Source organism: Sorghum bicolor, chromosome 4 (genome assembly GCF_000003195.3).
Source record: "Sorghum bicolor cultivar BTx623 chromosome 4, Sorghum_bicolor_NCBIv3, whole genome shotgun sequence".
In the NCBI taxonomy this organism is placed as follows: domain Eukaryota; kingdom Viridiplantae; phylum Streptophyta; class Magnoliopsida; order Poales; family Poaceae; genus Sorghum; species Sorghum bicolor.
The window spans coordinates 1,012,602-1,144,056 of record NC_012873.2 but is presented as its reverse complement, the minus strand read 5'-3'; the positions used below and the strand labels follow the sequence as shown (position 1 = coordinate 1,144,056).

Sequence of the window (131,455 nt, the reverse complement as noted above, 5' to 3'; positions counted from 1 at the left end):
TTTGCAAACAGTAGTTCCTGTTTTAATTATGTAGCTTAGACTGGGTCCAACCCAACCCAACAGGAACCAGCCAATGGTTTGTTTGACCAGCCACGCTAAGCTTTCACGAAATAGTAGTAAATGTTCTGCAATTCCATCCAAAAGCAGATAGACAAGGACACAGACTTCAGAGCATGCACCGAGTCATGAGATCTTCAGAGGTTTGACAATATTGGTGTGGCGGTATGTACAGGTGCTAGACTGTGTCAAACAAAATCATCTGTACTACACTGTACATGATTTTTTTATTATTTCTCTCGCTCGAGTATCGGATTGCGGAATATTGCATTTTGATTGGTTCATGAGTGTGAGTACTGAGTATAGACAAATCTAAAACCATGTTTACATCATGAACCCTCCAAATGTTCAGTCTATGCCATCTCTTTTTCTTTAAGATGTGTTCACATATTCTAGAAAAGGATGTGTCGTTGTAGACTTGTGCTGTGCGTACAACATTTGACTAGATTTTAGACTGAGCATCTTTTCTTTTTCATCTTACCCTTCTCAGTTTGAGGCAAGTGTTGACAGTAAATTGGAATAGAATTTTTTAAGGGAATTTATATAGATTCAACCCTCGCAAAGCGGTAATAAGTATCACCCTTCTTGTAATCTTGGAGATTTGGAAGAGACGAAATGCAACATTTTTCAGAAAGTGCAAAAACAAAAGCCTCTGCCCCTTTTTGCACAAATCAAAGCAGAATTGCAGCCGGAGCAAAAAAAAAAAGTCTAGTGGTTAATTGCTCCTGCTGCAATTGTGCTAGCGATTTTATTGTCAAAGAAAACACAGCGACCCCAGAGGCCCCAAGCCACTCCCCACGTGAGCGACTCAGGCAGCGGCCAAACTCTAGCCGCTGCCCGCCCCTTTCTCTCCTTCCCCACTGCCGAGTGGACTGTCAGTAGGGCCGCGCGGCCTACCTGGATGGCGGCGCGGGCTCCCTCTCATTTGGTGGCGTGTGGTGGTGTGGGCAGTGGTGGAGCGGCGGACCGCGGCCTCACGTAGTGTGGCGGCAGCGCCGACCGGAGCCCATCAGGTGCAAGGTGGAGGCGGCGGCTCTTTTCTCTCCCCTGTTTCTTCCCTTCCTCCATGGCATGATCGCAGCGACAGTGTTAGTCAGGGCCTCTTCAGTGCTTGGGTGGCCGGATCCGGCACTTGGGTGGCTAGATCTGGTGCATGGGACAGCATTTGCCACACTGCCACTAGCGTCCATGGTGCCGGCTTGGGCCATTGGATCCTCGACCCTAGTGGTTGGATCAAGCGTCCTCATAGGCTGGGGGCGACACCCACAACGGTGGTGGGCAATTTCTCTTGGTGGTGGGTGGTGAACATCGGTAGTGTCGGTAACACGTGCCGGAACCAGTGACAGTGGCTAGTGGCAGATTTGGTGGCTACTGCTGGTGGAGCGGGGATGGATCTGCTTTTGGATTTATTTTGGGCTAGGCTCAATTAGATTTAATAAATTAATAAACTCTATGGTATGTAATTGTGAATAATATGAGTTGTACCGGATTGGAATTCCAAGAGTCCTTGACGACGTCGCCGCTAGCCAGGCCGGGCAGGGCGTGGCATGGGCATGGCAAGGCGAGGGAAGCCAGGTAGACAGGCATGTGGTGTAGTGGCGTGGTGTGTTAAGTTTTAGTACTTACTAATTATATGAGTTTCAACTCTATGTTAAACTCATCAGATACTTCAGTTGTCGTCCTTTCCTCTCCTTCCACCCCTGCCGCAAGGCTATAAATAGGATAGGAGCCTCTGGTCTTGGACAAACATAACTCAGAACACAATCCTGTTGCAATGAAGGAATTCCCATCTTGTAACTCCGTGCGCACGGAGGAGCGAGAGGGCAGGTACCTCCGAAGCCCTTGCCATTCGAGACAGGGATCGACAATTAGGTTTTTGGGGAGCGTCTACGCGACTGCCTAATCCACCGCTGTTGTTCGTCTTCCTCAAGCTGGTTCGGGCAGATTTCTTCTTTCCGGTGGAAAGATCGTCTTCATCCTCTACATCATGGAAGTTGGTCAAGGATCAGGATCCTTAGAGCGCATGGGAGGGTATGATCCGTTCATCTTTCTGCTACGTTTCGTCTTCCTGTCCGTACATGTTGCAATAGTGTTTTCATATTGTTGCGCATACTATCCTGGATATGTCTCGTATGTTCTACCATGTCTTTTCTGTTTCTATCTTATATATGTTTCTGCTGTAAGATCTACGTCATGTCTGCTTGTTTTGTTGGTTAAGTTAAGTCAAAATGTTTCATATATTGTTGTCTATATGTTTTAGTAGCGGTTCAGTCACGTCGTTTGATATACTGTTTTCTCATATATTTCAGTAGTTCTGTTTCATCGTTTAACATACAGTCTCTTGTCTACTGTTGTTTTGAGATATATGTCTTATCTTGATGTTATATTTCATATATTATATTTTTATACTTTTAATAATCACATGTTCTACATGTTTATGGATCACATGTTCTATATTGCTATGAACATTTTTAATATCATGATTTCTATGATTAATTATATGTCATCATCATAATATTGATTTATGAAATTAAAATGATATGAAAATTAGCATGCCCGCTTCTCTCCTTTTATAGGGGCTCAGCAGTGGTGTGGTACGTGCAGTTTGGCCGTGGGCTTGCCGGCGACGGGGCTGCGCGCCGTGGGCGTCTTGTCGGTGCGCGCTTTCCACCGTCGCGGGGAACAGCTCCGCATGGTGTGGCGGGGGGCGACACACGTTGGCCAGTGTGTGCCTTCCTCCATCATGGGTGAAAGGTCCTTGTTTGGTTTTGGTAATTGAGTGACAACTTAGGTGGACTAATAGTGTTTATGTGAGATACACAGGAGATTAGTCCACAGGTGATGATGTGATGATGGAGGAGCTCATTGCATATGAGACATGACATGGAGTCATGTGACCAAGGTGGAGAAGATCAAGATGAGGCTTGGCTTGATGGACCGGTTGCAAGAGTGAAGGGCAAGTCGGAGGCTTTGAAGCGAGGGACCGCGTGTGACGGTGAAGCTTGAGCAAGACTTGGCGCCGATGGACCGAGGCAACGGTGAAGAGCAAGTGAGGTCAAGATCGATGAACCAATACGGTCACGTGATGATATGAAGTGGATCATATCATTTGGTGATTGGTTGGTGCATGTGTTGCATCAACATTGGAGGAGATGGAATGGAAAGCGCAAGGCAAAGGTATAACCTAGGGGTTTTCCATTTCACCGGTCATAGGTGTGTAGAGAAGTATATGACCGGATTTAGGATAGATGGCCGTACTATCAAGAGGGGCAAACTTGTTTGCATATCGGTCATCTAGTGCCACTTGAGCGATCTAACTTTGCATACGTGTTAGGATCGGGGCGTGGCAAGTTGAGAGGCTAACTCCTTTGGGAAAATGTTTGTGAAAAGCTAACACACTTGCACTTTGGTGGTGTACACTTGGTGGTGTTGGCACATTTACAAAGGAGGTGGAGTTCCTAGGGTTGAGAGGCGTGTGGGTTCCTCTCTCCTTCCCGCCGAGCTTGCGAGGCGGGATTCGGCGCTTTTGAGAAAATAAAGTGTATATTTTCTATTGCGCCGGTGGGAAATTTAGAGAAGTCGTGGAAGTGTTTCTCGCTGAGAAACACTCACCGGACGCTGGTGTCTGTGGTGCAAGTGTGCACCGGACGCACCGGAGAGAGTCCGGTGCTCAGCGTCCGGTGTGCGGGCGGTTTGGCGACCCTCTCTGCGCATGAGTCCGGTGAGCACCGGACGCTCAGGGTGCGTCCGGTGCCTTGCGTCCTGTGACCGTGCGACTTTGCGGAGCTCTCTGCGCACGAGTCCGGTGAGCACCGGACCGTCCGGTGTGGACTTGCAGAGCGTCCGGTGGTGCTGTGTCAGGCGCAAGCGCGTGGTAGCCGTTGGCGGCAACGGTCGTTTTCAAACGGCTAGTGACACGTGGCCGACGCCTGAGCACCGGACGCTGGGAGTTGAGCGTCCGGTGGCTCCCTGTGAGCGTCCGGTGCCCACGTGTTTTGCCCAGTGAAGGGGCAACGGCTAGTTTAGCCCTTGGGGCTATAAATAGAATTGGCCGGTGCTGAGAACCCTTGGGACTTAGTGTCCATGCTTGGGAAGTGCTAGGAAAGCCTCTATCTCACTTATGCTTGCAAGAGTGCGAATCAATAGCGAGTGAGTGTTTCTAGTGCGTTGCTTTGAGAGATTGCTTCGAGTGGCACTAGGTGTTCGTGTTGCAAGCCGGTGGTGCTTGTTACTCTTGGAGGTTGCCACCTCCTAGACGGCTTGGTGGCTTGTGACTCCGTCGAAGCACGCAAGGAGATTGTGCGGTGCTCCGGAGAAGAGATTGTGAGGGGTACGGTGCTCACCCCGCGGGGATCGCGAAGAGCAACTCTAGTTGAGCGAGACGTGAAGAGCGACAAGTGGTCCGGCCGGGTCAAGTGCTAGAGCTTGTGGTAAGCACTCCACGTGGGAGAGTGTGACTTGCGGGTCACCACTAGCAAGAGGACCGGCGGCAACCTTGGAGCTTGTCTCAACGGGGACGTAGCTTGGTGGCAACCAAATGAACCTCGGGAGAAAATCATCGTGTCAACATTGTTCTTCCCGTTGGTTTGCAAAGTCCCTAACACAAGCTTGTTCTTACATTTATATACTTGTGCTTGTGTAGTTGCTCTTGTAATTAGTTAGCTTGTGTAGCTTGCTAGTTACCTTCTTGCTTGTGTAGCTAGAAGTAGTTCCCTTGCGTGACTAATTTGGTTTGTGTAACCTTGTTAGTCACATTGCTTAGTTTGTGTAGCTAAGTAAGTTGCGCTCTCTAATTTGGCATTAGTTGCCATGTTATTGAGCTTGCTAGTGAGCTTAGGCTTTGTGCGCTTTGCCTCACTAGTTTGTGTAGGAGCTCCCCCGGTTTGCAAAGTACTAGTTGCATAGGTTTGTGTGACCTTGCTCCTAGAATTGATTAGGTGAGCTCTTGCTAAGGTAGCATCTTGCTTGCTTGTTTAGGATCTTTTCAAGGTGCTAGAGAACTTAGATAGAGGGGTGTAGTCTTGGCTAGACCGATAGATTTAATTCCGCATTTGTTTTCGGTTAGCCGGCGTAATTTTTTTTTAGAAATAACTATTCACCCCCCTCTAGTCCGCCATCTCGACCCTTCAATGGGTGAGTCCGAGAATGGCTCCGCACGGTGTGGTGGCGGCCGGCAACCCCGTGAGGGCTTGCCGATACGCGCTTCCCTCCATTGCGGGCGAGTCTGAGAACGGTTCCGCGTGGTGTGACGGCGGCTAACAACCCTGTGAGCGCTTGCCGGCGCACGCCTCACACTGTCGCGGGCGAGTCCGAAATGGCTCCGCATCCCCCCCCCCCCCCCCCATCTGTCCAGGTGTGGACATTAGCCGGTGCACGCCTCCCACTATCGCGGATGAGTCCAGCAGCAGCTCCGCACAGTGTGGGGCCTGGTGGCGGCCGGCTTCCACCTTCTCTGACCAAGCGTGAACGTTTGCCGGTGCGCCCCCTCAATCTTTGGGCGGGTCAACCACAACATTGCCAAAGATTATGGGCGAGAGCTCGGCTCAGATCAGCCGTGAGATCTTCTTGAAGGCTTCATTGAAGAACCTCTATTGCAGTCTCTTGGATCGACCCGCTCAGCTCAGAAGTTGACTGTATACAAGACAAAACACAAGCAGCCAAACAATCACAAGACCCTGATGCAAGCAAGCGAGCATCGCTTCATTTTCTGCCTGAGACTTGCCGGTTAAAGTCAGATGTGTGACTTGAAATTCATGGTAAAAAAACAATTATGCTTCATTTTTCGTCATTCGATTGATGTACATGCTTTGAGAGCTCATGGCAACGCTCCCTGAAACACAAAAGTAGCAGCCGTGGAACGGTTCTTCGATGACGACTGAACATATTGACAGGCAGAAGAGAGAAGTTCAGTATAAAAAACTCCTGCTTTCTTTCTATCTTGTGCCACGCAATTGGTTGGTTAATCTCCAGTCATTTCTCCATTTCACCTACCAGTTATTTGTTTATGCAATGGCCTGTAGAAAAGTACAACAAGAGGTGTGATGCATTTTTTTTTTTGAAGGAAATGTGATGCATTTTTTGGGCTAGTAATATATCAAAATAAAAGATCTTGGAGCTAGTGATGCAAGCACTGCACTGCATCTGTACCTATCCGACTGTTGGGAACAAATAGTGCTAGCTCAACTCACAGTGGTTGACATTCTGTCTTGACAACTGCATTATTTCAGGTTACATAACATCGATAATTTCATACATGTGTAGTTGTGTAGTATATATAACAAAAAGACAAACCTAAAAGCTTTAGCATCTATAGTGCTTCTTATACTGATCCGTGATCGGTAGGAAAGGCAGATCGTATAAGTGGCGAGCTGTGACTGCCTAACAGCATGTGGTTGAAGCCTGCAGAAAAGGCATGCTAGCTACCGATGGTTGACTTGACGCAACCAATTAAACACCACTAGTGGTAAGCCTTAAAAAAAATAACACAACTAGTTGCATATATCCTGATGCTGATGCATTGCATAACCCATAGGAAAATCCAACCTTTCCCCTTTCTTTTTGTCTCTTTTGCCCTTTTTGAACTCTTTTGCTCACTTTGCGATTTAGGGGTCGCAGAATGGGATGATGGCTACGACCATCAACTAACTACAAGATCGGCGCAGTCGTTTTCTTTGCATCTTCTCATCACCTTCCAATGGTAGGTTAATCAGGTCTCAACTCTCAACTACCATATATGCATGCTGAATATATAGTTTGTCATTCTGAAAGTTCATTTCTGCCTTATTTATTTATTGTATAAAAGCAGAAAGACAAGGGAATAGACTACAGGACACTCAGTCATGGGATCTTCAGAGGTTGACAGTAGTGGCACTTGGAGCAGGTGCTAGACTGTGTCAAACCAATCAATTGTGAATTGTTGGTTTCTCCCAAGTTTCAAATTGGAATAATATAATGTATTGTCATTGGTTTAATAAGAGAGTATAAACAAATCTAAAACCATGCTTACTTCATGAACCCATACATTATGTCATCTCTATGACTCTATCTCTACTCTCTCGTGTGTTCACAGATCCTAGAAAATTTCAAATAGCAGGATTGAAATAAAAGAGTCCAAGTCGGTTCAGCACCAAATAGCATCTGTGTTTTGGTAAATAAATCTGTTACATATCCTCATGTTTCCTCATCTGACAAGGCGACACTAGTTAAAGTCAAGAGAATATTTGACTTCAAAACACGGTAAAATTAATTATCTTTCTCTTTTGTCAGCTCGTTGGATGACGATTGGAAGTAGCAGCCACAGAACCATTCTTCGTCGATGAGGACTGAACAAATTAATACACAACAATGACTGGTTCAGTAAAAAGACTTTATTTACCTTTTATCTTGTTGAGCCGATTGCTTGGTTATTGCTAGTACAAACTATCCAAACTTGTCCTTTCCTTCACCAGCTAACACAATCTTGCTGAGCTTTTGTGCTATATATATAATTATTATATATCCAATGGCCAAATGGAAGAACATTAAGTGGTCCAAGCACTGAACTGCATGTCCAACTGGGAATAGTAGTGCTACCTCCTAATCTCCATCACCAGAACCTCGCAGTTCACAGTTACAATATTTCAGGTTGTACTATACTAAATCATTAATATACGCATATATATAGCAAAAAGACAAACCTAAAAGCTATATCAGCATAGTGCTTGGTATACTGATCCATGATCAGCAGGAATCTAAGGAAGATTACATAAGTGGGGAAACGTGACTGCCTAACAGCATGCGGTTTGAAGTATTCAGAGAACGCATGCCCTTGGCAAGTAGGCAACACCGATGGCTGGGTTGACTTGACAAAATAAACCCCCAGAGAGAGAGAGAGAGAGAGAGAGAGAGAGAGAGAGAGAGAGAGAGAGAGAGAGAGAGAGAGAGGAGATGTGAATATGTAATTGGCTCAAACACCACTACTAATGCATCAGCAGATGGAGCACTCACTACACAATCAGCCGGAGGAAAATGCCAACTTTCCCCTTTTTTCGCTTTTGCTCTTTTTGAACAGAAGCACTTGCACTTTGCGAATTATAGTGGGCGACAAGAGATTTGAGATGATGACTGCAATCAACTACAAGATTGGCAAGGTAGGTTAATTAGGTTTCATGTGCTATATGAATATATGCATGCTGATGAAGTTAGTTAGCTAGCTCAGAGGGAGAGAGCAATAAAGATATTCAGAAAAAGCAGACGACCAGACTTTCTTGAAGTATGAAGCTAGCTGCTTGTCAGAATGAAGACTGTCATGTCCATCCTGTCCAAAAGAAGCTGCTGGGAAATTTTGAAGCTGGGAAAGGTTTGGCCATGAAAATGAAAAGGTTCAGCAATATGAGTACTTGTTTATTCAACAATGATCAGAGAGGGATAATTGGCTTGTGGTTGTACATAACAAGACTACCAAAGTACTATAGTAAGTACTAGTAGTGTTTTATCAGTTAGGCAGCAAGCTGACCACGCAGCTACCTGCAGATAGCCTGAAGGAAAGGGTGCAGGAAGGGAGCAAGTAACTTTCAGAGAAACATCAAAGAACACAGGGAACTTGATAGGATCGAGAGCGACCTCACAACCAAAATCTTTTTTTTTTTGAAAGATCCAGCATTACCGGCTTTGATTCATTAATAAGATAGGGAGCAATAACATCCAAATACTTGCGCGAGCTGCGCCCCTCACGTTGCCGAGGCCACGCGAGGTAGAACCATTAAACTAGTTAGCTACGGAGTACTTCTATTACGAACCTGTGGTTAGGACTCGCTTGAGATTCGCTTTGAAATTATACTAATCAGTGATCTGATGGCGTGGTTTGTTGACCCAGCTGCGCGCGTGCGTGCCCAGGGAGGAAGGGAGGGACACGAAAATGGCGATGTCTTCTTGCCCGCTTTCACACAGTGTATGCGCGTTCGATGCAACGGGAGTTCTGGAGCTCCTTGCCTTTTCCCTTTTTGTCCTCTGTTTTACTTTGTTTCTGTACAGTATTTTTTTTCTTGCATGCCCTTGAATCCTTGTGTTGTGCCTGAGGATGACCCCTCATCTTGTCAGTAAAAATTGGCACAATCTGAAGTGTAGTTTAATTCTATTCTAACTTGGTTGAACTTTGGGGTTCTCGGTTTATTGCTTTTATATAGTGCTTGGTCAAACCAGGAGCTACTAGTTATTAGTTCAATTGATAATCAGATCCAAAGGAAATTGTTAGGAGTTCCTGATCAAACACTTGCATGTTTAAGAAATTTATTATATTTTAACTGAAACACTATAACATTTTTTTCCGAAAGAAGTGTCACATCTCACTACAGTTCCACACATTAGTGTGTGGAAAAATAATAGATACTATTGATTTCTATGCCTCCCACCCCTCTCTCTGAAAATAAAATAGTTTCGCATATCGCGCTCATTGCTAGAGACGCCCACATGAAGTGTTCATCTACGAGCATGCTATAAGCCTTAGCTGACCTGACTTGAAGATTGGCTATGGTGATCTTTGACCTACCTAAACCAAAAGATCTAGCACCTTACTAGTGTAACTGACCTGTTGAATACATGCATTGCATGGAGCCAAATCCAATATGACAGAGCATTGAAGCACGTGACGTTCTTGAGTGACGGTAAACCATGCATTTTATTGCATTCTGCAACAACTACAAACAATAACACGGTTTGGTTAATTTGGTTGGTTACTATATTGGATACCATACTAGCTAGTCCAGTGCTCCAATATATACCGTACACCAAGAACACGCGTTGCCTTCGATCATCCTGCTAGCTGGCCGGCCGGGCATATATCATGCATGGTCTCATGGATGTGGTCATGTGGATGATGATCAGCATCATCTATCAGCCAGCCACAAAAAACGGAAGATGAAGCACACTGTAGAACTAGTAAAGCTTGGACGTACTTGACTTGGCAATCACTTTAATTATAAATGATCTGAGAGCGTTATTGCCGGCCGGCCGTTGACTGTGGACTCCATATGCATGCATATCATCGCCGATATCGATCGATCGCTTGCACATATCTCTGGCACACTTGAGACTCTATTGATCTCTCTGTCCGTGATAAATCAACTTTTAAAAGTTTTACTAAATTAAGCTGTTTTGAGCTTCATTAAATATATAGACAAGGACATCATCGATATTTGTGAGACCAGTCAAATTAGTATCATCAGATACACGTGATGAAATTATGTATGTTCATATATGTATTTATTTTATTGGATAGATTGTGTTAGTGAATTGTATAATGTTAGTTAAACTTAAGATAATTTGATTTAGAGTGATTCTAAGATCATAACTATTTTATTTTGGGACGAGCGGCGGAGTACCTTTTTAAAATGGAAAAGGTTTCCATTACTCAAGTCATTAGTCGCAGCCAAATCGCCAAACACCAAATTAAACCCCCAAACCACGGAGTGCCTGGCAGTATGCATAGACGACGACACAAACGTCTAATCAGGAAATACAGTGAGTACACATATAATCTATTCTAAATTTTTTTAAAACACACTATTTTACAGGATATACATAGAATACGAAATAAGGGACATAACAAAGTGTTGGGTTTGAACTTCACGTGTAAAACAGTGGCGCGACATGGGTGTTGAAATGTCCTCCCCGATCCAATGTGGTGTTGTAACTAGACAACGTCGTACCCATGCATCATCAAATTTGATTCGAACACAAAATGCAACGTACGACAACATATGTGTCATCAATACGTGTGAGAGATCGACATGGATCGTACTACTAATTAAAGATCAAATGAAGCTATTATATTATTATGAATCGTCGGCCGGTCAACACAGCATGTACTACAGTATGATGATGTATATATGGACCTGGTCCGAGGAGCCGACAGGCGTTGGATCAGTATGCATGCATGCACCTTGCGCTTTGCCTCAGCCTCGCGCCAACAAAAAAAAAGAGTCGCGTCATCGATGCATGCATCCGTACGTGGGTCCATATACATGTACCGGATGCCTGCCGTACGGTACGCGTGTCCTGCACTCTACTATCGCATACAGACGGATATCACTGATATTATATTTATTTTCATATTTTTGTCGGATTCGGATTCGAATAATATCAATAATATCGTATAAAATACGATTGGATGTCGACATCATAAATATACGACTTAAGTATTTGGATATGAATACATTATCGAATATTGAATATTCAGACTTTATACAGACATATCTGAACCCGAATTCGGTCTCAAATACAATTGAAAACCTATTATCTGATATCTCTATCGCAAAATATACGTAGTCAGATCGAGGAGCGGTGGAGGTCGGCGTTGGAGGCGGCCCAATGGGCTGTTCCATCCACGATCCACTAACAGCCCAGACCATAAACTCGTATGGTCTGGCCCATCAGAAGAGAAGAGAGCTGAGCTGGCAATCAGCTAATTTCCTTCCCGGTGCACATCCAAACTCGCCATTGGTGGCCCAGCTCAGCTCATCATCAGGGGAAGCCCGGATCATCGACTCTGTGCAGCAGTGCCGCCATGGCCATATGCTGAGCTAGAGGAGAGAAAAAAAAGGAGAGAGAGGAGAAGCAGCCTGTAAACTTATAGCCAGCTTACGCACAGAAATCAAGAAACTTTGGGAAAGAGATAAGTGAGTCATGTATAAATAGTAAATAACTAACTATTGTATCGGTGGGCTAGGAGAAGACTACAAAGAACTTTAGAGTTAGTAAATGACTGTATTATTAAACTTGCTCTTATTCTCGTATGTGTCTCTTGCTCATGGGAGCCAGTAGATGTTCTGCCATTGCCGACGAGAAAAAAGCTGGTTTCAGATTTCAGAGCGCTGCAGAAAGTTGGGCCATTCCTCACGCAAGCTCTGTAGATTTTTTCTTTAATCTAAATCTAAAATGTGCTTCCAGTTATTCCTTTCCGTTTTTTGTTTCATAAGAAATGGAGATTTCCAAGCTAAAATGTGCCATAAATTAAGCATGATGAGTAACAACATTAATACCCTCTAATCTAGTACTATATCTCTTGAAAATTTATACTACTACAATGCATTAATTAATTTCCATAATATCCTCCTACTATCTATCTCTAATAATAAAGAGGTAAAATTTCAGTCTTTTTTTCGTCTGGGCCATTTTTCGTCTGGCCCATTCAGCACATTCACAGTCATCTAGCCCATTCAGGTAGACTCCCTCCGCAGGCCCGTCGTCGCACAGAACACGCTTCAGCATCTCACGATAGTTTTCTCCTCCCTAAAAAAAAGGCAGCCAAGACGTAGCACTCGATGCCCGGATGAAGCGCCGCCGTTCGTCGCCCACACCACGCGCGCACGCCATCCGCTCGCCCGGCGCGCTCGCTGCCCGCTCGCCGCCGCGCGTTCGCCTATGCGCGCTCGCTGCCCGCTCGCTGTCGTCCGCATCTACACGCTTGCCGTCACAAAAGGACCGGCGAGGTGCAGGATGTCGACGCCGCGGCTGCGCCCACACGCGCTCGCCGCCCACTCGTTTCCGTCCGCTCGCCCACGCATGCTCGCAGCCCGCTCGACGCTGTCCGTCACAAAAGGGCACAGGGCGGTGGTGGTGCGGTACGCCATGGACGTACGGCAGGTGGCCAGGCGCCGGGCCGGGTCCGTGCCGCGTTGTGTTGCGTGCGGCGCGCCGGCGTCGCAGTAAAAGCAACCACGGCTGCGCTGCCCGCCGCGGCAGCCTTTCGCGAGCCTCAGACACTGAGCACGGCGTGCACGTTGGCTAGCAACTTTGGACCGGCGGAGGAGCCGTGCCGCCGGACCCGATGGACAACAAGCTGGGCAGGCGTCTGCATCTGCTTGAGTATTCTCCTACCGTGTGTCCGCTCGTGCGTATCTGATCAGCGCTGCTGCTACCTCGTCGGACATGGGATGCTATGCCGGAAAGGCTAGCTGGGCTGCGCACCTGCAGGCATCAACTTGGGCTTGGCGTCCTGGTGGCCGGCCGCCGCCACGAGCAGGCTGCCATGCGATGCCCCCGAAACCGTGTAGCCAACAGGACGTTGCTATGGCCGGCCGCCGCGTGCGCTGCAACTAGGCGATGCCCCTGCCGTGTAGCCGGCTGGACGTGGCTACACCGGCCCCGCGAGCAGCAGGCTCCAAATTGGCGAAGGTAGACGAACCACAAGGTCTACTTGATCCCAAAGACGAGAGCTCGGATGATGTGGTAGGTTTTTTTTAATAGGGAGAGTCTCAATTTAGATACTCTGTTGGAGTAGTCTAATTTTTTTAACTGAGATTCATTTTAGAGAATAGCTAAATCACTAAATTTGGATAAATATTTTGGCTAATCTTTTGGAGAGGTTATTCTAAGTTGTATGAGCACGAGTTATATATATAATATATATAAGTCTAGATAAAAGAAACTCTCCATCGTTCAGTAGTTAGAGGAAGGCAAAAAAAAAGCATAAAATTTTGCCTATTTATTATTAGATATAGATTATATATAATTAGGTAATTCAGATATAAATATAGATTTGATAGTTTTTTTCTCCCGTTGCAACGTACGTGCATTTTTGCTAGTCTTCTTCTCTAATACTAAAGAGGCAAAATTTCAGCCTCAAATTTCGTCTGGCTAAACTTTCCTCTGGCACCTCTCCCATCCCGATCCAAAATCAAATTCGTCTGGCTACTCCCATCTGAAATCAAATTTCTCAGGTCTCCCATGTTTTCTCAAGTAGGACACGGGTAGAGCTAGATCCAACAGAGCGCAGAGCCTAACGCGAGCGAGCGGGGCCGGACAGAGATAACGACTCTCGAGGTTGGATTGAGGTAGATCTGGGGCGAGAAAGCCAAAGGCGGTGAGGTAGCATGGACCATGGAGCGGCGACAAAGAGGAAGGGGCACTCACGTCCTTGAACTAGAGTAGGCCGAGCTCGCCGAGGTAGGTGACGGCGAGGCGCGAGCTCTTAGCGGGCATGATGAGGTGCACGAAGCACATCTTCTCGGACACCATGTGGTCCATCGGGGGCAGCTGGTCAAACACCCCCATCCCGCCCGCCCGCCGGAGCAGAGCGCGGCCTCCCGAAGCTTCCAGAAGGCGTCGTGAGCGCGAGGAGAAAGACAACGCGGTGCGGTGGTCCAGTGGCGCCTCAGATTTGGCTCTGAGATGGTAGGCCTATTCTATTTCTGTCGAGTGCGCCATTGCCATGAGCCCATGACCCATGAGAGAGTCGGCACGGCAGCAGACGGCGTGGGTGGCAAAGGAGGCGACGCAAGGTAGCTGGCCGGGCGGCCGATTCTGTTGCGAGAGGGAGGCGACCGAGCACTGTAGGAGAAGGGGTCGTGGGTGCGGGCGTGCGGCCAGCCCAAGATGCAGATAAGGTTTGGCTTCTTTTCCTTCTTATATTGTTTTTCCTTTTGTTTTTCATTTCGTTTCACATTCTAACTTTTCTTTTTTTTCTGTTTTTTCTTGGACCTGTTTCTTTTTTCTTGTTCAACACTAAGGCCTTGTTTAGTTTTAAAATTTTTTGCAAAATAAATATTGTAGCACTTTTGTTTGTATTTAACGAATATTGTTTAATTATAGACTAACTACACTTAAAAATTTTATCTCGTAAATTACAGGTAAACAGTATAATTAGTTATTTCTTTTATCTATATTTAATGCTCTATACATATGCCGCAAGATTTGATGTGATGAGAAATCTAAAAAATTTTACAAAATTTTTTTGCAACTAAGGCCTTGTTCAGTTCCTTTGCAAAATAAACATTATAGCACTTTCGTTTGTATCTGACAAATATTGTCCAATTATGGATAACTAGGTTCAAAAGATTCGTCACGCAAATTACCGGTAAATTGTGCAATTATTTATTTCTTTTATCTATATTTAATGTTCCATGTATATGCTGTAAGATTCGATGTGACGGAGAATCTGAAAAATTTTATAAAACTTTTTGGGAACTAAACAAGGCTTATTTATCCAAAATAGAGTCCTTATTAGTGAGTAGGAATCCAAATAAAAAAGAAAAGAATAACTCTATTTCTCTTCTCTTCTATCTTTTCTTTCTTTCCTGTTGTCTCTGTCGGTCACCAGGTGCGCCACCGAGTACACTGCTGCCCATATTCGTGGGAGTAGGATGGGATGCGCATAGGGGTTGGTAGCTTCCACCGGTGGGCCCCACGTCCAGCCATGGTCGTCATTGCCCTTGCGGAGGCGTGCGTCTGGAGTGGGAAGGGACGACATCGTGGCGCGTGGCGATGGGCGTAGGCGGAGAGGCCACGCAGGGATGAGGAGAGACGGTGCGAGGATGGCTTGCCGCAGAGGCGCATGAGGGTGCAGTCGCAATGGCAGGGCACAAAGGTGCTTACTAGGAGGAAGTGAGGGAGGGGCGTACGGGCATGGAGTTGCGGAGACAGCATGGGCGGAGATGCGGTGCCGGTGCGGTGCGTATGCACGTTGAGAGAGGAAATAAGGTTGAAGGAGATGCGGTTTACTTCGTACGCATGCGTGGTGAGCTCTACCAAACTGACCATAATTGGATATTGGATTCTAATACGTATTATCTGGGCAGCGAATAGGTAAGGAGCGCATGCGTTCCGTTGGCTATCCGTTCATGAGCGATGGAGCTAGATTTTTTTTCCCTTTCTCCAGAAGGAGAGGGGTTAATCCGATATTTGGTTTGGTCGCGTTGAACGGGGTGGCCGGGTGGTTGGTGTATATGATTATTTTATTAATAAATAAATAATTAATTAAGTAATAGTAATAGCTAATGGCAGCATTATCCACATTATACAACAAATTGCATATTTTCTATGATACAATAAATTATATCTTCAATGGTAATAAATGGGAAAATACCCATGACCTCAAGACTATGTTGCACCGTGTGATATTATTATTAAATGTTAATGGTGTGTGTCATTCGAGAGAAAGTAAAACACATTGCTTTGTTTTAATTAACTATTAGTCCCGTTGCAACGCACGGACATTTTTACTAGTATCTATATAAGAACAAAACGGATTCTTTCCTTTTTCCTAATAATAAAAAAACAATAAAGAAGAATATCATAGTACGGTACGGTAGCCGGAGCATCGAAACTTCGCAATGAGGAGGAAGAGGGCGGCGTCGCTTTCGCCGGCGCCGGCGTCTCCGGACGCGAGCGCAATGCGGCGCCTCCGCCTCCGCCTGCGCCTCCCTCTCCTCCTCCTCGCGATCGCCGCCGTGCTCTACCTCCTCTCCGCGCCGTCCCGGCGTTCCCCGCCACCGGAACCGCCGCTCCCCTGCGGCGCGGCGCCGTCGGACGCGACGGCGGGGCGGTGGGTGCCGACCCCGGAGCCCGTGCCGGCGCCGCTATACACGGGGTCCTGCCCGTTCCACCGGGGCTCTTACAACTGCCTCCGCAACGGCCGCCCGCCGCTGGCCCCGCTCTCCTGGGCGCCCGCGCGCTGCGCCGGCGGCACCGGCGTCGTCCCGAGGATCGACCCCGCGGCGTTCCTCGCCGCCGCCAGGGGCCGCCGCGTCGGCCTCGTCGGGGACTCGCTGTCCGAGAACCTCGCCGTCGCGCTGCTCTGCGCGCTCCGCTCCGCCGACCCCGGCGCGCGCAGGTGGAAGCGCCGCGGCGCCTGGCGCGGCGGCTACTTCCCCCGGGACGACGTCACCGTCGCCTTCCACCGCGCCGTGCTGCTCGCCAAGTACACGTGAGTCAGTGCTCGTCTAGTCGTCTGCTTGCTCCTCGATGCTGTGTTGCTTTCGTTCATGGTTTCTTTTCTGCTTATGGTTTCAGCAACAGCAATCTTTTTTCACCTTTTGTGTGATCATCTGAAGATTTAAGATTTTGGAGAGTAGTATCTACATTGCAGCAATAGCTGTATTTATTTGCATTGCAGTAGTAATGATATTTGAGAGATCAAATTTTTGTTATGTTATTTGTTAAACCTGCGGCACAGACATTATATACTGATCTATGCTGCTTGCTGCATAGTAGTGTCTCATGAAGTTTATATTTGTTGAACCTCAGGCACTCAGCATTATACATTTTTTTAGGAGAGAAGGATTGTACTTCTGTATACTTCATATAATAGAATCATGAAGCTCACATGGTGATAACTAATGATACCAAAGGTGGCAGCCAGTGGAGAATCCGGAGGAAATTCAGAAGGATGGGATAAAAGGGATTTACAGAGTGGATGTGGACATTCCTGCTGATGAATGGATAAACGTCACCAAGTTCTACGATGTGCTAATTTTCAACACCGGGCACTGGTGAGATTGCTGTTCCCAATCTTGCATTTTTTCTTTTCCTTTTACTTTTTTGGGCCATATAGTTTAGTCTGTCCATGAGTAATGTTCCTATTATAATGCTTGACACATTTGTCCATCCACAATCAGGTGGGGGACATACAAATTCCCAAAAGAGACTCCCCTTGTGTTCTACAAAGATGGAAAACCAATCGAGCCTCCACTCAGCATTCCTGACGGCCTGAAACTGGTCATCAAAACCATGGCGTCTTACATCGACAGGGAGGCCCCAAGCACGACGCTGAAGCTATGGCGCACGCAGTCGCCTCGGCACTTCCATGGCGGCGAGTGGGATCACAACGGCAGCTGCGTGACCGACAGACTCCTCAAAGAGCATGAGGTACCATTACTACCACCATTCTGAATTTCTGTTTCAGTTCCAATAAAATCTTGCATTTCAAATTATTTGTGATTTTTTTTTAAAATTTTTTTGACGTTCTCATCTTGTTGGGTGCAGCTGGACTCATGGTTTGATCCGCGGTTCGGGGGCGTGAACAAGGACGCGAGGACGGTGAACTTGGTGATCCAAGAAGCGCTGGCAGGGTCAGGGATCCGGCTGGTGAACCTGACGTACATGAGCGAGTTCAGAGCCGACGGCCATCCGGCGACGTGGCTGGGGAAGAAGGACGCGGTGGCTGTGTATGGGCAGGACTGCATGCACTGGTGCGTGCCTGGCGTGCCGGACACCTGGGTCGACATCTTGGCGCCACAAATCTTGCATTACTTCAAGCAGCTGGGAAATTAATTAAACGCTGATGATGCATGGTTGCTTTTCACTTCAGTGAAGTTGTGATGGCCGGCTCGATCTGCTTTGCAAATTAATGTGGTTTCTTTCAAGACGAAAAGCTAGCCCAAGGTGATAGACTGATAGCTGAAGAAATATGATTTTAGTTCTAGAGACGTCGAAAACAGTCGGAAACGATCGGAAGAGTCGTAAACCGTTCTCAGTCATATTTTTCCCCAAAACTGAAATAGAATATGATGTCACAGAAAACTATCGGTACTTAAAACTAGTGAAACTATGGACGGACGTGATTGGTTGGTTGCCCAGCCTAGCTTGGCTTGTATCACAACCAGACACCAACTGGACAGGCTCAAGATTGTATTGTTTTTGGCTGGTTGGATTCATCTGGCCTCGCTGTACAGAGACTCTGTTTGGTTACAAGCAAAGTCACAGAAAAGATTAAGGCCTTATTTAGATTCAAAAACTTTTTGGATTTTGACACTGTAGCACTTTCGTTTTTATTTGACAAACAATATCCAATCATGGAGCAACTAGGTTTAAAAGATTCGTCTCGTGATTTACAGATAAACTGTGCAATTAGTTATCTTTTTTATCTATATTTAATGTTCCATACATGTGCCGTAAGATTCGATGTGATGAGAAATCTTGTAAAGTTTTGGGTTTTTTTGATGTATCTAAACAAGGCCTAAGAACTGTTTGTTTTGTTGCCTATATATATACACACGTAAGATTTTGGTTAACTCATGCAAGAGGGGGTGAGAAGATCTCCTACTATATATCCAATGCCAAGTATACTTCATAGCTGGGAACTCCTCCCTGAAAGCGAGGGATTATTATGCGGCAATAGTAGACTGATTATGATGGAGCATGCATTATTGTAGAACTGTCACAGCCAGTAGGATGAGACATACATACATGCCCATGGATCTACCACACAAAATGGCTCAATGCAAGGCCCAATAATTCAAATCTGCCTTCCTGCCTAACAGGCCCTACAATTACACTGAGGATTCGAATCTGCTTTTTACCCGGGCCCTGTACAGCTGCATGGACTCAAGCCCACGGGTAAAGAGCTTAATCTCATACTTTGTTTGGTTTCCCTTACTAAATTTTAGCTAGTTAAAATTATTTTAGCATTTTTAGATGACTAATAAAACTAAGCTATTTTAATTTCTTTTTAGTCAATATATTTATAAATTTAGCTAAAGTAACTAAAATTTAAGTAGCTAAAATTTAGTAAGGGAACAAGCAGAGCCGGACCTTTTTCTTCCATCAGACAGATTCTGCCAGGAGCTCACGTTCCCCGGTTGTAACGAGAAACACAGATGGGCCTGGCACCAAAGGATATGGTAACAAGTTAATCTTTTTCTTCTCTATTAAAAGTGACGTTTTTAACTTTTGGGTGACCATTTTTTCTTTTACAAATTATAAATAAATAAATTATTATTAGAGTATCTCAAATGATAGAATAAGTCAATAAAATAAATAATATTTATATAAAATTTTGAACAAGATGAAGGGTCAAATAAGATGGCAAGGAGTCTAAAATGTCAGGGAGTATTTTATATACTGGCTAGCAGATGAGCCCGATCAAGTCCGCTGCCCTAGCATACCTATTCTCATTTGAAAGCCCCATTTCAAGCTTATAAATTTCACGAAACAGACTAATCTTTTTTTTTGTTGGTATAAAATTAACACAATATTACTAGAAGTCAATGATGCATGTGACTAGATTTTATCATCGTTTCATGATGAATAGTTAGCCGCCAAATGCATGTTACAGTACCAAATGATAATGTTGACAAATACTCTCACCATTGTTTTTATATATTACGTTACTAGAATAAGCTAATTAATTAGTAAGTCAAACTGATTGTTACTCTCTACTTTCTAAATTATAAATTACTTTAATTTTTTTGGTACATCTATTTTACTATGCATCTAGATATATTATATGTCTAGATATATAAAAAATTGTATGTACTAAAAAAAGTCAAAGTGACTTATGATTTGGACCGGTGGGAGTAATTAGCTTCTTCTAAACTTCATATATAATTTAAAAGCAAGGGATATCTTGTTCATATTAAATTGTTGCTAACTTAACAAACGCTTATATTATGTTTTTTAGAATTACACGGTACAATGTAGACGCTCACAATACGCATACACACTTACCCTTATGAATATACGTATATAAACCCTATCCCTATAAGCATCTCTGAAGTACTAAACCGATAGATCTCGAGATTCACGAAGTCACCATACTTATATTATGTTTGTTATAAGTAGACCCTTTTTCTCACTGTTGTAGTGAGCATTTCTAGAGACCCTAGCTACCCTGCTAAGCTAAGATAGAGCATTCAGGCCCTGTTTAGTTTCCATACGAATTTTTTTTGACCCATTGAATGTTTGGAACATACTACATGCAACATTAAATATAGATTAACAAAATAACTAATTACACAGTTTGCAAGTATTTTACGAGATGAATTTTTTTAACCTAATTAATCCATAACTAAACACTAATTACTATAATTACGAATGTGCTACAGTATCTAAAAACTTTTTTTCCACGAACTAAACAAGGACTCACTAAAAAGCTTACCAAGCTAGAGCAGCAAGCAGCAAATGGAAAGTCAAAAAATGATCTGTGGCTTAATGAAGGCAGATAAATAATATTTTTTTGTGAGACCTAGTTACCCAGATGTTCACAAACATGAGTGAACACTCACCCCTATGAACACACACGCACACTTTAGCCCTATGAGCACCTCTCTCCGAAGAATCGAGTTGGATCGGCAAATCTCGAGATTAACGAAGTCCCCACAAACGTTTCGCTCTCGGGTACGTCGTCTACAACTAACGAATGAGACCGCATGCCAGTTCAATTCGATTAGTTTGACTTTATGCCTCACATGCAAAAGGAAGCGTTCCCTAAAAAAAACATGCAAAAAGGAAGCTGGAAGAAAAGACTATTTGGGACCCCACGTGTTTTATTTCTAAAATTGTACTCCTCTCTCTCACTCGAGTATCTTTTGTAGGCCGTCGTCTCTCGAATTTCCAGCCAACAGCAACACTGAACGCCGGTTGTTGGTACTATATCGAGACTGCAGCAACAAGCGTTCGGCCCATGTTCACAGATTTGCTTAGCCGCCTTAGCGCAGTCAGAAGTTGACTGGATTAGTTTTGATGTACGTACTTAGAATGTTGGGATGTCTAGCTGTAGCGATTAATGACGAAGATATGGATTGATGAAGTAGCACCTTAACTTACCATTTTTTCCTATAGTTATCTGTCGATGATACCTTGGTCAAAAATATTTGACATTTTTTTCCCAAAGTGAAGGAGGAATTATATCAAAATTCGATATATACATCCCAAACTACACATGAAAAAAAATCTAAAACAAAAACCATACAATACTTCTTCAGATTTTTTTCACCGTCTTCTTCTCTAATGGTTTTCTCGATGCAGCAAAGTGCAATCCTTATGTATGCTCTCAAAATATTGGACATATCACAAGATCCAACATTACTATGACCCTCAACGATGAGATTAATGACTGAAAGTTCCCTATCTTTGTGGGGAGTAGTGTCGTGAAGCACCATTCCTTTATCGATAATGGATACAGATTAGCTAATGACGATATTGTCGTTAGAATCACCAAAGCCATCTCACTGATAGTATTATCAAAAAATAATTGATTTCCTCCATAGATTTATTCAAGCTAAACCCTAAATAATCTAAAAAGAAATTATATTGTAAAAGAGGGATGAGCCCCTCTTCATCTTATCAAAGGAGGGATGGTGGTGGCAAGGAGCAAAGGAGCGACAGCGGCGGCTCTCTGGAACCCAACCTCACACCTTTGTCGCTCCGTAGTTTCTTGACTTTTAACTATCTACATCTATATGACTGTAATTTTTTTTTTGAAAATGCATATGCTAGGGGACCATCGTCCCAAATATAATTTATCTTAATTTGCATAGCTCGTTTTACCAAGTCGTGCGCTAAACGATTTGCATCTCTCCTACAGTACTTAATATAAATCTCCTAGAAACCTCTCCAATAAGTGCTACAATGCTACCCCATCGTAAATGGCAACCGCCGAGTTTGTTGAAAATCCTCCTTCCATCAAATCAACCTAAATGACTAGTCTGTTGCTTCTAATGTGTTGTGCCAATAAAAAACCTTCTTTCAATGCATATGCTTCAGCCATAGGCGCTCGCAGCAGCGATCACCCCCCTCCCCCTAAGTGGTCTCTAATTACAACTCCAATGCTTCTTATCCCAATGCGGTCACCAGCAACACCCAATGTCAAAACAATGCATGAACATTTACCATGATCGTTCATTCCAGAGGCTTTTACCACTCCTTGCACACCTTTGCTTCCTTCTTTGTGGCCGATTTATAACTTCGTAGCAGCAATATATGGATAGAGCCGACCATTTCAACCTTTGGTGGGTTGTATGGACTAGATATTACTGTGCGTGTTGCGTTTGGATTGTAATTAATATGATACGATAGAACTAACTTGAAAGTTTCATTCATATAAAAGTACACTAGCTATAGTACGTTTTAAAAAAAAACACAGTCCAAGTTATATTGTGGAAGGCCGCAGTGACCACATCCGAAATTTCTTTTTATTTATACAGCGAAATGGAGAGGAACTCGCTCAAATATAGGCTAGAAACATGTATATAGTTTCCAAACTCCAGCAAGGATTCCAATTAAGTCGGAAGATGCTGCGCAACCAGGGTTCATGTTGTTCCCTGCGTACCTCTATATAAGCAGGCGCATTCTGAAGCGGCAACCAACTCACTGCATCTCAGCTCAGCTCCTGCAGCTAGCATTGCCTGGCGAAGTGGCAAGCAAAGGAACTAACCGCAAGCCGGCCATGGCCTCTGTTCCGAAGCTTCTTCTCCTGCTGAGCCTCCTCTTTTTTCTCAGCTCTCTCTCACACATTGCTCACGCAGGTGATGATGGCAGCTACAAGCTGGTTCTGTCCATTGGCTCTCATCAGTCTCTGAGGACCAACAAGTCCGTCGTCTGTTCCGAGTCCAGAGCTCCTGCGGTTCACGCCACGGTGCCGTTGCATCACCGTCACGGCCCATGCTCGCCGTTGCCGAACAAGAAGATGCCAACTTTGGAGGAGAGGCTCCACCGCGACAAGCTCCGAGCTGCCTACATCCACCGGAAGCTCTCCCGCGGCAAGAAGCAGGGCGGCGGCGGCGCTGGTGGTGACGTCGTGGTCCAGCAATCGCACGCCATGACCGTGCCGACGACCCTGGGCACCTCCCTGGACACGCTGGAGTACGTGATCACCGTACGCCTGGGCTCGCCGCCGGGCAAGTCCCAGACCATGCTCATCGACACCGGCAGCGACATCTCATGGGTGCGGTGCAAGCCGTGCTGGCAGCAGTGCCGCCCCCAGGTGGACCCACTCTTCGACCCCAGCTTGTCCAGCACCTACTCCCCGTTCTCCTGCAGCTCCGCCGCCTGCGCGCAGCTCTTCCAGGAAGGCAACGCCAATGGCTGCTCCAGCTCTGGCCAGTGCCAGTACATTGCCATGTACGGCGACGGCTCGGTGGGCACGACGGGGACCTACAGCTCCGACACGCTGGCGCTGGGCTCCAACTCCAACACCGTCGTCGTCAGCAAGTTCCGGTTCGGGTGCAGCCACGCGGAGACGGGCATCACCGGCCTGACCGCCGGGCTCATGGGGCTCGGCGGCGGCGCGCAGTCGCTGGTGTCGCAGACGGCGGGGACGTTCGGCACGACGGCCTTCTCGTACTGCCTCCCGCCGACGCCGAGCTCCTCCGGGTTCCTCACGCTCGGCGCCGCCGGAACCTCATCGGCGGGCTTCGTCAAGACGCCGATGCTCAGGAGCAGCCAGGTCCCCGCGTTCTACGGCGTGCGCCTTGAGGCCATCAGGGTGGGCGGGAGGCAGCTCAGCATCCCCACCACGGTCTTCTCCGCCGGGATGATCATGGACTCCGGCACGGTCGTCACGCGGCTGCCGCCGACGGCCTACTCGTCGCTGTCGTCGGCGTTCAAGGCCGGAATGAAGCAGTACCCGCCGGCACCGTCAAGCGCTGGCGGCGGCTTCCTCGACACTTGCTTTGACATGAGCGGCCAGTCCAGCGTCAGCATGCCGACCGTCGCGCTAGTCTTCTCCGGGGCCGGGGGCGCCGTTGTCAACCTCGACGCCAGCGGGATCTTGCTGCAGATGGAGACCAGCAGCATCTTCTGCCTCGCCTTCGTGGCCACCAGTGACGACGGCTCTACCGGCATCATCGGCAACGTGCAGCAGCGGACGTTCCAGGTGCTGTACGACGTCGCCGGTGGTGCCGTAGGATTCAAGGCTGGGGCGTGCTAGTGCTAGCTCATATATATCTCGATCGATCGGCTGGCATAAGGACACGGTCTCCTCCCGTCCTCCATATTAAAAATAAAATCGTCTTGAATAACGACATAGTCTACAAAGTATAACTTTAATATTTTATTTCTATAAAAATATTTATCGAAAAATGATATATTTATATTTTTATAAAAATATTTTTAGAGATAAATCTGTTTGTATAGTTCTCACGTTTTCAAACTCAATAATTTAAAATTATTTATAATTTATATTCCAAATATTTAATTCAAATCTTATTTGAGGACAAACATGGAAGTGCCAAACCATAATATCAACTATATATATGTAGTAGTACTCTGATTTTATTTTAATTTAATTATCTTTGTGATGATTGCAGTAACGTGATGGATGCAAGTGTGTGCAAATTAACTACATACAGCCCAAAAGATAATTGTAATTTCTCCTAATTGAATGATATGTTAGGGCTCACACGTACGACACGTCCTCGAGCATCACGTGTGAGATGCCGATTCATTTTCTTTAATTCGGACGAACTAATGCAAGATCTTGCATCGACTCCTCTCTCTCCTTGACGAGTCGGGCATCTAGCCATGCATGTATATATACGTAGTCACTCAATCACGCATCAGAGGTGGTTCCGCCCGCCGCGATGCCCAGGGCGATCCGTGGCGGTGTACACGCTCTTGATTGATCTACGTACCCTTCGTCCTGGGCGATCCTGCACGTGGCGATCCGCCGTTGCGACACATGCTATCTCTTTACGCTGACCCTCCGCACTACTACTAGTCGATCCGCGCTGCTGCCTGGCCATCCGACTATGGCCTAGCTTGTTAACAAGTTCCGATCGAAAACTTTTCGGTTCTTGGAACCGTAGCATCATTTTCGTTTTTAATTTGACAAACAGTATTCAATTATGGAGTAATTAGACTTAAAAGAATCATCTCGTGATTTTACAAGTAACTGTGCAATTAGTTTTTATTTTTGTTTATATTTAATACTCCATACATGTACCGAAAGATTCGATATGACGGTTTGAAAATATTTTGGTTTTTGGGGTGAACTAAACCAGACCTATATATCCTAGTGCCCCTTCGCTGTGAGAACCAGGCCATCCGCCACCGGCAGGGCAGGGGTTGTCTATGACGGCAGTGATGGCGAGCGAGGGGTTCCGTCCTGCGAACATCAACGCATGAAATGCAATACCTTAGGCATATGAGGACTCGGGTTTGAATCCGGTCAGGCCAACTTTCTCGTGACTCTCAACCGTACCGATTCATTTTCAAATCGATTTTTAACGTGGGAAGCATGGAAAAAACATTTTTAGAGAGTTGTTTTAATGATGGGATAAGACTACCACTTCTATTTATATGAGAGAATCATGGCCGACTAAGGATACCTGACATCTACTCGTCTTTACCCTCTTTTTCCATCTATATCTTCTCCTCGTTCTTTAAATTGTTGGTGTCACAAGTTTTGCATGGCTAGAGGATCGATAATGACGTCCTAGAGCAGTTAGGCTAGCTAGGGCAGTCTATAGCCGTCACACGCCTCGACGGGTCTCTTCTAGGCATGTAGGGTTTCGGTTCTCAAAAGACCTAACTCGTCGACGTGTCTTACGTATCATGCTCCCAGTGAGGCTTTTCCTGTTTTGTGTTTTTGCATATCGCACTCATCACTGACAGCACATGGCCCGAGTACAGACAAAACCATAGGCGCAGGCCGACCGTAACATTAGCTATGCCATGCATCGAGCGAACTAGCTTTCTTTATTGGGGTGGTGACCCAACTCGGCATCAACAATTTCTCAATCCGTCGAAGGCGTTCGCTCGAGCCCAGAGAAGCATCCTTCACAAATATGTCTCGGCTCACAACCTTTTCAGCACCAGAGAGTGCAAGGCAGGTCTAGGAAATCTTCGTTCTATATGCTGTTGTCCAGTGACCAGATTCTTTTTTTTACGAGACGTCCAGTGACCAGATTCATTGCAAGAAGTTCTTCATCCGCTCTTGGGTGGTACATTTTTAGAACTCTCTCTTAAAGTCAAGTTGTCAATCCCTACTACTCACTGATTTCGATCTTTCAGAGTAGCGCAAAGGTACATGCTGTCTCTAGTAGCGAGATGGCTACTTGGGACCTTAACAGGCCCATAGTCTAAGGCACTGTTTTGGTTGCTATCCTAACAGCGCCTGCCAGACAATAAATATGGACCATCAGTCAGTCAAATTTGAGAGCTTGGATTGTTGCCTAGTGACACGGGCTTACCTAGCCAACAAAGTAAACAACCCTAGGTACGTGCTTGCTATCCCCTCTATTCCAAATTATAAAACTATAATATATTTTGTTTTTTCTAAATATATTATTTTTATTATGTATATAGACATAATGCATATCTAAATATATTGTAAAAAAAACTACGGACATGTTTGGTTTCTAGCCATAGTCTACTACAACTAGTCTTAGGAAAGTGTGACAAGTCACAAAAAGTATGACTAGCAAATTGGTTTCAACATTTTGACACGCCTAAGAAAATTTTGCCACACTTTTTTACTCTATGATTGACATGTGAAGTCCAAAAAAATCTTTTCTAAACTTAATTGTCAACCAAATATTTATCAACTTAGTCAAACTTACCTCAGATGAACCGTGGCAAAATGTGGAGCTTTGAATACAAGTGGCATGGGTAAGAGTCATGCAGTCATTCAAGCTCATCATGCATGTTGTCAAAAAAAAAAAAGCTCATCATGCATGAGCCGAATAAGTCGGACATGCATCCAGGAGCCAACTATATATGCTGCCATCTACCTGCCATCTACCTATCTCTTTATATATGTATATCTGCAAATAGTTGTTCAAACAAATGTAGAGATGGAGAAAACTAGATAGAAATGTCAAGGAGGGAACTAGATGATTAGATGTTGGAGGTAAACAATAAGGCGACAATACAAATGTGATAAGCTCGTGTTGTTTCAGCCGCAAGGGGCATTTCTTCTTAGCTTGACCCTTCACTTGAGAACTTTTTTTTATTCCTCTACACTTTTAGAGTTTGTAAATTTTTTATTTCTCTATGTAGGTTTTGTTAGTTTATGATAATAGGAACCAAAAAATATATCAAAAGAATTTAAATATAGAATCGTGCAGGGAGAGAAGCTGCTCATACACTGATTAATTAACATGTTTTTAAACTCTTGTCTGCCAATGTAATGTAAGGTTGGTGCTCTTGGCGTTACAGGTGCTTCTATACTCTCTGGAGCATAGAATTGTTCTGATGCCCTTCAGGATGATTGTTGCACAATATTTGATGATCATTCTGTGGCGAATTTTTTCCATGTTGCGTACCAAGAACCAAAGGTGTGGCATGTCTCTTATGGACGATTTCATTTTTGGTTATTCTTTTATATGTTGACTTTATCTATGCTTCTATACCATTTTTCAGGCAAAAATAATATCAAATGTTGATATTTTTTGAGTGCCATTGACATATAGGTTGAATCATTATCAGTTCTGAATGAATCATATTGGATTCTCCATTTGTTCCTTAGAAGTTCAAGCACTAGCTGATTAGCTAGTTGCTGTAGGCCATACGATGTTTCCATTTCAATCGTCATATTATTTCATATGTTATAATGGAAATGCTGTAACTATTTTAAAGTTATATTGTTTTAACTTATCAGATTGTAACTTGATAGTGTATTATTTATTTGTGAACTCAACTTTGTAATATTGTTTTCGCTATAAACTCCATGTACATGACATGTATTTGCTAAATCAAATACGATCTGGGTTGTGATTGGTTTATCGAGGTCCTTCCTAACACTCGATCTTGGTTGTGATGTGGTTTATGTAAATGATGGTATGCGCGCATACCAACACTTTTAGCTGAGGTAGTTATACTTGATCCTATAAAAATTGAGGGGTTCTGTGACAGCCTTGCCTAGCGAGGCCAGCCTCGGCAGCGACGCCGCTTGCCCTAGTTCGCCTCTGCTATGCTGCAGGCGCCTCACCTCCATGCTGCCGACGAGTCTCTCCAGCGTATACACGATGAGAATAATTTTTGGGTGGTCTAGGAGAAAAAAAGATTATAAATGTCTGTATTGTACCATATAATTTTATAAAAAAAACAGACCCCTCCATTTTTTTTATAAGCTCTTGTGATTTGATTTGCTTTGAGAAGAGGCGTGCGTGCGAACCTCGGGAACGAAAAGGACTCCGGCTCTCCGTCCCTTCTCCCTGACTGGTGGGCCAGGCCCAGCGACTCAACCCGACCCAAATTTCCAACCCGTCCGTGCTCGCCTTCCTCTCCTCCGCCCGCCGTCTCTCTCGCCGCCCCCGCCCCCGCCCCCGCCCCAAGCCCCCAACCCTCTCGGACTAGGCAAGGGGACCGGCCGCCCAACGTCGTAGCCGGCGAGATCTGCCCGCCGGCGGCGGCAATGGCTGCCCCGCACGACGAGGCCGCGGCGTGGTCCGAGGAGGCGGCGCGCCGGGTCTGGGCCGGCGCCGTGCCGCTCCAGGTCCACCTCCACGACGCCGACGTCACCGCACTGCCCCCGCCGCCGGCCTTCCTGGTATGCGTGCGTATGTCCCCCCCTTCCCCTACAGAGACCCGCTCCCTCCTCAGCAGACAGCAGCTACCTACCGCCTCCTTCCTTTCGCTTGCTATTTCTGCTGCGAACTCGCTTTGTTCCCAGGATAGGAATTCTGAGTCGTGCTACTCCATTGCCGATTGCTTGGCTCGCTTAACTGTTACGTTAATTAAGAATCACAGCTGCTCAGTTCCTAGGTCACTACAGTAGTGCACAGTACAGGCTGTTTGTGCTCATCACATCAGAAATTGAGCTGCTGTTGTAGGATTTGCCAGTCTTTTGGTTGAACCCATGTACAAGATACCCAAGTACGGGTTGTAAAATCCTCTTCTTCACCCACGACCGTGTAATGCAAACCAAGCAAAACTTCATGCCAGCCTTAGAAGCTAGTCTAGGTTAATTAATATTTTGAAGTTGGGTATCAGTGGGTTGTCATGACTCCTGGGTCAATTTCTCGGGGCTCACAAGGTCTTCTCTAATCTATATCTGGAACCTACACCTTCCATTTGTGTGAGGAGTTGAATTTAGCGCTACTGATCCCTGCAAAGTTTTATGCAGTGGCCAGTGATAGGGTTTAGTATATAAGGTTGGTGTGCTCCGTCGCAGTTACAATTACAACACAGGAGAATTCATTGTGTCTGTCGTTAATACCTACCTGTCTGAGCATGATTTGCAGTCTGATAGTCATGTGTGCCCTCTTTTTTTATTCCTTTGGCTTGTTTAGTTGGCATCTTATGTGCACTCAGATGGTGTATACTAGTGTTTCTGTTTCTATGGAATTCACTGAAAAAGTGAAAATTCGTCTATTTACCCATTCCTACCCTTGAGTACAACAAAAGTGCAAAAGCTGCTATTCACCTTTTGTTTCTATGGATATGAAAAGTCCTATACTTCCGTTTACAGGACTGTTCTTCGTGTTGATAAATATTTGGAGTTTTCGCATACACTATTAGTCCTCCATAATCTTATCTGTTTCATTTATGGATCTTCTTTTTGTCTTGAACAGACTTTGGGGCCAAGAATTGGGTACTTGCCCCTCTTGATACCTGTTATAAAGGCTCATTTCAGCAATGCGCTCCCACCTGGTGTTGACACTGTTTGGTTTGAATATAAAGGGCTGCCTTTAAAATGGTAACATTTGTTACTTTCTCCATATAGTTTTGATGGTCATTTACTCTTGAGTTAAATAATGGAAGCGCATGCTACTCTTTAAAATTGCTGACTCCCTTATTTTATTTTATTTATTTTTGCACTCATAGGTATGTGCCAATTGGTGCTCTCTTTGACCTTCTATGCGCAGATCCAGAAAGACCATGGAATCTAATAGTAAGGCTGCATTTTTCAATTCTACTTTTATCTTCGGATGTACTTTTATGTACCTGATTGTTTTGTAGTATGTTCTCTGTCATTTGTGGTTTGTTGATGTAATATACATATGCAAAGAGGGATCGATATAACTCCTTTCATAAACTATTTACATTATGTTTCATATTTTTGTTAGCTTGAATTATTAACTATGTATTTTATACCAACTCTACTCCTTTGAAGTTTTCTCTGTTTTAACTTTTGACTTAATTTTGGACCATACTCCTACAACTCTAGTTACTAGGTTTGCAATTCCGCTCAGTGAAGGGCCAGTTTGGTCAATCTGAAATAATGGAAACATTTTTTACTTCAAGATATTCACTTTGCATCCCTTGCTTATAGAAGTCATACAGACAACAATGTTTCAATGATTGCTCACTAGTGTAATATGGCTAGGTCGCTAGGTTAAAAAGAATAGCATTGGGTGTTTATGACACTTTACTTGACTGGGGCAAAACAAAAAAGAAAGGCAGACCCAGTGCTGGAGGCTACTACATGAGTGGGGTCTGGGGGCAATATGAAAAAAAACAAACTTAAGGATTTTTTAAAAATACATGGCAGTTTTCACTTTTCAGTTCGAGTCTGGAATTATGAGAATAAAATTTTTGCATTAGCTTTATGTTTCTGCTACCACATGTCCGTTTCTCTTGTTCAGTTCTTATATAGTTGTATATTAACTCAACTAAGTATCAACTATAGGTCCATTTTAGGGGATATCCCTCAGAAATCTTGTCACCATGCGAGGGTGAAGATAGCGTGAAGTGGAGCTACATGAATTCCCTGAAAGAGGTTTGTTTTGAGAACCAAAACTACCACCAAGTCCCATCACAAAGGAACTGATAGTAATTTTGGTTTTTTCCCTCTCTCTTCAGGCCACCTTCATCATTACTGGGAACAGTAAGAGTGTGATGAATATGTCACATGCTGATCAAGTCGCTCTGTGGGAATCTGTAATGAAAGGTACCCTCTAGAAACACCATCTCGCTTTGACGAACCTCTGGCTGGTGAAATGTTCTGAAATGCATTTACGCCACATTTTAACCATTGTTGTGTTATTGTTATTAGGTAACTTAGATGGGTATAAAAGTATCTCCACCAGGCTTAAGATTGGACCATTCGAAGATGATGGGTTAGTACGAACAGCCTCCGCAGAGCGGAAACGTCAACAAAATTCTGATGAACCTGAATCACCTGGATCTAGCAAACCATGTATGCTCTTTTGCTCTGGGATTTTTATAACATCATTCGTGTTAAAAAATCATGTGCTTACAAGAATTTAATACGATAATCTGATTATATAATTTTTTTCATAGTTTAAGTCAATGCACTTTCCAAGTTATACAACATTAAGTGATGCCATGTTATGGTATGCCCACATTGCTGGCTCTGATCATTAATCTATGGTTAGGCAGGGTCCCTGTTCGACTATATGTACGCAATGTTCAAGAAGACCTTGAGTATATAGAAGATGCAGTACCTGTTAGTGACTGGGAAGGTGTGTCCTACATAAATCGGCCATTTGAGATTCGCAAGGTTGAAGGTATGTGGTACCACAGAATTTTTATGCTTTTGTATGGCTACTATATGAGCTAGTTGTTTTCCTTAACATGTACTTCACTCTACATTGCAGGTAGAAGCTACATCACCCTGGAACACGCATTGCAAACATTGCTTCCAGAGTTCTTCAGCTCAAAGGCCGCAAGTAGAGCCGACGGCTCCCACCCTGCAGGGGCACTGGACTCAGCTGCAGACAGTTCAGACGCCACCAACTCTTCAAGAAGTTCTAAGGAGGCAGAACAAGCCCTGGCAAGTCCACGAGAGGTGGGTGCTGCCAAGAAAACGAAAGTGAAGCTGGTAAGGGTGCAAGGCATCGAGCTGGACATGGACATCCCGTTCCTTTGGGTCGCCAATAACCTGAAGAACCCTGAATACTACCTCCACATCTGTGTATACGTCGGCACTAGAAAACAATAGGCTAAGACTAGATGGGAAAAATGGTTAGATACTACGTGTAGGAGTGTGTGTTCCAGGAATCATTGGCTTTGTTCTTTGGTTATGACATGTGTGATCCTTTGTATATACAGATACAGATGCTGAAATTGTAACCCTTTTGGATGCACGGTGGAAGGATGAATTGGATGGTAAACCCCTTTTTTTTGTGTTTCCAACCGACATATTGCAAATGGTATACCTGCTTGGAGCAGAATTCTGTGGTATGACGATATTGTTGCTAGGTGGCATATTATATTTTTTGAACAAACACATGAGTTCTTAACCTGATTATTCTGATGGTCGCTGTAGCTCACATGTCTGGGTGAATATGCCATCTTTTCCAGATCTAACCCTGATAAATATATTAAACAAGCTAGCATCCCAGATCACATTCATGGGTGGAAAAACCAAGATAAATTCCATCTCGCTATCTTCTCTTAAGGCTATCTCTTCGTAAGATAAAAAAATATTTCTTTTGAAATAAAAATGGAAAAAAAATAAATGGAATAAACAAAAGGAGAAAATTAAAATTAAAATAGCATTTCCTCCGCGGGTAACGGGCTGTCTCTTGCGACGGCCCCTTTTTTTGGGTGGTTCATCATCCCGCCATCGCTCTGCCTTATAATAACCGACACCTCCTCCTTCCTCCGATCTCCGCGTCTCCCTCCTCTCTCCCCTCCCAGATCCATCTCCCGGTCCCGGCATCAGACGCGCATCTTGCAGTTGCAGTAATGGCGGACGAGAAGCTTGCCAAGCTGCGCGAAGCCACCGCCGGCCTCACGCAGATCAGGTCCGCAGCACTCTTTCTCTATCAGATCACGTACTCATGAGTCATGGCCCCATAAGCGAGATCGCAATTGTTTCTTCTGTGGCCTCTACCTTCCTGATGCTTTGTCTTGGTGACACTGACTGGTTGGTTGGTTTCTTGGCGGTGTCTGCAGCGATAATGAGAAGTCCGGCTTCCTCAGCCTCGTCGGCCGCTACCTCAGGTAAGTATCGTCAGCTCATGATAAAGAATTGCTCGGGTGAGAAATGGCGATCGATCTGACAGCGTCTCATCGTGCCGGCGAACTTGAAGCGGCGACGAGGAGCTCATCGAGTGGGCCAAGATCCACACGCCCACCGACGAGGTGGTGGTGCCGTACGACACCCTGGAATCCCCTCCTGAAGGTAATAAGATGCCCACTGCAGCAGCCAGCAGGCGGCCTGAATCCTCGCTGCTCTTCTGCCTGCGTATTCCTGAATCTGATCCATGGCAATGCGAATGTGAATGCGAATGCCTAGATTGATTTGTCTAAGTAATATATAATAAATAAATGCAGACATTGAGGCCACCAAGAAGCTGCTCGACAAGCTCGCCGTGCTCAAGCTCAACGGCGGCCTGGGGACGACCATGGGATGCACCGGACCCAAGTAAGCCATGTCCAGATCTATCGGATCCAGTTCAGGAATGCATTAGGGTGTACAAACAAGTCTGCTTTCAGTTTAGTTTCAATTCAATGCCCGAATCAAGCTCTAGCATTTTGCTTCCATGTACATGTGGCTGGTGGTATCGTATCTGAATATGAGCATCATGTTCATAGAGCTCTCTCAACAATGCTCTCTGAAACTAACACTAATTGCATGCAGATCGGTCATCGAAGTGCGCAACGGATTTACTTTCCTTGACCTGATTGTGATCCAGATCGAGGTGGGTTAACTGACTAATGCAGTGTTGTTCCTGCAAACTTCAGAGCACTTGATCTTCTATCTTGTATATATGGTGACAATTGGTCACGTCATTTCTCTTGCAGTCACTCAACAAGAAGTATGGCAGCAATGTGCCGCTGCTTCTGATGAACTCCTTCAACACCCATGAAGACACCTTGAAAGTAAATTCTCTCTTCATCACAAGTTCTTGCTCTTCACATTGGGGACCCAAAGCTAACAGTTATGCTTGTCCTGCAGATTGTTGAGAAATACGCGAATTCAAGCATTGAAATCCACACATTCAATCAGGTACACTAGGCAGAATTTTTGTAGGTGTTGGTCACTTGCTTTTTTTTTAAAAAAAAAATCTTATAGCTTACCAATTTGACTCTGAAAATATGCTAATCTGGCAATAAAACAATTTGTATAATTACAGAGCCAGTACCCTCGTGTGGTAGCTGACGAGTTCTTGCCATGGCCGTCCAAGGGAAAGACTGACAAGAATGGCTGGTAAGCCATCGCTATATGTAGTTCAACTTCAACCAGGACATTCATGGAATGAACACTAGTACCAAATTTGAACATTTTTGCATTATAAAAAAAAATCAGGTACCCTCCTGGCCATGGTGATATCTTCCCATCACTGATGAACAGTGGAAAGCTCGATTTACTACTCTCACAGGTCTGCATTAATCTGGATATACCCTTACCTCCCATTGTTGATCCAGAGTTTTCATGTATTAACATAAATAAATAACATTATTTTCTTTGTTGACCATGTTGCAGGGAAAAGAGTATGTGTTCATTGCAAACTCGGATAATTTGGGCGCTATTGTTGACATGAGTATCCTTATGTAAATTAGCATTATCATTTACTTTCACAAGTTTTCTGGTTAATAAAGAGCATGCTACTATGCAATGTACTTAACTGTTAAATAGAGATACTGAACCATTTGATCCACAAGCAGAATGAATATTGCATGGAGGTACGTAGTTCTCTGATGAAGCTAGATTACTTTGGAGTTGGACAGTTGGCCGATAAGGAACTTCTACAACCTCTTTTTAGGTCACCCCGAAAACTTTGGCTGATGTAAAAGGTGGCACACTGATCTCATACGAAGGAAGAGTTCAGGTTAACTTTTCTGTTTCCTTGTGCTACCTGTGCAATGAATTTGTCTTTCTGTGCTTTCCAGTTTGCAATGTCGTTTGATGTATTATTACTTGTTCCTATCTTAATTGAAAGGCAGAGCTCCTGCCATTACATTTAAAAATGTATTATTATTTGGAAAGTGTTTATGCAGCCATTCAGGCCTTAAACTTTTTTTCATTAACACCTGATTACTGTTTAAATGACAATAACCTTCTCTCTATATGCAGCTTCTGGAGATTGCACAAGTGCCTGATGCACATGTAAGTTCTAAGCTAGCACTGCATATGCATTGATAATAAGTATCACAGCTAAGTAATTGTATGATTTTTTCTGAGATCATTGCCAAAACTTTCTGAACATAGGTGAATGAGTTCAAATCAATTGAGAAATTCAAGATATTCAACACCAACAATCTGTAAGGATCATATTTTTAATTTCATATCTTCTAAAGAAACTTGCTCATGTTACCTAATGCTACTACTGGTTTGGCAGGTGGGTGAACTTGAAGGCCATCAAACGCCTTGTTGAAGCTGATGCACTCAAGATGGAGATCATTCCGAATCCTAAGGTACGAGTGAACGTTGGGAAACCCTTTTTCCATCTGAGCCACTTCATGAACTTAATAACTGGTGTGAATTTTAATAGAAAAATACAGTTATAATGGATAACATATAATTTCAGGAAGTCGATGGTGTGAAAGTTCTTCAGCTGGAAACAGCAGCTGGTGCAGCAATTAGGGTAATGCCAAAGTACTATGTACATCACTATGCTTTTATATGACTATATATAAATATAAAAAAAAATATTTATTGGACCAGTTCTTTGACCACGCCATTGGTATCAACGTTCCAAGGTCCCGGTTCCTACCAGTTAAGGCAACATCAGATTTACAGCTAGTACAGGTCTGTATGTTATGCTGAATAAAATTGAGTATGTAATGCGCTCTCTAGCTGTCTAAATGAAAACCTTTATTTTTGCCTTGTAGTCTGATCTATATACCTTGGTTGATGGCTTCGTTACACGTAATTCAGCTAGAGCAAATCCATCAAATCCCTCAATTGAACTTGGTCCTGAGTTCAAGAAGGTCAGACTAGCATTTAATTCATAAAAAAAGAGGTTCAAACATTAACTTATGAGGTCCAAACACGGATAGGATGATCGTTTTTCTTCACATATTGGCAGGTTGGGTGCTTCCTTAGTCGCTTCAAGTCAATCCCTAGCATTGTTGAGCTTGACAGCTTGAAGGTTTCTGGTGATGTTTGGTTTGGTTCTGGCATTGTACTGAAGGTACATCTTCCTAAGTTAGAGAACAGCTATAATATTCCTAAGTTGCAAAACACCTTCCTAGTTCAGATAAGTTTCATGTATTGCTAAAAAGTTTCTTGTATTTATGGGGACAATTTGCAGCTCCTTTTCCCATGCTGTTTGTTATGACTCCTTTATGAAGACACAGTATCTTACAGTGCTAAAGCCATGGAATAATGACACTTCTTCTCTGTAACTTTTAGGGGAAAGTGACCATCACAGCAAAATCTGGCGTCAAGCTAGAAATCCCAGACGGAGCAGTGCTTGAGAACAAGGTATGTTTTCTCAAGAGGCACTACTGTTGATGTCTCAAGGATTTTGCAGTTTTAAAGTAAACAGACACCTTAGTTTGTTCCATTTGATGTTTGTCACATTTATGGCTGACTTCAGGATAACTTTGAGAAGGAAAGAGAACGATATTATAACTGTTACATGCTCGTGCTAGTTAGAACTCCTAGAGAAGTCAACAAATTTTAGCATTCCTCTTATGGATATGATAAGGAATGTAAGGACAATTTTGAAGAGGAAAGAGAACAATACAAGAACTGTTACATGCTCAAACTAGTTAGATATCCTAGACTAGCACAACTGATGTTTCTAACAACAGGTATTTATTCTTTTATTCAGGATATCAATGGCCCTGAGGACCTTTAGATGGGAATCATCAAGGAAGCTCACTTCACCAAGTGGCGGATCATTTTTTGCATTTTTTTCCTGTATATTCAAACAGGCTCCATGACACTATGGAGAATATTCATTGCCCAGTTTTGCTTCAACATAATCAAGAAATATTACATGTATTTTACTTCTTTGAGGGAAATATTTTACACACTTTAGTTCTGCTTAATGTCCAAAAAGAAATTTCTGTGTCTTGAACCAAAAGAATCTTGTCCCAGCAACTACCATCTCAGGCTCTCAGCATGCATTTAGTCATAGGTTTATTACAATTGCATATCTAATCAGCATGGACCTCAAATGTCAGTAAATTATGTAATCCATTCCTCTGAAATTGGGCACACTCCATAAGTACCTCAATGCTCCCTCTCTGCTGCAAATAGAAAAGGTCATTTTTCTGCAGGAGAAATGAGTTCCAGTAGCTCTATATCCAGTTCAAAAGGGGCATCAGGCTGCAAAGAAGCATGGAGTCAAACAAAACAACTTCGGTACATGAATGTGATAATCAATCTGCTTGACCAATGAAATTTTATAAATCAAAACATGTACCGGTATCTCACTCATTCCCCTTTTCCCATATCCCAGTTCTGGAGGGACAATTACTCTCCTCTGCACAACAGAGATGAAGTTAGTAATGTACTAGAGGAGTAGAGGTAGAAAGGCTGAACTATTTGCCTTCACTTGTGCTAGTAGTCCTTCTCCATACCTTTCCCCCTACTTTCATCCCCTCAGTTATCGTGTACATGGCGGCTGGAGGCTTTGGAGCAGCTTGCGCTGAGTATAGCCCATTGGCATTGTCTGCAAAGTCCCGCTTTCGTTCTTTCCCAGGCAGCGACCCAACAGTGAACTCATAAGGCTACTAGAAGACACCCCAAACATCTTAATTCTCATTATTCTAGAGCAGGAATGTCAAAATTAACACACAAGAGTCAAGTGTGGTTTGCCACATCACCTGGGCAATACTCCGATTCCCTGCTAGGAGCTTCGATTCACGGCTTGACACTGCAGTGATGCCACGGTATATGCAGTCGAAATGAACCTTTAAGAGTTGAGAAGATAACCATTAATGTCAGTTAAGAAGGAAGCGCGATGCACACTGGAAGCATGAACAAGTGATCAGTTACCTGCACAGTTGAGCCCTTTTCAGCAATTGGCCCCTTCCCTTCAACAAGATCATAGTACTTCAGACCATCAGCTGCTCCCAAAATGTTATCAGATCAAAATACTATCAGACAGATTACAAAGAAGTGAGAACTCAAAACGGAATTTCAATCAAACAACACAGCGAATATTCAGGAAGGATATGGTGTTGCAGGCATAAACAAGTTAGGACAAACGGCATCATTTTATTTGCAGTAAAAAGATCTTAATCTTAATAGCAAAAGGTTGTAATCAGCTGAAATTCAGTCGCAAATAAAGGTGCCAACTTCGCGTTCAAAAAAAAAATAAAGGTGCCACTTTAGCAAGAAACCGAGAGCAGATGCAAAAAGCAACAGCGACAGGAAGCAGGCACACCGACGTACGTGCAGTGGCGTAGTCCTCCGGCGGTACTACAATGCGTCCCCTCCTCGCGGCGAGCGACGGCGGTGGCGGCGCGACGGACGTCAAGAATCCGGCGGAGAGGAGCTGCACGGCCGCTCGCCGCCGGGAGACGGCGCCGGGGAGGCAGCCGGGGGCGAAGGTCTCCCTCGAATGATGAGACGGGGCAGACGAGGGGAGCGCGCGGCGGTGGAAGGTTCTAGAAGGCAGGGCAGTGGAAGCCATTGGAGAGTAGAGCGCAGGGTCCGAAATGGCGCGCCCACAACGGCTGCTTCATCATCATATCGGATAAAGAAAGCACACGTGGAAGGGGTACCAGGGCCTGCTTTACTTCCAAAAAAAATTACAAAATAAGAATAGTAGCATTTTCGTTTGTATTTGACAAATATTGTCCAATCATGGACTAATTAGACTCAAAAAATTCGTCTCGCAAATTACAGGTAAACTGTGTAATTAGTTATTTTTTTATCTATATTTAGTGCTTGTGTCACAAAAATCGATGTGATGGGAAATATAAAAAATTTTGCAAAATATTTCGGGAACTAAAGCCCAGGGATATCCCATTCCCCCCCTTTTTTCTGAAACCAATTACTGTAATTTTTTATATTATTTTCGTTATTCCATCAATTTTCAGTTTTCATTTCTTCATTTTTCCAGGGCGTCCTGGACAGCTGGAGTAGCCCCAGAATTCCAATGTCTGGTGGTTGTTTAGTGATTTTTTTAAACTAGTTGTTTAGTGACTTGGTAAACTGGTGATCTCTCATATTCTGAGTGAAAACTTTAACTGTATGCTGACTTGGAGTGTTGCAATTTTCTCTTGGGTTTGAAATACAAACAAATGAACAACTTGGATTGTACTTTGTCCATAAAAGAATGCAACTCTAGCACAACACTAAGTTAAAGTATCTTAAGTTTGATTAAGTATATATAAAAAAACATCAACAGTTTATGATATCAAACAAGTATCGTTACATTTGTCATGAGATATACTTTTACATATACTTATGTGGTGTCATAAATATTTATATTTTTTACCTACATATTTAGTTAAACTTTAGCCACTTTAACCAACAGTGCATCTCAAATTGCATTCTTTTATGGACAGAGGTAGTACCTTGTGAAATCAATGTGTCAAGGGAAAAAAACCTGTGAAATCAATTCATGGTGGCCAGAAGATACATCACAAGCATGACGAGAGAAATCTGAAAGAACAAATCAACTGAAACAAACATATATTCCATTGATAACACCGTCATCATTCATGAACAAGGGTTGACTCTATACAATTTTACAGTTTTGCCAAACTCAGACAACTTGTTATCCACTTATCCTTGGGCGGTTGTGGTGCTAAAAACTGACAAATGCAATCCACTACACAGCCTTAGGCTCTAATTTCCTATATATAAGGACGCATAGATTGGCCCAAAGATGATGTATCCCAGGTCAAAAATGTATACACAAGCACTAGCTTTCTATATCAATATCAGTACCAGGACGGTTACTCATTGGCGTTGTTGGCATTGAACTTCTTGAGAGGCTCATGGTCCGCTTTTTCTTTGGTGGCGGCTGCCTGTCATCGACGAATGAAATGAATTTTCTGAGACTGCGCTTCGATGTCGATGATCCTGCATCTACGGAGATTGCTGATCCCGGCTGTTCATGTCTCAGGTACTGGCGTAGCGTGATGCCGAAGTAAATGAGCAGGGCGAGGACACATGCTGCGCCACAAATGAGGAACAGGCCCATGAAGCTCTCAAGGCGGAGCTGGTTCGAGTCCACAAACTCAGTGTTGTCAATTGAGCAATCGGCTGTCTTGAGCCACTTGTCATGGATCCGCTGCAGTTCCCCATTCTCCGACAGTGTTAGGATTGCGGTGGACAGGTCTACTTGCAGAGGGGAATCCCTTGGAAATGCCTGACAGAGTGAGTTCTGTAAGAGCTATGTTTGAATTAAGGAAACAAGGTTGCTACACTCTGGATATTAGACTTCTGAAAGACTAATCTTAGAGAATGTACCCTTTCTCTTAAGAAAAACTGATCTTAGAGTGTACCATCAGCAATGTAAACAGTAGATGGAACGCTTGTAGTTAATGCTGCAACTCTAGTTTGATAATCTTGAAGGAATTATGAGATGTGTTTTTGTTTATATTTCTAGACTATAGAATATATTTCAAGATGTTTTTTAGTTTCAACTAATAATAATCACAGTAGGGGCACGCCCCTCCTGTTTCCTCAGAAAAAAAAAAAGAATATATTTCAAGACAACTTAAAGTTCAATGCACTTACAAAGCCCCATCCTGTACTGGTAAAATCTGAGCCAGCAACAGCAATCTTGCAGTAAGTAGACAAAAACAGCTCAACATAGGGGCGCTCATCAACAATAGCCATAACACCTCCTTTCTTAGGGCCTAGCTTGAGGTTTTCAGCATATTCTTCAGGAGAGCCAAGAGCTTTTAGCCTCGACCGTGAAATGTTCAGTTCCTTGACCATGTAATCTTCAGCAAAAGAACCAACTTGGAAACCGATTGGATAATCACTCTCTTTCAGGTCATCAATTCCTCTTATAGAAGTATCAAGTTGTTGCACGGTTAGGATGGAAGTAAGACTTGCAGTATAGCTTGATTGAATGATCAATACAACAAATAGCCATATGATCAGAACACCACGTCCTAAGGTACTCATAGTGTTTTCTCCTGGCAATAAAAAAAAAGGGGTAGAGGTGCCACATCAGTACAGAGGGTCAGTTACACTAACAGACAGAACAGGAAAGGCTAGTTTACTCACTATGTGCAAAAAATAAAGTCGAAAAGCTGAACCTGCAGAGAATAAGACACATCATAAGCATTAATTTCAGAGGAAAGAATCAAGCCAGACAGGCATTTAATAATACATGTGGAGAAGTACTTTGATAGGCAAAAAACTAGAAAATAGAGGATAATATACCATATTATCACGTGAAATAGATTATGAGTGCAGACATCTTTTCTTCAACCAATCTAAAATTACAAGATTTAATTTCCTCGTTCATTCCTAGATGTTCCATTTGGACAAAATGCCAATGTTGAAAACACAGTTTAACGCTGCCAATAATGTGTAACATTTTGGGAACAAATGAAAAATTAACATCTGTAATTGAAAACAAGATGTATGTATAGTGAGTGCAAAAGATGTCATTCAGATCCTTACCAAACGATAGTTATTATTTGTTGCCGCGGCGAGCCACGAAATTCATCATTTATTCGATGCTCAAGTATCCAAATAACCGCACCCACAACAAGAAAAGACAACCCTGTAACACACCACATCCCCAATGTAAATGGCTGCAAGAATGCCCAAGAACTTGTTATATGTTTTTTGATTGGAGCCAAGATAACCAGGCCTGACTCAATAAAGGGCTGGGTGAAATCAACAGTTTTAGTTCGGCTCATTGTAATTACGATATCCCCTACTGCTGCATCAAAATCCTGCAGGATAAAGTAACTCTGATCACTATTATACATGCTGAAATGTGGAGGAGGAAAAAAAACGTGCATGTCCATACTTACATTGTCCACTACCATCTGTACAAGTTCGTCATAATGAGGATTTTTAGTACCATTGCCGAAAGGTATAAACCTGTATGTAACTGGATAAGGAAGCAATGACAATGCTTGAGTGAAGACATCGATGCAATAGCCCATCATTGACCCAGTAGCATTATCTTGGCTAACAAACTCTTTAAAGCTAAATCTGTTAGGGACGCCAATTTTCAACTCCTTGGCATTGGAAGGAAAGGCCCAGCCTCGAGGCTTCTGTGCAGTCTCTCCAGGCCAAATGACATCATAGAGTTGTTGATTGGCAAGAGAAGTATTAGGAGGCTTCGAATACAGGTCCTCTGGAAGTACAGTCGATAGCAATCTTGTATAGTTTGACCAAAAACCAATGGTCCGCATGCCATTCCCAATTATGCTTATGACATCATAGGCAGGATGAATGAGTTCAAACTGAGCATTAAATTGCACTTGTCCAGACACCCCAGTGAAGTTCACATTTCTAACCTTCTCCAGTAATTTGTTTCCCATGTCAAAAATACTCATGGCTTCAAGGTGAAGAGTTCCCCCAGTTTCATCACGCAACCTTGAGTCATTTGTAAAGGAAATCCTCCCACCATCATCAAAGAATGCATCCAAGGCCCGAGCTACAGTCCACACACTATCATAAACATAAAAACCATAAGCACTGATGCGAAGATCACTGTGGTTGTATTTCTTACTTAAGCTGCTCCACCTGGACACAAGATTACTCTTCATCTTTGACTTAGGGGTGTGTGGACGTACAGTCAGAACACCTTGCATGCCATTTATTGTTTCAGCAGGGACCGATGAATTAGCATCAAGATAAGCAGAAAGCCAATCAGTTGCAATCCATACATAGCCGTTGCCCATCATATTTAGCCCATTAGCAATTGACAAAAGCTTGAGTCCAGGTTCCGAACCAGTATGGAGGATAATAACACGAGACTCCATATTACTAACAGTAACCAATAGATTTAGAAGCTCACTTTTTTTAGCATTGGAACGGAACCCAACCTTGTATGAAATTTTGCAGCGCCTTGCAGTAAGTTCATCATCCAAAGCAGCAATGCCATTTCGACCATAATCATCATCAACGTATATGGCAGTCACTATCTTCCATTGGTAGTAATCAACAACTGCCGCCACAGCTGCCATTTGGTAGAGATCGCTGGGCATAGTCCGCATGAAGAACGGGAACTGGATTGATGATAGAGTTGCATCTGACGCAAAGGACATCAAAGGAACTCGGAGCTCATTTGCGACATAAGAAATTATATGAGCAATAGGAGAGCACTGTGGCCCGATGATTGCAATAACATCAGTCTCCATGAACTGCAAAGCTGAAAAAAAGGAATATTGTCTCATCATCACAAATCTAGAATGCAAGCATGCAGTATGAATAGTGATGTAAAAAGGGAATCGGTATTAAAGATGGTCTACCTTGAACCATGCCAAGGAAACCATCATCACAATTTGTATCTTTCGTGTCAACTCGTAATGTTGTTCCATTTAGAACTGTTGGATCTGAGTTGATATCATCCACTGCTGCGTGGATGGCAACATCTGAAACGCCTCCAGTAGTGGAGTTCAACCGAAGAATAGACCCAATACTAACAACCGAAGGCCTTGCCGCTAAGCTTTTGTGGATCCCATTAGGGAAGTGAAACAGAGAGAGAACCAACAACATGAGAAAAGCTATGTTCATTTTGGCCCAAATGTTTCAGAGGCTGCTTCGAACTTATGCAGAAGTTGGCAAATTATCAATGAGTGTGCGAACCCTATCGAAAGAGAAAAACAAGGAGCCACCTCATTAGGATGAACATATAGAAATGTGCACAAGAATAAATATATAGGATATTTACTTGTAAATTGAAAGGAAAACAATAAGAAGGAGATGAACAAATATAGACAGCAAGAAGCAAATATAGGAATAAGATCAACATAATGGACTGAACATTTCAAAGAAAAGAAACTCGGTGATTACACTAGACAAACCATGAATGGAAAAAAACAATCAATTCAAATATGGCACAAAATGTTGTGGTAGGCACCAATCATGATATCCACTTTAAAATATTTCCAGAAGGTAGAGAAAGAGAAACCACAAAACGTAATCCCAGCATTGATCAATCCTCACCACATGAAGCTTAAATGGATCATGGATTCTCCTCGCAATCATCATCCAGAACCTAAGTTTTCTCATATCACCCTATCCCACCCATAACCCAAATGCAATGCGTGGTCCATGCGTAAACAGCGACAGATAAAAGAGGTGGCTGTCTTACTCAACCCACATATTCCATTTGGCACACCCTTTCGCTATGAACGAAAAGAACAAAAGCTGGATATTTATACCTTGGCACTGTGCTATGTGCAAGGTATAAGAACCAATCAAGGTATCGATTCTATTCCTTGTGTCGATCAGACAGCAAGAAGAACAAAAAGAAAAAAAACAAGCATTCCACACTAGTATAATGATGAGGTCGGGTATTGACAAGCACGCTTGCCACGAGAAGGTACGCTTCCATACAACTAGTACAGTACGTTCCAACAAACTCTCAGGGAGGGGGGGCTTCCTGAAAAAAGTGCAGCAATGCCTAATCTGTCAAGCAATCAGCCCCTCCATGCGGTTCGTGCTCGTTTTAGCGAGTGACGATCAACAGGACGGACCTAATCGCAGATGTCCTGGCGAATTCCTCGCTACAATCAAACCCCGACAGCGTCAGATACTAACAAATGTTACTACTAGGAGAAGTAGTAGCGGTCGGCCGGGAGAGGAGAGGGATGTGCAGGAACTAGTCCAAGAAGACAACTTTTGCTCCGAATCACTGGTGAGAGCCCAGGAAACGGCCGCCATTGGCAGGTGGAAACACGGGGATTTGCTCGGCAGGCTCCAGGAACAAAAATGCTGAAGAAGACGGGAACAGCATGAGGATTGAGGAGGGAGACTTACGGGTTGGCGTTGGTGCTCGTGCTCCCCAGAAAGAGGAAACCTTGGTCGTCTCCGGGGGAGCGTGCCGCGGCTTGACTCCTCGTCAAGACCCCAGGAGGCGGAGGCGGAGGCGGCGGCGGCCTTCCCTGAAGCTCATTTTCTTCTCAGGTGATTTTATTTTTGGAGGAGGCGAGTATATAGCGAGAGGAGGGAGATGGAGATTGGAGAATGGCAGCAGGTGGACCCCACACGGTGGACAAGGGCCAATGATAACAGTACGCGGTGTACCACGTCAGCCGTGAGCCTGTATCATTAAACGAGAGTCTACTACTCTGCACTTGTGGATTAGTAGGTTGTCATTTGAACTTTATATATTCATCGACCACAACAAGCACTATGTTGACTTGGGTTAAGTGAGGACTTATATTGACCAAATTATATAAATTGTATAGGTAGTTGGGTTTGTTTTGACTCTTGAGTTAAACTATTCTAGCCCCCCTTTAAAACGTGAGAATTTTTTTTTTGTTCATGTGTTTTTCCTAATGAAGAATGAACTGATTCTAGTAAAATTATTATACAATTCATGTGAAATTCCTGTGTTGGCCCTTAATTCGGCCGTTAACATCTAAAGATTTGTATATGCCCGCCACAAAAAAAAAAGATAATGCTTTCATTAATATGAAATTTTAACTTAGTACTCGTATATAGAGTATACCCGATTGCTCCCTGCTCTTCGACAGCAAGATGATTAGAGTGACACACGTGTTACTAGCGCCGTGCGGCCGGCCTACGTGTCACAACCGCAGTGGTCGATGCATGGCGACGAATCCGGCCCCGCCGACGCGTACGCTTCATCATCTGTTCATCGCAAATGCAATTTGGGGCTGGCCTCTTGTTTAGTTCACCCCGAATTAGTTCACCCCGAAATCCAAAAAGTTTTTAAGATTCCACATCATATCAAATCTTACGGTATATATATGAAACATTAAATATAGATAAAAACTAATTACACAGTTTGTCTGTAAATCACGAGATGAATCTTTTGATTCTAGTTAGTTTATAATTAGGGCCTGTTTAGATTGGAGATGAAAAATTTTTAGGTGTCACATCGAATATGTCGGAAGAATATCGGGGTTTTTAGAAACTAATAAAAAAACAAATTACATAGCTCGTCAGAAAACTGCAAGACAAATCTATTAAGCATAATTAATCTATCATTAGCACATGTGGGTTACTGTAGCACTTAAGGCTAATCATAGACTAATTAGGCTTAAAAGATCCGTCTCGCGATTTTTAACCAAACTGTGTAATTAGTTTATTTTTTTATCTACATTTAATGTTCCATGCATGTGTCTAAAGATTCGATGTGATGGATGAAAATTTTTTGATGGGAAACTAAACAGGGCCTTAGACAATATTTGTTAAATAAAAACAAAAATGCTACAATAGCGAAATTCGAAATTTTTTCAACTTAAGGCCCTGTTTAGTTACTCACCCAAAAATTTTTCATCCATCCCATCGAATCTTTGGATACATGCATGGAACATTAAATGTAGATAAAAAAATAAACTAATTACACAGTTTGGTTCAAAATCGCGAGACGAATCTTTTAAGTCTAGTTACTCCATGATTAGTCTTAAGTGCTACAGTAACCCACATGTGCTAATGATAGATTAATTATACTTAATAGATTTGTCTTGCAGTTTCTGACGAGCTATGTAATTTGTTTTTTATTAGTTTTTAAAAACCCTTCCCGACATCCTTTCGACACATCTGATGTGACACTCAAAAAATTTTCGTTCTCAATCTAAACAGGGCCTAAATAAGGCAGGCATCTTTATGCAACCCCTACGGTCCTACCTAAGCAATAGCACAGTAGCCTACTGAGCCTAGTGGTCCCAGTACAGTCTCTCACAGTCACAGAACATTTTACTTTTACCATGCATCATCCATTGCTGCCGGTGCCTGCAATCTTGAGCCTTGGAGTGTATGATTGGGCAAAGAAAGGAATAGGAGTTCATGTATATATAGATTTTATTTTCCTCTCTTGTTTTTTTCTTCCTTCCATAGGTAGGCCCCTTTTGGAACATATGATTAATTTATATGTCAAGGAATTTTGGCCTTGTTTAGTTTCAAAATTTTTTGCAGAATATGAATAGTAGCACTTTCGTTTGTATTTGACAAATATTGTCCAATTATGGACTAACTAGGCTCAAAAGATTCATCTCGTCAATTCCGACTAAATTGTGCAATTAGTTTTAATTTTTATCTATATTTAATACTCCATGCATACGTTTAAAGATTCGATATGACGGGGAATCTGAAAACTTTTGCAAAATTTTTGCAGAAACTAAACAAGGCCAAGGTTTGTAAACAACCTATAGAAATTTTTTCTATGTGACCCATTGCATCGGGACAGAAGATCGGTCATCTTGAAAATCCTATATAAAATTATTATGGAATGGCTCAACCTATAGGAAACTTTGAAGGGAGTTTAACATGAGGTCCAACCTCTTCGAAACATGTTTATCTTTCTCTTTGTACGTCATGTGTTTCGTCTATGTTGTATCATATCCAAATGCTCTATTAGAAACTTTTCTACACGGTAGAGAAAGACTATCTAGAGAGAGAGAGGGGGGGACAGGACAAGGTTAACAAGACAAATACTAGGAGATGAGAATAATGATCGACGAAGGTGTGACACCATGCGTGTAGGAGACAGCTTCCTCAGAATAATCATTTCCAGTACTTTCTGAAGAAGCCACTGGATCATCCATCCATCCATCCATCCATCTCGATCTCAGTATAATTTTAGTTTTAAAAAAACAATAATTTCATTTTGCAAGTGACCCAAGTCATCATCAAGTCATGCATGTGTAAATACACGTACGCAAGTCATCGACCACCCCCCGTTTTTTGCGAGGAAACCCATTTTGTTATTATTAGACTGGTTAACTGTACTTGTTCTGTTGAATGTCAAGTATGAAAGGGACAAGTATTAAAGTATACATGCATGGATTTTATGGTGACAATGAGTAAAGCTATATATTTGTGGCAGACAAATTCTATGCTAAGAACAATTAGGAAGGAACCAAGAACAAGCTAATTTGTATACGTATATTTATAAGGATAAGTGTGCGTGTGTTGTGAAATTCTAGAGAGAGAGAGAGAGAGCGCTAGTTAGTCTGGACTCCCTCTGTTCTTAAAAAAAAATCTGAATCTAGCTTCTCAAAAGTCGACAATAATCTCCAACTTAATAATTAGGTTTATAGAAAAAAATACTCTCTCTATTCTAAATTATAAGATATTTTAATGTTTCTAGATACATAAATTTTGCTATTCAGATATATATAACTTTAAATTAAACTATTGTAAAAATAATATTTTTTATTAATTTGGTGATACTTATTATGTATCATAAATACCAATATTTTTGTATAAATTTAATTAAATTCAAGATTGTTTGACCGTTCGGAGTACGTACGTACAGAACGTGCACCACGAGCTCATATGAATATGTACATCACTGTCACTCAAGTCTACCTCGATGAAGACTGTCCGCTACCAAGTATTGCGTTGTCGTACGTCTCTCTCTTGATGATCTCATCTGTCCACACAGACACAGCGACAAGCAGGTCGTCCAATTCCTTCACCTTTCTGCATCATGCATGCTATATATATATATATATATATATATATATATATATATATATATACTCTCCAATTTCCATTCATCTTTCTTTTTTTTAGCTTGGAAGATGACAGCAATTTTGATAATCATTCGAAATATGTTCTGATGTAGAAGGTCACTTTATTTGCAATTAATGTAAACGCGCATATCTTTTTCTCATGCTTCATTGGAAAGACAACAATTAATGCAAATGCATCTCTTTTTCTTAAGGCCTTGTTTAGTTTCGAAAAGTGAAAAATTTTCGGTACTGTAACACTTTCGTTTGTCTGTGACAAATATTATCTAATCATGGATTAACTAGGATCAAAATATTTGTCTCGTAATTTACAGCTAAGCTGTATAATTAGTTTTTGTTTTCGTCTATATTTAATGTTTCATGCATGTGCCACAAGATTCGATGTGACAGGAAATCTTGAAAACTTTTTGGTTTTCAGGGTGAACTAAACAAGGCCTAAGCTTCTTCATCAGCAAGGCCAGCCAAGAACATTTATATTTAGTTACTCCGTCTGTCATGAATAAATAGATTTCTAGAGTTGTCTTAAATTATTTTTTTAATCTTTGACCTAATGTCTAGAAAAAACTTTTAAGATTTATGACATCAAATTAGTATCATTAGATATATCATAGAATATATTTTCATAATATATATACTCATTTTATGTCATAGATATTATTCTTTTCTATATATAAAAAGTTAATCAAACTTAAAATAGTTTTTAATTTCCACGAATTTTAGAAATTACTAATTTATTGGAGTAACATTTTTATTTTGGCATCTTGTCGTATACTCTTTTTATAAATGTGTTGTCGATATATACTACTAAGATTAATTTGGTCGGTCGTGTATGTAGAAAAGGGGCAAGCAGCAGGCACCTTTTGGTTATCTGTATATATATACTCCATGCCTCACCTTATTGGATCAACGACAAGACAGGTGATTGGATCTCGCTATTATTAATTACTAATCTTTATAATACCTTGCGTTGCGCCTCAGCAATAAAGTGCATTATATATATTCCATGACTAGTACTACCTCCTGCATCCCAGAAAGAACACAATTACATAACAGTGTTCAGTCAAACCTTATTAAGTTTAAAAAAGATATCAATATTTAACCTATTACAAGTATGGATTACTAGACTTATATATATAATATATTTTCATAGTATATATATTTGAGTGGTAAATGACTTTGATGCTAATTTCTATAAACTTATTACTAGACAAGGTTATTTGAACCAAACCTAGAATTAGGTTCTTATGGAACGCATGGAGAGTATTTGGCAAGACACTCATATATTTATACACACGTAGAATAAAGAACAAATAAAGGTCACTGAAGAAATAAAACTGATCCTTAGTAGCAATCTGTGAGCTGTCGAAATCAGAGACGAATATATATGTCCTTATTTTTTGCTTAAGGAACAGGAAAAGACCAAATAAAGACGCTGTGGTGCATGTGAATGTGATGGTTAGCGCTAGCTAGCATGCATCTGATGCTGCCTGCTTGTCTCAGAATTCTCCATCTCGCTTTACAGCCATCTAACAAGCCTATATGACTATATATATGCATGTGTGTGAGAAGAATATGAGGCCTAAACCTGTTTGACACACTCGCCCAGTTCATTAAGCTGCAAATGAAATGGAAACGCATCATGCTTTCTTCATTCCAGTTACTTTGACGCCGGCAGCAGCCGAACATTTTCGCATACACGGCAGATCGAATATATATAGAGTTATTAATCTTGCTTCGGTGCCTAGCTGTGATGATGCGACATTGCGGATTTGATGCTTCGCGCGACCAACTATAATAACTGACAAACGTCGTTGCCAAGAATATATACATAAAACACTTTCCTGTATGTTCGAGAAAAAGGAAGCAATTCTGCTATGTGTATTTATGAACGTGGATTTTTGTTTTTACTTGTAAAGGTATGTGCTCCCATTTCTAGCACCATTGGATGTGCATAGGGTGGACCTATCCCATGCACATCCATAAAATCCCATATCATATCTAATGTCGGGGATGAGAGCACATGCTTTCAAGTAAAATTTAACTTTGGCATGTATTTAGTCAAAGTTTTTAAAGTTCAACCATTTATAGATTGAAGAAATTATCAATAATTATAATAAAAGATATGTCTAGTATGAAAATATATTTCATGATGAATTTAGTGACACTTATGATATATATATATATATATATAAACTCAAAAAAGGTTTAACTCGATACCATGGTAAAATTGGATTCTTTCAGGGACGGAGAGAGTACATATCTTAGAAATGATGTTGGCGTAGTAGGTTGTCATTGGTTGGGCCTGGCTAATTTGAGCTTAATTTGGTCAAGGCCTTATGTTTTTCATTTAGGCTTTGTTTGGCTACAATTTAGTCCACCGCAATCCACAGGTATTGGGTGGCTTGAGGCAGAAAACTAGCTAGTTAATATTTCACTCTGATCTACCCTATAATATATGTGAATTGAAGTGTGGTCAAACAAACCCTTATACTGTAGCAATAATGCATTATGGATGAGTTATATTGGTGAAAAGAATAAACTACATTAAACCACGAGTCCCATGCATGTCATGAAACAAAAAAGTAACATATATATATTAAGGGTGTGGAATTCAGTAGATTGTGTGCAGGAGAAAGAAGCACACGCATGAAGCATCCCCAGTGCAGTCTAGCATTTTGGACTCATGTAGAAGCAGTCTTTATAGTTTATATTGGTGCCACACGGGAATGGGATTTGGGAAGGCAGGGTCAAACCACGCAAGGCATATACATGGCTTTCGGCCGTGGCTTTGATGCAGAGGAGAATCAGATACTTTGGGACTGTAGTAGCAGGATACCGTTTGGCATATACATGGCTTTCGGCCGTCGCTATTGCTACATCTAAAGGGCCAGGCAAAAGTTGGCCAAAGTTTGGCACCCTTTGGAATTGGAGGCTGCAGCAAGATATTCTCCTGGGGGCCATTTCACCTTTCCCCTGTTCCACCATAATAAAAAAAACTAAAAGAGCAAAAGGTAATAACAACTTTGGAGACGACCTGCTGTAAAATCAAATCTCTATAAAATTTATTTCCCTCCCAAACAGATGGACCGCCTTGTTTAGTTCCTCAAAAATTTTGCAAAATTTTTCAGATTCTCCGTCACATCGAATCTTTAGACGTATGCATGGAGTATTAAATATAGATAAAAATAAAAACTAATTGCACAATTTAGTCGGAATTGACGAGACGAATCTTTTGAGCCTAGTTAGTCCATAATTGGACAATATTTGTCAAATACAAACGAAAATACTACTATTCCTATTTTATAAAAAATTTTGAAACTAAACAAGGCCTGGTTAACCATGACGAGAGGGTACCAAAGCAAATGTGGAATGCATACGATGCGGTGGACAAATAAGTCAAAGTTCTGGTGAAATCTGGACACAACCAGCACACCACTTTTCAGACCGGAAACTCTATTACGCGACCCGTCGCACAACGGTGTCACCCATCGCGTGTTATCTCCCTCCTTTTCAGACAAAAATCAATTAAAACAAAATCAGCAAGGCAAAGCTTATTCTTGCTCTTGATTTGTTTCTGGTTTTTTTTTAGAGAAATATTCGTGCTCTTCTTCTGCACATCATCTTGCTCTTTGTTGTCTTTGGAACAACATGAGTCCATATCTAGCTTCTTGTCTTTAGAACTAGCATCAATGCACTGCACTACCATCCCTTCAATTCCTCAGCTTATTCAGCCCTTGGCTCACCTAACAGTAGCTGGAAACGGTGAAAGAGATGGATCATTTTTTTCTAGGAAGCCTACGGCGACCGATTAGGTTGCCTGAGCTACATCTAATTTGCTTGCCTGTAAGAGAACTTGGATCAATTTGTGAGATACCAGAGTGATTCGACTTCATGAGTCAGGACAACATGATTTAAGTTTTTTTTTGAAGAAACATGAGGGGTTTGCACCCCTACTGAAGATATATTAAAACCAGAAAAAAACGGTTACAGAAGGGAAGGCAAGACGCCTGGTCCCAGTATCTCAAATTCTTTCTGGGTAGCCCATTCTGCCTCATTAGTTGGACACCCCTAAGCCTAAAGTACCGTGGGCCATCAGCCCATTCTGGGTTTGCCACCAATCTTCATATAACTTAGAAACAATTTGCCCCAAGTAACAATTATGAGTCATGGCTATATAACTTAAAAGGAGTAGTTATTACCAACTCAGCATAAGAACAAGTTCTTCATGACTAAAAATAGTACTGATAGTGTGATAAGTACAGGTAGAAAGGGCCGTTCCCAATACCAGTCATTGATGAATTATTAGATTAATTAACTCAAAGGAGCAAAATTCTTTTCCAAGCTTGATCTTTGATTAGGGTATCATCAAGTTCGCATGCATCCAGAGGACATCGAACACAACTTTCCGCACTCTGCAATCCCCCTCTACTTATCTGGTGTTGAAGTTTTTTTTATCGAATAATCATTAAGGCTAACAGTGGAGGAAATATCTAACGATAGAATAGATCTAATTTTATACAATTTGTTTCCCATTTACAGTCCAGAATTCAGAACCTGAGTGTTTTGTTCAGCAGTACTGTAAGGTCAAAGAATGCTTCAGCTATTCACACTGAAACCCACAAGTCCAGCAAGCAAAATTTAGGAGCTACGACAGCATAAAGGGATACCAAGTTCCTAAGAAAAATCATGCAGCAATTTCTCCTGATGTCTTTCATGCAATGCAATAGCAAGTTGTCATGGTTCTGATGTCTTTCAGATATAACTCAATTCCCAAATCTTCCACACGATTAACAGAATCAATTTCTCCTGAAAACCAACTTAGCACTTAGCAAAGGCAACTCACAAAGATCTGGTCCGCAAAACCCAAACATATATGACTAATAAGACCGTCACCTCAACTGAGATGTTCAAGACATCAACCAGGCAACTGGGATCGATACAGTGAGCCGTAGAAGAGGCTAATCGAACAGTGATCACAGCAATCCGCAGGCCTCAGAAAAACAAACACAGCACGAAACTAACTGGACTGAAGCAGACAGTAAGATTATTTCTGAATCGAAACCCGCAGCCGAGAAATGAGATCTTGCCGCGAAACCACTAAGTTAAAATATCTTAAGTTTGACTAACTATATTTAAAAAACATCAATATTTTACGATATCAAACAAGTACTGTTACTTGCTTCCTGTTTTTGGTTTCGTTTGTAAGAACTCTGTTTTATGTTTTGTTTTTGCTCTCCTTTTAATAAAATCCTCTGCAGGGGCCAAGGCCTCTCCAGTTTCCTAAATAAAATAAGTACTGTTTCTTTTGTCATAAGATATACTTTTATATACACTTATGTGGATTGGTGTGATAGACATTAATATTTGAGTAAAGTCCATTAGCAGTCTTTAAACTTGTTTGGATGTGTCATTTCAGTCCTTAAACTCGCAAAACGACCATTTAGTTACATAAACTTGTTCGGTTGTGTTATCTTGGTCCCTAAACTTAAAAACTCTCATATAGGTCCTAAAACTTGTTCAGTTGTGTTATATCGGTCACTAAACTTGTTTTTAGTCTTATCTAAGTCAAAACAGGACGAATCTAAAAACTCTATATTGAAAAGTAACTCATAACTTTTTTTATATGAACTCAAATAAAGATAAACATTATATTAAAATTATAGGCAACAATGTGATCTACAACTTTGCAGCTCAAATGAAGATAAACTTTATATTAAAATGACAGACAGCAATGCGATATACAACTTTGCAGTTGAAAAGTTTTTAAATTAAAATCGTTTAGGGTCCAAAATATTTTTTATAAGTTTATAGATTTTGAAATTTAAAATTTAAAATTAAATTTTATAACACTAAACGAGTTCAAATAAAAAACTTTTCAACTACAAAGTTGTAAATTGTGATGAGGACTATAACTTTGGTAGTCTTTATTCGATTTCATATGAAAAAGTTATGAATTATTTTTTGATATAGAGTATTTAGATCGCTTTGTTTTGACCCAGATGAGATTCAAAACCATGTTTAGGGACCGGGATGACGCAGCTGAACAAATTTAAGGACCTAAACGGGTGATTTCTAAGTTTAGGGACTAGCATGACATAACTGAACAAGTTTAGAGATCGATATGACACAGACGAACAAGTTCAAGAACCTAAACGATCAATTTATGAGTTTAGGAACCGGGATGACATGATAGTACAAGTTTAAGGACCGGTGGTGGACTTTACTCTTAATATTTTTATCTATATACTTGGTTAAACTTTAGCCATTTTATCCAACAATGCATCTAGAATTGTATTCTTTTGTGGACAAATGTAGTGACTTGTTGTGTTCCAAGAAAAAAAAACTTGTGAAATCAATTCATGGTGGCCAGAAGATGCATCACAAGCATAACGAGAGAAATCTGAAAGAACAAATCAACTGAAACAAACATTTATTCCATTCATGACACCATCATCATTCGTGAACAAGGGTTAATTGACTACATACAACTTTATAGTTTTGCCAAACTCGGACAACTTGTTATCCACTTATCATTGGGCGGTTGAGGTTGTTGGCACTGAACTTCTTGAGAGGCTCATGGTCCACCTTTTCTTTGGTGGCGGCTGCCTCAGCCTGTCATCAATGAATGAAATGAATTTTCTGAGGCTGCGCTTACGATGTCGGTAATCCTGCATCCACGGAGATTGCTGATCCTGACTGTTTTTTATGTCTCAGGTACTGGCGTAGCATGATGCCGAAGTAAATGAGCAGGGCGAGGACACATGCTGCGCCACAAATGAGGAACAGGCCCATGAAGCTCTCAAGGCGGAGCTGGTTCGAGTCCACAAACTCAGTGTTGTCAATTGAGCAATCGGCTGTCTTGAGCCACTTGTCATGGATCCGCTGTAGTTCCCCACTCTCCGAAAGTGCTAGGATTGCGGTGGACATGTCTTCTTGCAGAGGGGAATCCCTTGGAAATACCTGATAGAGTGAGTTCTAATCTTAGCACTGTTCGAATTAAGCCTGGGCATTCGGGTTACCCGATTTTTTCGGGTCGGGTAATTCAAAATTCGGGTAATAAAAATTGTTACCCGATATTAGTCCTGAAAAACATTACCCGCAATTTCGGGTACCCGATAATTCAGGTTCGGGTTCGAGTACTCCCGATTTACCCAAATTTTCAGAAAACAACACACTACACAAAATTTCAATAGCAATTTATATATAATTTCAACAGCAATTTGTATAGAATTTCAGTAGCATTTTGTAGATAATAATATATTACTATTACTTGTTCAAACAAAGAGAATTATGTTCTGATAAATTGTTAAGTTCTAATATTTAACTAACAACACATGATAAATACAAAGACATAGATAAATGTTTGGGTAATTCGGATAGTTTGGGTACCAGGGGATATTACCCGAATTACCCAAACTAATTTTGGGTAATCAAAATCGCTATCTAAATTTAGGATTGGGTACCTCGGGTTCGGGTAATTTGGGTACGGGTCCGGGTAATGGATATCGGGCAATTTGCCCACGCTTAGTTCGAATTAATGAAATGAAGTTGCTACACTCTAGACATTAGACCTCTGCTGCAAATAAGTGCAAGGAAGGCTCCATAGTCTTAGAGCACGTGACCTTTCGCTTAAGAAAAAAAACTAATAGAGTGTACTATCAGCTATGTGAACTGTGGATGGAACGCTTGTAGTTAATGATGTAACACTACTTTGATAATCTTGAAGGAATTATAAGATGTGTTTCTGTTTATATTTCTACTAGAATGGAATATATTTCAAGACAACTTAAAGTTAGATGCACTTACAAAGCCCCATCCAGCACTGGTGAATTCTGAGCCAGCAACAGCAATCTTGCAGTAAGTTGACAAAAATAGCTCAACATAGGGGCGCTCATCAACAATGGCCATAACACCTCCTTTCTTGGGGCCTAGCATGAGGTTTTCAGCGTATTCTTCAGGAGAACCAAGAGCTTTTAGCCTCGACGGTGAGATGTTCAGTTGATTGATGATGTATTCTTTGGCAAAAGAACCAACGTGGAAACCAATAGGATAATCACTATGTTTCAGGTCATCAAGTCCCCTTATCGAACTACCAAGTTGTTGCACAGTTAGGAAGGAAGTAAGACTTGCAGTATAGCTTGATTGAAGGATCAATACAACAAATAGCCATATGATCAAAACACCACGTCCTAAGGTACTCATAGTGTTTTCTCCTAGTAATAAAAAAAAATACGAGCAGAGGTGCCACATAAGAACAGAGGGTCAGTTATACTGAAGGACAGAACATGAAAGGTTAGTTTACTCACTCTGTACAAAAAATAGAGTTGAAAAACTGAACCTGCAGAGAATAAATCATATCATAAGAATTACTTTCAGAGGAAAGAATCAACACAGTTTAAGGCTGCCAATAAAGTGTAACATGTTGCATGGAAACAAAGGAAAAAATAAAATTTGTAAGTGAAAACAAGATGTGTGTATATTAAGTGCAAAAGATGCGATTCAGATTCTTACCAAGCAATAGTTATTATTTGTTCCCGTGGAGAGCCGCGAAATTCATCATTTATTCGATGCTCAAGAATCCAAATAACCACACCCACAACAAGAATAGACAACCCTGTAACACACCACATCCCCAACGTAAATGGCTGCAAGAATGCCAAAGGATTTGTGTTATGCTTCTCGATCGGAGCCAAGATAACCAGGCCTGACTCAATGAAGGGCTGGGTGAAATCAACAATTTTAGTCCGGCTCATTGTAATTTCGATATCCCCTATTGCTGCATCAAGATCCTGCAGGACAAAGTAACTTTGATCACTATATACATGATGAAATATAATGTGGAGGAGGAAAAAAATTGCATGTCCACACTTACATTGTCCGCAACCATCTGTGCAAGTTGGTCATAATGAGGATTTTTAGTACCATTTCCGAAAGGTATAAACCTGTATGTAACTGGATAAGGAAGCAATGTCAATGCTTGAGTGAAGACATCGATGCAGTAGCCCTTCATTGACCCAGTAGCATTATCTAGACCAACAACCTCTTTAAAGCTATATCTGTTAGGGACGCCAATTTTCAACTCCTGGGCATTGCAAGGAAAGGCCCAGCCTCGGGGCTTCTGTGTAGTCTCTCCAGGCCAAATAACATCATAGAGTTGTTGATTGGCAAGAGAAGTATTAGGGGGCTTCGAATATTGGTCCTCTGGAAGTACAGTGGATAGCAATCTTGTATAGTTTGACCAAAAACCAATGGTTCGCATGCCATTCCCAATTATGCTTATGATATCATAGGCAGGATGAATGAGTTCATACTGAGCATTAAATTGCACTTGGCCAGACACCCCAGTGAAGTTCACATTTCTAATCTTATCTAGTAATTTGTTTCCCATGTCAAAAATACTCATGGCTTCAAGGTGAAGTTTTCCCCCAGTTACGTCACTCAACCTTGAATCATTTGTAAAGGAAATCCTCCCACCATCATCAAAGAAGGCATCTAGGGCGTGAGCTACAGTCCACACACTATCATAAACATAAAGACCATAAGCACTGATGCGAAGATCACTGTGGTTGTATTTCTTGCTTAAGCTGCTCCACCTGGCCACCAGATTACTCTTCATCTTCGACTTTGGGGTGTGTGGACGTACAGTCAGAACACCTTGCATGCCATTTATAGTTTCAGCAGGGACGGATGAATTAGCATCAAGATAAGCAGAAAGCCAATCAGTTGCAATCCATACGTAGCCGATGCCCATCATGTTTAGTGCTTTAGCAATTGACAAAAGCTTGAGTCCGGCTTGCGAACCAGTATGGAGGATAATAACACGAGACTCCATATAACTAACAGTAACCAATAGATTTATAAGCTCACTTGTTTTAGCCTTGGAACTGAACCCGACCTTGTATGAAATTTTACAGCGCCTTGCAGTAAGTTCATCATCCAAAGCAGCAATGCCGTTTCGACCATAATCATCATCGACGTATATGGCAGTCACTATCTTCCATTGGTAGTAATCAACAACTGCTGCCACAGCTGCCATTTGGTAGAGATCGCTGGGCATAGTCCGCACGAAGAATGGGAACTGGATTGATGATAGAGTTGCATCCGACGCAAAGGACATCAATGGAACTTGGAGCTCATTTGCGACATAATCAATTATATGAGCAATAGGAGAGCACTGTGGTCCGATGATTGTAATAACATCAGTCGCCATGTACTGCAAAGCTGGAAAAAAAAATATTGTATCATCATCACAAGTCTAGCTAGAATGGAAGCACGCAGTATTGAAAAGTGAAACAAAAAAAGGGAATCGGTATTAAAGATGGTCTACCTTCAACCATGCCCAGGAAACCATCATCACAATTTGTATCCCTCGTGTCAACTTGTAACGTGGTTCCATTTAGAATTGTTGGATCTGAGTTGATATCATCGACTGCCGCATGGATGGCAACATCTGAAACACCTCCAGTGGTGGAGCTCAACTGAAGAATAGACCCAATACTCACAACTGGCGGCCTTGCAGCTAAGCTTTTGCCGATCCCATTAGGGAAGAGAAACAGGGAGAGAACCAACATGAGAAAAGTTATCTTCATTTTGGCCCAAATGTTTTAGAGGCTGCTACAAACTTATGGAGAAGTTGGCAAATAATCAATGGGTGTGCGAACCCTATTGAAAGAGAAAAATGTAGAGCCATCTTATTAGGATGAACATGTGCAAGAGAATAAATTGAAAGGAAATAAGAAAGGAGGAGATCAACACATATAGATAGCGAGAAGCTAATATTGGAATAACATGAACATAATGGACTGAACGTTTGAAAGAAAAGCAACTTGGTGATTATACTATATATATGATGAACAAAAAAAACTCATTATGGTACAAAATGTTTTGATAGGTGCCAATCATGATATAGACTTTATGTATTTCCAGAACAAAGATAAAGGGAAACAAGAGAACAAAATCCTAGCATTGAGATCAACCTTCGCCAAATGAAGCTTAAATGGATCATGGATTCTTCTGGCAATCATATGGCCCTATTCCATAACCTAGATGCAATGTGTGGTCTCCATGAGTGAACAGCGATAGATAAAACATGTGGTTGTCTTACTCAAAACCACATATTCATTCGGTGCACCCTTTCGCTATGAGCGAAAAGAAGAAAGCTAGATATTCATACCTTGGCACTGTGCAAAGGCATAAGAACCAATCAAGGTATATCAACTCTATTCCTTGTGTCGATCAGACAAGAAGAAGAAGAAACACGCATTCCACGCTGTAGTATAATCTTGTTTTCTTTTAGTAGTGAAATGATGATGTCGGGTATTAGCACGCTTGCCACGAGGAGGAACACTTCCATACACACTAGTTATACATTATAACAAATTCTCAAGGAGGGGGCTTCCTGAAAAAACTGCAGCAATATAATGCCTAATTTGTCAAGCAAGCGATTCGTGCTTGTTTTAGCGAGTGACGGACAATAGGACGGACTTAAATCACAAATCTTCTGGCAAATTCCTCGCTCCAATCAAACCCCAACAGCATCAGGGATCAACAGGGATGTGCAGGAACTAGTCCAAGAAGACGACTTTTGCTCCAAACAGCAGCTATTGGCAGGTGGAGACAAAGGGCGTGTTTGTTTGCTTGGTTCGGATGGGGAGCTGAGCTGAGGGGGTGCAACCCGGCCTATTTGTTTGCATTATTGTCAATTTTTTTTTTTTTGTCGTTGGTGATACTCTCATCACCAACGGTTTCCTATTACGAGCCGGCTGTGATAAGTATCACCGTTGGTTTAATAAATATCGATGGTGATAGAAGAGAACTTACGTCAGGTATCGATGCTTGTGCTCCCTCGAAAGAGTAAATCTTGGTCGTCTTGAGGGGTTCCTCCTTGATCCTCCAGTCCTCCTCCTCTTCGTGTAAGGCCTCCCCAACTCAACACCCCATAACTGGCGATGGCGACGGCCTTCCCTGAACCTCCCCATTTGCTGTTGAGGTCGTTTTATTTTGGAGCTGGGGCCTCTGCAGCCAGAGGAGATGGCGATGGTTCCATGGCAGCAGGTGGGGCCCCACTCGATCGGGGGAGCAATGCAAGGGTAATAATCTTACGCGTAGCGTGCCGTACGTGGTACGGTGCACCACGTCAGGCGTGAGCCCATCATTCGTTGTTACTATCTGAGATTATATATCGTGGCATGGTGTAAATGGTATTCCTATGATCGATAATTTTAACCATTATCGTCTAATCTAATCAAGAGAAATGAAGCTAGCTGGCCAGTGGACGACAGGTGTTTGCATGGATACGGTGATTAGGACAGAACAACCACGAGGAGTCCGAGAAGAATATTGCAGTTGTTTAATTGGCCTGTGCTAGCTTCTTGTATTTGGATATAGAGAGTATATATATAGTGCTCACATGATTGGCCGGTTGTGAGTAGGAAAAGGACTCTATTTTGTTTCAGCATGCACAAGGAAATACGATCGACAGCTAGCATTAGTGGTTGCATGGCCACGAGCCGACGAATCATCCGATCCGGCCCCACCGATGCTCTTCATCTGACCATCATCGCAAAAAAAAAAAAATGCGATTTGAAGCATAGTAGCACACTCCTACTCCTGGTTACTTAGTTGCAGATGACAAGGCTTCTTCTTCAAAATTCAGTTGCAACCTCTAGCAAAGGAATACATGCATGCATGCAATGCAATATACTAGTAGTAGATTTTATTTTTAATTTCTCTGTTAATTTTGTTTCATACTACCACAGAATAAAGAGAGATATATGCCCATATATTTACGGCTCAAAATCATGCCATAGATTTTTATGATTGGGCAAAGAAAGAATATGAATTAAATTAAAGATAGATTATTATATATGTTCTCCTGATGCTGCTCATCAAACATAAACTAATTAAGACATGATATGATTGAGCAGTAACCACTGTTCGCCTAAACGGCCGTTTAAACGCCGTGTAAACGCTATACAATGGTACACCGTTTCCGTTTAATCATCTATTTAGTCCGTTTAATTGACCGTTTAGCCCGTTTAATGGACTGTTTAGCCCGAATAATGGCTAAACGGCAGGTGACCGACTGTTTACCGTTTAGCGTTTAGGAAAACATTGGCAGTAACTGTCTTGATCACTGCTGAGCTAGCTAGCTGCCTCGAGTACTAAGTGCAAGATGTGATATGTATGTTTCAGAGACGACAGGACAGGCACAAGGTAACCATCAAGACAAATACTAGGAGATGGGAACAATGACGAAGGTGATAGCATGCGTGTAGCTAGGGACAGCTTCCTCCGAATAATCATTTTCAGTACTTGCTGATGAAGAAGCTACTCGATGATCTATTCTTCCATCCATCCACCCATCGACCTCTCCTCAGTATAATTCTAGTACGCACATGGAAGCTAGTGATCAGTACCCATTTCTTTTATTATTAGACTGTGGTTAATTTTTTACTTGTCCTGAATGTCGAGTATGAAAAGGACAAGTACACATGCATGGATTTTCATGGTGACAATGAGTAGGCAAAATATTCAGTGCAAACCACATCTTCAATCCATTTCATGAAAACCCCATTGAAATCATACTTAGGAGTTTTTTAAAAAAATAAAACTATGCACACCAGTAGTGCATCTATAGATGTGCATTGTCACAAAAGTTGAGATTCAAAATTATTTTACAAAAATTCATATAAAAATAATAAATTTCATTCACATGTGCACTAGAGGATAAAATTCCATAAAGGAACCAATTAGAAAGGAACCAACTAGAGTACAAAATTCATATGAAAATAACGAAATTCCAGCGAGATATATTCTGTGGGAGACAAGTTTAAGCTGAGAGCAATTAGGAAGGAACCAAAAACTAAGTTTGTACTCTCTCTGTTCTTAAATTTAAAAAATATGAATCTCGCTTCTTGGAAGTCAAAAATAATTTCTAATTTACTAGATCTAAAAAAATATCAATATTATCTCTTTAAATAAATCCGTTGTAAATATATACATATTAATCTAGTGATATTTTAGGTATCATAAATACTAGTATTTTTTATACATTTAATTAAATTTAGGATTGTTTGACTGCTCAAAATATATACATATACATATGAAACCCTAGCCGGTCCTCTCTTGGCCCAATAATTCCCTACAAACCCTAGCCCCCCCCCCATCTATCCATACGCACACGACCAATTATAATAACTACTGCCAAGAACATATATATATATATATATATATATATATATATATATATATATATATATATATATATATATATATATATATATATAGCTAGTATATTACTCAATATGGGGACACATTAAGTCTAAAGCTAATTGACCACATTGAACAACTTACAAAAGAAATTTAACTAACAAATTAATCAATTAATAATACAAAGCTGCATATTATGGTTGTTTGCTTATTTTCATTGATATTCTCATCATCATAAGCTAGTGGACAGAAAAAAGAAGCGACAGAGGCAGCAAACCCATCATCCACCTGGCTTTGAATATTTCAACATGCTGCAACAAAATGTTGGCTTTGAATATTTCAACATGCTGCAACAAAATGTTGGCTTTGGATATTTCCACATGCTGCAACAAAATGTTTAAGGGCTGCGAGGAAACCAAGACGCCAACCGTCATAGCAAAGGCCTGTAAAACAGTAAAAGTTCCATCATCAAATATTTCAGAACTTGATTATATTATTACCCAATGGCCAAGTTCTGGTTTTGGAATAAATTAGACATCTAGTTCTAGAAAGGTACATTCTAATATTTATGATAAATAAATAAAGATAATAAAGCATCAGCACTGAATATTCTATTGCTACAAGCAGTAATCATCTAATGAGAACATGTCACTAACATCTGTTATCCTGACCATTAATTGTTCTACATAATACGGTAATCTGCTAGAACATAAATTGCCCTAGTGACGTGAAACAAAAAAAAATTGTGATGAAGAAGAATATAGCCATATCAACACAGGGAATTAGTAAAGCATCTCTATGTTGAGTGCTAATACCCATCTCTTTGTTGAATAGTATATTACTCAAGACAACGCTACGGCCTACGGGCCACATTAACGATATACAGGAGGCATGATTGTTGCTTGAATATACAAGGAACTAAAAATCAGTCATTCAGCAAGCACCAGGAAACACCATAATATAGTTGCCTAGAACAACAAAAATTCAGCACACATGTATATTTCTGGGGTAACCCAATTTTCTTATCCAACCAAAAATGCTATTACAAATTTTACAATAGCATCTCATCAGGAAGGAATGCCTCCTGATTGCTGAAAGGTTTTGTCTTTCATGACATAGCTTCCAAATTTTTTGGTAATAGACAGGAATACGCATCCTAGTTTCTATTAAGTTACTACCGAAGATTGCTTCTCTGTCAGGATACAAAGCTGTTGCCAGCAGTAAAGAAATATAGTACCTCTTGATCCAATATTTCTGCCTCATTGAGGTCTTGTTTAGTTCACGAATTTTTTTGAATTTGGTTACTGTAGCACTTTCTTTTCTTTTCTTTTTACGAGAACCAGTAACAGACGCAGACACTTACAAACACAAGTGCACACTCCCCTATGAACGCACACACGCACACCCTACCTCTATAAGCACCTCCGAAGCAAATCTCGAGATTGATGAAGTCACCATAGGCGCCTCGCTTTCATAGGGGTTTGGCTACTCGAGATTTGCCGGTCCAACTCGGTTCTTTGGAGGTGCTCATAGCGGTAGGCTGACGTGCGTGCGTTCATAGGGGTGACTGTGCGCTTGTGTATGTGAACGTCTATGTCCGTAACTGAGTCTCGCAAAAAAAAAACAGGCTCAAGATTCGTCTCACAAATTACAGGTGCAATTAATTATTTTTTATCTATATTTAATACTCCATGTATGCGTTCAAAGATTCGATGTGAGGGGAATCTTGAAAATTTTTAAAAACTAAACAAGGCCTGAGTTCTCCACGCACTGATGGTTATCAAGCATTCATTTTGCCAAGAGAAAGAAAAACGGTTCCTGCTGTTACAGTACGAGATTTAGAAGAGCTTGAGCCGCAAAAGCTTTGCCAAACAAGCCCTTAGAACTACCATCATCTTGCTCTTCTTCTGCCCTACCATTTAATTCATCAGCTTATTCAGCCCAGCAGCTGGAAACAGTGAAAAAAATATATATCATTTTTTTTTTGGAAACCTACAGCGACCAGTGGTTGCCTGAACAACATCTAATTTGTTTGCCTAAGTACTTTGATCAAATGGAGATACCAGAGTGATTCAACCTCATGACTCATGACAATATGATTAAAGCTCGTCACGGCATCGCAAATTCTTTCTGGGTAGCAGCCCATTCTGCCTCATGAGTTCGACACCCCTAAAGTACTCTAGGCCATCAGCCCATTCTGGATTTGCCACAGACCTTCATATAACTAGGAAAGAATTGCCCCAAGTAACCATTATGAGTCACTATATGATGAAGCACGGTCGGTAAAGTAACTCGCTCTTAATGCCCATGGTCTAAGATCTGAGGTGTATTCCCCCAGCTGATTCAACCTGTAAAATCCGTAAAGAAATTCTTGCATGCAAAAAAGCAAAGCAAACATGATGCATGGCATGAATGCGTCGGCCCAATCAGAGTTCTGGCGATTTCCTTAACAAATCAGGAGCAAGTTAGGACATCGCAAGTAACATCTATTTTCCCTCATCTTCCACTCTCTAGTTCAGGAAAAATAATCCACAAAGCGAAAAAAAAAAACTTATATCATGTTGAACCATTTCTCATTTCTTAAGTAAGCCGACCCGGTATTAGAGGTCATCAAGCCCATTTAGCTGCCAGACGACCTTACACGAAAACTGTCTTCCTGTCCTTTGACCTCCGGACCTAAATCCTGCTAGAATGCTAGTCCACCTTTTTGTTGCCTTTAGAACTATCATCATCTTCTGCGCTGCCTTCCTCCGCCTCAGCTTTTGACTCGTCAAACTCCAGCAGCTGCATTTGTAAGGAATGTGATCAGAACTCAGAAGGTCCTGCATTCTGATACGTATTTTATAACATGCCTACTTTTGTGCGAAACAAAAAGGATAAAATTTTGCAAAGCAACACCGCCCCCCCCCCCCCCCCCCCCAACACACACACCACAAAAAAAATAAAAGATGGTACGAAAATAAAACGAATGACCAGGAGATGCGCCATCAACATTGTTGAGTTCAATCATCAACAAGTGTAAACTCAGCATAAAAGTTCTTCATGACCATGTACCCAAATGTACAAATGAAAGGGCCATAAGGTGCCTGAGTCAGTCAGATACTCCAAGTGAAACAATCAGATTGCAAAACAAGAGTTATTTGTATTCTTTAAAAGACACTAGTTTACACCCAAATACTAAACTGAAGTAACTGCACTAAGAAAGTTACTTTTGACATGAAATCCTTTTCTTGCATGCACGCCGCTAGTTTTTAAGATGTGACATGGTTTTCCAGTAACAGTTAAGAGACAAGCATCAACTAAGCAGAAAATTCAGGAACAGTGTCTAACAGTTCATCTTTTTTTATTTACCTTTTATGCTACTCAAAGTTTTATTTGGAATGGTAGCTACAGTAATTATTCAGAATCTGACCTGTTTCACTTCTCCATACCACAGACAGGGAACAGCGACGAAACCAACCACACCAGGAACAAGGTATAGTAGAGCAGGCTGCAATAAGCCCCAAAAATAATTATAGTATCAATATTACAGGGATGACAGAAACAAGGGAAACAAGACTATAAACCTGAGTAATAGAACTCACCTGTGCAGCTTGAAACCAGTTCATGACAATGATGGTCACAGTCATACCCACAGCGTATCCCAAAAATGCACTGTTGAAGTAACGGTTCTTGATACCTCTTGAGACATCAAAGCGCAAGGCAAGTGCGACAAATATACCTGGAAGCATAAGTACAAATACATATTATGTGCTGAATGTCTTGGGAACTGCCTAAATTCAGATTCAAATACCACATTTTTATATGCAACTTGAATCAATTGAAATTATAGATTGTTTCTGTTGATACATAGTGGTCCTCCAGGGGGCAGGAATGGACACAAATATTGGTTGTATTGGCAATAACTTAAGGCTACATGCAACGAGCACAAGGAAAGAAATTTTTATTGCTAACCAGGTATTACAATGTCACCAAGGCCAAGCATGGAGAATGGCCGTGCAGCATCTGCAGTTGGAAACAGAAGCTGTACATAACCAAGCAAAGCCAGATCAGCTGAAGCATCAAGATGAGAAAATGGAACTAACTGACAATGGTATTAACAAAGACCAAGTTCAGTAGGAAAGAGCACTGACCTTTATCGGAGCATCAAAAGATTTAGCCACACTGACCATAACTGGAGTGAAGAACACCCAGAAAATGTCATACACAAAAAGTCCACCCTGGAAATGGAAAAGGAAAAATACATTTACATATGAATGTAAATGAAAGAACAGAGAATGATTCAGTGGCACTATGTTGAAACAAACAGAAGAAATCAATTCAGTCATAAGTTATGAAATGGTTGTAAAAATTATTTTCAGAAATAGTGCAGTCAAAATGCAAGAGCCCAGCCCAAATTACTCTGAAAATCAGAACTATTAATCTATTATACATCAGATAAAGGTTCCATATTTTAATATTCGTGATATAATATGATCACAATTCAAAGCATGCCAAGAAACTATTTTTTTCCAAAGTTTAATAAGTATATGACAAAGTGCATGCTAAAAAAACCCAAAGCGTCGAATTAGATTAAATTTACCAACATGGTGACACAGGCACACAGCTAGGACAAATATTTGCAGTCAAACAAATGTTTTGGTCAATACAGGGGGAGAAACAACAGAAAGCATGATCTGAATTAAGATTCTTAAATACACTTAGCGAAGTGTTGGAAAATATATTGAACAGTTATGAATATTGGAGTGCATAGGAGATAATTCCTCTCATAGACAAATAAAGTCAAGATATATTGAGACCAGATGATCCGTAATGAACCATAGATATATAAAAATAGATATATAAAATGTTTCAGTGGTGATTATGATAGTGCAGAGATAATAAAACAAGGACAGGTTTGTGACTAAACAATGAGGATGTGCTCTTATACATTATGACATAAAATAGAAATATATAGTGTTCAGGCCAAATGAAGCAAACATTGGGAAAACCCTTACCAAGAGAATAGCTCCGGTTTTAAATGATCCCAATGACAGCATCTCAATCCCCTGCAAAATTGAAGTGTTGCGGTTCTGGTCAACTAAAAACTGGTGCGTAAAACAAATCAAACGATTTAGGTTTTATTCCATAATCTTTAGTAATGCATATTAATGTTAAACCGTGCAAACAAACCTGAATACAGAAAGCCAATCCCAGAACATTGTTGGCAAGCCAATGCTTCTTTGACGCATACCACAAGCAAAAGAAAAATCCAGGTATTGAAGCAACAATCTGGGACTTTGTGAACTCCACCGAGAGTGCTGAAATAAGAAACTCATGGACTTAAACCATCTACAAGAATAAAGATTGTAAAGGGAGGCTACTGACATAGTTAAATCCATGTCCTTGTTCTGAATTAAGAGTCTAAGACTCATAAGAAGTCAATATCAAATGCAAATGTTGTATTAACAGTTAACACCATGACAGCCATTGTAACTGAAATCTTATAATACATCTATTTCAGAGAGAGAAATGGAAGCTTCCATATCCATAAAAATGCTGTAAACAAAGAATATACATCCATGCCAGCATTTAGATTTTCTAATGTCACAAAAAAATATGTAAGCTTCCATATCCACATGGAGAAATTTCATTTTGTCTGAAGCAAGGTTAAAAGAGTCAATGGTGAAAAAGCTCAAGTTCATTCAGTACAAAAGATAATATATCGACTCTTAGTCACCACATTTTTTCTAAATGTGCAGCAGTACTTAAAGTACAATCAAATAGTGTTCTAAAACAGCACTGAAAACATAGTTGTAGTGATATTTGAAGATCTGCATAACTGGATCAACAAGACTAAGCACAAAAGAAAGGGAGTCAGGATCATACAGTGGAAAAATGGAGCCCGCCAGACGATGAGATTATCATTCCACTCTTTTGGAAGAAAATGTTTTATAGAAGGAAGGAGTGTTGCACTGCATAAGAAGGGCCTCATAAGTACAGCACATAAACAGCTTAACATGTCTGCAAAAGCTGTTCCAAGAAAAAATGGACTTACGAGAGAGCAACAATGCCTAGAATGAAAAAGTAGGCAGTGAGCACAGCATTGACCAAGTCTTTGGAGAGAAACTTGAATAGGAGGAACAGTGATAAAAGCATAGCACTTCCAACTAAGGGGAACCGCATAGCATGCTCCTTGGACATGGTCTCCTGCATAATAACAAATGCAAAAAAAATTCAGTTGGTCGCATGAGTTACAACTTACAAGTCACAATAATAGCCAGCAGATACATCGACACGTGTTACTTACAGAGGGTGGAGTTGGCTTGACAGAACGGTAGCAACCCACATAGACAGTAAGGCACGCTGTCAGTACCACATTCACATTTGGGTTTACATTAACCACAAGTGGTGCCAAGCTCAGACCTGCACATTATAAAATATATATGCTGCTGAGGTCACCACGCGCTCATTATATTAAAGGGAATGGAAGAAAGTAAGCAACGCTGTAAAGGCAGTGATGGCCGAACTGAAAAGTTAACGTACCAGCAAGAGCCAAATTGGCAGCTCGTTCATGCGTCCTCATGATTAGGCAATAATCTGGGAGATCAGCACGGTGCCCTTTGTTGGAATATCAAAGTGAACCTGCGAAGATGATGATTCAGAAGAGGTGTTATCCTGGTCACATACAAATAAGGAGTTAGCAGAGCAAGTTATGATCTGAAGCAGCTATTGTTGAAGTTGTGATCGAATAATCAGTAAGGCTAAAGGCGGAAGAAATATCTAACGGTAGAACAGATGTAATCTTATCCAATTTGTTTTCCATTTGCAATCCACAACCAAAAGCTGAGAGTTTTGTTCAGCAGTACTGTAAGTTCAGAGAATGCTTCAGCTATTCGCTCTGAAACCCACAAAGTCCAGCAAGCAAAACTTGGTAGCTACGACAGCAACTGGGATCGATATGGCGAGCCGTAGAAGAGGACAACCGAACAGTGATAACAGCAATCCGCAGGCCACAGCAAAACAAACACAGCACGCGACTAACTGGACTGACGCAGACAGTAAAAGATTTTGAATCAAAACCCACAGCCGCAGTAGAGAAATAAGAGATCTTGCCGCACGAAACGAACGAACCCGTAGAAGTGTAGAACGTAGAGCGATTGGGGTTTACTTACCGAGGAACGAAGAGATCAGTCACCGGCTGCTGTTGACCCCGCGACGCCGGCGCAGAGGAAGGTTTTGGCGGGGGGGAGACGAAGGGAGGGAGGAGAACGGCGGACGGAGGGGGCAGCCCAGGTCTCCGCGTCCCGTCGCCGGCGGTGAGGCCGGCTGCACGGGATGGGAGGAGGAAGAATTTGGGGACGGGCGAGCAGGACGAAATCGAAGAAGTCCGGGGCGGAAGGGAGGAGGGAAACGGGGGCAGTTAATGGAAAGGAAGAAATCTGTCTGCGTTTTCCTCGCGGCTCAGTGTGGTGTGGGCCCACCAACACAGGGTACTTGTGACGAACAGGTAATAAAGTTTATCAAAATTAAATTACCTCCGGTGATAAAAACATGCATATTAAGCTCAAAATAAAGTTTTTTTTGCGAGGAGCTCAAAATAAAGTTTTGTCAAACCATCGAGGCAAAATATACTTCCTCCGTGCTAAATTATATAAAATGTTTTGACCTTCTAGATACATAGGTTTTTTTTACACTTAGACATAATAAGTAATATATATAGAAAATAAAAAACGTCCTATAATTTAGAATAAAGGGAATAGTAAGTTTTAAATTTTAGATTGTTTGGTTTCAAAATATGGTTATATGTGTGAAATTTTATCAAAAATCATTCTTAAATGACCAAAATTTTAAGGATTCTAAAAAATAAATAGTCTATCTAGAATAAATTGGTGGTTAAATGTGTGCTTCAAAACTGTGCATAGTAAAATGTGACAATTGACGTGTAGTTTCTACTTTTTGGGTAACAATTTTGAAAATAAGAGTTCTATAAACTATGTTCCTAACAGATATAGGAATCCCTATCTATCTATCTATCTATCTATTTATCTTTTTTTTTTTGCAAGGAATCTATCTATCTATATTATATTATATCTATATAAACTCTAAAAATATCTATATCTATATATCTATTATAAAGCTAATAGGTTTAACTTATATATGTAACAATTTTATTTTTAAAAAAGGTCCTACAGCAATGCGCGGTGTATCCTTCCAGTCATACGAACAAAAAGAAAATCAACAGTTTAAAGGGAATGGTTTGCGATGACAAATTGGCAATGTCAACGAACGCACAACACATGTAGACCGTACAGCAAAGAAGACGAGCACAGGATATTGAGATCTTCATTTATTGGAAAGGAGATATTGAGGTCTTCAAATGCGCTTGAAAAAAAAAAGATGTGGCAGTACAGCTGTATTTAGCAATTTGCGACCACAAATTTCTGACTTTATGGCAGTCCAACTGTATTAGCAAATTGCGTCTTCAATCTAAAATGCATATAATCTTCGGTGATCTTCTATAAAAAATGCATATGATCTTTGGTGATGATCTTCTATCTAAATACATATGATCTTCTGTGATCTTCGATCCAAAATGCATATGATCTTCGGTGACCTATCTAAATGCATATAATCTTTTCATAAAAACCATGCATATAATCCTCGGTAATGCCATTGACCTAAATGCAGTCATCAAACTTTACTCAGCAACAAGACCTTAGAAGGATAGTTCAACCGGCCGTTTTTAACTGTAGTTCATCAGTATTCAAAATTTGATGTCCAGTTGCTTTCTCTACAGATCAGGCACGAATTACATGTCCCGTTTACAAGAAATACAAGTGAAACACAAACAATCAGAATTGGCAGCTTCATGTCCTCTCTAAATGGTGTCAGGGACAATTAGAGCTTTTTTGTTCTTTGACATTTCCTAGCCTGTTGCCTGTTTTGCTTTGCCAAACAACGGTCTGCTCAGCATGTCATAGTTCATCATCTATCTGGATGGTAGCACTGGAAGGAAAAAGAAACGGAAAGACATATTTTAGACCAACTAAATTAGGAGAAAAGTGTGCGTGATCTGTGAATGTAAAACATGCCTGCAGTGTTATTTTACAAGTGTGTTCATTCAAGAATCTAATAGCTGGCATGGGCTACAATTTTTTTCCAAAAAAGTGGCTGAAAGGAAAGGATCTTCTTTTTTCAAACACCACAATGACACGCATGCTCACGGAAATTCTTTATATGCAGGCACAAAAGACCATTATCAGGTATGACATACCTTGTGGATTGACAGTGTTTGCTAATATCTTCACAAAGGGCCTTGCTTACATTTTCTGATTCTGTAGAGCTTGTTTTTATCCACTCAGCGAGCTGCAGATGAACCAGAAAAAAGAATCAAAATCCATAAAAGATCATGTTCTGACTAAATGACACGAAAACCATATGATTCAAAACATTGAATGCAGCTATTAAGCATGCTAAAGATTAGGTGTTAATCCGTATTTGCTAAAACAAAACTGTAGCCAATTCCACCCAACACAAGCCTACCTCATCCTCAGTTTCCTCCAGTAGCCTGTGTAGTAAGTGAAGCTGGTTAGCTCATCCACTAAAATAGTTGGTATGATTCTTACAGAAATCACAGAAAGCCGATATTATCTTTACACAACCAATAAAGTTATGCTTTAAAGCACATGGTGACTGAAGAGTTTGTTTAGCCTTGCCTTTAAGTCAAGTAATCAAGAGTGAAACTTAAGAGGTAATAAAAAAATCAGCAATTAGGAAAAGGCATGCATGAACAAAAATGTTTGGGAGGGGAGGGGGATGTAATTGACCAAGACACATGCAAATTTTGTATCCACACAAATGAGAACAAGATTATGCGTACATTCTATGTTCTGCCAGCTAAATATTAAAAAAATTAATGAAAAATTCAAATAATATATGCTGCCAATTCTATGCGTCAATTTTTTTAAATTACTGGGAAAATATTGTACCTTCCACAGAAGGTGGACAAATTTTTCGAATGCGCTCGTGCTGCTGCCTTCTTTTCTGCAAAAAGAATGACAATAAGCAATAAATGTTAGATATTTAGAAACAGTCCTTATACACAGATAAATGTTTTATGACAATGAAGCAAAACAAACCCAAAGGCAGTGCTTGTTCGTTGCTTGGCAAGCATTCAGCATTGTGGTTTACCATAAGAAAATGCAACTTCATTTCCCTGTCTTGGATCAATTACTAAGGCCATTTCTTTTTGTACCATCCTCCAAGATTATATATTTACATTACTGAATCTGAATTGCTTGTGATAAGTCTATCATGTAAGCACATACAGTAACTATCAAAAACACAGTTCTAAACCTGGTGCCTGCATTTTTCTGGGATCATGCATGTAAGAGAATGATTAAGCAGACAGAATGCATTAGCATAATAAAAAAAAAACTATGGATTGAAATTGTGCTTCGGGCTCTCAGTTCCAATATAGTAGCAGGCCATCAGAAGAGTAAACAGGAGCACAAAGTTGGTAAAAATTACCAGTTTGAAAGCTATTCCAGTCTGTTACTTTAACCCATCCTTTTTCGCCTGATTCCAACTGCTCATAAAAAATTATGTTAGGTGGCTAAATGCTTAGCATATTCAAAATACACTAAAAAGTGAAAATCCAGTTCATTTTTATGGCATGTTTATAACACTTGATGCATAGAAAAGGGATGCAGCATCAATAATATAGTGTTAAGTGCAAATTCTAAAACAATCATAAATCTTTATTTCCTACCTTCTTTAAGGTATAATCTTGCATCTTATCACATAGGCCATCTAGAAGTTCTACAACCCGAAGCTCACTGACCCTGCACCATGTATAAAGAACCAAGTACATAACATTACAAAAGTAAGTGACGAAATATGTCCATAAATTGCTACAAGTATGTGAGGCCAAACGATGCTTGTCAAGATTGAATGGTCTCCATGTGGAATGTTAAATCAAGGATTATTCCACTAAATATTTTTCAAGTATGCATCAATTTCGTCATTAAAAAATGTATGTGCTCATGCTGTCTTCTTTTACCTGTAATCAATGACCTTCCCCTCCCTCTGACCTTTAGAATTTAAGCGGTTGCGCAAGTCCAAGTGATTTCTCGGCTTCTCCTACATTACAGATCCAGGAACAAAAAATTGACCAAATGGTTCCAAGAAAACTAATATGATAATACGCTACTAACATTATGGATTGATTGCTTTGTTAATTGTAAAAAAAAATATTTTCACACTTGAGAAAGATAAAGATACTACTCCCTCCATTCCAAATTATAAGATGTTTTGGCTTTTCTAAATACATTACTTTTATTATGTATCTAGACATATCTAAATGCATAGCAAAAGCTACAAATATATAAAAGCCAAAACATCTTACAATTTGGAATGGAGAGAGTGTATTTACTATTTAATAAAAATAAAACCGTAATCAGCATTGTAAAGAATGATTGGAAACTCAGATCACTAAATTAAAGGCAACTGAAGGAGAAGCTATTGATTCACTTACACTGGCAATTCCAATCTCTAGCTCTGCCTGGAAAGAAGATAAAGAGACACATAAGAATGTATAAAGCGTGCATCCCAAATATTGCTGGAACAAAATGTAGCATATGAAACACAAATCCCATTCCCATTTGGTGGCAGTAGAGAGGCACTAAAGTACTAGCATATGTCACTGGAATTCAAAATTCATTCTTTCCAACAAAATGTTGTATTCCCACTACCTCAGTGCAACATCCGTTAATCCATTCAACAATTTCAATTTATCAACACACTGTGCTAGTCAGGGCCCTCTTTGACTCCACCAGCATCGAAATTACAGAGAACTCTACAAGATCCAGACCACGATCTGTATTGGACTACAGCTTCACGAGCAGAGGAAAAGATAGAAGCTAATTGCTTCACTTCGCTAACGTAAAACGTTTGCAAGACACACTGAATAGGGTGCTCCGATAATGGGAGCAGAGAAAGGCGAAGAGAGGAGGAAACTTACAGCAACGGCCTTGCAGGCGGCGCACTTGTCACCGATGGCGGATGCGGAGGTGACGGCCGCCGCGAGGATGGCGGCGAGGAGTAGGAGGGCGCCGGATCTGTGGATTGCAGCTCTCGGCTCCATCTCCGGCGATCTTGCGCGGTCTCGTCTCTGGTCTCCCTCCCGATTTCCAGTCTCCGCTTCCGCCTGGGGTGGTGGTCTTTTTACAGATATGACCTCGGGATCTTGTTTAAATATGTCCGTACTTTAGAACCTTCTGGAATTGGGTCAATTTTCTCCTTACAATTACCACTCCACTCAGTTTTTCCTATCTTTCAGGCATGCTGCATCCCAGAAATTTTTCACGGCCAGAAAGAACTTATCAAGCTGGGGAAACTGAAATATTTATATAAGTTAATTTTTTGCGGTATTGAAAACACAAGTGTGTATATATTACTCCCTCCATCCCAAATTGTAAGTCGTTTGACTTTTTTTACCCCAAGTTTGACTACTCGTCTTATTCAAAAAAATTGTGCAAATATAGTCAAATTTAAGTCATTCTTGAAGAACTTTTATTAATAAACCAATACACAACAACAACAAAAAGTAATATTTTGTACAAAACTTTGAATAAGACGAGTGGTCAAACTTGATATTAAAAAAGTCAAACGACTTATAATTTGGGATGGATTGAGTATATATGGACTGAAACCAGAGAGTCCCCTGCATTTTACACTTGCACCTTCAAGCTGAAGAGCCCAAGGCCACAAACAGAACAAATTTACAGTCACCATTGAAAAAAGAAGTTCTTAGTGCTCAGAAGCTCTTACTTCGTATTCACATAACAATAATGATACGATACGATATCAGCACAGGCAAATATTATTACGCTGTACATGGACTTCTCTCTCTGTAATTTCAGAATTTTCAGTTCCATACAACAAGACATGGACACTCGTTTCGTTTGGCCTATTTTCCACACCCAGGTCAGAAAAAGCATTCAGCCAGCAGCTGCAGCGTCTCAAGTTCGCCACGCAGCCGACGTCTCTTGATCAACGTTCTCTTCCCACCAAGTAGCATTCTACATCACAGAAACTCGGTTACTAAAACCCATGATGTGCTATAGTCAAATGCAGTTTATGCAAGCAGGTGCTTTGAAGCTGCAACCAACTGTTTAACTAGGATGAAATGAACCTTGTATCCTCTTCTGAGAAATTCAAGTGAGCTTCCCTCTTCTTCTTGTAAACCAATAACCCTCAATAGTTCTTCTTTCGCCTGAAAGAAGAGAAATTGCATGGCAACCCAACAAGCTCGAACGAAGTCAGTGTTTTTTTCCCCCCAAACACACAAGAAAGCAGAAAAAAAAAGTAGACAAAGTAACTTATGGTATGACCTGTCCCAAAGTGAACCGAGCTTCACTCTCTGCAACACATGCATAGGAGCCATCGAGCTGCTTCAGCATGACCTGCCAGGGGCCTGAACAAACAGTAACTCAGAATCTCAGTAGCTGACAGTGCTGATAAATAGGATGACATTACCCGCCAAAAGATTGACTCTGCACAATTATTTAGTTTGATCTTCTATTGCATACCCAGCACAGCAGATCTATCTTCCAAACTATGATCTTTTCAAGTGAAGAAATCCAAATAAGCTCTCCAATAATTACCTGGATATCGACGGAATACAGCTCCACTGTAATTCACTATGTATGGAGCGACTGCGATTGTCTACATGGTTAAGGAGTCACAGATGGTACAGGAAGTCATAAACACAAGGATATGTCTATATGGATAAAATGACAAATGAATACCTTGGAATAGTCACGTTGTCTGATATAAAATACTGGGGTGAACTGAGAAAGGAACCGATAGTGCAAATCTTTTGGGGGAAACCCCAGAAGCCCCAAGTCAGAACTGCACCATGAATTGCATAAGTCACTGCCTCATAAAGCAACAGGCTACGGTTTGGGATATATGAGACATACCGCAATGTATCTAGTTCAAGATTGAATAGAAGGGCTGGAACAGATGTGGCAAACTTTTCCTGAAATTAGCAAAAGCACGAAGAAAGAATAAACTGAATGTGCGAATAACACATGCATGCACATCACCAACAAATGAAGAATTATATTCTAGACATACCACATACTTCTCTATAGAAGCAAGGTCACGTGTGCTGCTGTTAATGAAGATATATAATGACGGTGGTTCATCAGATTTCCATCTATCTGTATCCACACCAGGCAACTGGTTATGAAGAACTTATTCATGGGTATTTGTATGAGAATTATCTCATAATAATATCATCAAAACTGACTGATGTTCGTTATTCGATGATGGAAAGGGGACTTATGCTTGATTTATACACACTAATCGGCCATTTCATTTCCATTTTATTCAAGCTGTGACAAACTGACAATTCATCAACATGTATCGTGTTCCTGGCCTTGGCATAAAGTGATCGCCATTCAGTTAGTTCCTCTGAGCAGATGGCTTCCGTGCAAAAGAGTGTCATAAACTCTTTGACAAAATAATATCATCGACAATGCCATTTTAGACTAGGAGTCGCATGGCTATTGCTTTCATTACTGCATTTGGATCAAGATATTTTACCTTCATTGTCATCTGAGAAGTCAAAATCCAGGGTGTTTCTTATTGATTTGAAGAAGCTGTTGACAGGGTCGGTGGGTACATCATCCAGGGAACTGACAGTTACACCCTCAATCTAAAAACGAGCAATTAAATTACATGCCACTAGAATAGTGAAGCAAGTCATACCAGAGGTCAATTAAGGGGAAAAAACCAGCCTTCTAAGAACATCATTTACCGTATCTATAGCTGTCCTGAACAACTGTGACGCCCTGCGCTTTTCAGGTTGATCAGGAAACACCTGAAATCAACTAGAAGAATACAAATGAGCACGGTTTTGCAGGCATGGAGCGTGTCTGCATCAGGGAGGATAGTGTATGAAGCTTAAACTTACTATACAGGACTTAGTCCCCTTGAGCTCTTTGAGCTTCCTAGCAACAACAAGAGCAAGCTGGATGTTCGCATCGATGAACTCATCTGAGGAGCCCTGCAGGAGTCCAGCAGGATGATCAGAAATGGAGCAGCTGGGATAGACAGAGAATAGCAGTGGCCTATAACCCTCTCCCTAATACAGTAATAATTAAGTAATGGTCATTGGTTTTCTTTCGGCAACTGTTGAGTTAGGGAGTCTTGGAATCCCTGATTTAAGAAGTCTTAGTATGGCGTTGTTGAGTCCTGGATCTATAGGTATCATTTACAAACCAATTCTATTTGGACAAAGATTGTAGACCATGAACCTCAAAAAAAAGATTGTAGCCCATAAGTACATAGGACTAACAGACCAAATGTTTTGTGCTGTGCTGATAATATGACTTCCCCCTTTTGGAAAGGGGTGATGTGGGCTATACAGGCTGCTCAAATGGGGATTATTTCCAAGGTTGAAAATGGGGGGGAAATCGTTTTTGGGACGGGGCTGTTTGGATTCTCCTCATCACACGAATGAAGACTCGATGGTGACACAAAGTAATCAAAAATGTATTCCGGTAGTGGTGTTGTTGGCTTTTAAGGCCTTTTCGCTGGAACTTAACTGTCTTGAACGCTTTATGATCAATAAAGGGAGAAACCTTTACTCTAAAAAAAAGGATAGAGTGATGCATGGACATAAAGAGATGAGTAGATAGATGTACCTTGTAAGAAGATATGCTGCTTGGCAGAGGCCTTGATGATATATATATATAACACATATCGTCACAATACAGAAGCATATGAGTCGTCCAGGCCAGGAAGAAGGCATGAAGCAACAAGGAAACGAACGAACGGTGAGAAGATAATGCAGGAACGGTGGCAGGAACTCGAGCAAGCGAAGAGAGTGAGGTGAGCTCACGGGAACTCGATCTCGAGCCGGGTCTTGCCGTCGTCGATGGCGCAGGCGAGGGAGCGCGCGGCGTCAGTGACGAGCACGTCGTAGGAGCGCGGCTTGTACACGGACACCCCGGCCCTGAGCGCCTCCACGTCCCCGGTCCCGGTCCCCGTCCCAGTCCCTGTACCAGCTTCGGCGCGCGGGGAGACGGCGAGCCGGCGGCGGCGCCGGAGCGGTGAAGAGGAGGAGGCAGAGGCGGCGGCCATGGGCAGGCGGGAGGAGCAGGGGAGGTGGAGCCGGAAGTGGCGAGCGCAGACAGCCGTGGGCGGCGGCGGGGCGGCCATGGCCATGGCCGTGCGTGCGCTCCGACAGGCAGGCGGCAGCGTCGTCTGCCGTCTGCGACGAGCCGACGAGTGGAGGAGAAAGGAGACGAGACGACGGCACAGCCTGACAGCCGCACGCTGCCGCTGCCGCTGCCGCAGGGACAGTCCACTGACAGGTGGGTCCAGGATTAACCTCTCGTCTCAGTGGCATGTGGGACCATGCTTACAAGTGAAGCAAGCGAGCAAAAAAACACGCTGCCGCAGGGACAGTCTACTGACAGGTGGGCCAAAAAAATTTGGAGGTGCGGGGAATCGAACCCCGTGCCTCTCGCATGCGAAGCGAGCGCTCTACCATATGAGCTACACCCCCAGATGATGCTTCTCTTGGGAAGCGAGCCCAATTATCCTTTATTTAATGTGGTGCCGATTTGCTAACTATAGTTACTTAATTAGTCACATTCCTCTAAACTTCATTAGTTGTGGGCTTAGGCAAAACCATGGCTGACAAGCGAATATCCCAGGGAACAAAATAACGCTCTCTCTGGGTTATCATGGTACCACATCACATAAAATCACCTCCTAAAAATACTTAGGACATCTTAAAAAAATCTTTCTTAAATTCAACCTCTAAATCACTATTTTAGAGAGCCCTTTGAATAAATTTGTTTTTCTAAATATTTCCACCATACAACAGTTTTTTATATATATTTGTGCACTCTAGAGAGCTAGTTCGCTCTCTATATTTGGTTAACGAGAAATTTGTAATTGAGAATGTAATATTTGAAGATATAGACGCTGGAGTGTATCTTTTTTTCACCAAACTATTTGGTTCTATTAATAAAATAAAGATATAAAGAGACCCTTGGAGTTAATCTTGGACTTGGAATGCAAAACAAATAATTTTAAAAAAGTTAAGAAATGTTATAAGTCCAATTACATAAGGCCCTGTTTAGATTGCAAAAATTTTGGCCAAAGTGGTAGATTTTTTTGTTGTGAGAACTTGAGCAGAGAAATCTGACACACACAAAAAAATTTCAGGTGTTTAGTTGAACAAATTTTTTCCTGACAAAATGTAGACTGCAGACACAGGTAGAAGGGCATTAAATGCTGTGTTTGGGACTGCATGCACATGCAAACGTTGCTTTGCATGCCGCATGCAACACTCCACAACGGTGTCACTGATGAAAAGTTGCTTTGTCTTTAATCACAATGATATATATAAACAACAATAATTTGTATTTGTTCACAAACACTCAACCCTATTATTCACCACTGTCCCTATCACTATTGTATGCCAAATACAGAGATTATTCACACATCCACACTCAGTCCTCAACCCAGTACAAAAAATACAAGCACAGGAAGATCAAAATTGTTCATCCCAAAAAGATCTTTCAAACACCAGTGCACAACATAGTGGCGATTGAATCACGAAACTGATTCATCACATTCCACTCATCCTCCACGACCTCAGGATCCGGCTGGAACTCAAATGCCTCTGGTGGCACATAGTTAGCATCCCTATTGAGCTACTCAAAGTACCTGTCATGCACTCCACTAGTCCTCATGAAATTGTGTAGTGCCATACAAGAGCATATTATCATGCTTTGCTTTACGGTCGAGTATGGGGGAACATCACGCAACATACGCCACTTCATTTTCATAACGCCAAATGCCCTCTCTACGACATTCCTAAGAGATGAATGCGTATAGTTGAAGATTTCTTCTTTACCTTGAGGGCCGACGTTTCTGTACTCTTGCATATGGTACTTGGTTCCCTTGTATGGGGCTAGATAACCAAGCCGGTTTGGGTACCCGGAATCAACAAGGTAATATTTCCCTGTAGTTACAGTACCATATCTATGAGCAAAAACATGCCAATTTAGATAACAGGCACAACATGTAACCATACGACAATATACCTGGAGGTGGATGGGGGAACTGATCACCAAAAGTTGATGTTGCATCATTGAAGACTCTCATATCATGAGCAGATCCAGGCCATCCAGCAAGGACAAAACTGAACCTCATGTCGAAGTCACAGACAACCAAGACATTCTGTGTGGTTCTACCCTTGCGGTTCAAGTACTGGACAAATAAATTACTAGGCACAGTTAATGGTATATGGGTTCCATCTATTGCGCCTATGCAGTCCTTGAAGTAGGGATAGAACCTAGGGCTTCTAATTCTGTCATGCATTGTACTAAATGTAGGGTCAAGAGGTTTTAGGATGTCGGCAGCTAATCTGTCCATACATACCAACACTTTGTTGAAAAGCCTAGAGATAGTACCCAGGGACCTCTCAAATCTTTCCTTAGCTTGCCTAACACTTTGACAGTCTCCAAGCATCCATAAGAAGATACCTAGTGCTTCTAAAGAGGTTGATTTCCTACTGGATTTGAGGCCATATGTTTCTGTCAGGACATCATGAAGTTTGTGAAACATTTCAGGGTTCATCCTAAACATGGTGTAACACCTATCAGGGTCATGTAGATTATCCATGACCCACTCTATTCCAGGCAATTTAGGGGTCCTGTAAGGGCGCCTACTCAAGTACTTATCAATATGTATGGCTTGCTCTAACATACCACTGGTTCTTAATGCATGACTTGACATCAACTCGATCATAATCATGGTCTGAACGGCCTTGTCCCAAACATCTCCCATTGATACATCCTCACTGTGTTCAGCTGGTTGGGACTCGTCATCACTGCTGACATGTAGGTCTTCTCCATCCTGTCATCATCAGCATAGGTATGTCAGCCCCCCTTCCAAATTCAAATATTGTCCAAAACCCTAGCACAGCTCGATGGCCATGCAACAGAACAATGATTATCCACAGTATAAAGCAAAAAATAGAGAAACTAATCCACACAACTGGAATGACAAAAGTTCAGATGACAAAGCACAAATCCTAGATGAACCCCACATTTGGGGCACTAAATTAGAGTTCAAATTGTTCACCGAAGACTAAACGGATTACGACTAACTGCATTAGGACTTACTCTAACTGCATTACAACTAAGGCTAACTGCATGCACTTCAATTAAGCAGGGGAACTAGTTCTCCACCGGGAGGTTTTCTTGAATGATGATCCACCTAGCAGCATCGTCAGTGCAAGAAAGGAAGATGGCCAGATCAACTTCATCTCGGCAGATCTTCCTAACAGCCAGGAAGGAACTCCTGGTAGCTGCAGTAATTCCCATCCCCAATGCAATGTTATATGCCTGCTCGACCATCTGTTTCTTTGTCATAGGGGACTGCTGTGCCTGATGCTGATTCTTCTTTTGCTGCATCTCCAATATGGTACCAAACAAGTTTACCTTTTGCCTTTCAATGTCATTGGCCTCATGTTGGTTGCTATCCCAAGACTTAGCATTAGAGCTCCTAGTTTTCTTGCTAGGGCTGGAGGCTGTGGAATTAGTGCTAGAAGGCCTTTTGTGTACTTGGCTACCAGGGGTTGCAAATCCCTGACTTGCAGGGGTTGCAAATCCCTGACTTGCAGGGGTTGCACCATCCGCCTGTCCCTCATGCTGAGCATCCTCGTCATCGGAGTCCTCGACTCCAATGACATTGGTTGCTGCACCAGTTCCAGGCCTGTATGCAGTAGACCCATCAACTGTCCATCCAGCAAACATGTCATCAAGCTGCCCGAGGTAGTCAGGCATGCCTCCATCCCTTATTTTCAGCAAAGCCTTCTTGCCCTATAATAAGAATTGAACTATTGTAAGACTGCATGAGTAGGCTTGTATTGAAAACCTTAAACTATTTGCTGGTACCTTGCTCTCTTTCTCCCACCAGTCATCATCAGCATAAACATTGTAGCCACTACCTCCCAGGCCAGAAGACTTGCGCAACGAATTGCATAACCTCCACTCGGCCTTGAGTTCTTGCACTTTACTGTTGAACTGTTCCCTCTCATGCACTAAACCAGTAGCCAAGAAGTACTTGTGCTTGATGTCCTTCCAGCCAGCGCTGCTCATGACGCCGTTGTTGTAGTTGCCGTTTTTAATTTGGGAGTAGTAAATGTCAATGAAGACACGCAGTCTCTTTGGATCCCAACTACCCTTGTGTTTTAGTACCTAGACCAGAGAACTACTTAAAAACCAGAGAACAACTAAACTAAATACCAGAGAACTACAAAACTAAATACCAGAGAACTGCTAAAGTAAACAATCTAGTACGTAAACTAAATACTATATTACTAATTACTCTACTGCGTAAACTAATTACTAGATAAGTACTTAAATACCAAAGAAGTACTAACAAATTACTCTAGTGCGTAAACTAAATGTCATTGTAAGTAAACTCACCGGGTAGCGAAAGCCGTCCATGCCGGGGAAGAACTGCTCCTGGTCCGGGTTGTCTTCACGGCCGGCCCTTGCAGCACGGGGACGGGCCTTGCGAGCGTTCGCACCTCCGCGTGTGGATCCGCGGCCACCAGATCCGCTCGGGACGAAGGGAGCGCCGGATCCGCGGCCAACAGATCTGTCTTGGCCGAAGGGGACGCCAGAGTACCCATACCCTCCCGGAGAGGATATGGCCCCCCCAGATCCGCCAGGCATCCAATGCATCCGGGAAGACGACGGGGGTTGAAGGAAGACCCCGTCCGTGGGGGAGTCCTCAACGCGGCGCGGCGGATTGAAACTCAGAGAACGCGAAGCAGAACGGGGGGGGGGAACGGCCTGACCTAGACCGATCTGAGTCAAATCGGACTCGTAGTTGATGTCGAGCGACGCCAGCCTTGGGTTGATGCCGCTGCTGCTGCCAGCGCCGTTGAAGCTCGGGCGGGGCGCCTCGACGGTGGCATCGTTGCTGGCAGGCTCCTGGACTCCGAAAACCGCCTCGTCGGAGAAGTGGCCGCCGCTGAAACAATCATCGTGCGCGCCGTCCATGAGAAGGGAACGAGATACGGTTTGCGGCGGCGGCGGAGGAGGAGCGGGCTAGGGTTTGCGGCGGCCGTGGAGGGGCGTGAGGGCTGCGGTGCTGCGGCGGCGGGAGGGGGGGGGGGAGGGATACGGTTTGCGGCGGCGGGGGAGGAACGAGATATGGTTTGCGGCGGCGGGGGGGGGAGGGATGCGGTGCTGCGGCGGCGGGGGGGAGAAGGGCTGCTGCGGCTAGGCGCTAGGGTTTGCGGGAGGCGGGGGGGTTGGATGAAGGAGAAGATAAAGCTGAGAGTTTGCGGGAGGGGGGGTGAGGGTGGGATTCGGATAGGGTTGCGATTGGTGGGCTGGCATGGGTGTTAGTGCACAGTTGCAGGCCCTGCAGGCCAAATTTTTTGGCCACAAAATTTTTAGCCCCTGTTTAGTTGGCAGGCCAAAAAATTTGCTATTTGGGCCAAAATTTTTGCAATCTAAACAGGGCCTAAATGAGGGGAGATCAGACTATTGCAACGGAGTGAGTGGACGGGGATCACTCTATTCCGAGGCCCAGATGATCAAGTCCACACCGAGCAGTTCGAGGCCCACCTCACCTCTAGAAGTTCTTGATCAGAGCCCATGGCGATCCGGCCCAACGCATAGCCCTCCCGCTCCGCCGCCGCCATCCTCCCGTCCTCAACCCCCTCATCGCCGCTGCCGTCGACTCCAATCGCAATTCCAAGTTCCCAACCTCGTCGAGATATCGCTCCGGTCGGAAGCACCAGGGCGGCTTCAGGATGTCCGGCGAGGAGGAGGAGAACGCCGCGGAGCTCAAGATCGGCGAAGGTCCGCTCTCTCTACCACGCCGCCCTCCCTCCTTCCTCTCCTTTTTCCCCTCTCAACCACCGTCCAGTCCTTGTGCGGCGGGCGGCTAGGGTTTCGCCCGTCTCGAACTCATCTCACCCCTAACACTGTGGGTCGCAGAGTTTCTCAAGGCCAAGTGCCTGATGAACTGCGAGGTGGCGATCATCCTGGAGCACAAGTACGAGCAGATCCAGCAGCACTCGTCGGAGTCGGACCCGTCGTCGCAGGTGTCGCAGGTGTTCGAGAAGTCGCTGCAGTACGTGAAGCGCTTCAGCCGCTACAAGAACCCCGACGCCGTGCGCCAGGTCCGCGAGACGCTCAGCCGCTACGGACTCGCCGAGTTCGAGCTCTGCACGCTCGGCAACCTCTGCCCCGACACCAGCGGCGAGGCCACCGCGCTCGTCCCGTCCCTCAAGTCCGGCGGCAGGTTCGTCGGAGACGCCAGGGACGAGAAGATCGAGAAGATGCTCAACGACCTCTCCCTCATCAAGAAGTTCGAGTAGAGTAGCGCCCAGGGTCCGTGCCTTCTCTTCGAATATCATCGAGAGACAATTCAGGTTCATGTTCATGTTAGCTTGATGTGCTATTCGATTTTCATCATGATGTATTGATGGATCCTTGATGTATTGATGGAACCTTGTTGGCGATAATTCAAGTTAATACTAATATATGTGTGTGTGGTTGATAATATATGTGTGGTTGATGAACTGTCTGAAATTCTACACGAAAAGCCATGCCCTGTTCTGTTCTTCAGTTGCCCCAGCTGTAAGGCCATCCTCAATGGGAGTTTCATGACACAGTTTTTCCAGTGCATAGGAGTTTCATGGGGATGAAACTCTCTCTACTTCCTATTTAATGTGCATGAAACTCTAATGAAACTCCCATTGAGACTGGCCTAAGGACTCTTGTAATCAAGAGAGTTCAAAGATCAAACAAAATGTACTGATTTTCTTGCTATTGCTCAGCTTCACACTATCTTCATCTGCTCACCATCTAGTCATGTATGAATGGATTAATGCAACCTTGTTGCTCGATAATTCAAGTTACTAGTACTTACTAAGCACATGTGTGGTTGAGCTATATCTGATATTGTTTCTAGTTTTCTACACGAAATGCCTCCATTATGTGAATTGACTGAATAATAGAAGGCCTTTGATGGAAAGCACCCTTTCCTGGTCTTCCCTAGGTGAGAACAGAGAATGAGATAAGTGCTTCGATTCTGTTCTGTACTGTGTACACTTCACATTCAGTATCACCACTGCTACCCATGGCATGTCTGTTCTTCAGTTCCTCCAGCTGTAGGACTCCTTCAAGTGAGAAATGGACAAAAATTCACTATCACTGCTTCCCATGTCCTTTATGTTCTTCAGTTCCTCCAGCTGTATGAGTTAATGGAACCTTGTTGGTCCATAAGTCAAATTCATTATCTTCTCAAACATGGTTAAGTTCCATATGCATGGCTGATGTTTAGCAAAGGTTCTTTCCTGAGCTTGGCTTCCTGTTCTGTAATAAATTTATCGGCCGTTATCATCCCTACCTTGTAGCGCAGGCTGTTAGTGTGAACATCAAGTATAGATAGAAGAATACAAATCCTATCCAGTCACATCTAGCATGGAGGACTCTTGGTGTAAAGTTTATATCACATATATGGACTAGGAATCCAAGCTGAGCCTAGCTCTGAACCACACTTGACCTTGAATTTGGTACATCTGTGACACTTAAAGTAACTACACAGCACAGGACACATGGAGCTCGCATCTTACATATGTATATATAGTAACAACTTACAAGAGACTCGTTCTTGTGTCACGTATCTACTCAACCAATCCAGAAGGAAGGTTCTACGACGCCATGATTCATATCATTAGCTAGTGCTTATAGACATGCTTCATCTTTCATGGGTGGGAGGCGCTTCACTGCAGGGAAGAGAGGTCACTTGCCATGCTTTTTTTCCCTCCCTACGAGCACCAGTTCCAGCAGCCAAACGAAGGCGGCACCCGGCCGGTTCTCCTGATGTGCTCTGCCTGTTCAGCCGTCCTTGCGGCTGCACGGTTCCTTTTCAGCTCTGCGGCGGCACGCTTCTCATCTGCATTGTGCCTTGCCGATGCGAGCTGGGTCATCAGCTTGTCTTGCGCACGGGCACGCATCCGCTCTACCTCAACCTTCAGGAACACAAATCACAAGTCATGATTAAAATTATTGATACGAACAATCTGAACTTTTGTACTCTTTGGTTTTACATGTTCTGAACCTGAACATCTATAGCAAACTGAACAAAAGAACTGAATAAGAGTAGTGGCACAGCACAACAACGTTGACTTATTGAGCAACCAGTAAACTTACCATCCTATATCAGAATAAAGTATTATTCCATGTCAATAAACAATACTTTAACTTGCTAAGTCATATCTAAATGGATACTAATACCAACTGCTATGCTGATGCAATAGAAAATCGTTGTCCTGGTTGTAATTACTATCTCGTGCTAAATTTCAAAACAAAGATTAGAGAAAGCATCACATCTTCATGGGGAGTGACCAAATATACAGATAACTGCAGCCTTACGGCAATTACATTGAATTCAAATAAATAGTAGCTACAGTAGGTGTGAGAGGCTGCAAATATTTTGCCTTTGTGTTTAAGCTTTTACAAGTTGCACCAGGGCACTTACAATTAACAGAGCTAGGATAACTACTACACTAGTCCACGACTGAATAAACTTCCTGTGAAGGGATTGTTGTATGCATATGCATTTTGCAAATGTTGTGGCAAAAAGAATAAAACAAGGATGCTAAAGAACTCAAGAGGTGGAAAATGCATCTTAGTAACTTGCATAATTTTTCAGGGATCTATTGCCATTGCTATGTTTGTGTTGATGTGCGAAATTGACAGGAAATAATCTGCTAACCTCAATTTTTCTCATTTCAGCTTCTATTTGGGCTTTCTGATGATCCTCCCAAGCCTGGATCTTGATTTCTTCTCGTTTGAATCTGGAGAGTAAAAGGCACAACATATTAAGTTACCGAGCACCCAGAGAATTCAAACATAGATATAAAGACAATTAGATATAAGCACCTTGCTAAATATTTGGCCTTCTCTGCCTCTTCCCATGCAGCTGCACGGATTGCAGTTATGTTCTGTGTTGATTGGTCCATGGGCACTGTTTTCAGTGAAAGTGATGCATCTTTTTCCTCTTCCTTCTTGCTTGCCCATGCTGCAATACTGGTCTTACCTAGCTGTGTGCCAAGAAGCATTATCTCCCTCCTAGTTTTTGTTTGCAGTTCCTGTTCACTTAATTCTGAATTGCTACATTCCCCATGGCTGATAACAGCACCAATTGCGTTGGGGCCTAGCGTCCTTCGTGGAGTTGTTGGCCGAGAACAATTTGGACTTGTTGCTCTCACCGGTGTTCCTGTTCGAGATGGTTCTTGGCTTGCAATAGGAGTCATTTCTGTGCCCATATCCCTCATTGACACTGACCGAACTGTTGATGGAGGAGGTATGCATGTTGTTGCACTTTGAAGCGTGGTGGATGCATCATGACGGTTAAAAGTAACTGTGTTCATTAAAAAAGTTTGCATCTATGAGTGCTACTTTTCCAGTTAGAAGAGACCGTGGGGAACAAAACCATATTATGAGGGGAAGGCTAAGTGAGCAACGCAACACTTACCAGCTGAAGCAGCCATTGTACTTTCTGCAGCAAGTGTAGTCTTTGGACAAGGCTCCACTTCGGGACAGGGGTCGGGCGGCGCCCAATTCACCGCTTTCTGCCACCCAATTTCCCTCTTCTCTTGGCTCGGATCAATCCTCTTAGTATCTATCTCCTCTGTTGCCTCCAACACAACCTTGGTCGCCGGCAACCTCCCGATGCCAGCGCTAGGCTTCTCAATCTTCTTAGGAACAGGAGCCCCACCGCCACCCCTGCTAGGACGGTTTGTCGTCGGGCTGGCAATCCACTTCTGTGCATCGTCCCACTTTGATGGGGCAGGCTTTGAGAATGGAGGGACGACCGATGCCGCCGCCGCTGACCGGGCAGTGGCTCCTCGCTCCTTGTGGAACTCAAAGTTGGATGCCACACTCTCCGAGTCACACGAGTCCTCTTCAGGCACCCTGATCCTGGAACCCACGGGGATGGGGTGGGCGTCTCGGGACCGGTGCCCGCCCCCTGTCTCCAGCGAGGATGAGGACTCTGAGATGGTGCTCACCACGTCGACGTCCTTGTATTCTTCGCACATGGCGCCTCCACCACCTACATGAGAAGACAGTGAATCGGTCTCAGACTCTGAAATCAACTGAAGGTTCAGGCAAGCACATTGTCTTGTCCCATTAGTTCAGCTACAATCTGAACTTCTGAAGTACTAGTACATGGCTATCGCACTTGTAAGTGAAGACAACAGAGTATAAGAAGATTATCCATTCCCCTTCTCCTTTGGGTATACAGAGCTCCTTTTTTTAGAGGAAAACATGGTTCTGCATATCCATACCACCATCCATCTTCTCTCAGCAACCAATGCAAAATGTTTAATAGAAAAGGGCACGCTAGCAATTACCGGTATATATGTATATGTATATGGTGAGCCAAAAATAAAAATAAAAAATCATCATGAGCAATCACGACCTACACTGTTCCCCGCATTGGCACTGTCCACCAAATCAAATTGCCCTATCCAAATTCCAAGCAATGCCAATGCAGCATCCCATCCAACAAACCCCCAGTAATCCGAGACGAAGCAAAGGACGAGGAGACGAGATCGGCGACAGCAGGCAGCACCGCGAGGAGTGGAGTGGGAAAAATCAAAACGAAGCACCCACCGTCGCCGGCGTCGGATCTGGCGTGGGCCCTGGGCACGGCGCCGTAGTCGCCGCCGTCCTCCTCCTCCTCGGCGTCGTCCTGCCCCTTGCGGCGCTTGTCCACCCCGAGCAGCATCGCGCGCAGCCGCTTGGGCGAGAACCCGCCGCCCTGTTGCAGCAAAGCAAGCGACACACAGAGAGAGTCAGAGAGAGAGAGACACAGGGCTCCCGCATTACTCATCCTGGTACCAGACCGAGCCCAACGGACGGACAGAGAGAATCTGTGTGGGGAAGAAAAGGCATGTAGCAGCAGCGGTAGAGCAGAAGGGAGGGGGAGGGGCGGAGGGACCTGGACGGGGAACGGCTTCTCAATGCGCTCGTACTCCATGGCAGCGGCGCCGGCGCGTCGGCGGCGGAGATCTGCGGCGGCGCGGCGGCGGCTGCGTGGCGCGTTGGTGGCGGCGGCGGCGCCCTCCTGGCGAGAAAGAGAGAGAGAGGAGATCAAGGAAGGGAGTGATGAGGGGCGAGTTAAATGTGCAGCTCGGGAGTGAGTGTACTTTTGACCGCCCTTTGACGGACCGGACCCTGGTATGACTCTTCTGCCCTCCGAGGTTGGCGAAGATTTACTCCCCGTGGCGCATCCCAAACTCCGAGCTCGAGGGCAGGACGGTAACTCGCTGGGGCACAGGACGAGACGTGAGGTGGTGATTACCTCACCGGCAGCAACGGCCACTCCCCCAATTTTTTTCCCTCTCTCTCTCTCTCCTCGTCATTGGCCCCACTTTTTCTCACGCGGACCTGGTGGCGCCCTCGGTCACGCGCGCATGGGACCCAGATTTTCAGACCCACATGGAGGTGGGTGATGCGGTGGAGGATAGGGGACGCGGGAGGCGGGACTGGCTGGGGTATGCTGCCTGTGGGCCCCATAGTTCCAATCATGCTGCTCTTGTTCTTGCGGTGCTGCCTAAACCCACTTTTATATTTTCATGCTGCCTGTGGGAAAATATAAAACGGATCGGATACGGACGGATATCATCGATATTATATTTGTTTTTATATTTCTGGTCGGATTCGGATTTGAATACGGATAATGTCAATCATGTCGGATAAGATACGATTGAATGTCGACATCATAAATATATGATTTAAGTATTCGGATACGGATACGGTATCGGATGTTAGATATTCGGACTCGGATACGGACAGATCTGAACCCCTCTAAACGAATTCGGTCTCGAATACGGTCGGAAAATATCCGTACCGTTTTCATCCCTATTCGTACTCGTATCGTACCCTGCCATGGCTTTGGGCATGTGACCATACATCACTAGCAGCTCTCTGCTCAAGCCACCTCGCTTTTTTTTATCGGCCGTTTTTGTTTTTCTATAATAAATCTAAATCAGTAAATAGTAATTTCAGTCATGACTTTTTAGAAATAGCTTAGCTAACTGAGATTAATGGGTGAGATCCTCCATTTGTGCCGTGCTTAGGCATATGGATGGGACTGTCTGCTACTTCCTTGTACATTAGAGCAGTACGAGCATGTTTGCTTGTTTAAAAAGCCATGGAAAGTATTGTTAACTGATTTGTTATTAAAAAAACGTTGTTAAGGCCTTGTTTAGTTGATGAGGTGAAAATTTTTCGGATACTATACCACTTTTGTTTTTATTTAACAATTTATTGTCTAGTCATAAAGTACTAACTAGGCTCAAAAGATTTGTCTCACAAATTAAAGGTAAATTGTGTAATTAGTTATATTTTTTATCTATATTTAGTGTTCCTTGCATGTGTCGTAAGATTCGATGTGATGAAAAATCTTGAAAAGTTTTTGAGTTTTGGGGTGAACTAAATAAAAAGTTAAATGGTTGGCAAATTCGATTGATAAACTCAAATAATCTTATAATAGAACTTGTGTTTGTTGAGGACCACTGATGGGCCATGGCGATGCAACATGACTGCCCTTGGGGCCGGCCGACAGCAAGAATAGATTATTCAGAAATTTGGGCCTTGTTTAGATGCATCCAAAAACTCAAAACTTTACAAGATTTTCCGTCACATCGAATCTTGCGGTAAATGCATGGAACATTAAATGTAGATAAAAAATAAATAATTGCACAGTTTATCTGTAAATCATGAGACAAATCTTTTAAGCCTAGTTACTCCATGATTGAACAATGTTTTTCAAATAAAAACGAAAGTGCTACAGTGTCAAAATCTAAAAAGTTTTTGCATCTAAACAAGGCCTTAGAGCCATCTGATCGAATGTTTTACTACTTATCGACCGCTGCATCTTCTTCTCTGAAATTGTCTTCACCGTGGCTTTATTATCGACAGCAAGAACAGATTATTCAGTCAGACAGCTATAATGGAACGAAAGAGTCTAATTCGCATAATCGCATGCATGCATGTCTCCACGACACCTAGTTAAAGTCCAGTATTAGGCACACACAAGCAGATGCACATGTGCTGAGACAAACCTCGTATGTAGCTACGGCTGCAGCTAGCAGCCAGTTGCCGGGCTCTCTCGCCCTTGTTTTATTCGTCAGATTGATGGACTTTCAGTTCGTCAGTAGGAGTGCGTGTTTCTCCGCGGTCTTGCTTTCTGTTGTTCTATTTTCCGCTCCAAATTTGGCCGGAGGTCTTAACGCTCAGTACATTTGCGCTGTGACAGCTCTCAACTTGGCCTGATCCTAATGCATTGCAATGGCAGGACACCACGGCCAGTCGGCCAGCATTCGCAGGGAGCTCAGCCTTCTCAGGGATCTTGTGAAAGTTGAGGCCAAGGTTGACGAGTCCTGGAGGCTGTACGATCGATTCAGCAGGAGGATCTTCCCGGTCGTGGCGGGCTGGCGGCAGTGTTACTGCTTGGCGAATGGGATCAGGACGCTTCTATCAAGGAGCTGAAGGAGAGCGTCGTCAAGCTCAAGGAGGAGAAGGAGAAGGCAGCTTTCATATATAACGATGGCATCAAGCTCTGCTATGTCTGCCTTTGAGGCTGAGGCTGAGCCAACCGCCCAACCATCGGTCCATCGCCATGGGAGAAGGAGAAGGTGTGACATCCGTGACGACGGCATCAAGCTCTGCTATGCTGTTAGCGGCTCCCCATCTCCAGGCCCAGATGCTAGGGAGCGGGCCGGCCCAAGAAGGAGTGCCAGAAGCCGAAGGCCCAACAGGAATGTCTCCGGGGAAGAGTGGGCGTGAGCGCCTGCGTGCGCGAGTCCAGGCTACGGCTTGTAAGCGTCTATATGAGAGGAAACCAGAGAGAGAGAGGCATCGAATGATTGATGTAAACTCAACTCATCTCCTAAGCACTCTTGGTCGCTCCCACCCTTGCTGTTCTTCCTCTTCGATCCCCAATTCTCTAATTCCTTCCCCAAATTGTTGTATCCGGTTTCTGATGCTAACAATTGGTATCGGAGACACCGTTCCTCGGTGATTCCTTTCGCCTGCACTTACTCCATCGATTGCTTGAGCAAACGGATCTGGTTGGCTTGATTGGATTTCTAGCAGTGAGCTGCTGGTAGAGATCTGGTCGCTGTAATTCCACTCCTCGCTTGAACAATTTGTGGCGTGTAGACGGTCTGGATCCCGATCCGCCCCTTCCCCACCACCACTTCACCCGTCGCCAGCGCAAATTGGGGGTCATGAGTCCTGAAACCAAGCTTATCATCGACGAAATCTCCCGCCGCTTCACCGAGCACGACCTCAAGTGGGATTCCCGCTTTTCGGAGCAGGAATCTTGTTTGGTTCGCCAGATCTAGGATCTGGAGAAGACGCATGGCGACCGCGTCGCTGTTCTGGAGGGCGTCTCCAAGTCGCTGGACGAGTGGAAGTCGTCTATCGAGGAAACCATTGATGGTACCCGCCTGGAGGTGAAGAAGCTATCTCGCACCTGGGCTCGCGAGGTCGTCGACAACCCGGGCGACTCAAGTGGCGTGTACGCCGCATCTCCGTCGATGGTTGGGCGTTCGCCTTCCGCCAAGCCTCCGGACCCTGCCGCTATTTCGCAGCCCGTGTTTGGGCACCACGGCGAACCGCATCACCGGGAGAGTGGATTTGGGGTTGTTTCAACCCTGGTTCATTCCCCGGTCAAGGGTGAGCATCCACTTCCTAAACCTCCCTTTCCGCATTCCTTTGGGTTTCCTAAACATGCGGGTCTGTCCTCTGATCATCAGTCTGGGGAGGAGGGTCGTAAATCTGGCTTTAACAAGTTGCCTAAGGTTAATTTTTCTGTGTTTGATGGGGAACAACTTAAGGTTTGGTTGCGTGATTGCTTAGATTATTTTGAGCTCTATGCAGTAGAACCAAGTTCCTGGGTTAGAATTGCTCGCATGCATCTAGTGGCTGCTGCTAAGCGTTGGTATAGCTCTGTTGAGTCCCAGGTTCAGGATACCAATTGGAAAACTTTTGCTGCCTTAGTGCTTAATCTCTTTGGACAGGAGCATCATGAATTGTTGTTGCGCCAGCTGTTCCAAATTCGCCAAACGGCCACGGTGGCTGAGTATATTGATCAATTTTCAGCCATTGTGGATCAACTGGGGGCTTATACTTATAACAGAACCACTGATCCTATGTTTTATACCATGCGTTTCATTGATGGATTACAAGAGCACATTCGTGCTGCTGTTGCTCTTCATCGTCCACAAACTTGGGATACTGCTTGTGTGCTTTCCCAATTGCAGGAGGATTTGACGTCATCGAGCAAGTCGGCTGTGCGTAAATGGGATGTTACCGCGGGGGCCAAGCCGTTCACTCGAGCGGCTTATCCTATTCCGCCACCTCCACCTCGTGTTGACAAGCTTCCTGCACCGCCTGAGTTAAAGCCTCAGCCTGGCCGTGTCCTGACGGCTGATGATCGTTGGGCCGCTCTACGTGCTACTCGCAAGGCTCAAGGCTTATGCTATAAATGTGGTGCTAAGTGGTCTCGGGATCACAAATGCCCCGCGGCTGTTCAGCTTCATGTATTGGAAGAGATGTTGGAGTTATTTTCAGTGGAGGACTCTTCTTCACCTACGGATTGGACACCTGATGATGAGCCGGCTCAGTTGGCTATGTTGTTGTCTGCAGCAGCCGTTTCTGGTGTTACCGCTCCTCGTACTATGAGTTTTGAGGGTATGCTGGGTGACACACCTCTCCGCATCTTGTTGGATTCAGGCAGCACACATACCTTCCTCAGTGCTTCTGTTGCTGCTCAATCTCCTGCGTTGTCTCCTCTGCCAGTCCCCCTCAGAGTGCAGGTAGCTAATGGTCAGTACTTAACTTGCTCTCAGTTCGTCTCTTCTGCTACGTGGTACCTCCAGGGATTGGAATTTCAGTCTGATTTGAAGGTTCTGCCATTGTCCAATTATGACATGATTTTGGATCTTGACTGGTTGGAGCAACATAGTCCCATGCACATCCATTGGCCACACAAGTGGTTGCAGATTCCTTATGGCCAGGGCATGGTTAGGCTTAATGGTATCCTCCCTGCTGTTCCTGTGAACTCTGTGTTGCAGCTCTGTTCGGTTTCTTCGTTGACAAATAGTGAGTTTGCTGCTCTGGCTCCAGAAATTCAGAATCTCCTGGATTCCTTTGCTTCTTTGTTTGAGACACCATCCCAGTTGCCACCATCTCGGGCGTGTGACCATGCAATTCCTCTGGTGCCAGGTGCCGGCCCAATATATTCAAGACCATACCGTTTTGCTCCAGCTGTCAAGGATGAAATTGAACGCCAGGTTCAGGAGATGTTGCAGTCAGGGTTGATTCAGAAAAGCACCAGCCCGTTTGACTCTTCTGTGTTGCTCGTTAAGAAGAAGGATAATACTTGGAGATTCTGTGTGGATTACCGTCAGCTTAACTCTATCACTCTGAAAAGCAAGTACCCCGTTCCTCTCATTGACGACTTGCTGGATGAATTGGGTCAAGCCTCTTGGTTTTCTAAACTGGACCTTCGTTCCGGATTCCATCAGATTTTGTTGCAGCCGGGTGAAGAGTTCAAAACAACGTATCAAACACATTTCGGGCAGTTTGATTTTCGTGTGATGCCTTTCGGCTTGACTGGAGCTCCGGGTACCTTTCAGGAGGCTATGAATTCCACTTTAGCTCCGTTCTTGCGCAAATTTGTGCTGGTTTTCTTTGATGATATTCTCATTTATAGCAAGTCCTATGAGGAACATTTGATTCATTTGCAACAAGTCTTTGAACTGTTACAAGCTCATGACTGGAAATTGAAGTTGTCTAAGTGTGCCTTCGCTCAACGTAGTATTAATTATCTGGGCCACATCATTAGTGGTGAGGGGGTGGCCACAGACCCAGAGAAGATTTCTGCTGTCTCTAATTGGCCAGTTCCTTCTTCAGTCAGGGAGCTCCGGGGTTTCTTAGGCTTGGCTGGTTATTACCGCAAGTTTGTCAGGCATTTTGGACTTATTGCTAAGCCTCTGACTGAACTTCTTCGTAAGAATTCAATCTTTCATTGGACGTCTGCACATGAGCAGTCTTTCCAGGCCCTGAAATCTGCTTTGGTGACTGCCCCAGTTCTCGCATTGCCCAATTTTTCACAACCATTTTGCATTGAGACAGATGCAAGTGCTTTGGGTGTTGGGGCTGTGTTGACTCAACATGGGCACCCCTTGGCATATATTAGCCGTGCATTGGGTCCTAAGTCCCGCGGCTTAAGTACTTATGAGAAGGAGTATTTGGCAGTTATCTTGGCTGTTCAACAGTGGCGGCAGTATCTACAGTTGGCTGAATTTACCATATTCACTGATCAGCAGAGTTTAGTGCAGTTGTCTGGACAGCGGCTTCACACACTCTGGCAACAAAAGTTATTCACTAAATTGCTGGGTCTCCAATATCGCATTGTTTATAAGCCTGGCAGTAGTAACAAAGCCGCTGATGCCTTGTCTCAGATGACTGAACCACAGGCTTCTTGTGCTGCTTTGTCGGTGCTTACTCCTACTTGGATCAATGAGGTTGTGGAAGGGTATGCTTTGGACCCCGTGACTCAGGAGGTGTTGCTCAAATTGTCTGTGGATCCTCAGGCTGTTCCCCATTATACCCTGTGTGGCGGGTTGTTACGTTTTCAGAACCGTGTCTGGATCGGTGCAAACCCGTCTTTACAGCACAAGTTGATCACTGCATGCCACTCCAGTGCTCTTGGCGGTCATTCTGGGTTCCCTGCTACTTACACTCGGATGAAACAAATGTTTGCTTGGAAGCATATGAAGCAGTCTGTCCGTGAGTATGTTAGTTCGTGTGTTACTTGTCAACGCGCTAAACCTGATCGCGCTCGTCTGCCAGGTCTATTGCAGCCTCTGCCTGTTCCCACTGCTGCTTGGCAGATTGTTTCAATGGATTTCGTGGAGGGGTTACCTCGCTCTAAGCAGGTCAATTGCATATTGGTTGTAGTGGATTCCTTCACTAAGTATGCTCATTTCGTTCCACTACGCCATTCATTTACAGCCAGCTCCGTCGCCCAGCTGTTTCTGAGTCACATCTACAAGTTACATGGCTTACCTAATGCTATTGTCTCAGATCGTGATCGTATTTTCACTAGTCACTTCTGGCGGGAATTGTTTCGTTTGGCGGATGTTCAACTTCAGATGAGTTCTAGCTATCACCCACAATCGGATGGCCAAACGGAACGCTTGAATCAATCAATGGAAACTTTTCTGAGGTGCTTCGCCAATGCCACTCCCACTAAGTGGTCAAGCTGGTTACCATTAGCTGAGTTCTGGTACAATTCCACCTTTCATTCTGCTATTGGTCGCTCCCCGTTTGAAGCTTTGTATGGCTATCCTCCACGGGATTTTGGTATCTCCGCTTCTGACTCAGTTACAGTTCCTGATTTAGCTGCTTGGCTGCAAGATAGACGCCTTATGAATGACCTCATTCAGCAATACTTGTTTCGTTCTAAGGAGCGTATGAAGCGCCATGCTGACAAGAAACGTACTGAACGGCAGTTCCAGGTTGGGGATATGGTTTTTCTTAAGTTGCAGCCCTATATCCAGACATCTTTGGCGCCTCGGGCCAACCAGAAGCTGGCATTCAAATACTATGGGCCATTCAAGGTTATTGCTCGGGTGGGGTCTGTGGCTTATACTTTGGAGTTGCCATCATATTCAGCGGTGCATCCGACGTTCCATGTATCTCAGCTCAAAAAGGCGGTCCTTCCCAATACCCAGGTATCACCTATCCTTCCGGCTGATGTTGAACTCCCTCGTGTTCCTGCTGCTATCTTACAGCGCCGTCAGACTTCCACCGGCGAACAAGTACTGGTGCGTTGGTCTGATTGGCCTCTCGAGATGGCTACCTAGGAGTCGCTCGAAGCTCTGCGCCAAGCTTATCCGCGGGCTCCTGCTTGGGGACAAGCAGGTTCTCAAGCCCCGGGGATTGTTAGCAGCTCCCCATCTCCAGGCCCAGATGCTACGGAGCGGGCCGGCCCAAGAAGGAGTGCCAGAAGCCGAAGGCCCAATAGGAATGTCTCCGGGGAAGAGTGGGCGTGAGCGCCTGCGTGCGCGAGTCCAGGCTGCGGCTTGTAAGCGTCTATATGAGGGGAAACCAGAGAGAGAGGCATCGAATGATTGATGTAAACTCAACTCATCTCCTAAGCACTCTTGGTCGCTCCCACCCTTGCTGTTCTTCCTCTCCGATCCCCAATTCTCTAATTCCTTCCCCAAATTGCTGTATCCGGTTTCTGATGCTAACATATGCCTACTTCTGAGCCTGAGTGGCTGAGTCTGAGCCGACGGTCACCATGCTAGCCATGCTCCGTCTCGTAACATGAGGAATTAGCATGCGTGCTCAGCTTTTTTAGCGGTAGCAAGTGAGAAGGGTTAAGGCGGTCTTATGATAATGTAGTTGTTGTCTATATGTTGATGCTCTCATCAGAAGAGTAAGATCATGCAGTTAAGCTCACTGTTTGTAGCATGGGTATTCTGCTATATGCAGTAATGATTTATCTGCTTGCAGTTGGCATTGGATGGTTTGTAAGACTATCTCCAACAATCGTTACCTAAAATACAAGACCCATTTGTCCTTTGTGTAGCGCTACAGGTAAAAGGTTTCATACATATTTTTAGTCTTCTCCAACAACAAGACCTAAAAGACAACACTCTCTGCAAATGGGTCTCAAGGAGAGAGGATACCCAAATTTGGGTTATGCCTCTCCTGATACTCAAAATGGGTCTTCTGTATGGATACTCTGTTGGAGACTATAGGTATTGTGTTGGAGACCTATTTTGGGTTTGGGTTTCCAAATGGGTCTCCTGTTGGAGATAGCCTAATACTGAATCGTTCTGCATTGCTGAGATCACAGGCTGACTGAACCTCCACCTCTTCATTCCGAAAGAGCTGCACCTTCGGACTCCAGTTCATGCCATGTTCCCTGCATTATTCATTTCAAAAAATATGTGTCCCTGCATTCTATAACATGACTATTCTATAAACACGACTATTTTCAATGAAAAATCTGAACCTATACAGTGCAGCATTTTTCATTTTTAGTAACATTTTTTTTCTATTTTCAAAGTATTAAACAATAGTTGTATTTTTTGCACTCTCATGTTATCTCTTCTATGGATAAAACTTTTAACACATGATTGAAAGTACTGTTCGCTGATTTATTATAAAAGAAAAATATTGCTAGCTCGTAGAAAAAAGTACGACTTATAAGACAAGCGAATGGAGCCTATAAGAGCAGGCCCAATGCTCCACGGTATGTATATGCCCCAGCTTAACAGCTAGGCTCGGACGATACTCAGGCCTTGTTTAGTACAAAAAAATTTGCAAAATAGACATTGTAGCGCTTTCGCTTGTATTTGATAAATATTGTTCAATCATAGATGAACTAGACTCAAAAGATTCGTCTAGCAAATTACAGAAAAACTTTGTAATTAGTTATTTTTTATTTATATTTAATGCTCCATGCATGCGTCACAAGATTCGATGTAACGGAGAATCTGAATTTTTTTACAAAAATGGTGGCTTGCAGATTGTCAGAGTGACTTGCAGAGGTCACCCGTGCCTCAAACAGAAAAAGTTACAGTCCGGGCCTTGTTTAGTTCGCAAAAATTTTCAAGATTCTCTGTCAAATCGAATATTTGGTTGTATGCATGGAGCATTAAATATAGACAAAAATAAAAACTAATTGCACAGTTTACCTGTATTTTGTGAGATGAATCTTTTGAGCATAGTTACTCCGTGATTGGACAATGTTTGTCAAATAAAAATAAAAATGCTACAATAGCCAAAAACCAAAATTTTTGCAAACAACGCAAGTGCCGGGAACGGAAAATCTAGGCAAGAATAGAAAAGCAACAGATACTTTTGGTTGCACTGATAGAGGATGATGGGATCGGATCAGAGTATAGTGTAGCTTCACTGATTTGTGTTGGAAGATCATATGTCTCTACCCATCCAAATCTACATGTAGGATGAATTTTGAACTGAGACCATCATAGATAGTACTTGTGTTGGTGCTGTTCTAAGGGAAACCATAAATTAGTTGCCACTCTAAGCTAACCTCTCCAGTAGTGCTAGTTTTTAGCAATGACTTATAATATAATTAAGCTCGCATGACATTCTCACATGATTTGGGAATACGTGTACGAGTATAATTCTTGATTAAGAGCTAGCTTTTCTCTATCTTCTATTAAAATAAAAAATGCTAAGAGCTAGCTTATGAGTCCGTCATTGCGGGTGCCCTAACTAGTGGCGGATGTGATTTACTCTACACTTTTTGTGACTTTTGGATAAGTTTAACATTTTAACTTAATAAAACATCATATGCATCATAACATGCAGTTTTATATTTTCCATCTGTAGATATAAATATCACTAACCTAACAAAAACTGATATTGAGATTTTAGGATTTTTTAACATTTCTTTTGATTTTTATAAACTTTTGTAGAAATGGTGTTTCGAGTCGTCGCCAGCTCCCTCCAACGCGCTAGGGTTGCAGCACCAGCTCCCCAACGGGCGCATATATATCGGCACTCCAAATACCGGCCTCTCTAGATCGGTTACCAGCCTCTCCCCTTCCCAATCGCGGCCGCCTCTCCCTGGAGTGTGGGCTGCGCCGCTCCTCCCCTCGACGCACCGCGAATCTGCTACAAAAAGTCTCCGATCTCCAGGTGAGATACGTACGGATGTTCTTTTTGTTTATTGTTACTAGGAAATCTGCTTATTGGGTGCTCTTACCTATACAAATCCAGTGAACCAAGCAGTATAAAAAATACGGATGGGCAAAAACGTGCTTATTTGGCTTCCAGTTTGCACTCATCTTCTAGGGCCTGTTTGGCAGGGCTTTTAGCAGCTCCAGATTCATTATTTCAGCTCCACTCCACCAAAAAATTGCCACACAGTCCAGATCCACCAAATCTAATTCGCCAAAATGGTAGATCCAAATCTAGATTCACCAAAATGGTAGATCCACCAAATTACCACACAGTCCAAATCCACCAAATCTAGATTCACCAAAATGGTAGATCCACCAAATTGCCACACAGTCCAAATCCACCAAATCTAGATTCACCAAAATGGTAGATCCACCAAATCCAGATTCACCAAAATGGTGGATCTAGAGGCCAGATTAGTGCAGCTGGCCAGATTAGTGCAGTAACAACACAAAATTAGCAACTTGTTTATTTATTGGTTTGCTATGGCCAGGATGAAGAGCTGAACACATTAGTAGAGATTGTTACATTGTGCAGCAGCCGCTGCTGTTGATTGGTTTTCTATTAGTGAAGGCATTAATTACTTTTGACAAATTAGCTAGTGAAGGTCCGGTGATTAGCGCTTTTGTTCATATACAAGCTGTAACAACTCTATATTCATGCTTATGGCCTTGTCAACATAACAAACCAACTTAGGTTACTGTGTTTGATAGCTGAGTACAATTAACCTCTACAAAAAGTAACTTCTTGTAAATACTATTCATTGCAGAGTTTATAAAACCAACCAGGTTATATATTATTGGTTTGCAGTGCACTCATCTATAGAACCCAACTTGTAGTGTACATACTGGATAAGATGATGACATTCTATTTGTTTGCACTCTGAATTAAACACGTTTGCCTCTAGTTTTCACACTACATACATATGCTTATTATGCACGATGTGATCAGTGACAGTTATCTCTACTGCTACAGTTTTTATTGTTGCAACATACGTATGTCGGTGGAAGACCGTAGCTGGATGTACCAAGGATGGAGTGACAATGGCTACCATTCGGAAGATTGGGTTCGCAACACAGATGCTTTTCTTGACCTTGCTTTTAGCAGTGTCTCCAATGCTGAAAGATCAGGAGTACCTTGTCCGTGCACTGACTGTCGAAATGGAGTGAGGCAGAGGAGGGCTGTGTTAAGGATGCATCTGTGCAAGAGAGGGTTTATGCCTGGGTACACTAGATGGACAGAACATGGAGAGAGTCCTGCTAGTGTGCCTACAGCGGGACATGCACGCAACACTCCTGATGGATTAGATAAAACGTTGGCTGATGTTGGTGATGCAGTGCACGCAGATAGTGTAGAAGAGGAACCAACAGCGGATGCTAAGGCATTTTCTGCCATGTCGCTTGCTGCACAAGAGCCACTCCATAATCACACTAGTCTTCCACAGCTAACAGCAGTTGCACATTTGATGACAGTTATGTCAAGGCACAACGACCTCACTGAAGAAAGTATTGATGCATTCTTGGGTTTGCTTGATGATATCCTACCTGAGAACCATAAAATGCCAAAGACAGTGAATGAGTGCAAGTCTCTCCTTAGCAGTCTCAAAAGGCCACATGATGCTTGTGTAGACAATTGTAAGATATGCAACCAAGAAGGTCAGAGCAAGGAAGAATGTGATCAGAGCGAGGAAGAATCGTCTGACTGTTGATGTCAGCACAGCACATGGCTTGGAGGGATTTCGCCGTGCATGTTATTAGCTAAAGCATTTTATCATCTGGTGGTTTGGTTGAGCAGCAAGTTGCTAGTGATGTTTAGTAGAGTAGCAAGTAGGGAGAGTATGAAGTGGATCTGTGATGTCACGTCTTTTAACTATTTATGAACTCGTGAATGTTTTAACTATGTATGAACTCGTGAATGTTTGGTTGGATGAAATTATTGCTTATATTTCTATTAGCATGTTTGAAGCTAGTTTCAAAATAATTTCATGTTTGATTCGAGAATCCAAGATTTTTTTTGCAAATATGTAAATGGATGAATGCAAACATTTTCAGAAATGAAACCCTTTCAGTCATCCAGGTGCTACACGAGTGCTCAGCCGCAGCCGTTCTCTGGAAACAAAGGTTCCCGGCAAGAAAGAAACCAGTGGTCGATGGTTGGTGTGCTGTCCTAGAAATGGCTAGAACTGGGCAAGGCTAAAGTGTTTGCGTGTGTGTTCGTTTGTGCACCAACAACAACATGCTGTTGCTGACTATCTGTGCAGTGCTCCACTCTGTAATCTCAAACGTACGAGCCGTTTCGGGCTAAAATAAAATTGTTTTACAGGTGGGGATCGCCTCCCCCCGTTGACCCTCAAAAAAAAAAATGTAAATGGATTAGGTTTTGCAAATCTAGTGCCAGTAGTTCTTATACTTACAGATAGGGGAATACTGTGATGTTTAGCAAGGATTTGATAAATTAAGGAGTCCATAGTGAGCTCAAAATTTACAATGTAGGAGTAAATAAACATCTGGGGGTTGGCTGTATCAGGTTTTCAATCAAAATATAAGATATTGACACCATCTGATCACTTGTTGTATGTCTGCTTCACACGATGACAGGCAAGCAAAACAAATTCTGTAATCAGTGTTCAAGTTTATTACTGAACCACGCGCGGTTGAAGGCCATGGCACGCACGCAGGCGGCGTGCGACGGTGGCGGCGGCGGCGCGCGCCTTGAGCCAGTGTATGATTTCGTCGAACACCTTCTCGACGTTCTCCTGGTGCTCGCCGATGATCTGGTGCCACATCCCTGCGTAGACGACGCGGAGCGTCTAGTCCTTGCTCCCGGCGCGCCTGCAGAGTTCCTCGACGCAGGCCGGGTCGCGGACGGTGTCCTCGGCGCCATGCACGACGAGGAGCGGCAGCTGCACGTCCTCGAACCGCTGCTGCAGGTGGCGGCAGACGCGGAGATGAGCTCGAGCGCCGTGGCGGCGCCGTGGTGCGGCGCGGGTTGGCGAGCGCGAGCTTGCGCTTCCAGTCCACACCTTGAAGGAGCGCTCGGGGATGTTGCCCCTGGTGAAGGCGACGCGCCAGGTGGGGACGACCTTGGCGGCGGCGGCGAGCAGGTGGTGCTCGATCGGCCACGGCGGCATGAACCGTGCCGCGCGTAGAACTCGATCGTCCGGCGTCCGCAATCGGGTGCACCATCTTGTCTTGCTGCTGCTCTACGCTCGTCCGGTCCGGTGTTTGTAGAGGGAGGTGGAGAGGAGGAGAGGAGAGGGGAGGCGTTGGTCGGTATCGGACCGCCGGCCGCCGCCTGCCTGCCTGCCCCCGGTACGGTGTAGGATGCATGGTGGTTTGTTCGGCAGGCGCCGGCGCGAACTTTATTCAACGTAATTCTCCTCCTACGCATACGGATACTTGGGGTCGTATCCCGGATACGGATATCCGCGGGGCATCTGATTTTTATTTAATTTAATCAATTATAGATATGTTGCTTATTTAAATTTGTCCATTTATTATCATATTATTATGGACTTATTATGATGATGATCTTCCTCAACTGTGAACTCTAGCATGGAGGAGTATGGACTTAATTGGTATTGGACTCTCCTCGAGTTCGAGTATATCGATCCCACTGATACGTATTGCCTCGAGTATCAGTATCAGGTTATTTTTATTTCCGATACGTATCGGACGCGTATCGATCGGCCATGTATCCGATACTTGAAATATCGGCGTAGATCTACACTCTAATGCTTGCGAAGAGAAACAGTAGCATGCTAGCGTGATCGATCCATTCGTCTTTTTTTTTTTTGTTATCACCTCAAACTTCCATTACAAGTTGTAGTATCTAAATTCACACTACAATTATACACACACAAGTACACAACAACTGTATCTATAACCTATTCCTTCCGTCTCATTGAAAATGTTATTTTTGACTTTCATACTTTATGTTTAACTATTCATCTTATTTAAAATTTTTGGTCAAACATATAAGGAGTAAATTCCTTTCATTTCTTGCTTTACCCTCAAGTCTGCTATTTGCTACAATTGACGAAATCTGAGCAATCTATCTCGATCCAAATTTGCACAAAAGCTTAGATCCGGTCTCCCCTAGCGTCGTCATCGGCAGCCCCCTCTCTTTTTCCTCTTGGGCCACCAAAAGCCCCAACTCCTCCCCTGCATTAGGCTCCTATCCCTGATGCCGCCACTGCCATTGGACGTCTCCCCGGCACAGACAGCCCCCTCCCCCGCTCCTTTACTTTCCATCCCCCTTCGTGCTACATCCCTAGCCTCCACACCCCTCTAACTGTGGATCTACGTGCTGGTGTAGCTTCACTGTCCGGACATGTAATATTGAATTGAAACTCTAGTAGTTAGGGTTGTGGTGATTCCCTAACGATGGCTCCTCGCCAACGCTGTGGATCGCTTGCATGTTTAACTTAGACACTTTGCCTACTTCATCTTAATGAAAAACGGGTTAAACACTCGATCGAGAGAAAAAAAACCATCCGGACGATGGCGTCCCGGCGTAGACGGACGCCGCCACGACAGCCGCCGAGCCCCGTGCTGAATTTATGTTGTTTTATTGTGAGAGAAAAAAAGGATTAGCAGACCATGAAATAAAATCTGACTCATAAGTTCAAACGAACAGGGCCTTATTGCCATCACATTACAAGTCCAGTGCAGTTTATCTTTTTCAGTTTCCAACTGAGATGGAGAAAGAATATAGCACACAAGGAATTCTCGATCCAATCCGAAGATGTCACTTACATGCATCTCACATCCATTCTCTACAAAATGAACAAATTAATTTTCTTGACAGTTACTAAGTTGACAAAACATATATCTGTAGTAGAGTTTCAGGGAGAGAGAGCTAAGCCAGCGTTAGGTCACGTATCGAAATTAAAATAAAGTGGAAAATAAAAATCAACACAGGTTATATTTTCAATTACAAAGTTATATATATGTCCCTCATAAACCATGCATGATCTCACACAAATCTGTTGCAACAGGTCGAATTCGTTTGTAGTTCCAAAATCAATAATCCTAGAATGTCTTAGATGATGATTTTATTTTATACTCCCTCCATACCAGGATTAGATGACGTTTAGGACATGATTGTGCTTACCAAGGAATGGCTAATCTTTCGGTTTTGCCCTTATTAAATAGATCCGAAGGAGTTGTCTAGACATGAAAGTTTCTTATCTCCACTGGTTACTAGGTGGCTTCAAGGTGTGTGTGGGGTGAGGGCAGGGGTTCGAGTCCCCATGCCTGCGTGTTTTTTTTTTTGCTCTTGGATGACATTCTGCATGGCGCTGGAAAGCTACCGTGCGACGGCGTCCATTCAATGAACGAGGCCAGTAGAGCGCGCGGTTGGGGGTGGGACCGAGATGCATGCGCGGGCTTTCAGTCCGTTCGGGCGCGCGTGCGAGAAACGAAGCGACAGGGGCATTGAAGTCCTCTTCGGAGCCAAAACGTCAGCCTTTGCGAAATCTAAACAGATGCCTAGGACGTCACTTAAATCTGGTATGGAGGGAGTACTATTGAAGAACCAACAAAAAAAGGAAAAATAGAATGGAGATGCACTGACAAAGTCAAAGGCAAAAAAGAGAACAAATTTAGAACTCACAATGAAAATAAAAAATGAAATGAAGATGAAAAGAACAAATAAAACTTAAAGGCAAAAAAGAGGACAAATTGGAAATAAAAACAATGAAATGGAGATAAAAGGACAAAATTTTAAAAAAAAGAATGAAAACTAAAAAAAGATAATAATGGAGATGCGGGGTATCGATCCCCGTACCTCTCGCATGCTAAGCGAGCGCTCTACCATCTGAGCTACATCCCCTGAGATGTGAGCTGGCTAAGTAAAAGTTTTCTTATACAGATTGAACCGCTTCACCGTGTCCGGGCACTACATCGGCGGCAGAGCATCCGAACATCACCACGACCTTCCGGGTCGACATCATCGAGGTACCCGCAGCCTGCCATCTCGTCGTTCTCCATGCTCGCGCCGCATAGCTAGCCGAGAGCCACTGTTCATTCTTCATATGTTGGGGCCTGGATACGAGCGTTTTGTCCGGACTGTCCTTACGTTGTCTTTCAACCTCGATCGCATCTAGGCGGCGATCGGCGGTTGCCATGCTGGTTGCTGATGGAATGCCGACCAAATGCTTGATAAATTGCTGCCAAGGCTTTTCTGGTGGTTGGTGGAATGCCGAGCAAGCACGAGCGTTTAGCTTGGATTCTTTAGTTTTGCCCATGGTTACGCTGCTGTTTCCTTGTGTCCTGACTGCTTTTTTGGTTGGGTTTACACACAGAACATCGAAGAGGACTACGGCATGTTTGTGTGGCCATGCAATGTCGTTCTTGCCAAGTACGTGTGGCAGCAGAGATCACGGTTCTCTGCTTCCAGAGTTGTTGAGGTGCTAGTACTACTACTACTTGATATTGTTACGGTTGTTGCAAATGGCAGGTCACTGAAAAACTTAGCTCAACACGAGTACTTGCTGTCTTGCTCGTATGTCCCAATGCGTTGGTATTATTATTCTCCATGTCCGTGGCTGAAAAATCTTCTCTTTATGCCTGGAATCCTGCACTCCTCTGCAGATATATTATTGTTTCACAGAACAACACTACAGCTACTCCGACATATATAGAGGATGGATAGTAAAATGTCAGTATTAGTATTTCACGCTCTTATCTAATTTGCACGTGTCATTTGCAGCTTGGTGCTGGGACCTCACTGCCGGGATTAGTAGCTGCAAAGGTTGGAGCAGATGTAACACTAACAGACATTTCGCAGAAAGCAGAAGTGAGCTCCAATCCATCTTAGGAATCCTTATTGTTTGATCCTTGTCAGAGCTTCAGTAATCAGTATGGTTGATTTTCTCCTTGTTTTTACTGACTATTATAGGTACTAAACATCAGAAGAATATGTGCTCTCAATAACGCCAACTGTACTGTATGGTTTGATTTCACCTACAGAGCTTTACATATTGCATACCATCGAATTCAGAGAACTTAGAGTTAGTCGAGTCATGCAGGTTTCAGGACTTACGTGGGGAGACTGGGATGAACCACTATTTGATTTACATCCTGACATTATTCTTGGAGCTGATGTACTTTACGACTCAGCAAGTGAGCTACCATCCTACTATACCGTGTTCTTCAGTCTATTACTATTATTCCTTAAATGTGGATGATCATTTTGTGTCCCATCCATTCACTGATTATCTACCAATTTCGATTTGTATTGTCATTGTTTTGACTGGCTGACATACCACTGCACCTATTTTGATGATCTGTTCGCGACGGTGACCTTTCTTCTCGAAAATTCTTCTGGGGTGGTTTTCATAACCACATACCACAACCGCAGGTACCAACAAAACATTCCACCTCTGTTCTGATTGGAAGAAGTGTGGCAAGCACCGTTTCTGATAAATTAGTTGGATTTGTCTATGCAGTGGTCATCATCTGATTGAGTTTTTGATGATCAAGTGGGGTTTGAAGTGTTTGAAACTGCTCGATGGTTTCTTCTTCCTGCCACCATGCAAAGCTGCTTCACTAGAGGGGAATATTCAGCTTGTTGAAATTGCACTTGACAAGTTAAAACATAAATGACTTGAGGTGAGGTAACTTTTTTCCTGGATCAGAAAAATCTGCAAGCGTATGGGAACAATGGCTTAGGTTTCAAGTGTTACAGCTTTACATGAGTTGATGAAAAACGCAGAGAAATGGATGACATATATTTGGTCCTCTGAAAACATGTAGGAGCGACTCCATGTGAATTCATTCATTTGGACTGGCATCACAACGATGTTCTTTCAATTAAAAGAAACTCATGGGGAGTATTGTACTATGAATAGCCTATGCATGCACGAAAAACACAGAAAATGTTAGCAGATATGTTCTATTTCGTTCCAACTGTAAAGAATATGTTGGTTGCCTAGAAAAGGTGGAAAGTTTTCCGTTTTTTATTCATGTATTCGAATCATTGAGCTAAACGCATATATTTCCACAACAGGCTTTTCTCTTTTTTTGTTGTCCTTTTTTTTTTGCGAGAATTCCTTTTTATGAAAACTTACAAGTTAAGTAAATGATCCAGGTTTTTGAAGTTTTTGCCATTTTCCTGCTGTTGCACATCTTCTCTGCATTTCCTCAAACCTTACAAGTTAAGTAAATGATCCTGGTTTTTGAAGTTTTTGTCATTTTTACTGTTGTTGTTAGTGCACATATTTCTGGCATTTCCTCAAGGCATTTTCCTATTGTTAGTGCACATAATTTCTTTCCTGGTCAGCAATGAGCGAGGTAACAACTTTTATTTTGTGGTGTAGCAGAAAAGACATGGTTAGTTAAGATGAAACGCTTCCAAAAGAACAACACTGCGCTTGTAGCTCAGTGGATAGAGCGTCTGTTTCCTAAGCAGAAGGCCGTAGGTTCGACCCCTACCTGGCGCGTATTTTTTTGCTTTTATTTTTATCTGCTTCGTGATGAATTCTGCATAAATTTCAGCACATGTCTTTTCAATTATTTTGATTCTAAATAAATACTCTCTCAGTGAGTCAAAAAAGAGTACAATCCTCACTTAAAATAGATATCATGAGACTGATTATGGCAGACATCTTCTTATTCAGGCCTTATAGCGCTGCTCATATATGTTTGGTTACCGTCCATATGCAGGCTATATAGATCATCAAAGGAAGCTTAGTTTGCATCTCACAATTCAGCTAAATCATGTGTATCGAGCTATGCAAATTTTCTCTTGCGCTCACTATGCAGTCCAAGATATACTATGGTCACTTACGCAGGAAACCAATCAAATGTATAACATTATAGTACACTTTCTATTCATCAACAAACCAAAATAACAGCAAACTGTGTTACCTGTGTCCAAGTTAACCTCTAGTGTAATGCTATGCTAATGCGAATAACCAATCTAACTAATTATGAACACTGAAAATATTAGGAGACATGTACTACTCACTTTATCTCAAATTATACGTCGTTTCAACTTTCTTAGAGAGTCAATGTATCACAAGTTTGATCAAAATTATAGAGAGAATTATAAGAATTATGACATCAAATATGTATACTACAAAAATATAATTGATAAAGAATCTAATAATATTTATTGGTAGCATGTATACAAATTTACTCAAACTTGAGATGTTTTATTTTTTATAAGAAAGAATGACTTATAAGTTGGGAAATATTGTTTAAATAAAAATGTAGATTGCCTAAATAGGTGTTTGTTTTATGATTTCTTTATGTATTCTATGAAACAAAAACACATATCATTACTGAAAAGATTACATACTCCTCTTCCCTCCGTATAGAATTTAGAAGCCGTTTTGGATAAAGTTTTGGTCAAATATTTAGAAGTCGTTTTGGACAAAGTTTTGGTCAAACATTGAGAATATAAACCATCAATAACTTTTAAATTGTTGAGTTTGCAAATGTGAAAATTATATGAATGGATTTGCCTTAAAAAATACTTTCATAAAAAAATATATATCATTTTTTTCTAAATATTTTTATAAAAGTAAGATGTTAAGTTGTGTTTTAGAGACCGTGTTGTTGTCCTAAACGACTTCTAAATCATATACAAAGGGAGTATATAACTTCTATATATCAAAAGTTGTTGTAACATATAATGATCACATTTTTAGGAATAAAGAAAAGTGATGGTTCCATACTTTTCATCCGAAAAATAAAATAAAATAGTGCGGATCTGCCATCTTCCACGCGCGTCCTCGGGAGAGCCGAGAGCGTCCGATACTCCGATCGCCACCACCACCTCCGGCATCGACATCGGCGACGCTCGTACGCTCACCGCGCCAGCACTCGTTGCTGCGTGTTTAAAGCACAGCTACCAGCTGCCAGCGGCCAGCGCTCTCTCTCAGTCTCCTCCCCGTTGCCGTGACCGGCCGTCGCTGTTCCTATTTCTTGGCAGCTCCGCCCGTTTGACCTTCGGAGGACCGACAGCGACAACGCCAGTAGATGCACTACTGACGCCACCGCTCACCTCTAGCTCCAGAGCCAAGGACGCGCGGTCCGGGGGTCCTCCTCCAGTTCCGTTTTCTTTGACCTTGGATCCGCGGATTTCGTCGTCTTCGGTGCCATGGATCCAGTCGGCGGCACGGCGGGGTATCGGGGACCAGCGGAAGTGCGCGCCCGCGCGCCCGGCAAGATCATCCTCGCGGGCGAGCACGCCGTCGTCCACGGCTCCGCCGCCGTTGCCGCCGCCATCGATCTCTACACCAGGTCCTCCCTCCTCCTCCGCCCCACAGGTGCTCTCGCCCACCCTGGCTTCTTCTGCTTCTTCGTTTCGTCGCGTCGCCGCCGCCGCCGTTGGTATCCTTCTCACAGCTCCTCTCCCTCGGTGCCACGCAGGAGAGGGTGGCGGCGCTGACTTCGGCGCGGTGGAGCTGTACCTCAGGGACTCGCGCCTCACCTTCTCGTGGCCATGCTCGCGCCTCCGCGGGGCGCTAGGGGAGGAGATCGGCGCCAACCCCGGGGCTCCGGCGCCGTGCTCCCCTGACCAGTTGGCCGCCATTGCCTGGCTCTTGGAGGACCAAGAGATCCCTGAGGCCAAGATCTGGCTCTCCGCCGGCCTCTCTGCTTTCCTTTTCCTCTACACCTCCATCTTGGGGTTGGTTGCTTCTCCGTTCCTTCCAAATAAATCAATCTTGCATTGTGTGTGATCCCTGACACTCGCCCACATTAAGTTTTTCACACGTGGTTGGCTGTGTTCTTGTGCAGATGCAGGCCTGGCAAGGCAGAGGTGACCTCGGACCTGCCCATGGGTGCAGGGCTCGGCTCGTCGGCTGCATTCTGTGTGTCCATGTCAGGGGCGCTATTGACAGCTGCTGGCGCAGTCAGTGTTGGAGCAAGCAGGGGTGCTGAGGGATGGGAGGTGTTGGAGAAGGCTGATCTTGAGCTGGTCAACCAGTGGGCGTTCCAAGGGGAAAAGATCATTCATGGCAAGCCTTCTGGCATCGACAATTCCGTCAGCACTTTCGGTATGCTATGAAATTGATGAGTTCTTAAACCTTTATTTAAAACTGGCAGTATTGAAATGCCTTTGGATTCATGGTTGCCCTCTATTGGAATCTGTACTAAGGTTGTTCGCAATAACTTAATGGTTGATTGCTTAGTGGCACCACCACTCTAATCACAGTCAGGAATCAGGATTGCTTCTAGTTTAATTAATTATTTTTTCAGACAACTCCCCTAGTTTATTTATGGCATGCTAATTATATATGTTCTTCTTTTAGATATAATAATGAGTTATATATGTTCTTGACTTACAGCTAAATATAGATGATGTATCTTTGTATTGAAATCAATAAATTAACCAAAAAGTCTTGTAGTCTTGTTAGTTTTAGGTCCAAGGCATGGAAACCTTTACAAATGGGTGTTAAGTAATTTATTAGGAAGCATAAGATCATCTGAATGTTAATTGCGTTCTTATCATTTCTCCTAATTTGTTTTGGTTCACTAAATCTTATGTTTGAATCTAGGGAAAATGATCAAATTCAAGAAGGGGGAACTGACAAACCTCGAGTCTAGGAACCCAGTCAAAATGCTTATTACTGATACAAGAGTTGGTAGGAACACAAAGGCCCTGGTTGCTGGTGTATCTGAAAGAGCATCTAGGCATCCAGATGCTATGGCTTCTGTCTTCCATGCAGTGAACTCTATTAGTGAAGAGCTTTCAAGCATTGTTGAGTTAGCAGCCGAGGATGAGATAGCCATCACCTCTAAGGAGGATAAGCTAGCAGAGCTTATGGAGATGAACCAAGGTTTGCTTCAGTGCATGGGAGTCAGCCATTCTTCTATAGAAACTGTGTTGCGAACCACTCTGAAATATAGCTTGGTCTCAAAGCTAACTGGAGCTGGTGGTGGTGGCTGTGTGTTGACTCTAATACCGACTTGTATCCTTTTTTATATCCCCTAATTGCATCTTTTCCTTCATGGTTTTATACAAAATAAGCACCATACAACTTATTTGTGATTTCTGTTAATCTTTAACATTTCAAGTCAAAGTTTTTCAGAAATCTGGGTCTTGATATGCATTAATAAAGAATCTGACAGTATAGGAACTGCAGAACTATAATGGCCTGGCTTGTACTCCCTCTGTTTAAAACTGTACCTCATTTTGGCTTTGTCCTAAGTCAAATTCCTTTAACTTGGAATGGAGTGCTCATTACTTAGAATAGTCCTGCAACTTTTTCATTTGTCTGACCCTTCAATGATGCTAATGCTTCCTTGACATGATTATCAGTATCGGCCAATATTGTTCTAGAGAAAGTCACCACAGAGCTCGAATCTCATGGTTATCGCTGCTTCAAAGTTGAGGTTGGTGGGCGAGGTCTCCAAGTATTCCGAGGATAACACTCAACCTATTTCAAGGAGATGTTGTACCATACTTTTAGAAAATAGCTTACCTGCACTGAAGCTGTTTAGATTCACTTCTTGAATTATTCCAAGATCAGAATAGGGTATTCTTCTCCTAACCCTAGCATGATCTTGTATCCAGCTGTTCCAGGATTAGGACGTTCTTATGCTATCCCTAGCACTCTTGTATCAAATAAGCTCTTAGATACATGAACATTGTGGGTGTGATTGTTGTATCAAATAAACGAACTTTTAGTTGCTCCAAATTTTGTATCAAATGAAAAATATATATCATTGACCTCATAAAGCTGGCAGCTACCTATATGTGCGACCTCTTCACAGGTGGCTTTGGGGCATCAATGCCATGGCGCCACACTTCAACACCAGTGATCTGGCTGTGGGGTGGTCACCACCTATGCGCCTGCCCCAGTCACAGGTGCTAAAACTTCCTATGGATCTACCTCCTGTGATTTACAGTTCTGGAGGACCATCTTGGCCAGTTAACTCTGCATATCAGTTGCATGTCAATCACAATTTGCTATAGTTATGAGTTTCCCCAATTCGATGCCCTCAAACTGTCGCATGAGAATGGCTTTGGTAGGTACCCTAATCTTTTGGATGCCTCAACTGTAATCTTGTCTGTAATGCTAGTAGGCCAGACGTCCCCTTGAGGCACTGGATTTTTTGAAATTTGTGCTGTTGTTAGTTGTGTTTTGTATGTGATGTAAACAGAGGTAATATTGGCCATCTTTTTCACTATGTTTTTATGTATTAATGACTGATACATACTGAAATTGTTGCAGTTTTTGTACTACTATCAATTTTTAAGCATGGAAATAACTGAATAGGAATAAACTCGTGAACAGTTTTAGTTTGTGGCTGTCAGACATTACTGCCAATTTTTTCATTGGTGCTACTGCTGATACAGTTTCTGACATTCTTGTGCATTCTGGAATATCTGGGAGATGTGGCAGTTTCTGTGTTGTCCTCATTATTGTTGCTACTTCATCCACTCATCCGGGAAACCTGCAGATGATGAATTAGGGCCTTGTTTAGTTCTAAAATATTTTGCAAAGTCGACACTGTAGCTTTTTCGTTTGTATTTGACAAATATTGTCCAATCATGGACTAACTAGGCTCAAAAGATTCGTCTTGTCAATTTCGACCAAACTGTGTAATTAGTTTTGATTTTTGTCTATATTTAATACTTCATGTATGTGTCTAAAGATTCGATGTGACGGGGAATCTGAAAAATTTTGTAAAATTTTTTAGGAAGTAAACAAGGCCGGTCTCATGAGAAAGCTGTTTCCATTGCTGCTCGTTCACTAATCACTCTGTTCAGAAAGGTCAGGTCTTTCCTTGCAAGCTGTCCAATGTTTTTCAACATGATGAAATTCCTTATCGCCAAACCTCTGTTAATCGAAGTTCAGATCTGCCCTTCATTGTCAGTGAAACATCGTGGTTGCCCTGATGGTCGAAAAGCTCGGCCCAAAGTCACTGTGGCTAACAATGTGCAAGGTGATGAAAATACTTGGGCCTTGTTTAGTTCCGAAAAGTGGAAAGTTTTCGGTACTATAGCACTTTTGTTTGTTTGTGACAAATATTATCCAATCATAGACTAATTAGGATCAAAAGTTTCGTCTCGTGATTTACAGCTAAACTGTGTAATTAGTTTTTGTTTTCGTCTATATTTAATGTTTCATGCATGTGCCACAAGATTCGATGTGACGGGGAATTTTGAAAACTTTTTGGTTTTCAGGGTGAAGTAAACAAGGCTTAGGCCTTGTTAGTTCCCATAGAATTTTGTAAAATTTTTCAGATCCTCCGTCACATCGAATCTTATGACATATGCATAAAACATTAAATATAGATAAAAGAATAATTAATTGTACAGTTTATCTATAATTTGCGAGATGAATCTTTTAAGCCTAATTAGTCTATGATTAAATAATATTTGTCAAATACAAACGAAAATACTGTAGTGTAGATTTTGCAAAACAATTTGGAATCCAAAACAAGGCCTTAGTGGGAAGGGGAAGACTTGGACGATGACGACTCTGATGGACTGATGCTTATGGTTCCGATGATGAGACAGATTTGGCATCTACCCCTCTTGGAACAGAGGAAAATATGGAGAGTTTATCTGATGCAAACAAACATGATGCTGATAATGAAGGTGTCAAAGAGGAAGATGAAGCATCTGAAGAAGACGGTACAGTTGAAAACTGATGATGAACTAGACAATAATGACTCTGACGCTGATACTGATATATCCGGTAAAAGATGAAGAAGAACTGAAAGAGAACATAAATGACTCAGAGGATAAAGTTTCAGAGCAGGATGAAGACAGCAATTAGAAAGTTTACGTCTTTTATTCGATTTTTACGTACTTGCGTTGCATGTTCCTGCCCAAAAGTTTACGTCTTATATACTATCAAATATTTGGAAATATGTATGAAGTATTAAATATAGATTTAAAAAATTAACTATTTTGTGAGATAAATTTTGTAAACCTAATTAGTTCATGATTTGAATAAAATGCTACGTAAGATGGTTTCCGTTGGGGCAGACCTGGTTTATTATTATTACTAGCAAAATATGTCCGTGCGTTGCTACGGGAGCAAATAGACGTTTGTAAAAAATGAGCACTTTGTTATATTTATTTGTGTTTTATCCTTTGTATTAAATTTGACAATTTTTAAGCTTTTACAACTGACTTTGAAGCAGACTGTTCATATATAGTTTATATACATGCTCTTAGACTTTTTAGGATTTTTATTTCACGCGCAATGGCACTTTATACTCTTTTGTTGAAAGGAGCCTAATAAACTTTTGAATTATAATTTGTAGATTTGATTTCGATTTTATATAGATTGTATAAGTTTCTGTCAATTTGTGCATTGTTCGTGAAAAGACAAGAAGCTAACAATACACTTTTTATTGGTAAGCCGAAGTCTATGTAAATTTTGAGATTGATTTTTATTGTGTGTTGCAACGGGAGAAAAGCATCAAATGACCATAGAAAGTTATGACATAATGTTACATTCTATTTATGTTTATGTTTTTTTATAAAATTTAAAGTCTATAATTTATTTTATTGATAACCATGACATCTATGGTATTAAATAGTTAATATTTAAAATAATATGTAGCTTGGAGACATATTTATTTAATAATAATAATAGAAATTAATTAAACATTCTCTTACTTTAATATTACCTCTTCATATACCTTAGTATTATATTAAAAATGAGAAGTTTGTTGGTAGCTTTATTTTTTTTATTTAGATTAGGATTTCTATGAATATGATATATCAGTTAAATGTATGTAGATTATAAACACATGGACTTATAAAGTGTTCATATGACATAACAACACACGCAAAGGTAGTGTAAGCATCCTCAAGCATAAATTTAGCTAAATTAGTAAATCAGTAAGATATATAGAAATTGCGCTAAAACTTTTACCACAAATCAAGCATCACATTAAATAGGCTATTATAAAATTTTCATAATAATTGAAGCAAGATAACTGCAATTTTAGTTTTACACTAAAAAGCATAGACAAGCATCTACCAGCAAAAAAATATACTAAAATTTGTGATTTTTTTGTTTACTATATGAATCTAAATATGTGGAGCTGAACAAAATTTGTTTTGTAATTTTTAGATTTTTCTATGAATTACTATAGATTTATTAATTAATTTTTATAGAAGATTTTGGATTAGGAACTAAAAAAGGTTCTATTTTTTTTTCTCTTCCGATCTATCTACGGGCCGATTGGCGCCTCTTTCAGGGAGCCAGATTAGGTGACTTTGCAGAGCAAAGTTACATTGTAACTTTCCTGCGATCTCCACCCTCCATTCCCTATCCAATGACTCAGCACGCATACAATGCAAAGGCTTGCAACACTTAGCATTTTTCGTCCACTTCGGCAGGAGGCAGCAGTCTGTGGCAGTTCCATGCCGGTGATCATGAGTTCATGACCAGCTCTGGCGGGCTGCCCTCCCTTGTGGTGAGGACATGAAGCAGCCCCGACCACTAGATCCCGTAGCCGAGGCCATAGTCAACCATATGCAGGTGGCGCCCCCCGCCATCTGCGTTACCCCGATACTTCTCTGAATCGCCGTATCGGTATCGCGATACGTATCCGATACGCTGATACGCCGATACGGCGCCGATACGGTATCGGAGAAGTATCGGGGAAATAGAAAAATAAAAATAAATAAAATAAATCTGATACTTCGTCGATACTAGACCGATACCTTCCCGATACTTCCCAGCCCATAACCTCTCAAATTGAAGTCCATCAAATTAGCAGCTCATTTTTGTGGTCCATTTACACAACACTAAAACTCTACTAGCCACCACACGTACACAATAGATGTAGTAGCGAACTTAGCCTAAAACTTATAGTATCCTAATATTTATCATTCTGCTGTAAGGATATTAAAAATAATATTTAGTTTTCTGCTAGTGTGAAACCAAGTATCTTAAATGTTTCATGGTACTAGCCATGTCTATATTTTGTCATCTCTATTTGTTGATTATTCTACTAGAGTGAAAATTATTCTTAATAGAAGTATTCTGATTTTTTTGATATATTTATATACTTGCCGTATCGGCGTATCCTTGTTTTCTGAAAATGCCGTATCAACGTATCGCCGTATCGGTATCGCCGTATCCGTATCGGTGCAACGTAGCCCGCCATCGACAGTGGCAGCGGCGTTGTGGACGGTCCTATTGGAGAAGACGAGGCCGTGAAGCTCGAAGAGGGAATCAACGGTGGGAGACTCACAGCTCGTTGTGGATCATGGACGGGGGTGAGGCGTGGCGCTTAGGGCTGCCTGCGGGCTGCTGCTGCCATGGCCTTGGACGGCCATCGATGTGCGTGAGCCTCCGGCCCCGGGGCAAGCGAGCTCTGCAGCACGCGGGCTCCTCCGAGTGCGAGCGCTAGCTGCCGGTGCGAGCTCTGCAACACATGGGTTTTTCTAGGAGGGAGCAGCGGCCGTGCGGGGACGCAGCCGCTGAGCACGATAGCTGCCGGACGCAGCCAACTTGGGTTCCATGAACGTGGCATCGGACGCGACTTTCTCGCGGGTGAGGCAGCGAATTTTTTTTTATTTTTAGCCTATTTTTAAAACAAATTTCAATTTTAGCCCGGTTTGCAAAGATTTTTCAAATCTAGGCCGTTTGGCCCCGCCACCATGCATGGCGGGGCAAAAACACTGCACCCCGCCATGCATGGTGGCGGGGTTGAAGTGCCACGTGGCGCCTGGGTGGGCGGAGCCTGCTGACGTGGACCCCGCCACACGCCATGGCGGGGTACGGGGACCCCGCCACCGATCATGGCGGGTTGCAACCCCGCCGCGCATCATGGCGGGGTGCACCCTGCAGTGATAAGGCCGCGGTCTCTGTTTCAAACGCGTCCTCCCCCACACCCCGCCGCGCACGCACCCGCCGCCGCCGCGCACCTCGCCCTGCGCCCGCGCCGCCACCGCCCCAGCCCCCGCGCCCCGGCCAGCGCCCCCGCCCCCGCCCCCGCGCCCCGGCCCCAGCCCCGCTCCCGCCGCCGCGGCGCGCACCCCGCCCCGCGCCCCCGTGCCCGCAGGCCGCGTCCGCGCCCCGCCCCTTGCCAGCCCGCCGCGGCCGCGGACGTGGCCGCGCCGAGCCGCGCCTGGACGCCCCGCCGGCCGCGGGCTGGTACGGGGTCCCCCTCGGCTGCCTTGGACGCCGCCCGGCTCCGTGCCCCATCTCTCCGTTGAGGCCTCCGGTGAAGGTATTTTTTTTTAAATTAAACTATTATTATTATTTAACAATTATTATTAGTTTTTTTAATAGTTTAACTTTTTTAGTTATTTAATATTATTAGAGTTATTAATTTAGGGTTTAGGTTAGTTAGTTATGTAGTAATTACTTAGTAAGTTAGTTAGTTAGTTGATAATTTAGGTTAGTATAGTTGATAATTTAGTTATTTATTATTTGGGTTAAGGGTTTAGTTTGTTAGTTATTACTTAGTAAGTACTTAGTTATTTAAAATTTAGTATATTTGATGATCGGATGTTAAATCGTTTTGTAGATGGATTACGGTGTAAGAGTTTTTTACGGAGGAAGTGTTAGGAGAGAGGATTGTCATTTTGAGGATATGTCTGAGGATTTGGAATGGTTTGATGGTCCCCCTAGTTTTAGTGATCTATGTGAGCGTTTGAGTTTGAAGTTTGGCGATTCTTTCACACTAAAGGGTAGGTTTGATGTTGGAAAGAATAGGGCACACTATGTGATGATGGAGTTGTGCAACCAAGCTGAGTGGTCCCGATACAATAGGGTCATCCAAGGTTCGAATGTAGGCATGGCTGAGTTGGTGTTGGAGACTGTTGAGAATGAGGAGCCGTCCTTCGACGACGGTGGTGATTGTGGTGTGCAGGTCCAACAAACTATGGAGAGTATGGACTTGGATGGTAATTGGACGCAGGAGCGGGTTCAATCTCCTCCAGTTGGTCAAATAAGAAATGATTTTGATGTAGACGAGTTTGAACAAGAGGAGAATGAGGCGGCAGAGGATGAAATGATTGGTGATGATGTTTGCTCTGATTCTGAGGAATCAGAAAATGAGGAAGTAGGTTCACCTGGCATGTGTGCACCGGTTCGTGGCATGCCCTCAGGAGTTCCGCTTGAGGTACTTCATGCAACGCACACTCACGGCAATTTAGCCACAGGGTATCCAGTTGATGGAGAGGAATACGAAGGATGGGGTCGGGTTCGAGTGGCGGAACCTTACGTTGCACCACCCTCTTATACATCGGCAGAGCTTACACAGCTGAGGGAGGCTGGCTTGCCCTTTACCGGTGTTCCAAATTATATGGATGTCAGCATGTCGCATATGGCGGTTTGTGACACGGGTTTGCAGATTTGTAAGGAATCATTGTACAACCATGAAAATTTAATACTCAGGAAGGGAATGCTTTTCAATACGATGTCTGAGATGAAGTTGTTCCTTCAGGACTATGCTGTGTATCATCATAGGCCGTACACGGTTCGGCATTCCGACAAGGAGGTAAAATTTCAAATAGTATGCAAGGCAGGGTTCCCGTGCACGTGGAAGTTGAATGCACGGAAACGGTCGAGTGATGGGAAGTGGAAGGTAACTTCAGTGGAGCAGCCGCACAGATGCCAGACTAACAAGGGCAAACGGTACCATCCCCAGTTGACGGCTCGGTACCTTGCTCGCCGTATATTGGGTCTTGTAGATGCGGACAACGACGTATCGGTGTCTTTCTTGCAGGAGACCATAGCCACTTTTAATTGTTATATTAGTTAAACATATTAGAAAATCTTTTTAAATTGTTATGTTAGTTAAACATTCTGACAGCTGTGGACTTTGGCGAGGAGCGATCAAATTGAAATACGTCGGAGTACAAATTATTACATGACAAGTTTCATAGTACAAAAGTCTCATCCCTAAGCCACTCACATACATTACCACATCAATCAAACTGCGTGCACCACTGCGTAAGCAACTCGTCCTCGGACTCCCAATCGTCCACTACAGCCTCCTTACCCATGCTCGCCTCCGCTGCCTTGGCCTCACTAGCCTGTCTCTCGTAGTAAGCTGCCTCCGCCTCTTCTGCCGCCTGAGAGTATAACTGTCCCTCTTCCTCGGTCATGTCTGTTGGCCACCATGAGTCGTAGACCGATGTCTTCTGGTTGTGGTATGCAGCCTCACCCTCCTCTGAGGCACCGACAGGCATCGGCCCTGACGCCTCACCCTCCTCTGAAAGACGAAGTAGGTCGCCTATCCTTCCCATTTCATAGTCATGCTCCTCCTGAGGGTACCCCAATTCCTCGGCAAGACGAATGAGGTCGCCTATCCTTCCGGTGTCGTCGTCTTCCTCCGCCTCGGCCTCCTCTTCGACCACAATCGGACGGCTAGCAGTGCCACCAACTGCACCGTCCCGCCCTAATATCATATTCTCCGCGTACTTAGCACGGCCCACATCTGCTTGCCAGTTTCCGGTGCATCCAATCTCTGTAAGTACAAAATTTAAAGAATTAATAACATATTCATTTCAGAGAAACAAACAGTTTCACTTTCAAAAATTAAATGACTCACTAGCACATAATGAGGCAATAGTATCGTTCAAGCATTGCATCTCAACTCGCTCAGCCTCCTCCGCAGCCTTCCTTGCATGCTCTTCAGCCTTGCTTGCACGGTACTCCTCTATCTCCTTTTCCCTCTCCTCGGACCACTTCTTCCATGCAATACTCGCAGGGTTACGAACACGCAACTCCTGGGCGAATGCAAGCATTTTCTTCTTATGGTCCTTCACAAAATCAGTGACGTAGTTTGTAGGATAACCTCTCGTCTTGCGAACTGCTACTCTTGCCTTATATTCATCTTTGAACTTAAACACATCATCAGATGATTCCCATTTGCATTTCTGAGTGCTCTGTTACGGGAAATATATGAATACAAAGTTAGCGTACAAAAACAAATATATGAGTATAATAGTACTAAATGTGCACAGTCCTAGCAAACCTCATCATAGTCGATCATGTGGCCACAGAAGTGGCCAATCCCAAGACCTGAAGGAACTAGGCCGTAGCTAGCTTCAACACCACATTTGCACATCACGGGAGGCGCAATAGACCTCCGCTTCTTCTTCCACTCTAGAACCTCCTCCTGCTTCTCAGGCTCTGGCCAATGGCTCTTTGGACCATAGATCCACTCCTTGAAACGGCACTTTCGAAAACCACGATCCTACAAAAAGAACACATTAGAACACACATATACCTACTGAAATTTTAAGATTGAATCAAAACTTACTTCACGCCGCAGAGGACAAACAAACTCTAGTTCATTCCGTGGATTTATCACGGCTTGTTCTCCGCAATGACACTTCGGAGGATCCTCGAGCCGCCGTGCAGAGGCGACGGCCTTCTCTTCCTCCGTCATAGGAGGAGGGTTAGGGGGGGCGGAACCCAGCGAGTAAACAACTCACGTTTGCAATGATCAACGCCGGGGTAGAAAAACAGAATTCTTGGGTCAAACTTGTCCGGCCCGTCGATCCATTGGAAGAAAAAGCACCGGAAGTAGGGCTACAAAAGAGTTTCAATTGTCTCATTGGGAATAAAAACATAAAAAACCAATAAGAAAAATAAAGGGCACAGTGACTTACGCTATAACTATAACAAGTATAGAAGCAACGTGCCGCAGTATCCGGATGTCTCGACTGGCTCACGTGTGCCGGATGTCCACAATCACAGTTAGAAATAGGTTCCTCGGGAGGCACGGGGGCATCCTTGCAAGACACATCGGGGTACAACTCTCTAGAACGACCCTTTTTTCGCCAAATCGACTCACGATACGAGTCCTCCATCTAAATACGCGAAAATAATTCAACACAAATCACATAACTAAACAAAGTAACGTAACAAGAGACTTACTAAACATATTAAAAATAAACAATTGAAGTTATTTAAACTATGAAAACGTAAAGGTTGTAAGAAATTTACCTTCTCCAAACGAGGGGTGGCCGGAAAAACAACCGTGGAGAACGACGAGGTGGGGAATACGCAGCGGAGAGGGACGCCGAGGCGGGGCAATGGGGGTGAAGGACGACGCGGAGGGGCACCGGAGAAGAGCGGAGCTCGGGTGTGAGAGAGGGAGAGAAAGAGAGACCCTCGGGCTGAGTGAGGGAGAGAAATGAGAGAAAGATGGCCGTTCGGCCGGCTAAGTAGGGCGCGGGCATACCCCGCCATGATCCACGGCGGGGTCCACGTCAGCCCACTTTAGCCACGAGTGCCATGCAAATGCCACGTGGCAGGGTGTACCCCGCCACCATGCATGGCGGGGTCCAGTGATTTTGCCCCGCCATGCATGGTGGCGGGGCCAAACGGCCTAGATTTGAAATTTTTTTCAAAAACGTGTCAAAATTGAAATTTGTTTTAAAAATGGGCTAAAAATAAAAAAAAATTCGAGGCAGCAGCCTACTACTGGACTTGCTGAATGTGGACAACATGCTGCTGCGGCTCTCCGTCGACGACCTGCGCCACGCCTTCTTCTTCGTTGATGCCGATGACAATGGCACCATGTTCACCACTAAGCTTGCCATCCACGGCGGCGCGGGCGTGGACCCGAACTTGCCGGAGCACCGCCAGGCGGAGGCGCAGCACTTGCTGGTGGCCTGGCGCGGTGCCTCGCGGGCAACTCTGTGTACGTGCACGGCCAGCGCGTGGGGCAGTGTGGAAGCGTGGCGAGTGGCTGTTCGGCGTGGGCACAGGACACAGGACACAGCGAGCGGGCGGCCAACGCGGCCTCGCAGGCACGGCATGGGGCGAGCCGGCGAGCGCGCGAGGATGTCGCAGAGGGCTGCACTGCACGGTGAGCGAGCAGGCCACCGCGGACATGGGATGCAGCGAGCGCGCACTGCCATCGCGGAGGGCGGCGCGGCGAACGTGCGCAGTCGCCGAGGCTAGCTTGCGGCCAGCACGGTGGGAGGCATGTTGAGCGGTCGGCCGGCGTGGCCACATGATACGGTGAGCGTGTGGAGCTGATACGAGTCGACGGCCGTGCAGGGGAGTTCGTGTGAAAGAAGAAACAAGACACAGACCGTGAATTGATCTCCCACGTTGGATCTTGGTTGGACGATGGATAGCATAGGGGAAGTTACAACGTGACTTTGTCAAGCAAAGTCATTGAATCTGCATCCCTGTTTCAGCAGATTGGCTGACAAATTTACACTTAGGCCCCTATCTTTTCTTTATTTTTAATATGCTCAAATGTGTATAGAAGATTTTGCATTGGGAACCCTAGAAAATCTTTTATTCTTTTTTTCCTCATCTACAACATACCGGTGATGATTCTAGATGGAAACGGATAGGCAGACGGCAGACTGAAATTTTCTCCTTTTATAAATAGGTATAGATTATTATTATTATTATTATTATTATTATTATTATTATTATTATTATTATTATTATTATTATTATTATTATTATTATTATTATTATTATTATTATTATTATTATTATTATTATGGTTTTTTTGGTTTGAAAACTGGTGGATGAGGGGGGTTGGTGAGATGGCTCGCTGGCGTAGCTTTTAATTGCGGACTGGTTTCCGTTTCACTTATACTATCTCCAACAATGGTCACCCAAAATACAAGACCCATTTGTCCTTTGGGTAGCGCTACAGGTAAAAGGTTCCATACCTATTTTTAGTCTTCTCCAACAACAAGACCTAAAAGACAACACTCTCTGCAAATGGGTCTCGAAGAGAGAGGATACCCAAATTTGGGTTATGCCTCTCCTGATACCTAAAATAGGTCTTCTGTATGGATACTCTGTTGGAGGCTATAGGTATTGTGTTGGAAACCTATTTTGGATTTGCGTTACCAAATGCCTCTTCTATTGGAGATAGCCGGTTTCCGCTGCCTGTACTTGCTGGCGCTCAGCCGCCCAGATGCAAACAAAAACCCTTGTCGCAGCCTACCGCAAACCGGATATCCAGTGTGGGGCCTTGGCCGAAAACTTTTGGTCGTTACGTGATCCCCTTGGCTTAAAATCCAATGTGCCTGTGCCATGACCAAGATTGACAAGGGCCTCCGGTCGTCGCCTTTGACGCCCATGTTCTCTCCTCCCCTCATAAAAGGGAGGGAGCCCCCGAGCGTGCCGGCCGCCCAGCTTCTTCTTCTTTTCTTCTTCTTCTTCTTCTTCTTTTTCTTCTTTTTCTTTTTCTGTTAGGAGAGTAATAAGCTACTACTGGTACTGGGCACTGCATCGCCCATTTTCATTCCCAAATGACGATGATGATGATGATGATGCGGATCGTCCTCTTGGTGTCCCTCGCATGCGGAAGATGGTTCCTTGTTGCGTCGTCTTCACCTCCTCCTCGTGCTGCAGGTACTAGCTTAACATAACATGCATCATCTACCTATCATCTTAATTTTGCATATCAATCAATCCGATCCGCTGTTTGCATGCATTGCTTTTAATTTCTTGTCGCGCGTGTACTGCTGCTGCTCAACAATCCTGTGTATGCATGTGCTTTAATTTACTACTAATCACTAGTAAATTTGTTGTATGTACCTAGGAACGACGACGCCCTTCTGTGGGTCTTGGTCATGCAGTGCTGAAGACGACCTGAAGCTGCGAGAGGCATTCCTGGGCGAGATGAAAGCCCACGGTTACCACCACGCTGTCTGCAAATCTCAGCTCAAGGCCTACATCTGTGCCGTAAGTCCGTCATGCTTCCACCTAAGAGCAACCTCCAACAGATGTGCTATCTAGTTTTATAAAATAGAAAGTTGGCTATCTCTTAATTTTTATTGGCCATATATAACCAACCACAGGCACTGACTATCTGATTTTGTAAAATAGCAAGGTTGTTGTAGACATCTTCTTCTTTTTTTTAGAAGTTTCCTATTTTATAAAAATAATTAAACAATAAAATTTAGCTACTAATTTTAGCCAAGCTTTTAGAGTGAGTTGCTCTAAAGGCTCCGTTCGTTTAGCCAGCACGACGGGATCGGAGAAACTATTTCGGATGTGAAAACCGTTTATAAATTAAATCCCGGAAGAATTTCCGGATGTCAATAGTACCCCACAAACGAACGGGCCTAGTTCTTTTTGGCGGGTACCCTTGCCTTACCCGGGATTTTTTTTTGGGTGGACACCAAACCTGATGTTTGACACCTGTTCGTTCAAAACGATCCTGCCGTTTGTTAGGAGCTCAGAGCTGCATGTGCACAGCCGTCGTTATCTATCAAACTCCGATCCTGTTCTGGGTACGGTGGAGGTACCTGTACCTCTCCTAGGTCCTAGCTACATATGGTGGCCCACGTCCTAGGTACAGAACAGAGAGTGGATTAGGCTTTGTTTAGTTCCAAAATTTTTGATTTTTTTTATTAGTGTAGTATTTTCGTTTTTATTTAACAAATATTATTTAATCATAGAGTAACTAGACTCAAAAGATTCATCTAACAAATTATAGATAACTGTGCAATTAATTTTTATTTTCGTCTATATTTAATAATAATCCACCTTTTTTTTCTACAGATTTTGTTTAAAATTTGATTCAGTTTTACTTAAATTCAAACTAACTTTTAGTGGGTGTAGATGTAAGTCCGTGCGCAGCTAGCGTGAGCCTTATCTAGCAGTCACGCAACTATGCTTGATACAGTCATCCTCTCGACGGCCGTACAAATTAACTCTTAAACAAATAAGTATCCTGTACCAAGCAGCGTGTGGACTGTGGTAGCGCGCCAGCAGTGTCCGCCGCCGTGGGTGGGCCGCAGGTGGAGGGGCCGGTGGAGTGTGGATTCTGGACTTGTTTAAGTATTTTTGTTTGTATTTAATAATAATTATTGTCTACTTATAAATTAATTAGATTTAAAAGATTTTTATATCTTATAAATTATAGGTGAACTGTAGTTTAGTCTGCCCCTCCCCCCTCACCCGCCCCCCAAAACAATCTGACCACTTAGACCCTATGGCTGTTTGTTCCAATAGTTTCTTTTTTTTCCCTTTTATGTTTATATTTTTTATTGAATATTTGAAAAATCATACTAAATCATAGGAAACCATAAAATAGAAAAATATAATCATGTTAAACTCAGTGTGAGTAAATATACATAATATATATGATATGTTATACTTTAGCATAAAGTTTTTATTGTAATTTTAGATCTATGCTTTTCTGTAATTAATTCATATAGATACGGTTTCTATGGTCTAATAATAGTGAAAAAAAATTATGGTGTGCTACTCACTGCATGTTTTGAGATGTAGCAAAAATTTCATTTTAATTGGATCATGCACGACTGAGTTATGGTTTTATTTAAATTCCTTTTTGAGTAGATATAGTTTAATCGAGCTATCTAGATAAACCAAGGGTGGGCTCGGGCCTATAGTCATGGCCCAAGTAGCCCAACAGCCCAGCAATAAAACTTCTATTTGGGGTTTGTTTAGTTCGTGAGTTTCGTCGTTGTATCACTTTTGTTTTTATTTAACAATAGTTATCTAATCATAAATTACAAATAAATTGTATAATTAATTATTTTTTATTTATATTTAATGCTTTATGCATTGATATCTCGCCCAAAACCTGATCCTCTCCTCCGGTCCCCATAATACAACTCTGCTGTTCGTCTGCGCAGGTGTGCGTGTCTGCCCCCGCTCCGGCCGACGACGACCCGCCCTCCGCGCTTCCTCTCCGTTGTGCCGGGGCGCCGGCGCCGTCCATCTCCACTACCCGTCACGACGACGAGGGCACTGACGGCGGCGGCAGCAGCAGGACGTCGCCCAGCAGCACGTTGTGCTTGCGCAAGGCTTGGACGGAGGCGTACGATGGCGTGGTGCCGCTTCAGGACGGATCTGGCCGGCTTCTCTGTTGGCGAAGAAACGGGCAGATATGGCTGGCTACGGTCGACGTGGTGGACCCCACTGGCGGCTCCGTCCTCCGCGTGGGCGACAAGCCAGCCAGGTCGCCGCCGCGCGGGGCCGGGGCCGGGGACTTGCTGGTGTCGCTGTCCATTCCAGCGGCGGCCGGTTGCTCGTCTCCTACTACACGACACAGGACGGCGGCGAATTCCTCGTCGTCGATGAACTGGCGACGGCATCATGGAGCGGGCACGAGGTCAGCTACTCAGCTCAGTACAATAGTACATACATACATCCTCTTTTCCGTTTTTGTTATACTCTCTCCATCTCAAAAAAAATAAAAAAATGTTGTTGTTGACTTTTATTGATGGCAGCGGATCTAGTGCAAACTCATCTTCCGTGCAAACTCTAACCTGGACTGCAGGATGTTGATCCAAGGGGACGCATAAGAGAGGTGGAAGGAGGGAATTGTAAAAGTGTGATTAAGAGCGGGCGGTTAAGTGCAAAATTACCCAATCTCTACATGCCCTTGGATCAACATCATGTGGTCCAGATTAGAGTTTGCACAGTTTACACGGGAGATGAGTTTGCACTAGATCCGTTATTGTCTTATTAATTTTTTTATATAAATATCATCTATTTTGATATAACTTATTTGATCATTAGATATTTTAATAATAATTTTACTTATTTGTAATTTATATAAAAATTTTAAATAAAACAAGCAGTGAAACCTGATGTCTTATAATAATAAAAAAAATATTTTTTTAGAGGTAGAGGGAGTATTATTTTGTTGTATTACTAATTAATAATAATATATATAGGCCAACTGGAACCGGCCCCACGCGGCCCAGGCTAGGAGTAGGAGGGTGTTCTGGATGGCCTTGCCTGAGGAGCCCGGCTTTCTCGTCGACGACTACGGTGGCCAGATCCTATTTCGGCCCACTAACGCTGACTCTTTCCTTTACCTCGTCACTGGCCCGGCCCAGAGCGATGATGGACACCTGCAAGCAAAAATCCTGCGCTTTCGCGTTGGAGGCATGCCGTCGTCGGGTATCTACGATTTACTCTACGTACTTGGTTTGTTTTTTTTTTTCATTCCTCGTCATCGTCTCACAAACAAAGAAACCTCAAATCTTAACATATATAATATAATTTGGCTCAGGAGTGGCAATCACGCCCATGGAGGCCCAAGTATACGCAACGGTCTTAGGCGTCCCCAGGCGATGCGCCTTCGATGCCGACAGGCCTCACGACCTATACTGCGCAATTGCTAAGGTTTTTTTTTGTTTGGCTGATAAGTCATGACAGAAAATATTATTAACTGATTTGTTGTAAGAGAAAAACGATATTAAATGGCTGGTAGATTCGACTGATAAGTTCAAACGAACAAATCTAAGGGTATTTCTCTGCTTCAGCTGAAAAAAAAACAACAGCCACGGTGTTCATCAGTCTGCTGGACACTGTAGCTGCAGCCGAAGCCCACAGCGGTCGTAGTTTTTTTTTTGTTGTGCAACTATGTTTTCTTTGTGTGTGTGGGCCTTGTGGTGAGTCTAATGTCGTAATAACATGCAGGAAGAGGAAGAGGTTGTATACCTCATTTCAGAAGGTCCATCCTCCTCTGCAGGAAGGTGCATCCTCGGTGTGTTTTCTTACCTATGCGCGGCATCGGCGTGTGTTGTATATAGCTATATCTACATGGAAGGCTCGGAATTCTGGTGGACGGTGGCGTCGCCGGCGAGCAACTACACCACCACTCGGAACCTCCGGGTCACATGCGTCGCACCTGCTACCGCTACATCATCGCCCTACCGCAGCGGCGACTTTGCTGGGGGCAGCGTTACCTCCTTTGCGGAAGATGCAGACAAGAATGACCTCCTGCTAGCAACAGACGGTGTCTATATGGTTGTGCGACCCAGCCTCTGCGACGTCAACGACGACACCCACATCTACTACTACGAGCCTTCTCAAGTGGATCTTTGGTGTGATAGGAAGCTGCCTGATAGCGATTCTTGGTAGCTACGAGGCGTACAAGTACAAGTACAAGACATGCAACTGCTTCAATAGGACAATTGATATCACGGTCAACACCGACAACATGAACATCCACAACGGCGAAAATGAAATCCAACTCACCGTTATTAGTACACAAGGATAGATCCCAAAAGGAGGTTTCTTCTTGTTTTTTTAATCTGTTACACGTTATCTTTTGTTGTGGTTGTGTTGGTGATACGTGTTGTTTGCTATTACTGTAGTCATTGTTGTTTTATTTTGTAACCTCCTTTTGTGGATCGCTGTTTGTCTATTTCGAGTCCTTTAATTTTATTTATTAATACAATATAATATAATCGGCTGCTCTGCTGCTCATTTGGTATGAATTGTTTTGTGTGGTACACTACTAAAATCCTAGGCCCGTCACTGCTTATTACTCAAAATACAAGATCCATTCAAAGTTTAGGTAGCGCTACACGTAAAAGATTCTATAGTCTTCTCTAACAAGACCCAAAAAGAGAATCCTATCTGCAAATAGGTCTCGAGAAGAGAGAATATTTTTATTTGGGTTATGTCTCTCCTTATACCAAAAATAGGTCTTCTGTTGGAGATAGTCTTAGGTGAGCTGAATTGGCTCTCCTAGCCTACCGAGGATCTCGTTGCTTGTGCCAGGTGAGGCGAGGACAAGCTTGTCCAAAACCAAGAATGCCCTAAGGGCACTCACAATGCAAGACTCTATCACAGAGTCTAAAACACTTAATTACATATTATTTATGGTATTTTGCTGATGTGGCAGTATATTTATTGAAGAAAGAGGTAGAAAAAATAAGACTTCAAGTCTTATTTAGACTCCAAGTCCACATTGTTCGAGGTAATAACTGCATTATGAGTGCCCTAACTCACTACCATCACATGCGCCTACCTCCTGGAATGGCCACACACACAAAAATGCATAAAAAAAGCAAAACAAAAAAGCGACCACCTATAGCTCTCTGGTTAAACAAGAGGCACCACGGCAAGTGATCTCAAAAGCAACTCTTAGAAAGCACTGGTAGAATAGCAAAGGCACAACGAAGTTATCGACGACGGTGTACTTGGCTACCTAGGCAGCGCTGTATAGGACTTGAACACCCTTCCAATTGATGCATTGGGTGGTCTCGGTGTTGGGCCCTCTGTTGTTGAACTCCATGTACTTGCGTTGTCCACGATCTCCTTGACAACGTGCTCTCTATTGTACGCCACCTAGTCGGCGGTATTGACCACAAAGCTAGTTGCGTATGGTCAAGTTTTGGGCGAGGAAGTGCTAGGAGGGCTGGCTCCACCTTGTGTTTAGGGGGCTGTTTGGTTGCTAGCCATAATTTGCCACACTTTACCTTAGGCAAGTTTGATCAAGTTGGCAAGTGTTTGGTTCACAACTAAGCTTAGGCATGATTCTTTTGGGCTCCACATGTCATAGAGTTAAAAAGTGTGGCAAGATTCCTTTAGGCATGGCAAAGTGTGGCAACCAATTTGCTAACCACACTTTTTGTGGCTTGCCACACTTGACTAAAGTTAGTTGTGGTAGATTGTGGCTAGCAACCTTACATATAAGCAGCATGATTGGCTAGAAGGCGATCTAGCAGGCATCATAATTATGTTATTAATCTCATTCCTATGGTGCCGGGGGTACTCCATC

At 43.0% G+C, this 131,455-nt stretch overlaps 13 protein-coding genes, 3 long non-coding RNA genes, 3 other non-coding genes and 2 pseudogenes across 22 annotated transcripts; 9 read left to right on the top strand and 12 right to left on the bottom strand.

Moving 5' to 3' along the window:
- Positions 5,541-9,216, top strand: LOC110435124. Of its 3 annotated transcripts, XR_002452794.1 has the most exons (8): positions 5,541-6,011; positions 6,119-6,284; positions 6,400-6,520; positions 6,664-6,754; positions 6,863-6,937; positions 7,127-7,204; positions 7,324-7,408; positions 8,912-9,216. It is a non-coding gene; the product is annotated as an uncharacterized LOC110435124 (long non-coding RNA). The 3 variants fall into 3 exon arrangements; XR_002452793.1 differs by lacking the exon at positions 8,912-9,216 and having other exon boundaries at positions 6,405-6,520; positions 7,324-7,590; XR_002452792.1 differs by lacking the exon at positions 8,912-9,216 and having other exon boundaries at positions 7,324-7,590.
- LOC110434485 lies at positions 11,233-14,414 on the bottom strand. Its single transcript, XR_002451992.1, has 2 exons — positions 13,948-14,414; positions 11,233-11,615 (listed from the first exon to the last, which is right to left on the bottom strand). It is a non-coding gene; the product is annotated as an uncharacterized LOC110434485 (long non-coding RNA).
- LOC8068232 (protein trichome birefringence-like 12) lies at positions 14,973-18,520 on the top strand. The gene is made up of 4 exons (XM_002453143.2): positions 14,973-16,738; positions 17,163-17,303; positions 17,430-17,679; positions 17,797-18,520. The coding sequence occupies exons 1-4, from the start codon at positions 16,146-16,148 to the stop codon at positions 18,082-18,084; spliced, it is 1,272 nt and encodes a 423-aa protein (XP_002453188.1). The 5' UTR covers positions 14,973-16,145; the 3' UTR covers positions 18,085-18,520.
- Positions 22,988-24,460, top strand: LOC8068231 (aspartyl protease family protein At5g10770). The gene has a single exon (XM_002453142.2). It carries the CDS (start codon positions 23,219-23,221, stop codon positions 24,458-24,460), a length of 1,242 nt encoding a protein of 413 aa, XP_002453187.2. The 5' UTR covers positions 22,988-23,218.
- LOC8068230 (autophagy protein 5) lies at positions 28,778-32,622 on the top strand. The gene is made up of 8 exons (XM_002453141.2): positions 28,778-29,023; positions 30,048-30,172; positions 30,301-30,367; positions 31,106-31,195; positions 31,279-31,366; positions 31,472-31,615; positions 31,815-31,946; positions 32,037-32,622. Exons 1-8 carry the CDS (start codon positions 28,889-28,891, stop codon positions 32,378-32,380), a joined length of 1,125 nt encoding a protein of 374 aa, XP_002453186.1. The 5' UTR covers positions 28,778-28,888; the 3' UTR covers positions 32,381-32,622.
- On the top strand, positions 33,014-37,378 carry LOC8085210 (UTP--glucose-1-phosphate uridylyltransferase). The gene is made up of 21 exons (XM_002453140.2): positions 33,014-33,188; positions 33,340-33,387; positions 33,477-33,568; positions 33,721-33,811; positions 34,028-34,088; positions 34,192-34,269; positions 34,346-34,396; positions 34,524-34,597; positions 34,697-34,769; positions 34,874-34,931; positions 35,027-35,073; positions 35,154-35,219; positions 35,465-35,497; positions 35,600-35,652; positions 35,730-35,805; positions 35,919-35,975; positions 36,056-36,139; positions 36,223-36,321; positions 36,420-36,524; positions 36,746-36,817; positions 37,170-37,378. Exons 1-21 carry the CDS (start codon positions 33,130-33,132, stop codon positions 37,194-37,196), a joined length of 1,404 nt encoding a protein of 467 aa, XP_002453185.1. The 5' UTR covers positions 33,014-33,129; the 3' UTR covers positions 37,197-37,378.
- On the bottom strand, positions 37,294-39,036 carry LOC8085209 (peptidyl-prolyl cis-trans isomerase FKBP18, chloroplastic). The gene is made up of 6 exons (XM_021460081.1): positions 38,741-39,036; positions 38,342-38,412; positions 38,170-38,256; positions 37,924-38,073; positions 37,767-37,826; positions 37,294-37,669 (listed from the first exon to the last, which is right to left on the bottom strand). Exons 1-6 carry the CDS (start codon positions 38,979-38,981, stop codon positions 37,607-37,609), a joined length of 672 nt encoding a protein of 223 aa, XP_021315756.1. The 5' UTR covers positions 38,982-39,036; the 3' UTR covers positions 37,294-37,606.
- LOC8085208 (glutamate receptor 3.1) lies at positions 39,960-45,437 on the bottom strand. The gene is made up of 7 exons (XM_021460106.1): positions 45,263-45,437; positions 43,750-44,087; positions 42,301-43,649; positions 41,942-42,219; positions 41,540-41,571; positions 41,042-41,448; positions 39,960-40,670 (listed from the first exon to the last, which is right to left on the bottom strand). Exons 2-7 carry the CDS (start codon positions 44,012-44,014, stop codon positions 40,221-40,223), a joined length of 2,781 nt encoding a protein of 926 aa, XP_021315781.1. The 5' UTR covers positions 44,015-44,087; positions 45,263-45,437; the 3' UTR covers positions 39,960-40,220.
- On the bottom strand, positions 55,419-60,894 carry LOC8085207 (annotated as a pseudogene).
- Positions 65,564-70,598, bottom strand: LOC8085206 (signal peptide peptidase 1). Of its 2 annotated transcripts, none has more exons than XM_021458255.1 (12): positions 70,314-70,598; positions 69,685-69,816; positions 69,449-69,564; positions 69,197-69,348; positions 69,028-69,113; positions 68,332-68,459; positions 68,157-68,207; positions 67,293-67,379; positions 67,114-67,183; positions 66,744-66,880; positions 66,572-66,649; positions 65,564-65,943 (listed from the first exon to the last, which is right to left on the bottom strand). In XM_021458255.1, the coding sequence occupies exons 2-12, from the start codon at positions 69,722-69,724 to the stop codon at positions 65,854-65,856; spliced, it is 1,035 nt and encodes a 344-aa protein (XP_021313930.1). In that variant the 5' UTR covers positions 69,725-69,816; positions 70,314-70,598; the 3' UTR covers positions 65,564-65,853. The 2 variants fall into 2 exon arrangements, with proteins under 2 accessions (XP_021313930.1, XP_002451390.1); XM_002451345.2 differs by having other exon boundaries at positions 69,685-69,783.
- On the bottom strand, positions 71,858-75,383 carry LOC110434357 (protein canopy-1). The gene is made up of 9 exons (XM_021458235.1): positions 75,164-75,383; positions 74,678-74,704; positions 74,204-74,283; positions 73,913-73,985; positions 73,672-73,729; positions 73,131-73,185; positions 72,685-72,709; positions 72,416-72,507; positions 71,858-72,147 (listed from the first exon to the last, which is right to left on the bottom strand). The coding sequence occupies exons 1-9, from the start codon at positions 75,284-75,286 to the stop codon at positions 72,117-72,119; spliced, it is 564 nt and encodes a 187-aa protein (XP_021313910.1). The 5' UTR covers positions 75,287-75,383; the 3' UTR covers positions 71,858-72,116.
- Positions 75,846-79,453, bottom strand: LOC8085205 (protein LOW PSII ACCUMULATION 3, chloroplastic). Its single transcript, XM_002451344.2, has 12 exons — positions 79,055-79,453; positions 78,858-78,888; positions 78,125-78,217; positions 77,969-78,031; positions 77,755-77,866; positions 77,284-77,369; positions 77,127-77,185; positions 76,953-77,055; positions 76,809-76,869; positions 76,536-76,618; positions 76,337-76,417; positions 75,846-76,223 (listed from the first exon to the last, which is right to left on the bottom strand). Exons 1-12 carry the CDS (start codon positions 79,378-79,380, stop codon positions 76,164-76,166), a joined length of 1,158 nt encoding a protein of 385 aa, XP_002451389.1. The 5' UTR covers positions 79,381-79,453; the 3' UTR covers positions 75,846-76,163.
- TRNAA-CGC lies at positions 79,651-79,723 on the bottom strand. The gene has a single exon. It is a non-coding gene; the product is annotated as a tRNA-Ala (tRNA).
- Positions 84,867-85,783, top strand: LOC8085204 (DNA-directed RNA polymerase II subunit 4). The gene is made up of 2 exons (XM_021460259.1): positions 84,867-85,058; positions 85,197-85,783. The coding sequence occupies exons 1-2, from the start codon at positions 85,010-85,012 to the stop codon at positions 85,577-85,579; spliced, it is 432 nt and encodes a 143-aa protein (XP_021315934.1). The 5' UTR covers positions 84,867-85,009; the 3' UTR covers positions 85,580-85,783.
- Positions 86,697-90,390, bottom strand: LOC8068228. Its single transcript, XM_002451342.2, has 6 exons — positions 90,217-90,390; positions 89,889-90,036; positions 88,747-89,325; positions 88,152-88,632; positions 87,985-88,066; positions 86,697-87,238 (listed from the first exon to the last, which is right to left on the bottom strand). Exons 1-6 carry the CDS (start codon positions 90,253-90,255, stop codon positions 87,035-87,037), a joined length of 1,533 nt encoding a protein of 510 aa, XP_002451387.1. The 5' UTR covers positions 90,256-90,390; the 3' UTR covers positions 86,697-87,034.
- On the bottom strand, positions 103,456-104,151 carry LOC8068227 (annotated as a pseudogene).
- TRNAA-AGC lies at positions 106,784-106,856 on the bottom strand. The gene has a single exon. It is a non-coding gene; the product is annotated as a tRNA-Ala (tRNA).
- On the top strand, positions 108,233-108,987 carry LOC110434301. Its single transcript, XR_002451715.1, has 2 exons — positions 108,233-108,386; positions 108,475-108,987. It is a non-coding gene; the product is annotated as an uncharacterized LOC110434301 (long non-coding RNA).
- On the top strand, positions 109,395-109,467 carry TRNAR-CCU. Its single transcript has one exon. It is a non-coding gene; the product is annotated as a tRNA-Arg (tRNA).
- On the top strand, positions 110,710-113,717 carry LOC8085202 (mevalonate kinase). Its single transcript, XM_002453136.2, has 5 exons — positions 110,710-111,300; positions 111,404-111,662; positions 111,773-112,032; positions 112,534-112,947; positions 113,298-113,717. Exons 1-5 carry the CDS (start codon positions 111,132-111,134, stop codon positions 113,405-113,407), a joined length of 1,212 nt encoding a protein of 403 aa, XP_002453181.1. The 5' UTR covers positions 110,710-111,131; the 3' UTR covers positions 113,408-113,717.
- On the bottom strand, positions 120,894-122,391 carry LOC110434560. The gene is made up of 4 exons (XM_021458820.1): positions 122,234-122,391; positions 121,946-122,167; positions 121,520-121,856; positions 120,894-121,435 (listed from the first exon to the last, which is right to left on the bottom strand). The coding sequence occupies exons 1-4, from the start codon at positions 122,360-122,362 to the stop codon at positions 120,894-120,896; spliced, it is 1,230 nt and encodes a 409-aa protein (XP_021314495.1). The 5' UTR covers positions 122,363-122,391.

Bases quoted from the DNA above. Each gene is read 5' to 3' on its own strand.
- LOC8085206 (XM_021458255.1), bottom strand. From the start codon at position 69,724: ATGAGGACGCATGAACGAGCTGCCAATTTGGCTCTTGCTG. The intron at 68,208-68,331 runs GTTTGTTTGCAC...TCAATTTTGCAG, and splicing joins GATTGGCTTTCTGTATTCAG to GGGATTGAGATGCTGTCATT. The intron at 65,944-66,571 runs GTCAGATTCTGA...TTACAAATGCAG, and splicing joins GGTATGGAGAAGTGAAACAG to CTGCTGGAGTTTGACGAGTC.
- LOC8085205 (XM_002451344.2), bottom strand. From the start codon at position 79,380: ATGGCCATGGCCGCCCCGCCGCCGCCCACGGCTGTCTGCGCTCGCCAC. The intron at 76,870-76,952 runs GTATTCATTTGT...TTAACCATGTAG, and splicing joins GACAACGTGACTATTCCAAG to ACAATCGCAGTCGCTCCATA. The intron at 76,619-76,808 runs GTAATTATTGGA...CTGTTTGTTCAG, and splicing joins TGTATTCCGTCGATATCCAG to GCCCCTGGCAGGTCATGCTG.
- LOC8085209 (XM_021460081.1), bottom strand. From the start codon at position 38,981: ATGGCTTCCACTGCCCTGCCTTCTAGAACCTTCCACCGCCGCGCGCTC. The intron at 38,413-38,740 runs GTACGTCGGTGT...TTTTGGGAGCAG, and splicing joins GGAGGACTACGCCACTGCAC to CTGATGGTCTGAAGTACTAT. The intron at 38,074-38,169 runs GTGATGTGGCAA...GTCTTCTAGTAG, and splicing joins GGAATCGGAGTATTGCCCAG to CCTTATGAGTTCACTGTTGG.
- LOC8085210 (XM_002453140.2), top strand. From the start codon at position 33,130: ATGGCGGACGAGAAGCTTGCCAAGCTGCGCGAAGCCACCGCCGGCCTC. The intron at 33,189-33,339 runs GTCCGCAGCACT...CGGTGTCTGCAG, and splicing joins GCCGGCCTCACGCAGATCAG to CGATAATGAGAAGTCCGGCT. The intron at 33,388-33,476 runs GTAAGTATCGTC...GCGAACTTGAAG, and splicing joins CTCGTCGGCCGCTACCTCAG to CGGCGACGAGGAGCTCATCG.
- LOC8085204 (XM_021460259.1), top strand. From the start codon at position 85,010: ATGTCCGGCGAGGAGGAGGAGAACGCCGCGGAGCTCAAGATCGGCGAA. The intron at 85,059-85,196 runs GTCCGCTCTCTC...TGTGGGTCGCAG, and splicing joins GGAGCTCAAGATCGGCGAAG to AGTTTCTCAAGGCCAAGTGC.
- LOC8085208 (XM_021460106.1), bottom strand. From the start codon at position 44,014: ATGAACATAGCTTTTCTCATGTTGTTGGTTCTCTCTCTGTTTCACTTC. The intron at 43,650-43,749 runs GTAGACCATCTT...CCTTTTTTTCAG, and splicing joins TTTCCTTGGCATGGTTCAAG to CTTTGCAGTTCATGGAGACT. The intron at 41,572-41,941 runs GTAAGGATCTGA...TATTCTCTGCAG, and splicing joins CAAATAATAACTATCGTTTG to GTTCAGCTTTTCGACTTTAT.
- LOC8068231 (XM_002453142.2), top strand. From the start codon at position 23,219: ATGCCAACTTTGGAGGAGAGGCTCCACCGCGACAAGCTCCGAGCTGCC.
- LOC8068230 (XM_002453141.2), top strand. From the start codon at position 28,889: ATGGCTGCCCCGCACGACGAGGCCGCGGCGTGGTCCGAGGAGGCGGCG. The intron at 30,368-31,105 runs GTAAGGCTGCAT...TATCAACTATAG, and splicing joins AAAGACCATGGAATCTAATA to GTCCATTTTAGGGGATATCC. The intron at 31,196-31,278 runs GTTTGTTTTGAG...CTCTCTCTTCAG, and splicing joins ACATGAATTCCCTGAAAGAG to GCCACCTTCATCATTACTGG.
- LOC8085202 (XM_002453136.2), top strand. From the start codon at position 111,132: ATGGATCCAGTCGGCGGCACGGCGGGGTATCGGGGACCAGCGGAAGTG. The intron at 111,301-111,403 runs GTGCTCTCGCCC...GGTGCCACGCAG, and splicing joins CCTCCTCCTCCGCCCCACAG to GAGAGGGTGGCGGCGCTGAC. The intron at 112,033-112,533 runs GTATGCTATGAA...GTTTGAATCTAG, and splicing joins CAATTCCGTCAGCACTTTCG to GGAAAATGATCAAATTCAAG.
- LOC8068228 (XM_002451342.2), bottom strand. From the start codon at position 90,255: ATGGAGTACGAGCGCATTGAGAAGCCGTTCCCCGTCCAG. The intron at 89,326-89,888 runs GTGGGTGCTTCG...CTTCTCATGTAG, and splicing joins CAGATCCGACGCCGGCGACG to GTGGTGGAGGCGCCATGTGC. The intron at 87,239-87,984 runs GTTAGCAGATTA...GTGTTCCTGAAG, and splicing joins CTGAAATGAGAAAAATTGAG to GTTGAGGTAGAGCGGATGCG.
- LOC8068232 (XM_002453143.2), top strand. From the start codon at position 16,146: ATGAGGAGGAAGAGGGCGGCGTCGCTTTCGCCGGCGCCGGCGTCTCCG. The intron at 16,739-17,162 runs GTGAGTCAGTGC...ATGATACCAAAG, and splicing joins GTGCTGCTCGCCAAGTACAC to GTGGCAGCCAGTGGAGAATC. The intron at 17,680-17,796 runs GTACCATTACTA...TGTTGGGTGCAG, and splicing joins GACTCCTCAAAGAGCATGAG to CTGGACTCATGGTTTGATCC.
- LOC110434560 (XM_021458820.1), bottom strand. From the start codon at position 122,362: ATGACGGAGGAAGAGAAGGCCGTCGCCTCTGCACGGCGGCTCGAGGAT. The intron at 122,168-122,233 runs GTAAGTTTTGAT...TTCTTTTTGTAG, and splicing joins TTTGTCCTCTGCGGCGTGAA to GATCGTGGTTTTCGAAAGTG. The intron at 121,436-121,519 runs GTGAGTCATTTA...TTGTACTTACAG, and splicing joins TATTGCCTCATTATGTGCTA to AGATTGGATGCACCGGAAAC.
- LOC110434357 (XM_021458235.1), bottom strand. From the start codon at position 75,286: ATGGAGCCGAGAGCTGCAATCCACAGATCCGGCGCCCTCCTACTCCTC. The intron at 74,705-75,163 runs GTAAGTTTCCTC...TCTTCTTTCCAG, and splicing joins CCGCCTGCAAGGCCGTTGCT to GCAGAGCTAGAGATTGGAAT. The intron at 72,710-73,130 runs GTACAATATTTT...CTTACTACACAG, and splicing joins TTGTCCACCTTCTGTGGAAG to GCTACTGGAGGAAACTGAGG.